Source organism: Mustela erminea, chromosome 3 (genome assembly GCF_009829155.1).
Source record: "Mustela erminea isolate mMusErm1 chromosome 3, mMusErm1.Pri, whole genome shotgun sequence".
In the NCBI taxonomy this organism is placed as follows: domain Eukaryota; kingdom Metazoa; phylum Chordata; class Mammalia; order Carnivora; family Mustelidae; genus Mustela; species Mustela erminea.
The window spans coordinates 150,631,069-150,762,052 of NC_045616.1; the positions used below are offsets into that span (position 1 = coordinate 150,631,069).

The 130,984-nt window shown below is 43.0% G+C and overlaps 1 protein-coding gene and 2 long non-coding RNA genes across 4 annotated transcripts; 1 reads left to right on the forward strand and 2 right to left on the reverse strand.

Moving 5' to 3' along the window:
• Positions 1 to 42,399: 42,399 nt before the first annotated feature.
• On the reverse strand, positions 42,400 to 97,227 carry BASP1 (brain abundant membrane attached signal protein 1). 2 transcript variants are annotated; one of them, XM_032337726.1, is made up of 2 exons: positions 97,134 to 97,227; positions 42,400 to 43,985 (listed from the first exon to the last, which is right to left on the reverse strand). In XM_032337726.1, the coding sequence occupies exon 2, from the start codon at positions 43,974 to 43,976 to the stop codon at positions 43,311 to 43,313; it is 666 nt and encodes a 221-aa protein (XP_032193617.1). In that variant the 5' UTR covers positions 43,977 to 43,985; positions 97,134 to 97,227; the 3' UTR covers positions 42,400 to 43,310. The 2 variants fall into 2 exon arrangements, with proteins under 2 accessions (XP_032193617.1, XP_032193615.1); XM_032337724.1 differs by lacking the exon at positions 97,134 to 97,227 and adding an exon at positions 96,346 to 96,571.
• A 7,321-nt stretch (positions 97,228 to 104,548) lies between these two features.
• LOC116587042 lies at positions 104,549 to 110,619 on the reverse strand. Its single transcript, XR_004284274.1, has 3 exons — positions 110,519 to 110,619; positions 104,767 to 104,892; positions 104,549 to 104,637 (listed from the first exon to the last, which is right to left on the reverse strand). It is a non-coding gene; the product is annotated as an uncharacterized LOC116587042 (long non-coding RNA).
• Positions 110,620 to 118,783: 8,164 nt separating this feature from the next.
• Positions 118,784 to 122,306, forward strand: LOC116587041. Its single transcript, XR_004284273.1, has 2 exons — positions 118,784 to 118,907; positions 122,089 to 122,306. It is a non-coding gene; the product is annotated as an uncharacterized LOC116587041 (long non-coding RNA).
• Positions 122,307 to 130,984: the final 8,678 nt, after the last annotated feature.

Genomic DNA, 130,984 nt, shown 5'->3' on the forward strand with positions numbered 1-130,984 from the left:
TGGGGCTCAGTCACTTTCATTTTGACCAGCTCTCTGTGTGACGCTGATGCTCACTGATATTGGGACACCAAGACCTGTTACCCCAACCTTCTGCACACAGAGATGCAATACCAGGTGGTAGATTACAAAGAAAGCAAGACTTAGTCCAATTTCTGACAGATGTAGCAATATTTACTAGCGAGCAGGTGCGCAATAGTCAGGAGACCTATTCTTATAGCTTAGGAAAGTCCCCAACCTGCTCTCGGGCCCTCTGACAGGCATCTTACATGAACGTTTCAGTCTCAGGCTGGTAAAACAGTATTGTGCAGACAGTCCCGTCCAGGTCCTGGTGAGACGTCTTCATCCTTCCTGAAGTAGGAAGGTACAGGACTAAGATGGCTCTAGACTTTGAGCTCTGCACTAACCATGGCAGCTCCCTTGGCTTGCTGGGTCCTATGCCTTCTCCCCCAAAGGCACTGAGACCCAGCCAAGGATTCACTTAACCTTGGAAACAACTCATGGCCCCAACGAAGAGTTACTTCCTGCCTCCTGTTTCTCAGAGATTTGAACTAGTAAGTAAAAAGGAAGAATTGGTTCCTTGTTATGATATTTCACAGGCTAAGGATTCACCCCAAAATGGGGATTCTGAGTAATGCATTTTAACTGCCTGTAGGATGTAGATTAAAGTTAATTTAACACAGTTTTGTCACATTTTTTTGTAGACTAGAAAGCAGAATTATAGCAGCAAGTTATAGACTCCATGAGAACTAGTGAAAGAAGAACCAATGAGACTGAGTTTGCCAGGGTATCAGAACTCAAGAACTATTTTTTTAAAAAAAATTCTAACAGCCAGTACTGCCTAGCTGGTAGAAGTATCACAGCATACAAAGACAATTTACCAAGCTTCTATAGTTTCTTGGCCATGACTGAGGTATATACACTCACCAAGCAAGTTCCCATTATTTGGTCTCCTCACTTGGCCAGTGCCCTGGCAGAAAGAGAGTGTCTGAAGTAATAGGTAATTCCAGTTATCCTACTAGATATATCAAAATTCCAAATTCTAAGTTGCCATTCTAGTTTTTAATGTGAGCCTAATGTAAGTTTAGTTAGTGTGGTCGACTCAATAATGTTCCCTTCTTCTCACCAAAAACACCCCTATCCATATCCCAGACCCTGTGAATCTGTCCCCTTACCTGGAAAAAGAGATTTTGTGGGTATGGTTAAGTTAAGGGCCTTGAAATGGGGACATTATCCTGGATTATCTGCTGGGGTTGGGGAAATCACGATGGTCTTACAAGAGGGAGCCCAGATGCCCCTACTCAGAGACTGAGATGGAATGATGGAAGCAGAGGTCACATGGTCAGAGAGGACTAAAGGTACTGCAAGGCTGGTCTTGGAGATGGAGGAAGGAGCCATGAGCCAAGGAATGTAGGCAGACTCTGGAAGCTGAAAAAGACAAGGGACAGATTCCGCGCCCCCCCCCCCTCCACCAAGAGGCTCTAGGAAGAGCTAGTCTTGCAGACACCTTGACTTTACCCCAGCGAGACTGATTTTGGACTTTTGGCTTCCCAACTGTAAATTAATAAAAAGTTATATATATATTTTAAGCCACTAAGTTTGTAGTGATTTGTTATAGCAACAGCAAGAAACTGATACTGTCAGTGTGATTTATTTTACAGTCTGATCACCTCTGGGTGAGGCAAAAAATTAGATTGCTAAAAGATGAAAACTGATTTGTGATAAACCTATGTGATGTTTATCTTCTCTCTCTCTGACTCTCCATCATCATCTTCACAGCTAGAAAACAACAGAATGTTAAATTCATTCTAGAATTTTATTCTTTACTTTGAACACTCAGATACAATGAAAGAACACATTATTTCCATGGAGAAACTGCCCATGAAAGAAAAAAGGCCTAGAATTTTAAAAACTAACCAACTCAGATATAACACGTTCCATTTAGTAGATTTCCTCTCTTTAACTCTTAGGAGAGTATCTTTGCGCCTAATCACTCTTATGTAAGATTAACCAGCTCAGTGGTCTACTTGTTCGGTCCATTGTAAGATTTGAAGGCACAGATTTGAAAGGGGTGTGGAGAGTGGATAGCCATAAGAGATCTAATATTAGAAGAAAGAAGTGAGAAACCACAACCTGACAACATGAATGAGACTTAAAAACTCTTAAAAAAAAAAAAGAGAGAGAGAGAGACCCCCCCCCCCCAGAATTTAGGAAGAATATAAAAGCCCAATTGCCTGGGGCTCTTTAGTGAAGGATGAACTACAACACAGAAGCCCTGGCCACAGAAATGCATTAAATCACGTGTAATATCTGGGTTTTTTTAATGCTTTGCCTAAGTAATCAGTATGGCATTCCACTGTGGTTTTTACAAAATGGTAAATAAGGTAGAGAAGTATGTTTTAATATGTATCAGGGTAAAATCCCTTAATAACCCATTTAATAGGAAGGCTCTCATTCCACAACTATGCCAAATAAATGAAGTGTTAAAATATTATTAATTAAGCCCATGCTAATTAGTAAGACTGAGGAATCAGAAGCCTTTTTACTCACACTGCCTTTTTTTTTTTTTTTTAAACTCTAGGGTTCAGAGATCGAGGAAATCGTAACACCAAAGGGAAGAACTTACTCCACTTACCGTGTCCTTCGTGGTATTGCCAATAGCCCCACAGGAGGCTATTTGAAAGAGCAACATCATAGGCAGAGTTTTACTTATCCTAGAATTTGGAGACTCTACCTGGCAAGCTCCACAAAAGAGGCCCGATCTCCCAAGAAAGAGGGAAGATGGGTGTAAGGAAAGACATTCTCTCCTCAGTTCCCATTTCCTGGGGCCCTCAAAGCTTGGAGCCTAAGGACAAGTTATCAAGATAGCATACCAATGTCAGGTATCACCGAAAGTCAAGTTTTAAAAAGTCACTTGAAAACTTTCAGCCTGAAGCATAACTTCCTTTTCCAAGTGAACGTTAAGCCAATTCATATGGCCCTACAAGTTTGCAGATGACCTCAGCCCTTCGAAATGAGATGAAGTCATATTTTTGGCACCTAGGGATCTCCAACAGCCCTGAGTTTCCTTGGGTGAGGACTAAGTCCATGAATTAGTAAGGTAACCATCACTTTGCATATCAGAGAAACTGGTATATTACATAAGTGACTTAGAATCCCTCCAGGATTCTTGGAAGAAGGTGCTCGGCAACTAAAGGGCAGAGGCATGAACCAGAGAGAACAAACCTGTCGGATCACAGGGGCTGGCTCCCCAGCTTGGAGCCTCACCATCCAATTTCTCATCCTCAGGCTCCAAATACTATCTCACTGAGCATACCCTGGAGCTAAGCAAAATTCTGCATGGACCCCAAGCTTCAAACTCAGAGAATTATGAGTGGAAATCGGATATCAACTTTGTGGGCAGGTGTATGGGGATTTTAGCACATCCTTGCTACTCAGGCTTACTGACTCTTCACCAAGATGTCCTTCCCCAAGGTGATGTTATAGATCCCCTTATACATCAACTCACTTGGCATGTTGTGTGAACTTTGGGGGTTCTTCTACGCAATCAAAGCTCTGATTACTGAGAATACACCAATAAATACGTTCCGCATAACCCATGTCCTTGAGGAATAGAGAAATTGAAAAGAAAAAAGGAAATTACAATAAAATATGCAATATGCTCTGACAAGAGTAAAATGGGGTCCTATGAAAGGTTTAAGAGGGGCTGCATTAAAGTGAGCTGAGGGATCAGTGGAAGTTAACCAGCTGAAGGGGGAAGTGGAGTCCAGGAGTTCCTACAGGACAATGAAAAGACAGGGCAAGGAGCTAGTGGTGAGAAAGGGAGCTGGGTGCTGGCACCAGTGAAAGAGGTTCCCATCTGCTCCCCTCTCGGGTGGCACTGCAGCATTCCAAGCTGACCTAAAGAGTAATGAGGGGTCTGGAGGGGGCTCTAAGTGTGCCAGCATCATCAGCATGGCCGCATGTGGGAAGATCCCTTTGGTTGTAGCAAAATGGATGTGGAAAGCTGGAGAAAAGAAGACAACGGAAGGTTGTGTAATCTCTCAGAGAAGACCCTCACAGCATCACAGAGGGAAACACACCTTGAGTAGCTTGATGACTTCTCCAGAATTAGGCTCAGTGGAGGAGGACATGGTGTGCATTTCCCAGCGGGGGGGCAGGGGGGAGCTCAAATCTAGTGATGAATGGACTTACTTTGCCTGCACAGTGATTATTTTATTGAACATAGATATATTCTTAAAGGACAGCTTGCTCTCTCCACTGCTCCTTATTTTCCTAAAGTCACCCCAGGTTACACATTTATGTTACCAGCATGGCAACTGTAGGCATTTGGATTTGTGAACCAATTAGATAAAATGCAAAGCTCCTTTTACATTTAATATATGAAATTGTCATCATTTGGGGCATTTGGGACACCAATATATGAATGACCCTATCATGTACCAGGCAAGTATTTGGGGCTCAAAGAAGTATAACGTATAATTCCTATCCTGATGAAGGATTCCTGTTTTGGAAAAGGTATAAAAAGATAATCAGCAAACAATTTGAATAAATATTTCACCAATGAAGGTATGCATGGAGAAAAGTCTTGCTATTAGTCATTAGGGAAAAGCAAATGAAAACCACAATGCAATACTAGCCACACCCACTGGAACAGCTATAATCGATAAGACAGTATCAGGTGTTAAAGAGGAGGATGTAGAAAAACTGGTAGGATGGGACATGGTACAGCCATCTTGGAAAACAGTTTGGAAGTTTCTTAAAAAGTTAAGCATGGAGTTACCATATGACCCAGCAACTCGCTCTTGGGAAATTTTCTTGTCAAGAGAAATAAAAACAAACACACCCACGTGAATGTCCATAGCAGCATTGTTCATCATAACCAAAATAGTGGAAACAATCCAAATGACCATTAACTGGTAGACAGATAAATGAAGTGTGGACTACCCAAATGGTGCACTACCGTTCTGCAGTGTGAAGTTTTAATACCTACTACAACATGGGTGAATCTCAGAAGCATATACTAAGTGAAAAAAGCCACATATTGGATAATTCCATTTATACACAAAGTCTAGAAAAGACAAATCTATAGAGAAAGAAAGCTCACTGGTTGCCTGGGGTTGGGGGTAGGAAGAGAGAGGGACTGTAAATAAGCACACGGGATCTTTTGGCATAATAAAAAGGTTTCACATTTGGATTGTGCTGATCGTCACACAACTCTGTGAATGTGCTAAAGGTCATTTGACTGTACACTCAGAATGAGTGAATTTTATGGAATATGAATTATACCTAATAAAGCTCTTTTTGAAAACATTATTATTGCATGTTACGAAACACAGTAAATGTCAAATCAATGGTTTAAAAAAGATGGTCTCCAAATTTTTAATATCATAATATCATGCACCCCTCTCATGAGAAAACTATGTGCTCATCCTCAATATACCGGCATGCGTTTCTTTACAAATCATAAAATGAACTAATGCAATAACGTATTATGCAGAGCATACAATACACCCCAAAAGTAAAACTGAAAGGAGACTAAAATACATAAATAGGTAACATTTTAATTCAAAAGTATTGATTTTATCACAAGGTTTTTGAGAGTAAAGGGATCTAGAGGTTAGAATTAGTGAACAAAATGAGTTCCAGAGCAACAAACATGTGAATGTAGAAATCTGCCAAAATCAACAAGGGATTTTGTTATGGACAAGACCACCCATGCATAATAAACCCTCAGAATATTTATCAATTGGAAAAGCACATCCAAAGTGATGCTGTGTTTGCACAGTGAATAACAGAATATCCATCAAAATAAACCCAGCTGTTCTGAGGATGGCAAATATTCAGGAACGTGGGTCTGCCGACAGTATTGATAATAAATGTCAAAGAGAAAAGTGCAAAAGAAGACGACAGAGAAAGAAACATTGAAGAAAGAATTTATCTGAAGAGGAAGCTTCCTATATTACATGAAGTTTTGCTTCCAGGTAAGATGGATTCATTCTTATCACTCTACGGCCACCAAAGAGTTAAAAAGAAAGATTGTGCCAGGTATATCCAGAGTTAAAACGTCTCTTAAATCTTTCAGTTTGCTACATCCATTGGTGTTTATCCTTAACATCGTTCTCTGTGGTTTCACATTACAAAAATAATGATTTCTGTTGAGCTAACAGTAAATGAATACAACCAAGAGAGAGGGTTCTAATTGGTTGTAAGAGACGGATAAAGTTGGACAGGGAATTTAGGGCCAGATCCTAAAGGACCTTAAAGCAAAATTTCAATGTCTGTACTTTTTCTACGGAGCCACCACGGAAGCTGTTAAACGTTTTTGAGCACAGGGACTCTAAACTGTATGGCTTTTGGAAGAATTAACAGACTGCCACACAGAGGGCAGACGGAGTGGGGAGAGGTGAGAGGCTGTATTCTAACTGGTTAAAATTCTAACAACGGAAAGCCCAGTGCAGGCTGGGGTGGAGGGTCCAGACCAAGATAATGGCAACAAAAAGAAAAGAGAGAAAATAGTAGAAAGTGAAGAATGTCTACATGGTTGACAGTGATATAGGAGTTTGTAAAACTTGGTGCCAAAAATGCTCCAACACCAGGCCGGAGGGCAAGTTCAACTAAAGTGCACAAAAATATTGTACAAGCTAATGCTCTGCTGGGCTTCTCTGGACTGTGTGTATGGCCTCAGATGCTGGAACAGGCCCAAGTCTAGGAGCTGCTCCATCATTTTTAATCCAAAAAGTAGGTGCCTCTCCTGTCCTGTTTCATTACTTAATAGAACTCTTAAAGAAGCAAAGTATTGAAGGACTTGTCATCAGGTCTTTTAAAATAGCAAATAAAATCATCTTACTTCAGAAAGGGGAACTTCCTTTCCATCCGTATTAGAGGAATTTTGTGAGGAGGACCCAAGTAAGAATTAAAAGACCCATAAAATCCTTATCCAATGATTTGAACTTGAGTGTGTTGTGGTTTAGATTGTTTTCAGCCATTCTGGGAGAAACAGGACAACGTTACTTTCTGGAGCTTGATATCTACATGCGCTTTACCTGTATGGAGGATATAGCCAACTGACAAAAAAAAAAAACACAATAACCCCTACATCTTCAAAATAAGAAAGCTAATTGCCCATGCATGTATCCTACTTTTCCCATGGAATTACTCTGGAGGATATGTAACAGGAAGTCTGCCCTAATATTCCATTTTCTTCCTTACATACATAGAAACTCAAAGGTTTGAATTTTATTCATGAATCAAACTGAAAAAAAAAAGATAATGTTTTCTACACTATCTGATAGGAAAATTCAAAATGTTAAGATAAAATTGTCTACCAGATCTATTCTTTTACTTTACAACATCTTTGTATTTTCAGATTGGTTAATGGTGATGGTCATTCAGTCAAATTGTAGTCTTTGGCTTCATTCATTTGGAGTCGTCATAGATGCCAGACATGTGGTTTCCTACAGAGCCCATCCTAAAGATTACAACCACAAAAGTCACCTTCATTTTTCATTTCCCTTATGGAATCAACTCTTTGTGGATCTAAAGAAACCTTTTATTGCTCTAAAGATCAAAAGCAGAAACTTCATCTTCTGGTTATTAATCAGGTCATTATGTAGTCTCCCTGGTTTGGAAAGCACAAAGTATCCCCTTTTAGACAATTTATAACCTCCACTGCTGCAAGAAAATTGAACATTTGCTTTAGAGTCAGATGAAGTCAATGTTTATGTCATGTTTTTGATTATAATAAAATAGAAAATCTTGGCATGCAAGTGTGTATATCACCATTTTTTCTAGACTATTTCAAGACAAGAAATTAAGCTTAAACCTTGAAACTGTCTTTCCCTACAGGAAAGTCAGCCATCTTCTTTCTTGAATATTCTCTCCTCTAATCTTAAGGAAGGATTTATGCAATAGCTCTTTCTGGCAATATGATAATCCAGGGAAACTCAGAAACTCTGAAAAGCAAGTCAATCCCAAAGCAGCTGCATTCTTAGAGTTTTGTGCTAAACTCTGAGGACACAGTAAAGTTTAAGATTGTTCAACCTGAAATCTAATAGGAGACTTTTTACCTAAAGCTATCACCCAAAGGGAACCAAGAAATACATCACACATGAAAGGAAACCAAAGCCAAAATGAAACAAAACAAAAACCATATGCTTATCCCAAAGTTCATGTCACATGAATGAAACAGAAATGTCCTTTAAGATTTTGTAATTACATATGGCCTTTACATGGGTTTTCAGGCCAAATTTACCCACTGCCCATGTGATCAGAAACATCTCAGCAGAGAACAGGAATGCCGCAGTCTCAGCTTTGTTGCAAGTAGAAGCAAAATACATACTTCCTGGAGGAACTCAAGTTCAAACCAAATCTCAGAGAATTTCCACTAATAAATTTCCAAGGAAAATGGGAAATTCTCATTCAAAATTTAGGAAACACAAAGGGAGCAGGCACCCTAAGAGAATCTGCAAAAATAACAAACAGTTGAAACAGACATACAAAATTTTACATACCGGAATTAGTAGATAAAATATAAATAATAACTGTACTAACAGTTTTTAGAGGACATTCTCTCTTTTTAAGATTTTATGTATTTATTTGAGAGGGAGAGTATGAGCAGGGAGAGAGGCAGATGGACAAGCAGACTCCCCACTGAGCAGGACCCCGAGACCATAACCCAAAGCCAAGGTCAGACATTTAATCCACTGAACCACCCAGGTGTCCCAAGGACATTTCTTAAAAAAAAAAAAACTTTAAAATGTGAGTGGGGAAGAGGCAAAATTTAAAAGGAAAGCAACTTCTCAAAGTGAAAAGTGTAATGATTTAAATAAAAACTCAATAAACATGAATATTAACAATATCAGGGAATTATCATTAATGATTTAAAGTATGATAAAGATATGCTGAGGAATATCCTTATATTGAAGAGATGCATGCTAATTTATGAATCAAGGCTCATGATATCTGTGACTTATTTTTTAAAGGTTTTAAAAAGGGGTGCCTGGGTGGCTCAATGGGTTAACTGTCTGCCTTTGGCTCAGGTCATGATCTTGGGGTCCTGGAATCAGGTCCCATGTGGGACTTCCTGCTCAGCAGCAAGTCTGCTTTTCCCTCGCCCTCTGCCCCTCCCCAGCTCATACACAGTCTCTCTAATAAATAAATAAAATCTTGAAAAATTTTTTTAAAAAATGAAATGAAAAAAATGAAAATTTTTTTTTTAAAAATGAAATGTTTTCAAAAGAGAGACAAATGGAAAAATAGATCAATGGATGAATGGATTGATGAAATGGGATAGATACAGACATGGAGAGAGGGACACAGGCACGGATGGTTGGACAGATGGATAAGCAGATGAGTGCACAAAGCAAAGATAAGGAGATGTTAACAGTTTCTTGAATCTCGTTGGCTGGGTAGACAGGTATTTGTCAAACTCTTCTTTCACCTCCTCTGTATCTTGAAATTTTTCATAGTAAAAGTTGTAAGGAAAAGTAATCTGTCTAAATAGAACAAAGACCTCCTCCTTGGAGGTCTTTCCAAAATTCCCCATGCTTTTTTCCCCTTCTTCTTTTTCCCTGATGCCGTCCTGTTCTCTTCCCAGACAGCAGTTTCCTACCTTCCCAGTGGGTGCTTATGAAAAGCTGCTCTTTGCGGGCAAACAGAACTAGGCTGTCTAAGATAAAACTGTGACTCATGTCAACCATGATCATCATCATGTAGCCCTCCTTCCGTCCTCGGAGCCATCTGAAACGTCCACGATGCTCCTCCTTCACGCTTTATCTCCGAGTCTAGAACTTAGCCAGTCTTCCCCTCCTCACCAGAAGGCACGTGTGCATACACACACCCTTCCCCTCACCAGCCTGAATCAAAGCCCAGCTGGCCCTATGAGAACCGAACAGTAAGGTGATCCTGCAGACCACATTTTTAAGTACGAGAAGAACAGAGCCCTGGGAGGAATTGAGCGCTCACTGCCATCTCCCCGGGGAGAGGTAAGGAAAGTGACGCTATCCTGCTCAGACGCTCCCATGATTAAATGAATGCAAAATTTAAGCCAAAGGAAATATTCCTCTTCATGCTACAAGTCGTTCACGTAAGTCGTCCGTCCAACCCCCCGCTTCGCCACCACATTAGTAAGGGCTTTGAAGATTAATTTTGGTTTCAGAGGTTATTACGCAAGCATTAAGCAAATTAGCTTGTCGCCTCAGAAAGAAGCCGCCGGGGGCCGGGCAGAGGGAAGGAAGAGAACCATCTCGTTCTGCACAGGCACCCACCACCCTGGCATTCATACTCCCTGTTTGCAGCTCGCACGTCTCTGCCACTCAAGAAATATTTCAGGAAGTGAAAGTCTCAACTTGGCAGACATAGAATCTCATCTAGAGTCACAACTGCCACGTTCCTAAACCACAAGTCTTCATTTCCACAATTTGCGATCATCTGCACCACATGCGTGCCAAGGCATTCTAGACAGAACTCGGGGTAGCAGGCTGTGCCCTGCCCCACGGCCTGCTCCGCTAAAACCAGATCCATGATCAAATGCTACCAAAATATGCACCCTCACCCTTGAACCCAAAACTGTGAATGCAAAGTATATGGAAGGAATGTTCTCCCAGAGCAGAGATGGGTAAATGTCGTTTGCATATGGAAAGCAAGGTTGCTTTGCTTCCCTGCACAGCAGTGTGCTGAAATGAAGAGTAGCATCCTCTTTGAGGCTGAGCTCCAGCCCAGGTAGGAGATGGTTAGTGACAGGGACAAATCTCTCCACCACCACACGGAGTCCTCAGAGGTGGGGAGGGAGAGGGCTGTACAGATGGAGGCAGGAGATAAAGGAACAAAGGATTTAGAGCAGGGGCTCATACACTCTTGCTTGGAGGGGCCACAGAGTAAGTCTACAGGCTCCCTGGAGCACAGGTCTGTGTCACAACTCCTTGTGGCATGAAAGCAGCCAGAGTCGATCTGTAAAGGAAGGGGCATGGCCATATTAGGACAAAACTGTATTTACAGACAGGCACTGCAACTTGACCTTGAGATCATTTTCCTATGTCCTAGAATTGTAATCCCATTTCTCAACCTTTTGAAAATATAAAACCCCCTCGGGGCGCCTGGGTGGCTCAGTGGGTTAAAACCTCTGCCTTCAGCTCAAGTCATGATCCCAGGGTCCTGGGATCGAGCCCCACATTGGGCTCTCTGCTCAGCAGGGAGCCTGCTTCCCCCCTCTCTCTCTGCCTGCCTCTCTGCCTACTTGTGATCTCTGTCTGTCAAATAAATAAATAAAATCTTTAAAAAAAAAAAAAAAAAAAAACCCTCGGGATGCCTGGGTGGCTCAGTTGGTTAAGCGGCTGCCTTCGGCTCAGGTCATGATCCCAGCATCCTGGGATCGAGTCCCGCATTGGGATCCTTGCTCAGCAGGGAGCCTGCTTCTCCCTCTGCCTCTGCCTACCTCTCTGTCTGCCTGTGCTCCCTCACTCTCTCTCCCTCTCTCTGACAAATAATAAATAAATAAATAAATAAATAAATAAAACCTCTTTGCTGACCGGCCATAAAATGCCAGGCAGCTGACCAGACTTGGGCCAGGGGCTGGAGTTCGCCATCTTCTGAGTCAGAGCACTGATTTTCAAACTTGGCCATTATCAAAATCCCCTGGAGGAGGAGTTCAAACACAGATCCTTGGGCCCCAGGCCAGAGTTCTGGTCGCAAAGGACTGGGATGAGCCTGACCACTTGCACTTCTCACAAGTCCCAGGTGATGCCAAAGCTGCCAAGACCCTCCACAGAGAACCACAGTTTAGAAACAAGGAGAACACGGAGAAGGGAAAAAGAAGTGCCCATGCTGGCCAGGATAAGCCAGCAATAGCCACTTTGACATCATGTTGGGAAAGCCTATATAAATCTTATATACAAATTCAGAGGCAGAAAATGAACATAATAATAACAAATATCATCCCTACCCGGCAAGCTCTACCTTCAGATAGCTAAAGGACTAACTCCTTCACTTCCTTTAAATCTTCTCTTACCCCAGTCAGCTATTAACATAGCACACTAACCCGGCTCACTCTGGCACATGTACCCCCAGACCTCCTCCCTTAATCCTCAGCACCACCACCTCTAACACACCTGCGTATTATTTATTATCTCTCCTCCCCTTACCCCCACCCACCATGCTCCTATATCCCTAGAATTTTTGCAAGAATCAATAAGATCAATAAACCATTGGCCAAACTAATCCAAAAGAAAAGAGAGAGGACCTAAATTAATAAAATAATGAGTGAAAAGGAAGAGATCACAACTAACATCAAGGAAATAGAAACAATCATCAGAAATTATTATAAACAGTTATATGTCAATAAGTTAAGCAACCTAGATGACATGGATGCATTCCTGGAAGCCTATAAACTTCCAAAACTGAATCAGGAAGAAACTGACAACCTGAATAGACCAATATGTAGTAACGAGATTGAAGCAGTGATCAAAAACCTCCCAAAAAACAAGAGCCCAGGACCTGATGGGTTCCCTGGAGAATTCTACCAAACTTTCAAAGAAGAAATAATACCTATTCTCCTGTTTCAAAAAATAGAAACAGAAGGAAAACTTCCAGACTCTTTTTATGAAGCCAGCATTACCCTGATCCCCAAACCAGGCAAAGACCCCAACAAAAAGGAGAATTTCAGACCAATATCCCTGATGAATATGGATGCCAAGATTCTCAACAAGATCCTAGCTAATAGGATCTAACAGCACATTAAAAAGATTATCCACCATGACCAGGTAGGATTTATCCATGGGATGCAAGGGTGGTTCAACATTTGCAAATCAATCAAACAAATCAATAAGAGAAGAGAGAAGAACCACATGGTCCTCTCAGTTGATGTAGAAAAAGCATTTGACAAGATACAACATCTGTTCCTGATTAAAATGCTTCAAAGTATAGGGATAGAGGGAACATTCCTCAACTTCACAAAATCTATCTATGAAAAGCCCCCAGCCAATATCATTCTCAATTGGAAAATCTGAAAGCCTTCCCTTTGAGATCAGGAACATGACAAGGATGTCCACTCTCACCACTCTTGTTCAACATAGTACTAGAAGTCCTAGCAACATCAATCAGACAACAAAAAGAAATAAAAGGTATTCAAATTGGCAAAGAAGAAGTCAGACTCTCTCTTTTCACAGATGACATGAAACTTTATATGGAAAACCCAAAAGACTCCACCCCTAAACTACTAGAACTCATACAGCGATTCAGGAATGCGGCAGGATACAAAATCAATGTACAGAAATCAGTTGCTTTCTTATACACTAACAATGAAAACACAGAAGGGGCAATTAGAGAACTGATTCCATTTACTATAGCACCAAGAACCATAAGATACCTGGGAATAAATCTAACCAAAGAGGTAAAGGATCTGTACTTGAAGAACTACAGAACACTCATGAAAAAACTGAAGAAGACACAAAAAGATGGAAGACCATTCCATGCTCATGGATTGGAAGAATAAACATTGTTAACATGTCTATACTGCCTGGAGCCATCTATACTTTCAATGCCATCCTGATCAAAATTCCACTGGCATTTTTCAAAGAGCTGGAACAAACAATCCTAAAATTTGTGTGGAACCAGAGAGACCCCGAATTGCTAAGGAAATGTTCAAAAAGAAAAACAAAACTGGGAGCATCACGTTACTTGATTTCAAGCTTTATTACAAAGTTGTGATCACCAAGACAGCATGGTACTGGCACAAAAACAGACACATAGACCAGTGGAACAGAGTAGAGAGCCCAGATATGGACCCGCAACTGTATGGTCAACTAATCTTCAACAAAGCAGGAAAAAATATCCACTGGAAAAAAGAGTCTCTTCTATAAATGGTGTTGGGAAAATTGGACAGCTATGTGTAGAAGAATGAAACTTGACCATTCTCTTACACCATACACAAAGATAAATTCAAAATGTATAAAAGACCTCAACGTGAGGCAGGAATCTTTCAAAATCCTAGAGGAGAGTATAGACAGTAACCTCTTTGACATCAGGCACAGCAACTTCTTCCAAGATATGTCTCCAAAGGCAAAGGAAACAAAAGCGAAAATGAACTTTTGGGACTTCATCAAGCTTCTTTAGGGCAAGGAAAACAGATGAATATGTGTTATAGGCTGAATGTTTGTCTCCCCAAAATTCATATGTTGAAACCTCATCCCCAGTGTGATGGTACAAGGAGGTAGGGCTGTCGGGAGGTGGTAAGGTCACAAGGTGGAGCCCTCACAAGGTGGGTATTAGTACCCTTATAAAAGGACCTCCAGAGGGCTCTCCATCCCCTGCCACCTATGTCCTCATAGGGAGAAGTCAGTACCCAGGTCTGTAAGCTGAAAGCAACCCGCAAGCCAGGAGAGGAACTGATCAGACCCCGACGGTGCCAGCACCATGGTCCCAGACTTCCAGCCTCCAGGACTATGAAAAGTAATTGTTATTTACAACCTACCCAGTCTAGGGCACTTCCTCATAGCGGTGCAAACAGACTAAGCTAGCATATCGGTATCCTACGTGTCAAGAACCGTGCCTGGCACTTTCATGAGCACTTAAATATTCTTGAATGAATTGACATAGAAGTGATAGCAACCTCTTTGGGTTTAAACTAAAAAGTACATGAAAATGGACAAGAACTTAGGCCCCACTTCTAACTTGCTTGTGGTGCATCACAGAGACCATAAAAAGAACTTGACTATGCATCACTCTGTAAACTTTGAGTTTAGTCTCGAGCATTACAAATTGGGATTAAAGAGAGCCTATGCTACCCTCTTGTCCAACCACTCCCTGGCCCGTAAGTCAAAGGATCTTGTCACTATTCTTAACTCCAATCCAACCAGAAAACCTAATTCCGAAGATCTCCCTCATGAGTACCACTGTCTTAGTTGGCTAAGGCTGCCATAACAAAACACCATAGACTGGGGGTTTAAACCATGTGGATTTATTTCTCACAGTTCTGGACACTGGAAGTCTAGGATCAGGCACCAGCATGGCAGGGTTCTGGGGACAGCTCTCTTCCTGGCTTGCAGACAGCTGCCTTCCAGCTATGTGTTTACACCATACACAAAGATAAATTTGCTATGTGAGTCTCTGTTTATAAAAGCACTAATCCCATCACGAGATCCCCACCTTTATAAACTCACTGAATCCTAATATCTCCTAAAAGCCCCATCTCCGAATACAGCTACATTGGGTTCAGGACGTGAACAGATGAATTTGGGGTGGGGGAGACACAAACCTGCAGTCCATAACAACCGTGTGTGTGTTTGTGTGTGTGTGTCCCTCCTTCTCCCTACAGTAGTAATTTAATTAACACTAGCAAGATTTACCATCCATGGATCGGACCATTTTTCAATGTCCTCCTTCTCCGTGTTGTCCTCATCCCCCTACGTCTAGTTGAAATTCTGTAGTCTTTCGCTTAAAGCACCCCCTTGAATAGATTCTCAACCAGTAAAAGTTCCCTCCACCATCCTGTGAGGTAAATATCATGATGCCCACTTTCTAGGTAAGAACATGGAGGCACAAGGATAAGGGTCCGACTGAGATCCCAGCCAAGCCATCAGAACCTCCTCTGCTGCTTGTCTTGTTAAGGTTGACTCGCCTGGTCTTATACTGCCGTTGGTTTTCTGGTGTTTTCAGTAGAGACGTGGTTTAAACAGGCTTCTTCTTCAAGTGTGGCCTGAAAATTGGTGTTCACAGTGATCTGTGTGTTACCAGTGCACAATGAACTTGGTTCAGAAAGGGAGAGTCAGCATTTGGGAATATCATTTGTTAGAGTAATTCAGTGTCTGTTGACAGTAGCAATAAAATCTGGTGCTTGCATTCTGTGCATCTTTTTCATCTCATTTTTCTAGTGGTTTATTGTAATTTTGTATTACAGAAGTAACAGTCCAGGATGCGTTTGGAAACAAAAAACAAGCAAACAAGCAAACAAAAAATATTCTTTTTTTCACGGATCATTTTGAAGCATTAGTTTAAAGAACCAGACGTGTAAGTTTATTTATTTCAGTAGGTTCTAGATTCCAATTTTATTAAAAGAGAAAATCTCTCCTATGCAATTATTGGTTATGTGCCAACTATTCAAATTAAATGGCCCAGATAACTTTAATTAACATAGAAACTCAATCCAAAGCCCTTTTCAAGGGAAAAAGTATCAAATGCCTTTCTGGAAGCTTTCCCCCCCGCAGCTCTTCACGTCCCCTTCATACCACCCGACTATGTAAATGATTATCATACGGCAATACTTTCAATTTCATGAAAAATAAAATTTTGACCTTTTTTGCCCATTTGCTGAATCCACCATACTTTGTTCTCATTATTAAAATTTCAAACTACTAATAGAACAAATCAGTAGTACATGGTCTCATAATTTCACTTAGATCAGGGCTCCTCAGAATTACCTGGAGGGCTCTCTCCACCCCCTCAAACACCCCACCCCCTGCCCCGGCCAGATTCTGATTCAACAGGTCTGGGATGGTTCCCCGGGTGGTGCTGAGGCTGAGGGTATGCTGACCATATTTGGGGGAAAGTACCAAAAACACTAGATCACTTTGTAACTTCAGCCAAAATATTAATTTATTCAATTATTTTTGCACAGCAAATATTTTCAAATCTAACAACTTGACAATGTTTTTAAACAGATTCAGACTAAAATCTAAGGTCTTTGAGGGGCACCGGGGTGGCTCCCATTATAAAGCGTCTGCCTTCGGCTCAGGTCATGTTCCTAGGGTCCTGGGATGGAGCCCCGCTTCAGGCTCCCTGCTCAGTGGGAAGCCTGCTTCTCCCGCTTCCGCTCCCCCTGCTTGTGTTCCCTCTCTCGATGTGTCTGTCTCTCTATCAAATAAATAAATAAAATCTTTAAAATAAACAAACAAATAAATAAAATCCAAGGTCTTTGAGAAATGTCAGCTCTTACAAATGACTTACACAAATGATAAACTTGATATACTTCCAAGTGTGTACCATTTTCCACATCATAGGTGTTTCATAAATGTTTGTGGGAAAAAAGGAGATGGGCAATGACGGGAAGTATGGGGCCTCACCTCGTCCAGCAAAACAATGGTGAGTGGAAGAACTGTAACTTGGGATCCTGCAAGCTGTAATCTCTTCTGGCGTAACCATGTAGATAAAACTAAACTGTGCTTGGCCAGATACTGACTCGCTTGACCCCTCCCTCAATTCAAAAATATTGCCAAGGACTCTCCTTGATTGTTTACAATAATCACAAAACTCTTGGGGAAATGTGATTGTGAGCATTCCCATTCTCCACCGTCAGCTCTTCCCACACGCCTCCCCTAGGAGCATACCTGCACACCTTCGGGTCCTCCCTCCGTCCAGCCCCACCTTCCTGGAACAGTGTTTGTAGACCCTACGGCTGCATTTAAAACACAACTACTAGTACCAGGGACATTAAGTGTCCCAAGAGTCACATTCCTTTATCTTTGACTTACAAATAGCTTACACAAACACATTTAATTCTACAAATGTTCCTGGTGACCATGAGATGATAAGTCCCCTGCAAGGAAGAATTGGCTAAAAAATGGAATAGCCAATTCTTTGGTCTTTCCATTCTTGGTTTCCTGTTCATTCTCATTGGTAGTGGATATGTTTTCTAAGCGATAAAAGGTTTCTTTCACTCAGCCTTTCATCTATCGGCGTCTATACCCATTAATGGAAACTTTTAAAAAGATCAAAACAGCTCAAAGTTCTATTGTATAATTAGACTTAAAATACCAACTTATTTTAAAGGGATTTTTGGCTTGTTGGTTGCCTTATGTATGGGGGTGACCCTGGATTGGAATGCCTGGGATACTGGGAAAAAGTAATTGCACTTCCAGTATCTCATATTGTTTGAGCCAGATAGATCTGTTTCCTTGGCCCAAGGAAAGACTTCCTTAAAAGCAGTTTGCACTGGGGCACCTGGGTGGCTCAGTCAGTTAAGCATCCAACTGTTGATTTCGGCTCAGGTCAAGGGTTGTGAGATGGAGTCGTCCACTGGACTCCACTCTGGGCATGGAGCCGGCTAAAGATTTTCTCTTTCCCCCACCACTCCCCCTCTCTTAAAAAAAAGGAAAAAAAAAAGAACAGCTTTTTTAAATGAATTTAAATGAATAGCACTTCCTTCCACACGCATTTGCATTAGCACAGAAGCCTTGGCAGGGTGCCTTTTGTACAGATGACACTCATGAGCTTTTAATCAAACACGCCACAGGACAAGGCACCGGTGAGTTCAAACACAGATCCTTGGGCCCTGCTCTGGAGTTTGTGATCCCAAAGGACTGGGGTGAGCCTGACTCTATGCATTTCTCACTTGGAGACCTTGAATTTTAGATAATTTCTACATGTCACAAAATAGTACGCACATTTTCTAACCATTTAAAAATTTAAAAAGACCATTCTTTGCTCACCAGCCATACAATATTTGGCAATACACCAAATTTGGCCCATGCGTGGACCATGGTTTGCAGACTTTCAACTTAGAATGCTGATTTCCAAACTTGAATGTCATCAAAATCACCTGGAGGGGTTGAAAATACCTCATCTAACATGAGTTGGCACAAATTCTATAGGTAAAAGCTACACAAGCAACCAAATCCCCCAGGTGAGCTGATTTTCAAGTTCTCCTGGGAACTGGTTTCCCTCAGAGGTAACCTGACGCCTTCCCTGAGGGACTCCCCCAGCCCGGTTTCACAGCAGTGCGTGCACTGCCTTCCAATGCCAACGCCAACTTCCAGGGTTGCTGGTCACCTTTTAGTGTCTGATCCTTCACGTCAGCTCAACAGCGACAGCTCTTTGCGGGCAATTCTCTCAACTTTCGACCTACAAGCTTCTCAAAGAACATGAGTAGAACAAACATGACTCGAAGAAGACGGTTATGTCCTGCTTCGGGGAGGATGGAGGGAATTGTCTAGCAATTTGCCATTTTCAAAACCATCCTGATTTCTGCGCAGTGTCACTTGGGTGACACTGTTTACCACTCTAGGATCCCTCAGTGAGGCTTCTGGCAGGTTCATTTCAGAAGTCACATAGATGACAAAACATTGAATATTAACCTCTCCTTACAGGTGCAATCCGGTTTCTAATTGAATTTCTAGTAGCAGGCATCATCTCTGTCAACGTCCCAATGGACGTGGTGGATTCTGCAGGATTAATCTGCCAGTTGCTTGTTGGGGATACATTCAACCCAGCAAGCTGGTATCTTTATCATCTTACTTGGTGAGATGCAAAATACTTCTTGGTTAAATATTTCATCTTAGGCCATCTCAGATCTTATCATTAATCTAAGACCTCTATCACAATCCTTCAGTGACATCCTGCAAGCTGTGCAACTAAATAAACATTTACTTTATGCTAATACAGGGTCAACTTAATAGGCGGCCACCTATCAGCCATCTGTGCCCTATCACCATCCTTCTTCCTGACATCTGTGAGCTCGGCTCCACCAAGGTTTCCAGCAATAAATCCAAGAGGTTATTTTTCCATATTTTATTGCCTATAAATTTCGTGAAAAGGAAAAGTGAGGCCTGGAGAATTTAACTAATTTGCACAGTGGAATAATCGCTGCAAGAATTATAACCCAGTTCTGCTTCTTGGATCAAAGTAAAGAACCAGATCAAACATTCAGGCAGAGGCCATGCAGGTGGGGGATGGGAGGGAGTAGGAAGAAATTCTTAGTCCTGGCAAGAGAGGGAAAAATTTATATACATATTTAAAGTTATATATATAATTATATATAATATATGGTACAATATACATATAATTATAAAAAGTATGAAACAAAATATAAGACAAAATTAAAGTATGGTGAAAAATAATCGTGCACATTTCAAGGAATACAGGGCAAGGAAAGGAAATTACATTCTATGTGACAATGCGGCAGAAATGTCCCCTAAAAGGACAAAGAATTAAGAGTAAGAAATTAGTCATTTATTGGTCACATTAATACAGCGACCTTTAGATTTTTAAAAATTCAACCCCATTTTTGTTTTCTCTGCAAGACAGTATGTGTCCCAGAGTATGTACTCGATAAATGTTTGTTGAATTGAATTTAAATTACTTTCATTTGGCAAGATTATTTCTTTTTCACAGTGCTCTGAAGGAAAAATCATTAAATGGATTTTTATCCTGCCTTTCATAGATGTCTCTATTGTGCTGCCCCTAGTTGAGGATTTGCCTCTGAAGGAGTGTTGGGTTTTGCTTCTTGTCTGTGGTAGCTCCCTTCTCTGCTCTTGTACTAAAAGCCCAACCCAGGTGCCAAGGAGCACCTGGGTTGCTCAGTCAGCTAAGTGTCCCACTCTTGGTTTCAACTCAGGTCAGGATCTCAGGGTTGTAAGATCCAGCCCTGTCTCAGGCTCTGCTCTCAGCAGGGAGCTGACTTGAGATTCCCTCTCTCCTTCTCCCTCTGCCCCTCCCCCCTCCCCTCCAAAGAGAGAGAGAGAGGGAGAGACCTGCCAGGTCCCTACTGTTGAATCTCAAAGAATTCAGCATGTTAAGTGCCTTGAAGCCAACTAGTTTCTTCAAGGAGTCAGCTGAACCCCGATTCCTGCTCGCTATTATTGTTCGACGTCAAATGCCCTAGGCAGAGAGAACAGAATTTTTGCTTGGGCTTCAGTTCTGGATTTGTATTTATCTAGAGCTTGCAAATACCTCTCATATTAATAAAGCAAGAGAAATTTGGGGGGAACTTTAGTATGCCAGTTGGAAATCATTGCAATCAGACCTTTCACTGCTTGGTAGGCTTAAAGATTCATTTAAGATCCTACCAAACTTGAGAATTTTTTTTTTAATGCAGTATTATATTCCTGAATTTACATTAGTAAGTCAAATTGCATAAACTCACCACTTTTCCAAGTAAAGGTTGTTGTCTCAAGGGTTTAGAATATATCGTAGAACTCATTCAAGCCCACATTTCACAAAATTATACTAAGCAACAAAATTTCACATTCAGAAGAGATTTTCTTCAGACTTCTTATTCTTTAGACCTGATCAGATTGTGGGGGAGAGAAGCTAACCAGATACCTTTTCCATTTAGGGATATTTTCCATTTAGTTAAATATATACCACACTTTTCCTTTGCTACACGTATGTGCATTATAATTAAAGCTTAGGATGGGTCAGAAAGTCCATCCGGTCCCACCTTCTAAATTTTGTAGTGAGAAACTTGAAACCTAGATAGATTGAAATCCTCTCTTGAGAGGAGGAAGAGCCAGAATCAGGAGCCAAATCTAATGACTCCCAGATGACTCTTTCCACCACTGTAAAATCATACGATTTTTCCGCATCGTCACTTAACTTCATGTTTACCTATGTCTCACCTTGCCAATTGGACTGTCTTTAGTTTAGTCCCAACACTATTCAGTGAGCATCATCTCAGCTTGAGGCATCGACCTAGATGTGGAAGTAAAAGATAAATGACACCCATCCTTCCCCCACGGATGTTACTCTCTTATGGTTCCCATGATGATTAATGGTGAAGAAAATCAGGACTTGATACTGTGTTTGTTCATTCACCAGATACATCTTGGACTCCTGCCCCTACCAGGCACTGTCTTGGGTACAACGGACTAAAAATAAAACGCTTGCTTTCAGAGAGATTATATTTAATTGGGAGGTGAAGCAGAAAAATTAACAAATAAATATGTCAGCTGGTGAAAAGTGCCATAAAAACAAAGGGTGAGTCGGGCATTGTTACCAGTGGGCTGGAAGGGACTTTCTAATAAAGGGTAACCTTTGAACCAAGACCTGAAGTAAGTGAGACCAACCCAACTGCTTGCTCCTTTCTACAGGGCCTTTCAGAAGTGCTTCAAGTTGGAAATGAAAAAGGGTGAATACAGGATCTAGAACATTAGATCCCTTTAGTTTGGTCCTAAATTAGTATTACTGAGATGAAATTCACATAACAAAGAATGAGCTGTTACAGAGGTACACCTGAGCGGTATTTAGTACCTCCTCAAAGTGGTGCCACCAACACCTCCATGGCTACCACAATCTCCCCAAATGGAACCCCCATATCTGGTAACAGTCATTCTCCATTTCCAGCTGTCCCTGGTAACCACCAATCCGCTGTTGGTTTCCACGAATGTTTCTATTCTGGGTATTTCATATAAATGGAATCATACTATATGTAAAACCTTTTATTTTGGGCTTCTTTCCCTCAGCATAATGTTTTCAACGTTTCCACATTGTAGCAGTATTTATCTTAACACTCTTTTCCTCTGAGGCCTGAAAAATGTCCCATTTTTGTATAAAACCACAGTTGATGGGTTCATTCATAGATCACCATTGGGCTGTTCCCACCTTTGACAATCATAACTGATGTGTCTATGAAAATTTGTGTACAAGTGTTTGAGGACCTGTTTGCAAATTTATTCTTTGTAATCCTCCTTCTTAATCTATGTCTAAATCTATTAAAAGGTCATATTCAAAACTTTGAAAAATGTTTAAAATGACTTCACAGAGATAAAAGACCAAATATAGGTGGCTAACCCCCTAAATGAGTGCTTGGCACATAAAAAGTCCTCAGTAAATAGCAGTTATTATCAATAATAATAATTTAAAAAGCACAGTGCTAAACGTCACAGAGCTGAATGCAGACTTCATAGAGAATTGTTTCAGTCTGTGCAGGGCTGAATAGGGAACCAAATCTGGGCAGGGATGAGTGGGGGGAGGAGACCCATGTGGAGAATCAAGATTTCAAGCCTGCCCCAACCAGTCTTCATTCACCTCAGACACTTCCCAGTGACTAGAGAAATTGGCTGGAATTCTTCTCAGCATTCATGTAGTTTATCAACCATCCTGTAAAATATTCACTAGTCTCCAGATTGGCCAGTGGACCTGTTCTGGGTTTTGCCCTGAAGTTACACACGAACTTCAGGATGGAAAGCAAATGGAAAGAGATGGTTGTGTTTCCGCTTGTGTGACTTGGCATTCACGAAATCTCTAATTTATTTATTCAACACGCAACTGCTGACATCATTGCCTGAAGCAATATCAAGCATGTCTGATCCTAGCTTGTTTGCCACCCAAAGTCAACACCATTTACATGAATTGTGACAATAAAAACTTCATTTTTATCTAGAGCCAAATATCTGCTCGAATAATCACTTCATGATCCTTTGAAGTGTTAGGATTTTGGATTTGTACTGAGCTAGAATTTAGGAGACCGGTGATAGATCTAGTTTTTCTGGGACTTGTTAGGTGACTTCAAAGAGTATTCAGTTTATTTTATCTGACCCTATGTACCTCACGAAAGGTTGCAAGACCTATCTTGTTTTTGTGCTTACTGAATCCAGTCAATTCAGTCAAAATGGTTGTGAGTTGTACAAGTCACTGCTTAGTTGAGACCACATTTTGATTTCTAACATCCATTATGCCTTCTTTTTTTAAAATTTCAACTAAGGACTCCTTCATCCATTACAACATTAATTACGTTGATGAAAGATCTTTAACAACTAGACTACGTGCCATTTGCTGTTCCTAGCCAAGGCTAATGTGATGTCCTCATGGAAGTGACAGTTTTAAGAAAGACGTGCCTTCTGTAAGCAAACAAAACAGTTCTCTTCACAAGAAACAAGATCCTGTTCCTATATTTGCACATCAGGCTCCTTCACTTACAGAATCAAATTCTGCTTTTAGCCACTGTGTAGTTGTCCATCCACCTTCTCATTGAATCAGATGATAGGCAGGAAGCTTTCCAAAAATTCTCCACCAATGTTGAAAAAGAAACACAAGAGGCCTTCACTCTTTAAGAGCCCAGTGACCCAACTGAGTTATCACCAGAGTGTAGGCCAAACTCCAAACAAAATAAATACCATTATAAGCAAAATTTTTCTACAAGAAAAGTATTTTCCAACCTTGAAAACTTGTTGCCATTGACTCAGTAAACTCTACAATGCAGACAAACACAAGATCTCTGATACACTAAGTCTGGGCTGCTGCAATCTCCACCTTCTAACCAGAAGGTCTTCAAGAGCAAGGATTTCTATCTCTGGTGCCTGGTATTTGGTGTTGTAATTCTGAATAAATACATAAATGAGTAGGGGCTCAATTCCTGCTGATTGCAGGAGCAGAGAGGTTCAATAAATTTCCCTTCATAGACCTTGAGAACTCAAGGAACAAGAAGTTAACAGTATTGCCAGAACTATAGGAAGTATTTTAGTCCCTTACTTGCAAGTATTGAAAAGGTTATTCAAGAGGGGAAAAAAAGACCAATAATGTTTTAAGAAAGAGTCATTTTCATTTACGCTGCTGCAGCAGTGTCATGACCAAAAAGTGTGGAACTTCATCAAGAGGAGAACAATTAAATTTTACCGGGTATTCGCTAAAAGCATGAGACAGTTCAACGTGACCTGATAAGGTCTGATTTCCAAGACCTACTGTGAAGTGTCAAGTCAGTGTGACGCATGTCAGTCTGCACAGTATTGACCCATGTCCCTAGGGGTAAGGACATTTCAACCAAGGGAGGAAAGTTTGTGCTATCTCAGATATCCCCAGGGGTGAGGACATCTCAACCAAGGGAGGAAAGTTTGTGCTGTCTCAGATGTCCCCAGGGGTGAGGACATCTCAACCAAGGGAGGAAAGTTTGTGCTGTCTCAGATGTCCCCAGGGGTGAGGACATCTCAACAAGGGAAGAAAGTTTGTGTTGTCTCAGATGTCCCTAGGAGTGAGGATATCTCAACCAAGGGAGGAAAGTGTGTGTTGTCTCAGCTACGCCTGGCTGGAATACACCATCACTCTTCAGCCCCACCCTCCAACCCAGCAAGGGACTAGGGCTCAGCAGTCCTCTGGGAGCAGCTGTCTGTAAGAGTCCGGGCTTTGTCTCCATGATGAGAAGCTTTCTATGTAGAACATCTACAGGGGAGGATCCCAAAAAGAGTGTGTTCTTCCAGGGAGCAGCTGACTCCAAGTAGATCCATAGAGTAATTACACAAAAAAAGAGGGCTTCTCAGCAAGAAGACGTAGCTGCATACAAACAGCTTTGGGTTTTAAAACTAAGCAGAGAAAAGTAAATGCACAACAGCTTTCAGCAGCAACCTGGGGGCTGCAGAAGTGGGGGCCACAGAAGTGGGAGTCTCAGAGCCTGGCTCTTGGTATATAAGTGCCAATGGGGACAACAAGGCAGTGGATCAAGCGACCAATGGGCTGCTCAGCTAAGATCTCAGCAAATTTGCCACAGAGCAATGATGGGTTCTTTGAAATACTCAGAGTTGCAAGGCTGGTGTAGATTTGAAGATTTGAGGCTGAGAGGGGTCCAAGGAGATGTCATGAAACTTTGTCTGCAGTGAGCAAGGGCTTCCCTGGGGATGACACTGGCTGGGTACCATGCAGTGGGACTCTCCAATGACCATGGTCATGGGAGTGATGAGAGTCTTCACATGGGGGTTGACGTATAAGGAGTGAGGTGTTTGGGTTTCCTCCTCTCCCCTCATTCTGTGTAATTGAACTAGATTTGGCAGGATGCTTATGCCACGATGGCAAATTAAAGCTGGCAAAAGATCCCAAAACAGTATCAGCCTGAGAATTGCATTATCCAAGGCTGAGTTTGGGGATTTTGAAGGATATATCAGAGGGGTTAAAGGACATTATTAGTAGCAAGGTGACTATGTGACTATTCCAGTGTTTATCAAAGGCAAGAACTTGGCAAGGAGGTTCATGTAAGAGACTGGTAGATTCATATTTACCAACAGAAACTATTGATAGCGGGGCACCTGGGTGGCTCAGCGGTTAAGCATCTGACTTCGGCTCAGGTCCTGATCTCAGGGTCCTGGGATCGAGCCTGGTGTCAGGATCTCCACTCAGTGGGGAGACCCCTTCTCCCTCTCCCTCCACTCCTTTCCTCCTCTTGGTCTCTCTCTCTCTCAAATAAATAACTAAAATCTTAAAAAAAAAAAAAAAAGCTATTGATAGAACAAAAAAAATATCAGTAAGTTCCTCATGACTGATACAATCCATTCTGACTTTCCTATTTCCATGATTTGATGAAAGTGTGTTTGTTGTACTATAGACATGATCATAATTATATTTTATTTAGTCTGAATTCTATTCCTACCATCCTAAATTTGCCCCAGGCCACATCATAATAGTTTAGAGAGGTTTATGACCACTGAAGAATATTAACTAGAGCTTTCTTTTGTTCTATTATGAATTCAGGATTTTAAGAATAAATTATATATGTTTCCTTTTCCCTAATATGCCATTTATAACAGAAGAGTATATATAACCCATTTAGGAAATATATTGCTGTCTAGGCTTATATTATTTTAATATACTATTATTATTACCTTATATTATATATTATTATGCAACATTACTATTGTACTCTAGCTTGAAGTGGTGTTTAAATATACATTTTTATCCTTAACACATATCTTATTAGATGCAGGTCAGGCATAGGGGAGACTCAGAGATGGAGTGAATTTCAAAAATGGATAAGGCTGGCATGACAGACTGCAATCTATGGATGAGATTTGCCCCACAAACTTAAAATTGCCCCACACATTTTTACATGTTACATTAACTCACATATAAAAATTCAGACATCTCCCATAAAAATCCAAAACAAGGGCTTCTTTTGAGAAAAATTCTAGAAACTCTAAGCCTGCATCTACTTACAGCAAACATCTGTGGGAGCTGAGGAGCCACCAGCCATAGAACAATTTGCCATAGTCCCCGCTCGACCCTACATGGCTCCATCGGCCCCGGAGTTTGCAACCTCCGGGTTCACCACTCCTGAGTCTGTAATCTCCAAGCTAGAGGACAAAGCAAGGAAAGGGGAAGGACAGAGCAGGAGCTATGATGGGAGACGAGTGAGGATGAGAGTCAACAGTTCTTTATACCGTACACATACACAGTATAAGCACATGAATTTACAATTAATATGACACCAGCCTGTTCTGCTTAATGTCAAAGACGGGTTGGAGCTTTGCCCTGACATCTGTAGACAGAAGAAGAAATGAAAGAGGAGAGGTAGGCACTTCTCATAACAGCGTAACCAAGGAGAACAAGTATCTGATACGTACCATGAAAAGAAACTGACCCATGAAAGGCATGGAGCATAATTTAAGCTTTTCTTTCTCCTTTGGTCATTTTCACGCACACTGGATATTTTATTGTGCACTGTAGTGTATGATGCTTTCAAGTGTTCTTGAGAAACATCGGCAAAGATTTCTTACATGCACTCTTAATTCTTCTGCCTTTATCACTTCACTATAATTCTTTTCATTGAGGGAATAATTGACATGCAACACTATATTAGTTCCAGGTGTACAACAGAATGATCCAGTATTTGTATACATTGTGAAATGATCGCCACTGTAAGTCTAGTTAATATCTGTCACCATGGTTGTGGGTTTTTTTTTTCTTGTGATGATAACTAAGCTTATATTTTATTTTATTTTTTTAAAAGATTTTATTTATTTATTTGACAGAGAGAGATCACAAGTAGGCAGAGAGGCAGGCAGAGAGAGAGGGAAGCAGGCTCCCCGCTGAGCAGAGAGCCCGATGCGGGACTCGATCCCAGGACCCTGAGATCACATGACCTGAGCCGAAGGCAGAGGCTTAACCCACTGAGCCACCCAGGCGCCCTAAGCTTATACTTTAAATGGGAAAAGAAAAGGAGTTCCCAACACCATGGCACCATCCGCCTCATCTTCAATGGACTCAGGCTGTGACACTTCCTGTCTACTTTTATGGATTCTCTGTCTCCTCTCTCTACACACAACCATTACTGCATAGTCTGTTCATCATCTTTCTCATTCACCCCCTTATGGACAGACAATTGTCTAAGCGAGGAACTGAGAACTTCTGGAGAGCAATACCTAGTGGGGTTCATAACAGGAATTCTCCTTGATCTCTGCTCCTGGTTTTCTTTGGCTTCTTTCTGGGTCCACATTTCATGAGTTTCCATAACCTGACCCCCTGCTCTGGAAGAGGGCTGTGATAGCACTAATGCATCCACAAATTGTACCATTTGGTTTGCACAAAAAACACGTACAATATTTTATTGGTTAAAAGGAAAGAAGGTATCTCTTTAAAACAAAAAGTGAATTTTTACTGCTGGAAATGTGCATAAGCATGGCCACCAAAGTGCTTCAGATTTTGACTGTGATTTTAATTCCAAATATCTGCTTATCAAGGATGTTTCTCCCAGTTTATGAATGATCCAAGACAAATATATTTTTATCAACATCTAGAAAATTTATCATAAAAACAACCTCAGAGGGTCCAGTCTTATTTCCATTCTTGGTTCTCCTCTGGTTTTATGGGAAAAAAAATGTAAACTGGTAGTTCCAGAAATTACCATTAATATAGCAATAATTCTTATACTTTATGGTCTCAGGAGAGCGGAAAGTGATGGTAGCAATGTCATTCTTCCTCTGATGCACTGATGTCAATCAACCCTTTCTCGTGATCGCTGATGTCTTAAAATTATTTCCCATTCCTTCAGCCTGTTCCTTTCCCACCAACTTAAAAGCATCTAAACACCTGCAGACATATGTATGGAGACCTGCCGCTCCCCATTGTCACCTGTTTGCCCACATATTAAGTTAATCTAAAGTTCAAGTCTGAATCTGCAATGTTTCCATCCAATTTTTCTTTTCTTTTTCTATCTCTAATAAATGTAACATATCAACCTCACCCATATCTGAACTCATTATCTATAAATAATGGCCCCTCCCAAACCACTGTTAGTGCCTCTCCAGGAATGTTGCCCTTTTAGAGGTCTGATTAACTAGACAAACAGGGCATGGAACTCCAGCCACATTTCCAACACGAAAAATAGCCTTTTGTTTTAAAATGTGATTGTTTCTAGTGAAAATTGAATATGACTTATGGTGACCACGGAACAATTCCTCAAGGCGATAATTAAGAACCATTTTTTCTTATTCTGGAAGTCAGACTTTTTGAGAAATCCAGCCATCTTGAGCACAGATATGAATGCAGAAATAAGTTCGTCATTACTGTGGAGAAGTCCAGATTACCAAGTCAGAATGTATTCCTGACTTTGTATTCATGGAGTCACCTGCTTGCCAAGAATGCACCAACCACGTTTATGCCCAGTGCTTGTGTCTTCGCCCTTGCAGTAATTCAGACAGGAGAAAACATTACTTTCAAATAAAATGACAATTCAATCAAGAACACGTGGGGCTTTGAGGCAGATTTAAATTAAGACACTAGCCATAAATCCACAGAAAGTCAGTAATATAAAAACATGTGGATGCTGTCAAACATCGATTTGAGATTGAGATTTCTATGTAGTAAAAAAAAAAAAAAAAAAAAAAAGGCACAAAAATGTAAGCAGTACTTACCAAGGACCTGGCACTGTTCACTCCATTCGTCCCCACAGGACCCTCCTAGGGTAGATGTTATTCTCATTCCCATTTTACAGATGAGGTCAAGGGTAAGTAACTCAGCCAGGATAATCAGCATTTAGAATCAGAACTCGTAAATCACCAAGTGAATCCCCTGAGCCTGTTATTTACCCCCATACCATCTACTTCAAGAGCAAGAGAAATCTTTTCTTTCCACCTGGCGATATGGCTTTTAGTAAGGACTTTGGAGTATTAAAATATGGTCTAGTGTTGTTGTTTTCTTAAAAACACTTCTGGTCTTATGTCCATGACTTTATATTTTACACTCAGGCAAGCTTCCCTCCTCTGCTATCTAACACATGAGCTGAGTATTTAGGACAGGTCTTACCATCAGGCAAAGATGACAGTCCTCCTTTCAGTGGATTTAAGGATGTCCACTTCCCAAAAATATCTCTCCCACCCACTGATTACACTGAGTAAAATTGCATCCCCAGAAAATGTGTGGAAATGGCCACATACTGACAGCTTAATGTAAATGTGTCTTCAGCTTGATTTCTTCCATCCCAATTATTCTGCACCCAAGGGCATGGTGGGGGATGACAGGTTGCTGTTGCAGCAGTGGCAGGTCATAGGTGATGTTTCAATCACCACCTCCTCACCCCCAGGTAAGGAAGGAATCCCCACCCAAGAGTCATGCAGGGGACCAAACACATGATGCTCAACACGGACCAGATGACAGCAACAGCGGTTTCTTATCGCACATATGCACAGCCTGGGAAAAGAGGACACCACCTGCAGGGTACGCAGGGGAGGCACTTGGGATCAGAGTGAACAGGCAGAGGTTGTGGGAGCCTGACTCTGTAGTAACAAGGGGGTGAGGTGGCTCTCCCCTCCCAAGAAGTTGTGATGAGCTTGTTTGAATAACTCCGGGGACTTGCGGGGAAAGGAGCCTGCCACTCAGGGTTAAGCAGGACCAGTGCACATCCCTATGATAAGGACTGGCTAGAGCACCCTGCCCAGGGGAGCAGAGAGCTGGGGGGAAACACACTGTTTGGCCCTTCAAGACACTCCCAGTTTCCCCTAGATGTGCAGGCAACACATAATACTGGTCCTTAATTTTAACCCTTACAGCACAGATGGACAAGTATAGAGGGAAATGGAAGAGAGATGAGGTCAAGTGAAGAAGTTATGGCCTTGAAACTGCAAAACTAGATGATTGGAAGAGTGGGCTGGAGGCGGCTCTTAGCAAACTCTAGAGAAGACCTCTCAAGGGCATCTCAAGGGCACAGTCTGTATGGAGACAAAGTGAGTGGTGTGTTTCTTCTTGATCACTATTTCTGGGTTGAGGAGCATTAAGTTAACGACAAAGCCAGTTAAAGGAGTTCTTTGATGTTATTTAAAAGAGGACGGTGTGTGATTGTATTCATCTTTCAGTTTTCAACTGATGGTATTGGCCGCTTCATGAACAGAAATGATGTTCAAGATAGCACAACCCTAGACGGCGTCCGTTGAGCACAGACACAGCTCGTTGTTGACAGTTGGGTCATTGTTTCTCAAGCAGTCTGATGTCTGCCCTGGAGACTGGCAAGATGGTGTTAGGTGCTCCTGGGACCCAACAGGAAATAAAAGGGGATTTCATAGTTGTTGCCTCCTCAGTGTTCTTCAATCCAGACTAAAGGCAGGTTAGAGTCTCAGCTTGGTTGCTAGGTCTTTGTCCCATTCTAACTAACACTTACGGATCTTTATTGAGCCAGTGTGCCTCTCATCCCAAGCCGGCAGCAGCCCACACCATCAGTCTAGAATTCAAGTGCCTACCATCTTCCAGTAGCTCCTATTTATGGCAAATTAGAATGGTTTTCTTAGGCAGAAAATTCTCCATCATAGTTGCTATGAGTTATCTTTAAATATACTTGTTAACTGGTAAAGGTAAATATGATAAGAAACTTCTTGTTTCTATCCTCCACCTCTACCATTTCAAAATGGTGAAAATTCCCTTATATTCAGCACACCTATTACCAGAAATACAAGTAGGATAAGGAATGGAGCACACAGCCAGAGTACACATGTTCCCACATGTTCAGGAAAAGTTCTGGAAGGCCTAGGGAAAAGATAAAAGCTTAAGCATTTATGGTATATGCATAGGTGGCTCGGTGTTTCACTACATAAATCACAAAGATCTTTGATTTTGTACTTTGTCTACTGACTGAATGGTCAGGTGGGTTATCAGTTCCTTTCTCATTAGTTCCCAGTTGGCATGCTCATTTCTGGGCCCTGTCCATTTTCAGGCAGGCATCTGTCCCATATACAACTCTGACCTGAGGACCTTGGGCTTCACGAGTCTTCAGAGATCACACAGCACTGTCTTCTAACTTTTCTGTAAACCCAACCAGTCTCAAGGAACAGTGCAGAGTCATAGTCTAAGAAATAAAAATGAAGCCAAAATTCAAGATACTTTTAGGCTCAACTCAACAGAACCATCTGGATCATCAGCCGTATTTTGGGCCTCTTATTGCTTTGGAAAGTTGTGGTGGCTTGTAGCTGGTATGAAATCTCTCATAACTATGAATTTGCTCTTGCTTCAGAGAATAGGGAAATAGAAAAAATTGGAAAAATTTGATTTGAGCATCAGGAGGTTCAGATTCATATGAGTGAATCTGAACTACGGAATATAGAGGGTTGGGCAGCCAACAAGATGGTGGCCTTCAAAAAAGGTAACTAAGATTTCATCAAAGTTATAGATCACTGACAGATCCAGTTGTTTGGTTGGAGACAGAGATTATAAGACAATATTGATCAAGCTAAGTAGCATGACTAGCCAGAATTTCTCCTTAAAACCAGAGGCCAGTTTACATGGAGAAATACCGTGAGTATTTTGTTAATTAGAATAATCCATGTACTTTACAATTTTATACATACTGTTTTCATTGTATCAAAAATTTGATCATTGAACAAGCTTTAATACACTAACAGTAGTTTTTTAAAGTGCAATATAGGTGAAACATCCTTTTGTATGACTTGTATAAATGAAGAATAGTGAGGACTTTTTTCTAATTACTGAAATATAATGAAGATATAGGCACATGTGTACGTTTAGCATGTTAGTGGATGCTATAATTGATGGAAATCATGAAGACATTTTTTCCCCATTAGGAAAAAAAATACCATGATTCAGAAAAGAAAATCTATAAGAGAATCATGTATATTTCCACTGGAAGTTGACCAAATCACTGTGCATAACATAGAGAGAGAGGATAACATTTATGTTACTTTACTATAGGGACTTTCCCAGAATAAACTTACTCTCTAGATATCTAAGAACTTTAAAGGATTGGTTCTAGACTTGGTATGAAAACCCCGACTTCCTTGTTTTAAAAAAGGTAAAGAAAATGAAAAGATAATTATTGAATAAATAACTACTAGTTGGTCATCTGAAAGACTTGGTGAGAACTAGGTAAGAAAATACCTGCTGTTCTAATCAGGTTAGAGCAGTCCATTGAACCTCCTGTGGGACCTTCAGAAAAAGACTGAAAATCAGACTCTGAAATAGTTGTCAAATTTCTAAGAACTCATGAAGAACCCAACAGTAAATGTTACTTTGTCCAAAGAATATTAAGCAAAATAAAGGCCTTGTTTATTGCTTTTGTTTTATCCAAATTTAAATTGAATAACAGTATTTTCAGCAAGATGGCTATAAGGACCTCTATTCAATGACTGCCCAACCCCATGTGAATACTGTTGGAGATCCACTGGAATCTATTCAGACATCTGAAGTTCACTGACGCCATTTCATTCAACATCTCCGTAAAATAATACCACTTGGCTTCAGCCGGGGAGTCACAGATGTTTTTCATTTATAATATTTGAATTAGGACAAGCACCCACATTCCTTCTTTTCCAAATACGATTTACATTTGAAATTCATTAATAAGATAATGGATGATGTTGCTACCGAATAAAGGATTGGTGCTCTTAATTGAGAGAGTCAAAAATGGCCAGGCATGACACAGTTCCAGTGGTTCTAGGATGATCTTCACTGATAATACTGCGCTGCCCACCCAATGTCACCCCATTCTTCCCCAAATAACTATTTCCCCTCTGCCTGACCATTTATCTGAAACTAAACAATTGGGAATCATTTTTACTTAAATTTTTTAAAATCTCATTTTAAAAGACAAATAAGTCCGGGAAAGAACGTAGAGGTCATAGTATATGAATCATTTACATCTCATCAAATATTTTTAAAATACTTACTAAGTGTGAGGCAACGTTCAAAGTACTAGAAATAAGGAAATGAGAAGGAATGCCCTCACCCTCAAGTCACTCAGCCTAGTGGGGGAAGAATCACATGCCCGTGAGTCAATCTCCTGGAATTTGATGTTGGCTGGTAGGGAGCTGTCTGCCAGCAACAAAGGGACCTCATGAGTTGTTATGTCCAGTCTTCTTGAGTCAGAATGAGGAGAAACCTACAGACACTCGGCGGAAGGGAGTGGTAAAGGCAAGAAACACACAGACATGGGGATTATGAAGGAAAAGAAATCTAGGCAGATTCAAGGACAGAGCAGTGCTAACAGGTGAACTGGAAGAAGTCCAGTAAGCCTGGAGTTCTGGGAACAGTTGAAGAAACAGGAAGAGACAACACAGTATATTTTCTCTGGTCCCTTACTAGCTTCCAGGTCCTGTGCTTTAGATCCATTATGTGATCTGAGCTTGGGTAAGTGATATTATTATTGCCATTTTACAGATAAGAAGGACGAAGCAGTAAGAGGTTAAGTAACTTGCCCAAGGTCCCTGAGCTCATGAAGTCTCAGAGATAGGCTTCAAACCAGGGGATCAGCCAGCATCTTCTAAATGCAGTTTGTGAGAGAGGGAGAGTGAAGAAGCATAAAGTCACCAGAAGTCTTCAGAGAGATTTCAGGTGATTAGAAGAGCGTGCTTGGCCCATGTGCAAAACAGGTTCACCCAGCTGGGCTTTATTTGAGTCCCAGACTACAAGGTCTCCTGAGGCAAAGTAGTGGACATCTTAAAGAAAATTAAGGGCTTCCTCCTTTCTATTCATTTGGGCAGCATCTGTTTCCAAGAAGTCACCACCCAGATCAGTTCAGGAGCAGTATTAATCACCTCCCTGCCCACTGCTTGGAAAGACCTCACACCAGGTCTTACTAAACAAAACCAATGGCCATTTGGGATGGAACTCACCGTCCTCAAAGGGAATGATAGAACCTAATCTCCATCTCTCATCTCCAGTCATCAGCCAACACCCAACTGTCCGCTATCATGGGCTCCCTCTTGCTGTGATTCCCTCATGCCCATAATGCCTTCTGCTTCCTTGCCCCAGCTTAGCTTGCTTTCTTCCCCACCTCCCAACCTCTGCCACTACAAGCCCTGAAACCACAGCATCATAGCCAGCGAACTCCTTTTTACCCTCAACGCTCTACTTGGAACACCCCCCTTCCACATCCCTGCCTTAATTGAAGCCACTGGGCACATGTCATGTGACATACACAGAATGAGTAAAGACCATGCCAGACTTAACCCATTAAATATTATATTGCTTTAAAAGAGAAATTGATCACAAAAATCATGGTGAGGGGAAGGATGAAATTGCCCCAATCTTCACTGTCACTCATTCAAGAAGGAAATGCACATCACGGTAGGACATCCATTTAATGAGCATTTATGTACCAGGCACTGTGCTAAATATGACCTTCATTTCTCACCACCAGCCCTGAGACAGGAATATTCTCTACTTCTCGGATGAGCACTGTGAGGCTCCAAAAAGTTAAATCTGTTTCCAGGTCACAGAGCCACCTGCAATATACAGTTGGGACTCCAGTGACTTCATCTGCCATACGCTGAGGCAATTTGTTCTCTCTCCTTGATTCACACCTTAGCTATCTTGGTGATGTAATTTGAATATTCTCAGGAAAACCATCTTGAATCCTGACGTCCCTCCCAAACGGTTTCCATACATCATATATGTGTTTTATCATTTTCCTACAAACAAGGTTGTCTTCTCTAGGATAACTTGGGTCTCGATTCCATGGGCATTGCCTTTGCATTTCTAAAGAAACATGAAGAAATGTCTTCCCATTACATTTTCCTGTATAATTTCAGTAGACAATCAGGCCAGAGCTTACGATCCTAGCCTTTCTAAGGAACTGAAACCTCTGCTGTGGTTCATGGAGTATATGTCGTGAGCAGGTCACTCCTAGGTCCCACTGAAAACTTTCACAGCAACTCTATTATTGTTGCTATTCCCTTTTTCTCTAAGGAGGTCAGTGAGCCTCAGGATGTTAAGGAATTTACTTAAGGTGAGAGTAAAAGCCACAAAACCCAGATTTTAACCTTGTGTCTTCGCAATCTTATGCAAGTGGATCTTATCAAAGTGGATCCCCAGGGTGCCTAGGTGGCTCAGTCAGTTGAGTGTCTGCATTGGGCTCTAGCTCTGATCCCAGGGTCCTAGGATGGAGCCTGCACTGGGCTCCCTGATCAATGGGAAGCCTGCTTCTTTCTCTCTCTCTGCCTGCTCTTCTTACTTGTGCTCTCTCTCCCTCTCTCCATCAAATAAATAGATTTTTTTTAAAAATCTTAAAAAAAAAAAAGTTAATCCCCAAAGAAGGGCTCCACAAAACTCCACCTTCCACAAGAACTCCTGAATCAAAGCTATGCCTAGGAGCCTGGAAAGTTGTTATTTCAATATGCAAGAAGACTTTATGTAACCAGTTTGTATGGCATCTAGAAACCTTCTAGAACAGAACTTCTTGTGGTGGAACATTCAAGATGTTCTTTTTTTTTTTTAAGATTTTATTTATTTGACAGACAGAGATCACAAGTAGGCAGAGAAGCAGGCAGAGAGAGAGGAGAAAGCAGGCTCCCTGCTGAGCAGAAAGCCCGATGCAGGACTCGATCTCAGGACCCTGGGAACATGACTTGAGCTGAAGGCAGAAGCTTTAACCCACTGAGCCACCCAGGTGCCCCTAAAGATGCTCTTTTAATAAGCATGCTACATCAAAAAGTATTTCAAATTACCTCGTATCCTGAATAGATCCTCCTAATCTCCCTGCTACAGACAAACTGGGGGGTGGGGGCAAGGGAAGAGAGATGAGTCAAGGACAGGTAAGTTCCTTCATTTCAAGGAAGAAGGGAGGTTGATAAAGGGGAGTAAGAGACACGGGCTTCCGGTCTGGGAATGAAAAAGTCACAAGAATAAAAGGTACAGCAAAGGGACTACCGTCAGTGTATTAGACTCTCCCTGTGCGGTGCACATGGCGGCTACACTCCCAAGGTGACTTCAATCACCTTGTGAAACACCTGAAACTAATGCAACAATGTGTGTCCACTACACTTCAACAATAACAACAACAGCTACTACACATTTAAGACGTATGTCATTTCTCGAGTTCTGGCCCAGTGCAAGCGTTTGTGTCAAGGGAAGGAAGGAAGGAGGGAAAGTAGGAGCGCAGGAGCGGGAGAGGGGAGCCACGCTGGCGGACATGACCACTTTGGAATTCAATTAGCTGACCGAAAAATAGGAGAAAACTTGACGGGGAAAGACAAAATGCAGAGGAAACAGAGTAAGGAGGAGAGGTAACAAAAGACAAAAAGTTATAATGAGGGGCTGACTAGCGCCAGAAATGTAAGCATCTCTTTTTGATGTATTCTCATTAGCTGGTCTCCAAATTGTGATATTTGGGGTGCGCGTGCGTGTGTGTGTGTGTGTGTGTGTGTTTTATTTTGAAAAAGTAGAATTTGCTCTGAATGTCAAGACAATTTCAGCTCCTGCCAGAGAAGGCAACTGAATAGGTAGCAAGCAAAATACAGTCTCCATTATATGCGCCTAAAAAAAAAGGAAAGAAAGAGAGAAAAAGAAGCCTCCAGGGAATTTGCATACTAGTCAGACTTCGGTACCCTGCAGTGGGTGGTTCCGGCGGAGAGGCTGCTCTATTCTTGGATGTCTGAGCTGAAGCAGAAGGGTGAAGGCTGGTCACCGCTGCTCTGGGGCTTCCGTCACTTCCCTTACCGGGGTAACGGGTCAGATCAAATGCCCCGACCCTGCGCAAAAGACCGTTGTCATCAGACACGTCGTCCCCTTTTTTTTTCCACGGGCGAATCTCAAAACAGGGCTGTTTCTGTCAGGAAAGTACTGAAATGTGGTCTTTCCCTGGCATGAATAATTGCAAGGAGCTAGAAGGTTTAGGAGCTAGAAGGTTTGTTTTGGGGGCTTTTTTGGTTTTGTTGTTGTTTTTTTAATTTTGTGTTTTTGTTTTTGTTTTTGTTTTTGTTTTTTTCTCCCCCATTCTTTTTGTGAACAAAATTTTATTACAAGGGAATGTATCTACCTCAAGGTAGAAAAAAAAAAAGTGTGCTTTTCCTTTAAGTAACCACACGATGGGCCTGGCTTTCTGGTTGTGTGCCCCTTAACTACAATCCAGGCGACATTAAGAATTAATTTATTCTATTATGAGGCAAGTCTTCGGTGCCTCTTCCAAGATATTTTCTACTTCAATACATTCATAGCTTAAAAAGCCAAAAGATAGTGAGGTTGCCAGTCATAAGACTTTCTTACTAGTACTGGAACTCAGTCTTCAACATACTTTTTTTAAAAATTTATCAGCATGTAGATTTTAAGAAATAGATTTCTTTTTTGAAGTTTTAGTTTCCGTTTCTCCACCCACGGCTTTAGGGAAGCCTATAGCCTGTCGGGCTTATACTCTGGTTTCTCTTCAGGTCGTATAAATCTTTCGCCCATCAGGCTTCAGAATCCGGAAATAGATGTAAAATCATATTTCAGATGAGAAGTCCCCAAAACAGCATTTTTCTTGAGGCCCCTTTTACTCCTACCCTCTTAAGCTCTGTCAGCAAGAACAGATGTGAGGAAAACAAATACGCACTCTCTATGATTCCAAATCGGCGCGCATGGCTTCGCCATTTTGTCATTTGACAATTTAACACAATGGCCTGAGGGAGCGAACACAAAAGAAATGGATACATTATATGAGGCCAATTAATTTATAAATGAGTGATATTAAACGTGAACCTTCTGGACTCAAGAGAGAAACTCAGGAGAAACATAAAACCACCCTCAAAGGAAAAAAATGAGGAACATATGTTATATTTGGACTTAAAAAATATGAAGGTCAAGTGTACACGAGAGAGAGATATATGATATTGTTATTTGATTTTTCATTTTGGTGTGTACAGTTACCCTAAGAGTATCTTTTTAAAGATCACGGTTCTTTTCCAAGAAGATACTCACTCTTTTTACTTAAGTCTGTATGTGGATAGAAGAATACAGTTTCATAAAGAAAATTGCTGTCAATAAAATGAAGACTGAGAAAGACTCAGAGAAATGTTCCAAAACAGTGGTTTCTGGGACTTCAAGATTTCATACATTAGTAAAATTTCTATCATTAAAAAGGCATTAAATGGGTGGGAGGGATGGCCCTGGGTGCCTCAGTCAGTTAAGCGTCTGCCTTTGGCTCAGGTCATGATCCTGGGGCCCTGGGATGGAGACCCACTTTGGGCTCCCTTCTTATTACAGAGCCTGCTTCTCCCTCTCCCTCTGCAGCTCCCCCTGCTTATGCTCTCTCGTGCACTCTCTCTCTTTCTGTGTCAAATAAATAAATAAAATCTTAAAAAAAAAAAAGAAAGAAAAAAGACATGAAATGTATAGGCTCAGGGTAAGGTATAGCTTTTATTTTTTTTAAACCGAAGATATGTTTCTTCATGAAAAACTCCCTGCATTGCCCTTTTCACTTTTCTAGTAGCAGAGAGAATTTAAAAAATAATAAGAATAAAATAAAATAGTAAAAATAAATTTAAAATTAAATTCAATTTAAAAAATTAAAAAACTGCAGTCTCTAAACTAAATGTTTAAAATATTAACTATTTGGCAGACCAAAAGCACTGTAAGCTAAAATGAGGCAAATGTTGCCTCCTTTATGAGGATGCATATAAAAACTTTATTGATTAACCTCACAACTATAGTGATAGTGTTATTTGGCCTGTTCTTAAATTACCTTCTGAGCATCCAACATTTAATATTGAGGAAATTAGTTAAAAATAATGATCAAAAGAATGAAGATTAATCTCATTGATTTTGGGACAAGTAGTTGATCACCAAAATAGTACATTTTATGAACAGTAGGTTTTGTCCCCAAAGATGAAACTTGACTGAGATTGGCTGTGTATCACAGCTTTCTATCGGTAAAGTAGCAACCTAAGATGTGTGTCCCAGCACCAACCCTTGACAGCAGACATTAAGTGGTATGCTGTATGTTTCAGTGAAGATAGCATGTTTCAATACACCATGATGTTTCATTGAAGAAAATTGTGGATTCAGGAGGCCTAATGAAAACGAACTTTGTATAGCTGCTGGCACTTACCAATTTACCCAACTTGGGGAGCTGAAGAATGTCTAGATCTTGTCAGCACCAGAACTGGCCATCAATTCCATCCTGTACGCTAGACCTTGGGTCTGGACCCCACTGGAAGATTCTCCAAGAATGGTGAATTTTGTTCTTGGATCATGGCCATGTGTGACCTCTGCCTCGATCAACAGGGCCAGGCTGAAGATGGTCTTGGTTGAGGCCAGGAAGGCCTACCCTGGAATGCCTGGCTCTCCCCAGCTCTTGGGATTTGGGTCCATTTCCATCAGGCAGAGGCTATGTCAGCCCCTAGACAGGATCTTCAAGATGGAGAGACAAAGCTGGTAACCTCGGACAAGTTCATTTCAATTCCTGTTTCCTCCTTACAGTATACACATTAGGTCCCCAACGAGTATTAGACCCTGGAACCCTCCATTCTTCATCGTGGTTGTACTCATGAGTTCATGGGCCAAACAGGTGGTGAGTTCCGAAGAGGGCTAACTTGCCTGTTAAGCACTGCCTGTGTGCCTCTTCAGCTTGGATTATTCATGAGGCGGGTATAATCTGGGTTAATCCAAAATTAATATGGATTGCCCAATTGTTCCCTTCCTGGCTGAGCCAATTACTCCCACACATACAATGTTTTCTGCTGAATATATGATTTCAGACATCTTAAGTTTGCCTAAGTATGGTAGAATTGAAACATGAACCACAGTTAGGTTCAAGTCTGACTTAATTTTGGTGACCACATTGATGACTTTAATTGTTTGAACATAATTCTTATAGTTAGGAGGGAAAAAAAGGCATACTTGGCTCAGGTTTTAATTCTCCCATATGCTACCTACCCAACACATCGAAGTGTATGTCAACAGAGGAAACATCTCTTTAGTTTCACTTACCCCTAAACAGTGATTTACAGTGATAACTCTTAACCCAGGAGGCTGATTTGATTTTAAGATTTTTAAGTAATCTCTACATCCAACATGGGACTCACAACCCTGAGATCAAGAGTCACATGCTCTTCCGACTGAGTCAGCCAGCCGTCCCTGATTTGACTGTTCTGATCACCAAAAAACCCAGTGAAATTTTTAACTCAAAGGAAGGGATGAAAACACAGTGAATGTGTAATGTTTCACTTCCACCAATCACATTTATCTGTAAGAAATGCACAGCATTTAATATTAGTAACCATATTAAATGTCCTCCAGGGTTCACTGAATCTGTTCTCTTCTTCCCACCACTAGCAACCTGCCCCCAGGCTATTTTATATCTGCCAGGACACACTGTGAACAACCTGGACATTCCTCTGCCATTTTCCTTACCTAAACAGGTGGTTGGTGGTTAAGGTGTTTACATATTTCTTGTATGCTGTGCTTTCAAGCATTAAGAATTCAAATTCATTTCACTATAGAAACAAGAACCAGAAGTGCCAAAGGCAGTAATAGACATGAATTGACCCCAACACTCATTGTATCTGCCCGGAATTCAATTTCACGATTTTTTGTTCCAGCATGACCCACTGCCAACATGTTAGGTGTGGTAATCACTACAGACCACTCTGGTTAACTGGAGCCAAGTTCTTGAATAACTGGAGCCAAGTTCTTGAACCCATAGGAACAGGACCAGGTTCATTTGCAGTCACTGTATCCCTCATGTCTCTTTGGGAATTAATTCCAGTGTATTGACCCTTCCCATGTTCTCCAGAAAATTTTCTATGTTAGAGTGTGGAACTGTATTTATTACAGATTACCACCCAATCCCACTCCCCAGCAAAATCTGTCATTTATCTGATTCAATCACGAAAAAACTTTTTATTGTTAGGGTTGAGTTCATTTTTAAGACCTTTACATCTGAGATGTAGTTTCTAGAATCCAACTAGAAAAGACCCAGTGACTACCAAGAGATCCAAGAGACCATTTCTCCTTTTATGTTCCAGATCGATGTGCACACTCAGTAAAAATTATCCAGGTTCTCCATGCTCTTCCCCAACTACAGAATACGGAATCCGAGCAAGCTCTGGGGGAGAAACCAAGGAATGGAGGTGACGTAACATCCATCCTATAAAATTGTCACCAGGTGTACACACAAACTACTAAATATTTCCAAAGTGAAAGGAGTCTTTCTTTAGCCATCATAAAGCCTTCGCCCTCTTGTAGTTAAAACAGGGAGGCTTGGAGGTTAGTGACTTAGAAGCCATATGTCATTAGTGACAAAACCAGGACAGGGCCACTATGAGGTCCAGTTTCATGCTTGTTCTCACAGTGCTCTTCTGCCTCCTCAGAGCCCTTGGGTCCCCTTTCCAGGCTTTGCAGGAATATGGTTAAGTAATGGGCTAAAATATCACCATCATCAGTGGTCTCACAATGCATGTACATAGGGTTATTTCTACAAGATCCTCTAATTCTCTTTCCAACCTTCAACTCCACTTATTGCCTCTTGTTTTATTCAAAATATCTGTTCTAAGTAAATTAATAACATCCATTTTTAGAGTGTGCCTATCCATAGCCATAGTCAGTTTTCAGTTTGGCCTCTCCAAGGTAGTGTACAGACGCGGATCCACCGGCTAATTGTTGAAACAGAGAATGTTCGAGAAAATAGGAGCGCACTGCTTTCTACCCAAGTACCACCAGGAACAGGTCCAACAAAGCATTCTGTTCTCTACTGAGGTAATTACAGAGGAAAGGATGGGTGGTGAAAGAAAACCATAGTCTTCGTTACTTTTTAATTGTTTGACTTTATTACTGTTGCACCATTTATACAATTACATATAATTTCAATGCATCCATTGTACATTTTTTTTGTTTTTTTTTTAATTTTTATTTTTTTTCCATTTTCCAATGAGTGGTGTGTTGGTGTCTGTGACACAGAATGGAAGAGAAACCGGAACTGCAATGAACGCAGACTTTTTTTTTTTTTTTTTTTTTTTTCATTTCCACTGACCAATAAACAGAACTACAGGTGCACCCAACCACGGACATGCATTAACTCGTCATGAGAAATCTAGGGAGGCTAAGTAGGATGAGAGAATGTTTGTTACTCCCAAAAATACCTGGGGAGGAAGAATGGAGTATTGGCATCAAGATACACACGTGGACAGGCTAAGTGGGCTGTCTGAAAGTTGGCATTCATCCACAACATTAAAAAAATATCAAAATAAGAAAAGCTGTAAATTAAAAAGAACACACAGAAAATACTGCTCTCATAAAGATCTGATTGCCTTGGCATAGGCCCCGCGGGCAGAATCAATCGCATCCCTCCCGACCCCCGCTTGCAGAAGACAAGAACGTTCGGATCTTGGCGGCGGAGGGCGTGTGGCAGCAGTCGGTGCGGAAGATGTGCACTTTCAGACATTGATCTTCAAAATCCAGGACTGACTGGGAACGAGGACTGAAGGTATATTAGATATTTCCCCACAAAAATACTATTTGGATTCTCCCCACCCCCTCCCTCCCTCGATGGGACAGCATCCTTTTTAGTTATTATTATTATTATTTTTTTATTTCCTTGGGCAATACATATCATGACTTCCAATTGAAACGAGTTAGTAGAGGAGAGAGAGAGACAGAGAGAGGACACAGAGAGAGAGACAGCGGTGGGAGCGGGACCGGGCTCAGAGGTGTCCGTGTTACTCTTTGACCGCTACGGTTTGCTCGGCGCTGGCCGCGGGCGCCTCGGCGGCGTCGTCTGCGGGGGCTGCGGGGGCCGGGGCCTTGGCCGTGGCCGTGGAACTGGGCGCTTCCGTGGCTGCCGGGCTCTCCTTGGACGACGGGGCAGCCTCGGTGCTGCTGGGTTTTGAGTCTGAAGCCGGGGCCCCGTCGCTTTTCGTCTCCTGCGCGGCAGGAGCTGCGGGAGCCTCAGTCTTTGTGGGTTCCCCGGCCTCCGGGCCCTTGTCATCCGCCTTGGCCTCCGCGGGCGCCTCGGGCTCCGCCGCCTGCGGGGCGTCGCCGGCCGCGGGCTCGGGCTCGGCCTTCGGGGGCTCGGCCTTGCCCTCGGCCGCCGCCTCCGTCTGCTCGGGCTCCGCCTTCGGGGCGTCTTCCTTGGCGGCCGCCGCCGTGTCTTTGTCGCCTTCCTTGTCTTCGGGCTTGCCGGCCGCCGCGTCCGGGCCGTCCTTGTCGGGCTTCTCCTCCTTGGCCTCCTTCACCTCCGCGGGCTCGGCGGCCGCCTGGGTCTCGTTCTCCTTCGGGGTTCCCTCCTCTTCGGTCCCGGCTCCCTCGGCCTTCTTGTCCTTGTCCTTGGCCTTCTCATCGTTCACGTTGTAGCCCTTCTTCTTCTTGCTGAGCTTGCCTCCCATCTTGCGGTTCTGCAACACAGCACAACAGGGCACAACACGGACACGGGTTACTGCCGGCTCGGGCGGGAGATCCGGGGGCCCCCAACCCCCCGCCCCCATTCCCGGGCCGAACTCCGACCCCCCACGGTGATGGCAAGGCGGGGGGGCGGGGCCTTCTCGCGGGGACCCGGCCCGGACGGCGGCGCGCGTCAGGGCTGGTAGCGCGGCGCGCCCTCGTCCCCGGGGGAGGCCCGGCGGGGAACCGCCCACCCGCGGCCCCACAGCCCGCATCGGCCTGCACCTGCACGTGGGGCCTCCCCGCCTGCGCGACCGGGAGAGAGAAACTTCCCCTCAGACGCCCTCAAGTCTACCCTAGTTTGTTTCAGGGGCCGGCATGGACCGCGACGCTGGCCTGCAGGAACACTGAAGGCGGCCACTGCTTCTTCCCAAGCCAAGAGCTCAGCGAGCTGCTGGAGGGGACGCTTCCAACATGGCGACCGGGCTCAAGCTGCTGTGGACGGTCTTTTGCCACAAAATTCTTAAAAAAGTGCATCATAAAAAGTAAAAGAGCTCGAGTACACCGTGTCTAGCCGCAGCAAGCAAAGACAGAATAAACGCAGAGCAACGAATCCGTGATTAGATACTAAACTTGTCCATGGTAAGGGCCAGCGGAGCAGTGTGTGCGTGTGAGGTGCCCTCTGACGGGCGGCTCGGAGAGAAGCCGGAGCACTTCTGTGCAAAATGGCAGAAGCAGCCATTTTAGATCCACGGCAGAGCTGGAAAAAGCCTTCACAATCTTAAAATACTTTCCCGAGAAATGGCACAGCTGTTGATGAAAGCACAATCCCAAATTTCTAGAAAATAGTCTCAAACTACAAGCTCCTCTGAAACTCCGTTATTCATATTCCTGCTCACAGAAGCGCACATCGCTTCAAAGACCAAAGGCAAGTAGTATTTGGCCTATCTCCTTAGTGCAGCAGGACCAGTTAAAAGAAAACTGTCGCCCCAAACACGAAAAGCCTAGACAGTGTCTCTAGCTACATTTAGTTGTTTAGTTGTGTCAGACTTGTATTCATTGCTTTTTTAGAGGTTTCTGGCTTTAAAGATACTCTATAGCAATATAAAAATGTCCCTCATGGTCAATTACCGGATTAGAATTCAAACTAATAAAATGGTCATTAATAGACTTTTTTACTCCAGGTGAACTCCCCAACTTCTTGAAGGCCTTTGATTCTGACATCAGAAACTACAGTTGTATTTGAATCCTTGATTTTTCTCCTCTGGTATGAAAATGAACCCAAATACATAATAAATCCTAAAGTTATAAATAATAAATTCATTCTAGAAACACTGACAGAACTACACAGTCACGGTATTTTTATTTTCAAGTGCATTTTGATACCATCATATATCAGTGGGAACTCCCGGGAACTATTGCTCTTCAGAGGAAAATCTGTTGCTTCTCCTTGATGAAGCATGGAAGAGATCCGATGCCAGTATTCTTTAGTCCCCACAATTAAGAAGAGACCAGGGGAGAGAGAGAGCCTTGCCCTGGGGCCCAGGGGAGTACAAGTGACAGCTGACCTGGTTCTGTCCTAGGTGAAGGATGACTCTGGGTTGAGTTATGAAGTTCTTATTGACCAGTAACCTTTTTTTTTTTTTTTAAGTCATCCATTTAGAACAGAAAATTTTATTCTTTACACTTCTTGGAAACATGCATGATTCATGAGAGTGAAATAATCTACATTTATCTTATTTAAAAGCTGGGTGTTAGGTAGGAGAGCGCTATTCTTCAGTCAAAATTTGTCTCTATCTGCTAATTTCTACCCTGTATGTGAATTTCCTGTCTGGAATGCCTTTAACATTGGAGGAAGAAAAAAAGCAGTAAGCAGAAAGATGACCAAAATAATGTTCCAAGTCTGAAGGAAGGCCTTTATTATGTTCTGAAAGAATTTCTCTTACATATCTCTTAAAAAAAAAAAAAAAAAAAAGGAATGGTTTTTGGTCATAACCCACTTCAGACACCCAATGGGTTCTATTTGACTTAATTTTGGGTTATTTTTCCCTCAGAAGTGGGGGCAAATACATATGGTAAAATACAATTAAATATACTTTAATCTTATAAGCAATCACAAAGCAAAAATGAAAATACAAAAAAAAAAAATTGGACCAGTGTTTTAAATAGTTTATAACTCAGTTAATTAGCCAGTGTGCAGGAATGTCAAAAGTAATTTCAGCTCTGACAACTTGAGGTCTATTCTGGTACATTAGGTTAGAGCTAAGAAACAAGAAAACCTGACAGCTCTGCTCTTTCTATATATTCTCCCATTCTACAGTAGAAAACCATACACCAACTTACAAATTACAGAATAGAAGACAAAGTGTAAATGTGGTGTGCATTCTGAACATAACAGGAGTGCCTCTTTCTGACACACACAGCAAGAAACTCTATACGGCCATCCCCAGAGGCTTAAAGAAATGTTGGTTTACAAACCTAAAATCTATGTTACTAAAATTGGTTTTTGGAAACACAGTGAGGGACACTTTCTATCCTTTAGGCCCAGCTGCGATTCATTTCTGGTTTGGAAATAAATACATATCATCAAGTTGTAAATAAGAAAGTCTCTATCCTTATCTGTTTTTCAAACACAAAGTTAATAAATACCCCTGCTTTTTGCTAATTTTCTTGTAGAAGTTGCAGTGGGGTATCAGAGGCAGGCTTATAGAATCCACGAGAACCCTGGAAAAGCAAGGTAGTCTGGTTTTTCCCAAGATAATATGGGTGAAAACCTTGCCTATATGCAATTTAACATCTATTAATGGTTTTCTGAGTGTCAAGCACAATCCTAATCCTAAACACATTACTAAATTATTTTATTTAATCTTCTCCACAGTACCATAAGGTAGTAAATTTACCATTAGCACGCTCATTTTACCCATATGGAAATTCTAACTAGCAGAGTTCATGGGGCAGTATCGTAAGGAAAAGGTCAAATCCAACAGAAATAAGGTGAGAAGGCATCATCCAGGAGGTCAAAGGGAACATCATGAACAAGCCGGTAACAGGACAGAGCTCATCTCAGGAGTTACCCACCCTGGGTCACAAGGTTGGTGCACACAGATGTGGGGTGACTCAGAACTCAAGACATCACCAAGTGAATGATGAACACAGAACTTCAGGTACTCTCTGCCCCTAACCTTGTCATCACCCCATTGTCAGTGGAGCTTTGTATCCGTAAGAAGTAAGGAGAGCAACGGGCACAGATTTTAACCATTTCTCTCGAATCTGTTATTTCTAATTTTGAAGGAAATTAGCTGGTATATAAAGTTTTAAGTTCAAACATCTAGGTTTAAAAAAAAAAAAAAGGCAGTCAAAAAACAAAAACCCAGCAACAAATAACCCACCTTGGAAGTCACTTAAACCTCAATCTGAGCTACAGTGAAGGCTGAGACTACCTTTTGCACTTCTCCACATCTGGGACACTCACTAGCCACTTAAGCACGACCCACACTGATGGACTGAACTAAGCTCCATGTGTTGATGATATAAGAACCCAACACTTACGTTGATCTTGTAGTTAAAACATGTCAAAAGAAAGCAAACTCCAGAGCTGTCCTTTAAAATTACAAGAGAATCTGATGCCACAAGGACCAAAACTACAGACTTAGTTATTTTCTATGCCAACACGAAGACCTAACAGTCAACAACAACAGAGAGAGAACTTCACTGTGTATAATCTAGAAAATTCTGGACAAGAATTATTTCATGGACTATTTGCATGTTGCCTCATGGTTGACTCCTATAACATGTTGCTATGAATCCCATCTCCACAGTGTACCTGCCCTGAATCTTTGGGCAAGTCTACTTAAACTCTGTCCTCTTATTTCCTGTACAGCACAAAATGTCAACCATGTAAGAATTTAACATGAGGCATCAGGACAATGTTTGACATTTCATGGGCCTGCAATAAATGTTAATTCCTTTCCCCAACATTTAATTTTGCAATTCTTGGGTAGTTCTACCCTCGTAAATCCCAAGAGAATGGCAGAACATGGGCTCGGAACACACAAGCTCTATGATCAGGTCTGAGAAGCGCTGTAATTAAAAGAATATTTTAAAATATTTAAGTGTCATCATGAACATTTTTTCTATGTGTATCCCAGGCTTGTGCCTGCTGACTTGAGTGTACGTAGAAAGGAAGCTGGTGCATTTATATGCCGTCACCATGCTGCCAACAGTAAATTAGTCTACTATAGACTAGCCAGCAAATCTCCATCCTCCAAATTTGAGCTGATACTAGAGCGACCACAGAAGAAGTATTTCATCTTCCCACGACCTCTTCATTTGTTCCAGAAAAACAAGGGAAAATCCATTTCAGTCATGAGGATGAAGATAGAACCCAAATTCTGCAGTTGAAACTCATTTACTGCCTATTAAATATGCACAAGGCAACAAGCCTGACCACATCTTAGCTAGTAAGCTAGACTTCAGTTCCTTAGGAGTGAGGTAACACCCTCAAATGCCTCCCCCTCCCCTTTTTTCCAACTTTCTGCAGAGGAGTTTTTTCTTGTATAAAGTACCAATACTTTAATATTTTGAAGGTCCTAACTTGGGTCCCACAGCTGGCCTGTACTTATTGCCCCACTCTTAGAAAACCAGACCTTTTTCTAGTTAATTAATTCTATTGGATATAAAAGAATATTCAGAAAAACTGAAGTCCTGCTTTTTGGTGAAGGGGGAGGAGAGAGAGGGTCACTCTGGCATTGTGCACTGATCAAAGAAACCTGGCGTAGGAAGTGGGAGTCCAGAAGGGAGGCCATGAAAGAGTAGAGCAGGGACCAATGGTGCTGATTCTCTAATGGTTCTCCTGGGTCAGGGAACTCAGAGTCCATATCCGTATCCACCACCTCCCTGTTGTTAGCTTACACTACACACTCATTTCTTTTCTTTTCTTTTTTTGGGCCGGGGGTGGGGGTGGGAAGGGTTTTACTTATTTATTTGACAGAGACACAGTGAGCGAGGGAACACAAGTAGTGGGAGCGGGAGAGGGAGAAGCAGACTTCACACTGAGCAGGGAGCCTCTGATGCTAGGCTTAATCCCAGCACCCTTGGGATCATGACCTGAGCGGAAGGCAGACCCTTAATGAATGAGCCACCCAGGCGCCCCTACATACTCATTTCTGACACAACTTGCCTCTGTTTATTGGCAGCTAATGACTTTTCCTAATAAAGGACAGTGTGTTCAGGAACTTTCATGAAAATTCCAAAGGTGTGTTTCTCTAACATCTTCAGGTGGAGAAAGACACACAAAAAAGCAACTCCCTAGCTAGGTAGACCAGGTAAGGTGATAGGTTTTGGCCTCAGAAATAAGTACATGAAGTTAAATAATAAATGGACTAAAAATCGGGTTTTAATTCTTTCTCAAAGCAAATATTCTGTTGAGCCTTAAAGCTGACAAGCATTTTTTTGGTTTAAGATATTATTTATCTGAGAGAGCAAGCAAGCGAGAGAGCAAGAGCATGAGCAGGGGGGAGGAGAAGCAAGAGAGAGGGGGCTCGATTCCAGGACCTTAGGATCATGACCTAAGGAGAAGGCAGACGCTTAACCAACTGAGCCACCCAGGAGCCCCAAGTATCCTTTTTCTTATAAAACAAAATCCTGTTTTCAAGCTAATGTGCAACTATTAAGTTGGGTACCATATTTTCTTTTCTCATTATATATATATATATATATATATATATATAGTGATCCTATATATCACCACTATAGAAAACCTAAAAAAAATGAATGACTCTTGAGCACTTAAATTTAACATGAAAAATTTCTTTGGGGGATTAATGGCAAGAAATCATCTGAAAGGTTACGTTGTAATCAACATACTCTAATAGATATGATTTCCCCTACAGAGTTCTTGAATTCTTTTTTACTTTTGCTCTAGGAAGCCTGCCAAGGAACATGGAAGATGTTCCTTAGCCACCGAAAATCATCTAAATCGTATTTATTTTGTAGACACAACCGCCAGGATACACGGAGCTCGGAATCACCTCTCTACAAGCTGAATTCAATCCAGAATTCATTCAACAACAATTCTTGCAGTGTGTGCTCTGATGTGATCAGCTCACCCAAAACTTTCCTGATACGCACTTACAATTTTCTTACCTTAAAACAAACCAATCTGAGGGCGCCTGGGTGGTTCAGTGGGTTAAAGCCTCTGCCTTCAGCTCAAGTCATGATCCCAGGGTTCTGGGATCAAGCCGCACATTGGGCTCTCAGCTCCATGGGGAGCCTGCTTCCTCCAATCTCTCTCTGTTTGCCTCTCTACCTACTTGTGATTATCTGTCAAATAAATAAATAAAATCTTTAAAAAAATATATTTTCAGCATAGCCTCTGAATTAAAATTTAGTCTGAGAAAATAAAGGCGGAAAGGCAAAGGACAAATGTCATTTAGAAAAAAATTAAATACATTATGAATCTTCTAAGACGTGTCAAAAACCAACCACCCAGCACTCAATATTAAGTTTGCTAAAAATGGCAAGTATGCTGAGTGCTGGTCCCAGCTGTAAGTAAATTTGTTTAAGACTGTGAGCAAATCACCTTCCCCTCTGGGTCTCGAATTTCCTACTCAGTAAAATGAAGATATTTAAAGTTCATTCTTGGGGGTGGGGGATGTTATGTGTGTGTGTGTGTATGTATTTTATGAATGCTTGTGACACTAACAAAATACTAATGTGTGTGAAAAATGTGTTATGCTCAATATTCTGAATGTTCGTATCCTCCCAAAATTTGTTAAGTTGAAAACTATTGCCCAAGGTGATGATACTAGGAGATGGGACCTTTGGGAGGTGCTCAAGTCCTGAGGGTGGAACCTTCATGAATGGGAGTGGTGCCCTTTTTTAGAAGAAACCCCACAGATCTCCCTAGCCCCTTCCATAAGGGTAAGGACACAGCAAGAAGTTGGCATTTTCCAACTCAGCGAAGGATCTTCGCCAGAACCTGACCATGCTACTTCCTTATCTTGGACTCCCCACTCCCAGAACTATGAGAAATAAATTTCTGTAGTTTAGAAGCCACCAGTCTATGGTACTCTCTTAGAGCAGCGGGAACATCCTAAGACAATCAAGTTCGAATGCCCGCGAATTATTTACCATAAAAAATTACACCATCTTGCACCCTGAAGATGAAATCGACAATCAGCTGGCTTTACTGATATAACTGGATTTCCTTATATATATCTATATGATAAATACACAGTAATTTCAACATATGTGAAGCCTGTTAAAAATTAGAAATAAAATTTTATTTTTATAAATCCAAATATTTATCAAAAAGTATTTTCTGGTATCTTCAATTCCATTATTTTAAAGATTAATTTCTTTTGGAAAGAGAGAGAACAGGGGGAGGGATAGTGAGAGAATCTCAGTGGACTCCCTGTTGGGCGAGGAGCCCATTTTCGGGGTCAACCCCACAATACTGAGGTCATGACCTGGGCCGAAATCAAGAGCTGGAGGCTTAACTGACTGAGCCACCCAGGCGCCCCTTCAATTACATTAGGAAATGTTTTCAGAATGTTTCATCTCTTAAGTATTGAGTGGGAATGGAACTTAACACTGAAAACATGTCAGATAAAGACATAACTGTCTGAAAAATCATGTTTCTTTGGCTTGGCTCATGCAGAACTATTTTGTAGTGTTTTATTTACAGAAAATACTCTGTTGTTCCCCTTGACCTACTTTTGATGGGTCATCTACCAACCACTGGTGGTCCTGCTTGGCAAGATTTGCCCTGTGTCACACTCTAAGAAGGAGCATTTTCTAAAAATGATCAAATGCTAGCCATCTTCCCTTTTATGCAATGCTAAAGATAACTGAAAACTATCTTTTCAACAGAATTTAAGTCAGTCTACAGAGGATCTATCACAAGTTCCTCAAGCTAACACGACATTCAGTTAAGTGTTGTGTAGAAATATTGAGAAAAACCATGTGGGAAGAGTTCTTGGGTCCAATTTGCTAGAACAGTACGTAACCCTCAAAAAAAAGGTCAGTGACTTAAATAGAAAGACACTGACATAAAACGATTACCAAGCCCGAGAGGCCAAATTAAACAGTTTCCTAATCCCATCCTGTGTCATGTGAAAACCATTCAAATATATAAATCCAGGGGCATGTGGCTGGCTACTCAGTCAGTAGAGCTTGTGCCTTTTGATCTGAGAGTCATGAGTTCAAGTCCCATAATGGGTACAGAGCTTACTTAAATATATATAAATTCAGTAGTTATCTAAGTCTAATTAAAGAACCTGTTTCCTGTATATAAAAAGCATTTATAGGGCTCCTGGGTGGCGCAGTCACACTCTTGGTTTCGGCTCAGGTCATGATCTCAAGATGATAAGATGGCGCCCCATGGTGATGGTGATAAGATGGCCCTCCATGCTCAGTGCAGAGTCTATTTAAGACTCTCTGACCTTTTCCCTGCTCTCTCTCTCATTTTGAAATAAATAAATCTTTTTAAAAAAGTGTTTGTAAAACATAAAATTATTTTCTTGCCATCATCCCCATGGCCTCATCCAGAATTAGCTGATACCAACAGCGTTTGCAAATGCTTCAGGAACACTGCTCAGTGTAAATGGAGGACTTGCCTTCCTTCTAAAGCAAGATTATACTGTTTCACAGGACACTAACACTAAGCGCTTAGTCATGTGTGGCCTCCTGACAAAATCTATTTTGTCTGCCAGAAACCAGTTTTCACCCACTTGCTACGGGTGAGAAAAATGATCTAAGCAGTGATTAGATTCACTTCTTCTTCAGTAAGTGCTAAAATTCTCAAGCTCCTAACCACGAACTCCCTCATATCCAAGAGCTGGCAAGAGGTATTTAAAATATACAGGGCAATTCTGCTTAAACCTAGGCTGATCTCATGGGGGCGGGGGGGAAGCTATCTTGAATTTTATGGAAAAACGTATGTTTAATTCTTGAGACAGAATAAATATTAAGATTGTCCAATACTTAAAAAAATGGTCTACATTTTGCGGGAGTTGAAGGTTTTCTCTGAAGACTCCTTCTCTTTTCCTTTCTTTGAGAATCGGAAGAGCTTAACACATAAGCACTACCGTCACCAATCAATTATACCACTTACTTTGGGTAGAACCATTTTTGTTTGTTTTATTTTTAATTGGGCACAGATATATGGAACATTTCTTCCAAGGGGAAAAAGAATTCAATTTGTTTGTAAAGGTCCAGATCTTTTCTAGATTCTCTTACATGCTCATAACTTCATTAAACAGTTTTATCTACGACATCTCTCATGAATAGCCCCCCCCCCAATTAGGGGATAATTCATTTCTACATTTATTGTCATGGAAAATTCACACAAGACAAAACCAGGACATACCACCACTTTTACAAAACTACCAGAAAGCAACATTTTAGAAGATTTTTTTTTTTTTGAGTCTGTAAGTCGGGAAAGAGTTCAGACCAGGTATAGATATTAAATGCCAACTCTGCTTTGGGAGTATCAGCATGAGGTCATGGTGATTTTAAACACAGTAAGGGCCAAGATTCATTACCTTCACATGAAAGAGAGAGCTAGAGCGACAGCGAATGAGACAGGCAAGACAGAACATTTTTCATTTTGAATAAAGTCTCTCTCCAGCTTCCATATAATGCTTTTTCTGAAAATCTACTCCTCCACCAGATCCAATATCTTTCTGCATTTTCAACTTACAGAAACTAAAGCCAAATGTTCTGTCCTGCAAACTTCCCTAGCAGGACACCTCCAGGGCACCTAAGAATGAGAACACCCAGCTGTACAGGATTTATACCTTGACTCCATTATGCACGGAAGCTAAAGCAAAGGCCTTCTAAATCAGGAAGCCCCTTAAAATAGCTCCTCTGTTCTCTGGTGCTCAGAAAGGAGCACAATCTGGCAGACACCAGTTGCTGTGGTGAGCGGAACCCCTGATGTGACTTAGTGTTCAACAGCCTCCACAGACAGAAGACAGCTCTCCCTCTTCCAGAATTGAGGTTCCCAAATCCTATATGGCTGCTACCAAGGAAAAACACATGGCTTCATCCCAACCATCTTCGATTTCAGTCAAGAAAAACTGCCAGTGTTTTAAAACAAAGGAAGGCACAGCTCTACCTGGAGAGCATCTATCACTATTTTAGCCACGATGGAGCTGTTCCTATGGCTTCCCAGTGAAATGTCGGGTTTCTGTCTTTAGTCCCTGAAATTAAACACTTCCCAAATAGTCTGGTTGGGTGCAGGTGAAAGAGAAAAAGAGAAATGTTAGATCAAAAGGAGTTCTAAGCAGAAGAAGAAGCAGGGCTGACTTCGACATTTTAGTCCTTTGAGGCCAGTCTAAGTAACATGCCCACCAGCCACCCCAGGAGAGTCCCTCCGGACACCTGATTCATCCTAATAGCTTGCTTGCTTTTTATTTTTTCCAGAACATTCTTCTCACCCTCACAGTCCCACTGCCATCAGAACAGAGTTCAAAGATAAGAAATGGACTGCGTGTTTTCGGGGTAGCTGTGTCACCCGATGAATTCCTCTCTCCCAAGCTTTGCTTTCTTCCTCTACATAGTGGGGGACACTTCATCTCTATTTTGCTGTATTTTTTTTTTAATTGAAAAACCTTTTTTTTTTAATGCCTCACAGTTCCCAGATGCTTTTTTTCATTGTAGTTGATAGCTGATATACAACGGTACATTAGTTTCTGGTGTACAACATAGTGATTCGACAAGCGTACACATTAGCTGTGCTCATCCCTTGTGTAGCTGCCGTCTGCCGCCACGCAACACGATTAACAATACCACTGACTATATTCCCAATGCTGTACTTTTCATCCCCAAGACTCACCCATCCAGTAACTGGAAGCCTGTATCCCCTGTGCCCCTTCACCCATTTTTGCTCATTTCCCACCATGTCCAAACAGCTTTCAAGAATCCGTCTGCACCTTGGTGGCAAACAAAATTATTGGTAGTTTAACTATTAATATTTATCTTTGCCCACTTACTGAATTTTAGATGTTCTGATATGCAGAGAGTCACCACTTGTGATCTTTGAATCTTTATTTCAGTAGCACAGTGTTGGTTATATCCATCAGTCTTTGGAACAAAAATGCACGCCCTGATTATAGCACTGTCCCTCTTCAGAAAATGCAACCTTGCATGATGACACAGTTTCCAGGCATTAACCACCTCAAAACCACGGGGGCCTACATGCACTGTATTCTTTCTACAATTACTACATACTCCATGGTATCACCCAATTCCATGTCTTATTAGCATTATTTTCACACTTTTGTTGCTGTGCCAATGAACACCACCACTGTAATTCTAGGACAATGAAAGTAACTGGTATACTTAACTGGTATAGAGAACCAAATAAAAAAAAAAAGGCTAATATATATAAATTTTCTCCCATATGACCCCAAAGTTACGGTATTTACAACTTCACACACTATTCTATTTATGTATTCCTTCTCTAATACCTAAGCATCTCCTCTGTAGGACAGTTTGAATCGCACAAAGGTCCCATCCACTGCCAAGTTTTGATTTTGAAAATGCAAGTGTGGATTAACTTACCATTTCACCTAGAACCAAGAGAAAAGGAATTTTAAGGATGACTGCAAACAGATTGCAATGCAGATGACGACTCTATCCATACAGCAAAACAACAATGCCACAGTAGGTCAGAAATGGGACTGGTATTCCTGCTTTGACTGCTGCTTCATGATGGGACCAGTACAAACCAGTCTCTTTTTTATTTTGTTTCCATTTTACAATCAGAAGAAAATACATCTGCTTCACAAGGATGCTGAGAAAGGATCAATGTTTCCTGACAAGGGTAAATGTATGGCCAGAGCGTACGAACATTGTATCCTTGAACAAGCAATTGTGAATTCAGGGCTGCAAAGCTTCAAGGCAATCCAGTACTGAGATATATATATATATATATATATATATATATTTTTAAGGAACCTATAAAAAGTCAGAGCTGACTTGTGAATTGCATTTGCAAATGAACTCTTCAGGAGACCAACTGGGTTTATAATGACTCCGGACACACAAGAAAATCCAAGTTATTGGCCAAATCCAGCGGAAGCAAATGCTAGGATTAGAGGAAGGCGGGGGTGAGAAATGGCCCTTTAAGAAAGAATTTACGAAGAAATACAAACTCAAAAGCTTTATTCAGTAAGGAGAGAGGAACGAGAGCATTTATTTGGTTATGTCCAACAATTTTGAGTATCAACAAATGACTGTTCATTTTCTTTTAAATAGTCACAACTTTTATTCCAGAAGAGAAAAACTGAAATAAAGACCCTGTAGCCTATGTGCGTCTTTGGTATTCCTACCAGAGTGCGCTTGGTCACAGCTGATTTGCTGTGAGGCTTTATCAATGCCTGGTGATAATATACACTGTTGAAATTACTGTTCTTGGTATCTGGTTCAGTCAAAGCCTCTATTCAGCAACTGTAACATCACCAGCATGGAGGTGATGGGAATGTCCTCTGGGGACAGGGAACTGTAACAAGAATTGTAAACTTATGTCCCAAGTTTCTACAACATTTAAGATGATTTATTCCCAACATAATAAAAAGCACCAAAAAGTGTTATTATAAAAATGTGCAGTGTTATTATAAAAATGTGCAAGAAATATTTGGAAAAAAGGACAGACACACTCATAGTTTTACAACCCAATTTTCCCACCAAAGAGTTGATTAAGAAGAGTTGGACCTACAAAACCAGAACAGTCTCAGCTACAAAAGAAAATGAACCACAAGTGACCTCTCCATTATCCTCCTTCATGAAGCACAGACTAGAACCATCTTCAAGTTATCTTTGGAGATCGCTCACCAAAAACTCAACAGATGGGGCACCTGGCTGGCTCAGTAGGTAGGTAGAGCGTGCAACTCTTGATTTCAGGTTTGTGAGTTCTAGCCCCACGTTGGGTGTGCAGAGATTGTTTAAAAATAAAATCTTTAAAAAAAAAAAAATCCAACATGCAGAGAGGCCTCTAAAACTTCAGATGTTCAGAAATTATTCTAGAAAAATGGACTTGACTTTAATGGGAAAAGTAAGCTTTTTGAAGTATAAACAAGTATAAGAAGCCATGCACAGGGACAAATCAACAAAATGCCTCCTCTAGCCTTGCAGGAGAGAGAAGACATACAGAGACAATTAAAATGAGAGGATGTGAAGTGTTTTAAGAGAGTGAAAAACAACAGTTTTCCCCCAAAAGATAGCCTTTCATCCCAGTCAGGGCTCAGGAACATTTTATAGAGAAAAAGGGGTCTGAGATGGTAGAAATACGGAAAGCACTTACACACACAGTACTTACTCTACCTAGAACTCTTACTATTTAATTTCTGTGTATATGAACTCATTATAGCTGCCTCATGAATCCTAGGAGGAAGGAATTACTACTACCTCCACTTTACCCTGAGGAAACGAAGGCAGGGTGCAGGTGAACAGCTCACCTGGGACAATTATGTAATTACCCACCTGGACATGGGTACTGAACCCAAGAAGGCTGCCTCACCTGAGGGGTCAGCCATGACAAACGGCCTTGAAAGATGGCTATGCTATCTGTAGATGGCTATGCTATCTGTGAAGATGGCATTGTAGAAAGTATGTATGTGAAAACCAGGAAGGTCCACTTGAGATTTTTAAGAAATCCCTCTGGAGATTTAGGAGATGGGGAGGATGTATCTACCGGGCCGGAGGGGAGGGGGGGAGGGTGGTGGTAGAATATAAAACTATAAGGGTCGTCTAACAGAATGTTGGTATTTAGGTGGCAGAAAGTAGAACATGAGCTCTTAAAAGTAGCTGGGAAAGAAGGAAAAGTCTACGGCTCAGAAAGCAAAGGTACAGAGGACCTTAAGAAGCAGCCTGGAGGTTTTCTGTGCAGCTGCAAAAAGGTTAACAGAGATAGGACAGAAATTGTGCAATTTGATCTGGTGATGACCTGTCAGCTGCTAATTCTGGAGTGACCCAGGTAGAGGGGTGAGGCAAAGGTCTCTTAGGAAGGGCTCAGACAGTGTAGGAGGAGCCACAGACCACCCACAATGGTCAACATCAAAGAGTGCTGCTCAAGGAAGGGAGAAGTCAAGACAAGAATTTGCAATTTTGTCAAGATGGAGTTTACAAGGACTGGGAAGACCTGCAAATACCTAAGGGGAGATGGGAGAAGAAAAAGAATAAAGAAAGAAGCTCAAGTAGCAACAAGGAGGAGAAATCACTAATACTTCAAGGTTCTGGAAGAGTCAGAAAGTTAGTCAAAAAATCCAAGTTTATTTACTAGACAGATGGGGAGGAAGAGAAAGAGGAGTGAGGGCAAATCCAAGTCCAACAGTGCGCCCAGACTCTGCATCCACATCACTTTCTTTCAAGTGAGTATGGTCAGTGTGATTTATTCCAGAAAAAAGATTCACTAAGATCTCAGTAAGATCTTTCCACCGTAAATGTTAAATCATGAGCATCTGAAATAGTTATCTTTCTAGCATTTCGGGTCTGTATTTGTCTAGTCGTTTATCTTATCACTTAGCTTCTTTCATTTAACAACATTTAGGATTTCTCAAGTGCAAGGAGGAAAAGGACAGACATTTCATCAACTAAAATGCTCAAGGACGAACACAGTGACCTCTGAATCTGGGGAGGTCTTACTGCGAAATGTTCTGATGGGCAAAAGTCAAGCAACAATGCTTGCTTGCTGCATTATAAAAGGGCCTGGGATAAGGGAAAGCACGGCTGGGTCTCTAGACACAGATTCTCCATGGAGATGTAAAAAGGACATCAATTCTTCAGAACCACCTCGCCACCCTTAGTTTTCCTGATCACGCAATCCGGTCTTGGGTCTTTAATGAGCCATCCGTCTGTGGTATTTACCAGAAACATCCCTCCTTACCTCATTGCTATTCTGTTGTATTGTGTAGGGAGTTTTACCAGTAGAACAGAACCAGCCTTACTTCAGCACTGACCTCAAAGGCTGTCTTTAAATTTATTCAACATAAATCTGAAAACCCCAGAACAAAGACTTTGGGTTAAGGTTAATTCACGACGGATGCTCGATAAGTATTGCCGACTTACTACACACCAAAGCATGCAATTTTCAAATTACAAACTTAAAAAAGGAAAGAACCACGAGTATAAATTCAGTTCTATAAACTCAGCTTTCACTTAACAACAGATATAAGTACGCTGAATTGTAACTGAAATGTCCATTCCATTAAATGAGTCACGGCCAAGTTCCAGAGATCCTCCATGATGGCCCATTCTATGGAGCTAGCTCTCATCTCGCCATCAAGGAGAATACACAAACCACTGCAGTAACACTGGCCAGATTATCTTTGAAGCTGCTGTATGCATACTGGAGAAACCATTTTTTTCAAAGTATACCTCCTATTGATTCTACAAAGCTTAACCATAAAACCGAACTGATGATGATGGCCCTATTAGTACAACAGATGACAGTTAAGCTTGTCTTTGAAAATAATGTTGACCAAATGCAGACCTTCGGCAGAGAGGGCTTTTTTCCTCCCGTTTAAAACATCCTGCCAGTTGCAGCAGACACTATCAGAAAACATGCATTACTCATTCTCGTCAATAGTTAAATACCTTCCTGCGTCTGCTGCGCATTTATATCATTATTTACGTGCACTTAACGAGCAGTCCTTTCAAAAGCCCTATTTCCAGCATGCTAACGTTGGACTTGATAGGAATCACCTGTTCTTTCGATCAATAAAGCTGGTAAGTGAACCCACAACCAACTCAGGAAATGCAAACTAAGATCACTCCTGAGCCACTCCTCCCATCCACAGACCCAGGAAACTAGTATGTCCTATCGCTGGGACTAATTTAAGACTCTCGAGAGAGAATTAAATAAAGCGCAGGGAAAAAACAAACAAACAAACAAAAGGCTTCCAGAAGTTGAGATATTTTTGCAGCCTACTGGTCAACTAGACAGACCATCCTGGGCTTGGAGCCATAAGAGACTCACTCAATGGAGTCCGCCGGACAAAGACTGACTGGTAGCCAAGGGAAGAAGGAGGTGCACCTCCTCAGGGAGTAACCGCAGTTCTATTTCCAGGATTTTCTATCTCCAGTCATAAAGGGCTGGTTCACACTTTTTATGGCCGCTTAAAATGGCCACATATTGACATTTTAATGTATCTTTTGGTTCTGGCACCAATAGTGAATGTAATATTTCCAATTCTGAGATGATTTCATATTTTAATCATTTTCAAGGAAAACCATTCTAAAATATTATATACACGTCCTTGATTTAACAAAGAATTTGCTTTTTTTCTTGATGTTAGGCTTTAGCACAAAACAAATCAGGGTTTAGTAAACCTTTGGGGAATTAAGAACGTATGTATTAATGCACAGATGAACGAGATTCTCTGGGTTTCAAGAGGCTACTCCAATGCTGAGTTAATTTATTTTTAAGATTTGATTTATTTATTTGTGAGCGAGAAAGAGAAAGCACGCACAAGCAGAGGGAGAAGCAGGCTCCCCTACTCAGGAGCCCAATGCAGGGCTGGATCCCAGAATCCTGGGATCATGAATTGAGGCAAAGGCTGATGCTTAACCGACTGAGCCACCCAGGCATCCCTGTAATGTTGAGTTTAAACAACATAGTGTGACATTTAATGTGCTTTGTAATGTAGCCCCCACAAATGGCAGTATATTCCCCCCCCCCCACACACACACCCCAAGCTGTGTCCCCTAGGTGTTTTATCTCCAGACCCTTATGGATCCCAAGCATCAACTTTTTTTCACAAGTTGACCTGGTAAACCTGAAGCCAGTGGCTCCAGGGCCACTCACTGAGCAACACAGACGACTGGGTCTGCACTGACAATGAGTCACTGAAGGCTTTGCATCATCTGCATAAACTGAAACACGAAAATCCCAAAGACCAGCATGATTAAGGACTCCTACCTAGCAGGGTCTAGCCTAGAGGTAAGGGTGTAGAAAACAGGGTGGGATCAGCCCGAAGGAAGTCTCCTGGACTCCTGAGCCATCTGAGTTTTCTGTGCTATCAGAATCATGACTATATCACAATAATCAGACTTAGCGTCCCACCCAGAAACTCCCGGCGGCCAACTGCTCCCTCTAACCCCCTCATCCATAACACTGTTCAGCCACAGAGGGGGCAGCCCGAAGAGAAGGGCAAGGCTTCTGCCCCAAGGGTGGGTTTTATCCATTGCAGAGAAGCCCCTAGGCCTCCACCACACCTCAGGGGGTCCTTTGTGGCTCCAGCAACTTCTGCCACAGGCTGGGGAAGAACACACTCCAGTAGCCAGAGGGCTCTGTCAACTCCCTTCTTAACACAACTCAGGCTTCAGTTGTGGTTCAAGTTTGCAGCCCTCCCTTGGAGAGGGTACTGTTTTCAGAAGCATCCATTTTCTGTCCTTAGAAAACAGGTTTTCTCTTTTACTTCAAATGGACTTTCATGGCTCACCCAGGAGTCCTGAGCCCCAATCTGATACCCTCTGTCAGAGAAACATGGGCAACGGGGTCAGCAGGCCAAGGCCGGCTCTGTGAACTTGGACAAGGAAGTTAGCCTCAGCAAACTCAACCTCCTCTTTGAAAGATTAAAAAAAGGGGGGGTGGGGGAGGTTGTTCATAGCATTGAACCAAACTGTACTCTGTCCTGAAATACGTTTGGTTCATGACACACAGTAGGTGTTCAGCAAATTTTCATTTACCTTCTTTTACCTTATTAAAAAGAAAACTACAGGGCCCAAAGGGCATCACTTATGCTAGGCCAAGTCCCCAAACCAGGCCTGAACACCTAGGCTAACTGCAGTTTCAACCACCCCTAGAAATGCGGGGTTACCCCATCAGCCAGGAATTTTCTGATCAGCACCAATGAGGTCATCTGTCACATGGGCTCTCTCCACGCTGGAAGGAAGATGAAGTAATCCACAGGACAGGAGCAGCTCCTCTCCCCCAAGCTAAGGGAAGGTGACCTTGCCTGAAACAAGCCTTTTCTTTTGCTAATAACGTCCTTGCCCACCCTCTTTCCTCTGAAAGCCTTCATTTTGCGCAATTCCTTGGAACTACCCCCCTACTTGCCAGATGGGAAACCGCCTGGTTCGTGAATCCCGGGAGGAACCCAATCAGATCTTTACATTTTCGTGCCTAAAACCATTTCTCAGTTCTGTGAATAGGTAACTTTGAATTTCAAGATGAAGTTAAACACAGGTGGATCAAAGTACTGCATTCGGAACAGGCAAACGCATGGAAATGGATTCAGTTCCGGTCCAAATAATCACTTTCCGTAACATTTAAATCCTAGGTGAAAGCCTGAAATACTCTTTACATAATCTGTAGATTTTAAGAGCAAGTAAATGTTACTAAAAGTGCAAAAACTTACAATGATAAGAACAGATGCCTCGTGTTGAGAAAAGATGAAGACCAACTAGGAACACCAAATGACTAAGTGAGCCCAGGATATACGGGAACACGTTCCAGAAGAAAAAAAAAGTCTCAAGAGGGGCTTTACAGCAACTTTGGGCAAGTGTTTTCCAAACTATGTGTATTTCCATCTTACTTGCTTTAGGTAGGTTGACAGGTTGTGGCAAAGGGCCACGCACAATACTCTGTTCTGCCCATTTCACCTGTCTGGAGTTCAGTCTTAGCTTTAAAATGGAAATATCAATAAACCTTTCTCCTAGAATATTTTATTTTCCATCACTGCTACAAAATAATTTATTCAAACACAAAGTAGAAGAATTACCAGATACCCTTCCCGAATCTTAGCATAAAATTCAGGCCAAGAAGTCAGCCATTTCTTGTCCCCACCCAACCCCCCCCCCCCACAGGCTTAGAAAAAAGCCAGTCAAGGAAACAAGACTGCCCAATTCGCGAGCGGTTTCCTTGGAATTCGGGGGCCACTAGGGAAGAAGGCACTGCATTCCAAGCCACGCCAAGAGCACGCAGGGACTCGTCTGCTGACCAAATGCTAAATACCAGCCCTACACGCTATCGTAAAACCAACACCTTATCAGTGCGCCTCAGGAGAGCCCCTCCCGGGGTGTCCAAGCCACAACACACTCACTCCAATCACTCCCCTCGGAAAAGGAAAGAACACCATTAACTGCATGATTTTGTGAACTTGAATCTTTAAACAACATGTGTTCAACTTGGGTTTGAATCTCATGATGGCTGATGTGAAGACAAGGTAAAATACAGAAAAAAATGAAACTTCCAAGTTACAGCCTTGCCGAGGCTTGGACAGGCGGAGTGTGACTGACCTTGCCCCGGCAACTCAATGGCCTCCATGTCAGCACTCTGCTAAAGGGCCCAATATCCAGGATCCTGTAAGTCTCCTTTAACATACAAAAATCCCTTTGAAAAATTCCTTTATCTCCTTCCCCACACGCACAAGATCCATGTTAGCAATCACCCTCCAAACACACAGCTCACATCTTCCATACATCTTAAAGGTCTCATGATTCGGGTTTTACTAGACGTAAGTACATGACCCCTCAAGGTCCTAGAAACCTTGCTTCCCAATTCCTTAGAGACCTATGCTATCCCTAACCCCCTCCCAACTGGCAAGCATATCATCAGTCCCTCCTTCCAATGCCAGTGCAACTTTTTATGCCCACAGGGCCTGTCTCTGTGCTTTAATTAAAATCACCTTTTATGCACCGAAGATGTCTCAAGAATTCTCTCTACGGTTCACTCCCAGACTCCAAAATCTCACATCAATGGCCACTACAAGCTGCTTATATTAAGCCATTTTTTTAATTCCCCAAGGCTTGGTTATTTCATTTTTGATATTAGTGACTATGATTATGACCCTTAGGTCTGTAACTTTAGACCTTTGTACAAATGTGCAATAATCAAGTGTGGACTGGATAAGACCGTATTGAGCACTCAAAACCACTTTCCCATTTGTTTCAGAACCACCACAAACACCCAGGCACAGTCCTAGGTTGACTCCAAGTTCCCAGAGGTCTCGCTAACCCACATTGCAGGAAAAAACGCCTCTTAAAAGTGGCCAAAGGTTAAATGCTAACCTGAGGGCTGGATTCTGACAGCATGGTTTTAAACGATTTTAGCAAGTACACTAAAATTAAAAGTCAATTATTTTGCAGAGTTAGAGTAGAAAATGCATAGGCAGTGGCCCACATATCTGCTAACAAGGCTTTCTGGGCTCTTTTAGGGATGCCTTTCAAATTTGTAATGCACTGAGATGTGAACAAGGTGGGCGCAGCTAACATGGGGTACTAAAGGCAAGGGCAGGAAGTCATGCTGATCCCGGAGACCTGAGGATTCACTCAAACAGGTACAAATTCCTTCTGATACAGACGAAGGATCCATCCTATGCACTCAAGCCTTGTCTCCTATGTGGGGTACCTCGAGTTCCCAGTCTATAAACCTACTCCGGTCTGGAGGACATTGCTAAATGGAATACACTGGTCACAGAGTGAGTGTTAAGTAATCCTGAAGTTTTGACAGATGTGTTTGAGGAGAGGTGTACTGTCTTAGTAAACAAGTCAAAGGCAAACATATAGTCCATTTAAAACAGAAGGCAGAAGCGACAGAGAAGACATTACGTAACGTGACAAAATCTATCTGATTGATCCAGAAAAGCCTGAGACTTCCACTACTCATTCCCGCCACCGACCGTGCGTCCCCACAACTTCCCACCCTGTAACACAATTCCGAGTAGTGGGTTACAAATTGCAACATTTCCTGATTGACACTAGGCATCAGTGTGGGGTAAGAGACTGGGGGAAGAGATTTCAAAACACGAGGCAGCCTTAGATATGCACAGTACCACAGGTTCCCTAGGACTCTTAGATGGGAGGAGAATATAGAAGAAAGGCTTGGGAAGCTTTCCTTGGAAGCGACTCATGAGTCGGTTTTAATGGAGAAAATTGTAGCCTACTTAACTGTAGTATTAAGTAGACAGATTATTTTACAATGTCATGAACATGAGACCTAAAATAGATTAAATTGAATCAAAGGGAAAGAAAATACTCATTAGGACAGCCCCTTCTAACCCCAGTGACTAGAGACACCTGCCTCACGCATCTCTGGACCTACGTTCTTCTGTAAAACAAAGGGACTGAGCTAAATCTTCTTTAAAATCTTGAGACATGTAAGACATCAATACAACAAATGCCAATAGAGAAAAAAATCTACAGGTCCGAAACTATTTACATGTTTGAACAATGGGTCCAAAATATTAAATATATAAATAAAAGGTGAGAATAAATTATCATGGAAAATAAAGGAAAATCAAAGCTATACCTTTAGTCAGCTGGAAGGCCAAAAAAGATGCAGAGTGTGAATTAACGTGACCTCAGACCGCCCATAAAAGAGGGAGCATCCAACATCAGTTCTCAGAACACTGTTACTTTTTTTTAGCATCAACTGAAACAAAATGGCCAAGCTGGCAAATTCGAAATACAGATATCCAGCAGAGTTGGTGCTTTAAGATTTATTCTCTCCACCTTTACACGGGACCTCTGATCTACTGTAAGCCTAAAATGTCTTAGGAATCAGTGCCATGCATGACGTCCAGTAAAAATTCATCATCCTAGATCACATGACTCATACTTTGTGACAACCCAAGTATGAGATTTGCAATTCTTCAACAAATTAAAAGAGAAATAAATGTAGGTCTTCAAAACTGTCACTGAGTTCTTGACTATCTTGACTGAGTACAGATTCACTACAAATGTAGCAGTTTTTATCGGAATGACTTCCTTCTACTTACTCACAGGTTTATTCCCCTCATAAAGTAACTCTGAAAGTAGACGATGCTAAAATCCCAACCATTCTCTAAGCCAGGCAAAATGGAGTCTTTTGACTTAGAATTAGCAAGACTTGACCATCATGCGTGATTATCAGAGACTCTTAGGATTCCCAAATCCAAGCTCCAGCTCCTGCAGTCACTCGAACTTCGAGACCTTTTTGCACAAGGAGAAAATATTTTATTTCCACTAAGTCAGGAGGAGAGCCAAAGGTCACACAGCTACTAGCACTCGAAGGCCACGAGAGGGTATGTGGGTTAAAGGTGCCATCCTGTTGTGGGCCACCTGGGTGGTTCAGTCGGGTAAGAGCCCAACTCTTGACTCTTGACTTCAGCTCAGGTGATGATCTCAGGGTCCTGGGATGGAGCCCCGTGTCAGGTTTCCAGCTCAGCAGGGAGTCTGCTTGAGATTCCCTCTCTCTGCTCTTCCCCCAGCTCACTCGAGTCCTCTCTTTCCAATACAAACAAATAAAATCTTAAAAAAAAGAAAAAAGATGCCATCCTGTATTACTGCAATGCATGCAGCTTGCCTGGGAGGGACAGGGCACTTTTAAAGGAACCCAAAAGGTGAACTAGAATTATTTTAACAAAAATCTGCTTTCTCTATTACAAACAAATGAGAACTAACAGCTGAAAAGAACAGAGAATCTGCTTATGATTCTTTACAAATTCATTATGCTCATTCTTCATAATCAGCACTAATCTGCATAAAAAATGCTAATGTCCTCCTCATTGTTCTTTTATGAAAAAAGGTATTTCCCCTAAAAATCTAGTCTAGTTCAATTACTAAAAACTCTCAACAACGGTACAAATCAAAGGGCTGCAACTGGAACACACTGTAATATGCGAATTCACTTTACAATGCTTTTCCAAGATAGGTGTGGACATCTGCATAACACAAACCAAAAAACACCAGATGAACTACTGTTGAAGAATTTTTCTGTTCTTTGAAGCCTCCTGAATGCACTAGTGGTCTTCTGATCGGTGGGGAATAAAAGGATGAAAATTTACCAATAGTGTGAGTATCCAAGCCTCCCCTTCTCCAGCCTTTAACACCACAGGTGTTGGGGTGCAGACTGATGGTGATCAGAGCAACTCAAGTCTCAGTTGGGTGATCAAGTGTCTACGTGATTTAGGGGTTGACTTGAAAGATGTAGATTACTTTGAGTGTTTCAGAAGGACCCTGGTAACTCAGAAATCTGTCCAGAGTACATAGGAGAAAATAAAACAGAGAATATGACGGGAACTCCAAATTCCTACTTTGCATCTGTTCTCCCAGAATTTCTGGCATTACACTTAACAAAAGATCACTACAGAGCTAAAGTCAACTTAAAAAACAAACCTAGCTAAGTATTTTTTGAGTTCTAGAAATAAGAAAAAGTAATTCACTATTTCCACAGTTTTGTCGAATGATTTTAGTTGCAGGATTAACAGCAGAAATTGTAGAAGTTAAGCATTCTTCTAGAGCAGGAGTCGGCAAACTAGGTCGCCTGCTTGTTGCTGAAAATAAGGTTTAATTAGAACACAGCCATGACCGTTCATTTACACACTGAGCTGTTTTCATCCTGCACAAACGGGCCTGAGTAGATCTGACAGAAATTGCATGGCTGGCAGAGCCTAAAACATTTGCTATCTGGTCCTTTGAGGAAAAGTTTGCAGGTCCCTGCTGAGCATGGAGCCAGATGCGGGGCTCGATCCCAGGACCCCGAGATCATGACCTGAGCCAAAGGCAGACACTTAATGGATTGAGCCACCCAGGCACCCCCTGTCTAGTCTAAGACAAACACAAGTGACCAGTGACTCAGTTCTACTATCAGATGAGGATGCGATTCAAGTCTGAAAGGTGCTGCAAAGATCAATCACGCTCCTTTTGGTTTGCAGTAACATTATCAGTGAAGAAGATGGTCACAGGGGAATGTTTTAAGACTGGGAAACAAGACCATCATGGTCATCAACATGGTCACCTTCTTTTTTGTTTTTCTTTTTTTTTTTTTTTAATTCTCATCACTTTGTGTATTCTGAACACTGAGAGCAAAGAAACTTAGTTTGTAGTTACCAACACAGCACTTTCCAGGTCAAAAACTGACAGGTCATCGAACCCCTCAGGAGGCACGCAAGGGACTGAAGCACAAAATCCTGACCAGAATCAAAGAACGTGCTTGGTTTCCAACCCCTCAGTACCATCCCTTTCTTGTGCACGGCAAAGAGACGGCTGCCTAACCTGTGTATGCCTGGTTTTCAGATGCATAAAATGGGGATAATAATACCTTCCTGCGAGGGAAGATTTATTGAGAGAAGATCTATTAATAATTAAATGAGACAACAAAGACTTCAGTGCTCTTCTTGAACAGACAGCATGGTCTTGTGGTGGAGCCCTTTAAATTAGATCATACCTAACCTTCTCTGAAGTTAATGCTTGTCTTTTGATGCTTCCATAGAATCCAACAATAGTCCAATGGTGAAAGTGAAGCTAAAAAAAAAAAAAAAAAAAAAAAAAAAAAAGACCCCACAGCCATTGGGACACCTGGGTGGCTCAGTTGGTTAAGCATTTGATTTCAGCACAGGATCGTGATCTCAGGGCAGTGAGAATGAGCCCCAAGTTGGGCTCCACGCTGGGTGTGGAGTCTGCTTAAGATTCTTTCTATCCCTCTCCCTCTGCTCCTCCCGCCCCTCTAAAAAATAGTAAAAAAGAAAAACACAGCTCCAGCTTCCCTCTGCAGACCGACCGGTCCTTCTCATCCTCAGGCCTCAACCACCTTCTCTTTTCTGTCCATGACTTCCTTCAAAGATTCATGGAGGCATCACCCTTGGTGCTCATCACTTCACCTCTCTTGCTTTTCCTTAGAGACTCACCCACTTGCACAGCCTCAAGAGCCTTCGGGGATGCTGGGGGTTCTTCTGTCTTGTGTCGATAGCTTACCCACTGCTCTTTCCTGAGTCACAAACTCAGCCATGCTGTGGTATACCAACGACCCAACATGGACATCCCTGGGTACCTCAAACTCAAGATTTCCCCCAAGTGAGCTTATCATCACCTTTCCCACATACCTGAACCTACTCCTTTTCCTGCGTTCCCTATCCAAGAGTAGAACCACTATCTGCCCCCGCTGTGCAGGCAGAAATATGGGGGTTTTGTGGACCAACCTGCCCCGCCAAGTTTTCCAACTGACTATGTCTTTCTTTTACTTAAATAGGTTCGTGACTCCACTACTAAGTGCTGAGAAACAAAAGACAATCTAAAGTGTTAATAGGTACTTCTGAGGAAAAGAGAGCTCAGCATTCCAGCAGTCATTTTGAACCATGAGGGCAGACGTCAACATGCAGAGTGAAAGCTGAGAGACAGGAGCCCGGTACCCAGTGAACTGCCACATCAACCCTGCTGCCCATCTGTGGAATTTTATGTAAAAGAGAATTAAACTTCTCTGTCATTTTAGCCATTATAACTTAAAAACTTCCGCTCTATGCAAAAAAAAAAAAAAAATCTAATTCTATCAGTGTTAAATTTCTCAAAACCACTCTTTAAGCACCAAAAATTAGGTTAAAATATCTCAACACATTTGGCAATAGAATTATTCATAGGATGGCTCCTTCCCCACCTGACCATCTTTCCAACACATGCACTTCTCAACAATTGGTGGTCAGAACATGGTGTCACCTGAAAATACCAAATGTGAATGAGTTCACCACAAAGAATATTACTCATCATGCAAAATAAATAGAAAAAAAATCAGGGTGATTTTTAATACTTACTGTAAGGGCAATGCAGCTAATGTCACAAAGTAGACACATTCATCGAAGAATACATGTTCTATAAAATGCAGTTGTTATGAAGAATAAAGTAACATTTTAGACAAGTGGAACAAACATCAAATTGACATGGGCCTATTTTTGTACGGATGGAGAAAAAGCACTAGCAAGAGTCTTAGCAGTAAATAAAAGCAAAATGGAACCTCAAAACACATTCAAATGAAAAGCCTTAGGGATGGGCCAAAAAGAGAGAGAGAGAGAGAGATGTGACTGTCAGTTTTAAGAAAATTAACGAAAGAGCAAGGTGCAAAGCAGGCAAAGATAGAGAAATGTTAGTACGTGAAAAAAAAGAGCCATTTACACAAAACATGAGAGAGTCGACACTGAAGGCTTAAAACTGTGTGTCACCAGTGATTTTAAGTAGGGCTTGAAAAAAAAGATGATGGAACTGCCTTTCCACTGACAGAAGAGACTGAAGAAGCCTCTGGTAACGAATCTGGCTTTGCAAATTCCATGTCAGTGAATCACATCTATCTAGACTTCTGCTCGCTGCATAGCTCAGGAGTGAACAGAAGACCCTGAACTTTGCAACGCAAGGAGATAAACTCTGGACCTGCAGTTACATGCAGGAAGAGCAGATGGCTGCTTACCTTCGAATTCTCTTCTGGCTGAAAAACAAGGCTTTGACATCTGACACCTTGGCTTGCAAGGTCAAACCCACCCCCCAAGAGGTGAGGCGGGTCCAGGCCAGCAATAGGTAAGTCTCCTGCATCATGGGGCCCCACGGGCATGGGGCAAGGGTGTCAGCTCTCAAGGGTCCTGTAAAATCTGAGTTTTGAGATCTCGAAGAAATAAAGCAAGGCGTCCAAAATAGAAAGAGAAGGACTCCACTCTTGAAGCGTGGCCACAGACTGAATGCTCCCCCACCAAGCTCTTATGTTGAAACCTAATCCCCAGTGTGATGGTATTTGGAGGGAGGCCTCTGGGAGGTGGGTGTTAGGTCATGGGGGCGGGGGGGGGGGGGGGGCCCTGATGGATGAGATCAGTGATCTTCTCAGACAGGCCCAAAGAGCATCTGCCCCCTCCACCCAGTGAGCTGAGGGCAAGAACAGAGTCCTCAATCAACCAGGGAGAGAGCTCCCACCAGACCCCGAATCTGTCGGTGCCTTGATCCTCGAAACCCCAGCCTCAAAGCTGAGTGAAATTAGCATTTACTGCTTAAGCCACTGACTCCAGAGCTGTCTGGAAGGGCTAAGACAAATGTTTACAGTAACAGTGATACCATCGAGCTTCTACATATCAACACATACAGATCTATCGTTATTGCAAAATAAATTTAATCTGAGATGTGAATTTTTTAAAGTTTAATATAATGTGGTAAAAGGCCTCCATAATTAAGAGATGTTCAGATTTGTGGAATGGTGATATGGGACTAGAAAAAAGGTAATCAAGGAACAACAGGAAAAAGCACTTTAAGAGCTTTAAGATACAGCTGTGATGTGGCACGTATTTTTATCCAGACGTTAGTCTTCCAGGGTCCTCTTGTCTAATGTGGGCAACCATACACATGCTTGCTTTAGGGCTCCGCGCTATCCTCTCGGCAGAAAGAAACTGACATGTACAGTGGAACTTGAGTTTGCAAGAACACCTCAGTGACTGAAATTGGTCAGAGTCTGAACCTGGTTTTACAAATCCTCAGGTGTACACAATGAGAAGGACACTGCGTTGTCCTTCTGGCAATGATTATGAACCACCACCATTGCCCAGAGTACTGTCCAACTAGAGCTGGAGGTACTTTTTGAGTGATTCTGGTGAAATGACCCCCACCCTGCCACCACTGAAATGTACACAGCGCAGTCAACCTAGTTAATTAACATCACACATGCACTGAAATTCAAAATTTTGTTGCCTTATCCATCACACAGAGCAAAAGCCCATGATAAAAAATAACTTTTTTTAAAAGATCTTATTTATTTGACAGACAGAGATCACAAGTAGGCAGAGAGAAAGGAGGAAGGAGGCTCCCCGTGGAGCAGAGAACCTGATGTGGGGCTTGATCCCAGGCCCCTAAAATCATGATCTGAACCGAAGACAGAGGCTTTAACCCACTAAGCCACCCAGGAGCCAAAAAATAACCTTAAAAAAAAAAAAAAAAAAAAAAAAAAGAAAGTATCGTATGATCGTTTTCACTTCCGGATCAGCAGATTAGTAAGGTCCCAACGGAGGCTGATCGGCACACCTGTTGGTCAATTTCTCCAGGTAACAAACATCAAACAGGAACTTATCTTTCCATCACAACAGTTTACAAACAGTGGCCAAATCGAAGTGTGTGCCAGAGAGACACTATTGCCATTTACAGTTGAAGAGAATTCCAACAAGATGACTACAGGTAACCATCTAAAATTTATTTACCAGACTATTTTTTATTTTTACACATATACCTGTTTATTTTAGTGAGCTCAACACCCAGTGCGGTGCTTGAACGCAAGACCCCAGGATCAAGATCACTTGCTCTACCAACTGAGCCAATCATGTGCTCCGTATTTACCAGAATGTTGACTAGCATGAAACCATCTGTTCACTATCCCAGGTCTGGGATATCTCAGACCTATTTGAACTGAAACAAAGTCCTAAGTAACTGAGGAACAAGACAAAGTAAGACTCATGACCCTGGGGTACTGCCCAGTCCATGGCCAAGAACGCCCCGTGGTGGCCCAGATGCAGAGATTCCTGATTTCTCTGATCACTAATGCCTTTTCCCCCAGGGAAACACTGGGCCACTGTTAAAGAGACCATAAAAATGCTAAATATTTTCCAAATCCTCTACCGTACACTTATCCCCTGATTCTCATAACACAAAGTCCACCAATTCTTTTAAGTTAAGTCTGGGACATATGACGGGCCGAGGACTGGGCGAGCCATTCTCACATACTTAATTCCAGCCACTGTCTTACACTGGAAGAGGTACAATTTCTTAAAATTAACTGAGGAGTTATCCCATCAAAGGCCAGCTTAAGTGCTGGGCGGGGAACTTTATAGGCCACATCAAAGTTGACTCCCAACCATGCCCACCTTTTGAAGGAGCACTCCCGATAAGGGTTACAACTTGGAGATCAGAGCACATGGAACATCCATCCAGTGGGCGGTCTGGTATTCAACTACTTCTTCCAGCTGAATGACGACAGAGTAACATTTATGTTTTTCAATCCCCTGCACCAACGAAAACATCACTAGAACTTATTTCTATGCAGGAAGTCAGAATCCACATCCTTTGGGGCACCTGTGGAACCCTTCTCAGTCTATGAGGCTGCAAATCAAAGGCCTCTCAGATCTGTATTTAGAACTTCAATCCAAGTAAGAATCCAACACTCAGAAACTAAAATGACTTTTATAAGGTGAGACAGGATGACTGATAGACACTTAGTCCTTCTCTGCTAATTGTTGCTGCCAGAGTTCAGATCCCCAGAGACTCAGGGCTGGGGAGCAAAACGCAATTTGGGTAAAAGTCTTGTATGGAAGAGTTTGTAAAGTAAACTGTGGAAAAAGGCAATTAGGGAATGAAACCCCTCTTTCACATTCCTGTTAAGTTACAAACAGCCTCACACACCCATGTCTAGTTACAGAAATGTGAGTTGACCCAAAGCATCGTACCGTTTCTTTAAGAGTAAGCTGTGCTTAAAGGAATTCAAATTAAATTAAATAGCAATAGTTGAAATAACCACCAGAATCCCATTCTGAATCTAAAAATCCGCCTCACGCTCACCAGCCTGCATGCAGTTTAGTCCTGGCTCGGGGGTTTTTCTCCCCCAGCCGAGTCACCACACTGCGCTGGGGGTTGGGGGGTCCCCGTGCTGCTCTGTTAGTATGCACACGTCAATGAAATACGGGTGCACTGGCTCCCCATTGCCCTCACGGGGTTCAGTTTTCAACCTCGTTTCCAGGGTTGTCATGGCCACTGTGATCTAGAATTTCTACCTTTCCCAAAGGTCTTTTATGGGAAGGGTTCTGTTCTCGTTGATTGAGCTCAGACCGTCCTCTGAAGAGGCTAAGCCCATCCTCAAAGCGGGGACAAGTTGGGGCAATGTTATCTGGCTGCAAGACCTCTTCCAAATACTTCCCCCGCCCCCAAGACGTATTTTATTTAGTTGAGAAAGACAGACAGCACAAGCAGGCAGAGGGGCAGGAGGAGAGGGGGAGAGAGAGAATGTCGAGCAGACTCCCCACTGAGTGTGGGACCCAATATATGTGGGTGGATCCCAGGACCCTGAGATCACGACCTGAGCCGAAACCAAGAGTCAGAGCCTTAACCCAGTGAGCCACCCAGAGGTCCCATCCTTCAAACGCTTCTGAGTATGATGAAGCTCTACTATGAAGCTATCTCCAAAAATTCTAGAAAGATTCTAGAAAACATCTAATCCCTTTCTAGACTCTTCTTGACTTTTTTTTTTCCTCTATCCACACGTTTCATCCATACTATTCAACTTACCAGTAATTCACATTTCCCAGTTTTATGTACCGACTCTAAAAAAGCAAACACAGGCTGAAGTGTCTCACGTACATCGTTCTAATCCGGATGCTTCCAAACGATCCATCCTGATACCAGCTGAGTTGTCCCACACGATGAATTTATTCCTTCTTCCCTCCCTTACCCCTTTATTTTTTGTCTTTTCTCACCTCAGCCAAGTGTTCTCTGTATTTTCCTAATTTAAGGAGACAGTCTGCCTAGAAGGGGGAAAAGAATTATGTAACTTTCTATGCAGAGCCTAGTAATTTCTAAAAGTCTATAAAATTATACAATTTATTTCTCATTCATCTCAGAATTTAGATTTGTACAGATTTATATATAAAATACGTATTCAGTATTTACACTTATCACTTATACAATGTGTATTAACAGTTTGAATATAATAGTGAAACCAAACAGTGTTAATGGAATAGCTCCACGGAACAATGATAAAATACACTCCCCACCGTCAAAATGAGAGCGCAAAAAAATAGTTTTCTTTTTAAATTCCATTTTAATTTTAAAATAATTTTAATACTATCAATGTTAAATAAGGAAACAATTTAATGTAATTTATTTGATAGCCACTACAGGGGGAAATGTCTTACTTCAACAATGACATTTAACTACCTTTTAAAAAAACTGTCATTATAGTATCTTCAATGCACATCAATGCAAATACATGTTCAATAATATGTCTCTATCAAGTCCTACTTTGGTTACAACATCACTTTAGTATCTGACAGAACATGCAACAGCAGTGCATGCGCGGTTAACTCGGAGTCCTCTATCACGAGTTCCCTCTTCCCTAAAATGTGGGTTGAGGGGACACCCCCTAGAATTCAATGTTGGACCCCAGCTTGGCAGGAGTTACTAACTACAACACAGGTCCCCAGATGGTCACAGATGACAAATTACTAAGCCAGACTGTATCTTCCCGACACTGGAGAACACTCTTAAATTCTATTCATGTTTAAGGGTCAGTACAATTTTTACCTGTACACACAGAGCAAAGCAAACAATAGTGACGGGAATATAAAATTCAGTGGAAGTTAAAGCAGCTCACTCCCAAGCATAAATCCAATTACACTAGCATGTGTTAAATGTTAAACACAAACACACCCCCACACACAGTGCTGGACTAACCTTTCCTCTTACCATTCTGTCCTCCAGACCCTGGGAATATGTAATGTACAGATTTCTTATCAGGGGAGTATATACTGGAAATATTTAATATGCAGATTCCCATAACATGGAAACTTATCTTCTACTATTTGAGAACCTAAAATATCAATTAGAAATCTTGAACCCTGTTCACGGTGTACAGTGTAAGCATCTCTCTGCTAAGAATGCAAACCCAATTAGACCTCTTTCACGTCAGATTAGACACAGAAGTAACCCAAGGTAAGATGGTTGGAGGCAATGGCCTGAGCCAACGACGATCACACAAATAAGGTGTGACCTGAGGATTTAAGTCCAGGTGAATGGACCACGACACACCCCTTCATCACCCAGGTGGAGGGACCAGGGGAGGAGCTGTCCGGGACACCAGAGGCTCTCAGGGAATCCCATGCAGAAGGCAGGCCACGGGCACTGGCTCTGCTCCAGCTGCCGGGCAGATCTATGCGAGCTTAGGAATCTAGTTCATTTTCAACAACCGCACATCATGGACAGCACTTAAAGAATAAAAGTTACCCAAATTAGAAGCAACAAAGTCAGTCTTCCTGTTGAATGGGAGTGCTCCCGCCAATTACTAGCATGGAGAGTGGGCCACGAAGGGCAAAGTCACACTGGCTGCATATACTCTTACTTACTTCTCTGTGTCAAAATTTCATCATCTGCGCAAATGGTAACAGCACCTACTTCATCAGGTGACTTTTCCTTAGCATGTCAGTCTTTGTAAAGCTTGGAACACTGCCTGGATGGCACATGGCAAGCCTGTGTTCAGTTGACCAAAAGGTTTTATTCTGTTATATTGCAATTAAAAGAGATCATAAAATGCTGTAAAATACCATTAAAAAACAAAATCAATCTCCGCAGTTTTTGTCTTCCCTGTGATGAAGGTTTTACGCTGTCAGCTTAGAGTCGAAATCACAATAATCCAGGCTTTTTATTTAGTAGTCTGTGAAATTACATCTCTATTAACAGTTCCAACTACAGAGTACAGACTGAAAGAAGAAAGGTAACCACCAGCCCACCGCGGGGGTGACATTTCCGAAGACTCCGCCACCACCACGGTAGTCAGCGGTAAAAGGGACTTCGAATAAGTACAAATTCACAGACTGGGGCGGCGGGTGGGGGGCAGACTAGAAGAGCTTTGCCTCACTAACTGAAGCTTGGATTTTCAAGCGTGAGAGGACATTATGAGATGCACATATGCCGCACGTATCTGAAATCCTAGATGGGCCCTAATGAGAAACGGCCTTGTTTTGCCAGTCCTTGGAAGAGAGACAGAGGAAGCTGTAATTTGGATCGACAGCCCGGGCTATCTAAACACATCCTCGGGACACTGAGGCCTCACCCCAGGATGAGTGTGAGGTCAACCATCACCACCAAACATATGGTCTTCTGTCACATGTACCAACACTGACCCCTGTATTCAGACTCTGAATTTGGTGGCTTCACAAATCGTTTATCAAGGGGAAAAAACAAAAAACAAAAAAAACACTGGGGCGCCTGGGTGGCTCAGTGGGTTAAAGCCTCTGCGTTCGGCTCACGTCATGATCCTGGGATCCTGGGATCGAGCCCCGCATCGGGCTCTCTGCTCAGCGGGGAGCCTGCTTCCTTTCCTCTCTCCCTTCACCTCTCTCTGCCTGCCTCTCTGCCTAATTGTGATCTCTGTCTGTCAAATAAATAAATGAAACATCTTTTTAAAAAATTATTTTTAAAAAAGGGAATGAGAGGCCTTTTCATACATGCTGTATTTCTTTCTAGGAGGAGCTAAAGGCCATGTGCAGTATTGTCACGTGTTGACGGATTATCCAGGTAAGAAGGTGATGGATAGTTCTGTCTGTCAACTCGTTTACATACTCTGTTGGATCAAGCCAACTCCACTGGCTTCGAATATGGGTAAAATGAGCAAGCACTAAAGCAATCTTCCTTCCCTAGGCATTTATCAGACCTGGACACTCCTCACTAGGGTGGAAAGAGACTTAAAAGACACCAAAGATTACCAAACTTGAACAGAAAGTAGGTGATGAACAGTTTACACTCAAACAGAAATTTCCACGTATTCTTTGAAAAGTCACTGTCACAACAGTATTTAAATGCAATTCATACTGAGTCATGTTTCAACAGCAATACCGCTTATGTCACACTTCAGTATTTACCAGAAATTACGAACAGTTCCTGGTGCTAGAAAACACGGTGACAAACCAGAGGTGGCGTGAGGCAGTCAGAGACACGGCAGGGGATGAAAAGGAAAAGGTGTGCCAAGGTCCAATGACAAAGGCCTGTGGCCGCCCTCCAGCACGTCCAGTGGAGCCCACGTCGGGGGCAGGCAACCCTTTTTCCTTCTCGCTTTCATGGGATCCGCAGAAACCCCTGACCACAGAGCATCAAATGCTCAACACAGAATATTAAAGGTTTCGGCACACCGTTCTGAAGCTTGACATTCATCTCCATTAACACTTAACTACACGTTTCAGCAAATAAACATCAAATTATTCCCAAGATAAACACTGGTAGGTGTTAGTTGAAAGGGAGAGACGGGAGGCTCAAGCTTCTGCAGTTTCTTTGAAGTTTTATTTTGGTTTCAATAAAAACTCGGAAAGCCAGCTAAGTAAACTGGGTTGGCTGGAAACAGCGACCACTCTTCCCGTGTAAGCAAGCTGAAATGGCGAGAACCAAATGAATCTGCTACGATTTTAAGGAGAAGGAAAAGTCCCGAGCTGCTCTTTTTAATTTAAAAAAAAAAAAAAAAAAAAAAGGCAACTTCAATAAATAGAAAACAGAAGGGCTCCTGGACAACAGAGTAAGTAAATTCACACAAAATATTTCAAGTCAAAACCAAATAAAGTGGCAATCGAAGTGCCAAGCTGAAAAGACAGTAATTCCCCCCTAATAAGCCTTTACGGAACTACATAGCCTTCTCTCTCTCTCTCTCTCTCTCTCTCTCTCTCTCTCACACACACACACACACACACACACAGAGTGCTACGCTCTGGTTTGGGGACTCGAGTACCCCGACTTGAGAAAGCAGCATCAGGGAACCCCCAGCAAGAGTCAGGTGACAGAATCCTCATTACCATGGGTCCACACCTGTAATGCCTGCAAGTTGAACCACAGACTTCCCAAGTCACTAAGATTAAGGACTATGTAGTCTGTCTTTTACTTCAGAAAAGCATTCCAGATGAGCTCAAATGAAGGTTCTTCGTGTCCCTAATCAGATAAACTCATCAGTCCTTCAGTCTTTGTTTCAACACTTTCATGAAGAATCCTTGGGTGTTTCTGGAGTATGGCTGGGAGATTCCATGAACAAGCTTTCAAGTTCTACAGAAAAATCCCAGCCTTTGAAAATTTCAGGGGAATTACACAATAAGACACCAGCTTTTTGGATAACCAGAATTGTGATGTATTTGTATCAAGACTGCCTGTTAGCAATTTTTTCTTAAAATATCGACCTAATGGGAGGTGTGCATTAATCGTATTTAACTACTCAGCCTCTAGATACCAGAATCTATGACTTCATATAAGTCTTCAATTCCTATTACTAAAATATTTGTTTTTTCTTAAACAGGTTTTTAAACTGAACCCGTAAGACCCACTTTCAGAATATATTAAGCAGCCACTTAACGATTTAGGACAGAACGTTAACACAAAGGAACAACTGATTTCCTATTTACCAGCCGGGAAATTAGCTCTCAGAATAATGTACCCAAGATCACCACCAATGTATACACTGGTTTAATACCTGTAATAAGAAGTCACTTTTGCTTTTCTCTCTGGAAGGTGGAATAACCTCAAGGATTAATACGCTGATTCACACTGAGGAATTACTCTGGGCCACCTACTGCCCGAAGTTCTAGAAAGACTGCACTGAAGCAGACAGGGTTCCCGTGACAAGTCATCACTGGTCAAAGAGCCATTACAGATGGCAGGTGTACAAATGAGATGGGAAGCTTAAGGCCAGAGGCATGGTAAGAGACTGGCTACCAACCCTGCCCTAACTTTGTTGAGATTAAAAAGAAAAAAAAAAATCACGTTCGAGAGTCTCAGCTACTTCTGTAAACTCTTTGCAATTTAGGAGTCCATAAAAACCAGCACTTTTGGGCGAAAGGGACTATACATGGAGGGAAATAGAATTCCTGTAACAAAATATTAAGGGAAAAATAATCTGTTGCCCTCCCTAGCACTACACACTTACCCAATTCACGAAGAAGCTCTACATGTTTTCTCTGTACAGAGATACCCCTTTGTATCATAGGTGATGTGTAATTACAGAGATGTTTCCATGCACCCCCAATTTGTGTTCCTAGGGGTTACATCGCTCTCCAGAATAAAGGACAAACACCACTTACACCTTAGATTCAAGAAGTCAGCTTCCCTGGAGTAACAATTTGAAGGATCCTGCACACTGCCATGAGCTTTCCCTAGAATCTTCTGGAGAGAACAACAGTAATTCTTCCCTCAGTGTCTCCAGCTGAGTACCCAGCCCGCCAGTGCGGTTACACAGACAGGTCAGAGTGCCCTGGGGACATTGCCCCAAGAGGTCCTTCAGGCACTGCGGGGTAAGGACACAAAGTATATTCTTACTGTGTTTTAATTACTAACTTTTTGGAAGGCTCTTCCTTCCATTTCTAATCCTTTGAGTGCTTTATTTTGGATGGAAATGTAGGATACATAAATGTCTTTTCTATCTTTAGAAAATTAAGACCTTTAAATGAAACAAAATCAATCCTGAATTCCACACGCTCACAAGTGATATTCACAGAAAACTCAGCAGTTGCCAACTGAACTTGGGAGTATCTCACATGGCTTAGTCGAGTGAAAGAGGCGGGTCCAGGGACACACAGGTAGAAAAGAGAAAAGGTAGAATCAACGGCTGTCTCACGCATCTAGAGACCAACACTTGTCTCACTGTGATTACTGGTGTGCTTGTTTGCCTTCCCCAGCTCTAAGCTCCTTCAAGGAAGGACGCAGGTCTTTGCATCTCCCAGCTCATTCAATAAACAAACAGTAATTCTGCAACAGTTGAATGTGGTTTGCATTTTCCCATGTTGCCTTTAACAGCAGATGAATCCCACATTGGTTGCTCATTTGAAGGGCTTTTAAGGAGCTTGGTCTCCACACTGATCTTTAAATAAAGGATACATTCATCACAAAAACAGTATTTGTATGTTTTAACTATATATATATGTGTGTGTGTGTATATATACATTATATATAGTTTTTTTACTTATGGCTGCAAATGTGTCAGCGTACATCACGTGCCATCGACCCTCAAAAACATGTTTACAAAGCAGAAGAAGAGGGAGGGGAAGTATGTGCTCACGACAGCCAAAGACCGAGGCCCACATGAATTCCCTGAAGTTTGAAGACGACCAAATCTGAACATCCACAGCAATACTGCTTGGGCTTCCCTAAGGCAAGTCACATCATCGGGATCAAGGAAAAATAAAGGATGGAAATACCATCTAGGAAACTGTTCGGAAATACACATCAGCCAGTTTGTGTCAGAACTCCTGCTCAACCACTGACACCACGTCCTGCCAGCTAATGCCACCTTCTGAGCACCTAACCTACAATGGGGCCAAGGGTTCCAAACAGAACGTGAAGTCAGGGGGCCTCAATAGTGCCTAAGATAAAAAATTAACTGCGAAGAGTGACTACTGCCCTTCCTATTCCACTACCCAATTGAAATCTAACGGGCTTGACCTTAAGGATGAGACCACCTCCAGCTGTGCTCTCCCTTTTCCTGATGGCTAGCTCCTCTTGATGGATGCAGAAGTGCCCTTCTGGATGCCGAGCTGAGGGGCATTAGGGGAAGGAGGTTACAGGTGCAGAGAATGCCACTGGCTAATCCATAAACTGAATTCATTCAAAATGAGACCACTTAAAGATGAAGTATTGATTTAATAGTATTAGTAGCAAGTGTGTAGGGTATAAATCACACAGAGGGTCTCGCAGCCCATCCTCAGCTCACAAATGTAGGCAACGAAGACTGTGATCATCTCAACTACAGCCTTTAATACGTAAAAAGAAACCTGTTACAGGAAGAATTTTGCAAATGAAAGATCAATATCCAGAAACATTTTAGGATGAGTAAATTATTTCTGTCAGATACAAGTTTACCGAAACCCTGCATTATTATTTCTTATTAAAGATTGATTTGAAAATTCATTTTACATCGATGTAAAAAACTACCAACATTTTTTTTATTTAATAATCCCATCAGTACAAGACTCAGCTTTAGGAAACTAGGCACAGATCTGTGAGAGATCTCAAGAGTTGACGGTATTTATTGCTCGAATCATCTTAGTTTCAACTAAAGCACAGCGCTCCAGGAGGCGGCAATGACAGTTGAATGTTGACCATCAAGCAGAGTATGAAAATGAGGAGGGGAAGGGGGAATTACAAGTGCTTTCTTAACTGTGTACGCCCCACCCCCTAAAGGAAACACTATGATGTTTGCTAAAGGTTCATTACCGGCTGGTTCCTGGACTTGAAGGCAAAACAAATAATATGAAATATGCCTTACTTGTTTGTATAGAATGACTGATGCCAAGTGGCCAAAGGAAACGTGCCTTTCTATGCATTCAGCCCTTCCTGCAACCACAGGTTCTGAGCCAGAAACTTGACATCCAACGAGGAACGAAGCAAGCGGCAAGCTTCAAGCTTGGAGGATGTGCAAGTTAGAGTAAGTGGTTACAGCACAGAATCCGGGCTGAACTCACTTTCACTTATTATGATCAACTAAGGCGTGAAGATTTAAAACCACACACCATCTGGGGGGCCTAACACGCCCAACTTCACAGGGGCTGTTAGGTAATGCATTAGTTAAGTTGTTCAGTCCTGACTGATCCAGTGTGAACCAGGATTCCATCCAGGTACTTGGAGGAAAGGAAGAAGAATGTACCTGTAATCAGCCCCAGCTTTTGTCCGCTGTGCTGTATTTCCAAAAAGATTCCACAGTGTAACGGTGCTTTTTTTCTCACCAATAATACAGTTTCATTCTTCCTCGGAGACCCTACCTAGGGAGGAGGCTTACATGGCATAAGCCATTAGTACCAATTATTCGTAATGTCTCAGGGCTTTAGAACAATTACTACTAAGCTTACTGCCTGGAAACAGGATAATTACACTAATTGGAGTTCATCAGATATTCATCTTCCTAGTAAGCACAACAGATGAGGTGAAATTTAGTGTCCATAAATGAAGCCCTTTCTGCTGCCAAAGGTGATTTTCAGAAGAAAGATAATGTGCGGTAGGCAACCTCGTACACTGCACAAACATGGAGTGCCTGCCATCAGAACTGTCCTAGAACATGGTTATGGGTCAACAAAACCAATATATTCCTGCCTTCTGGTCTCTTCATCCGAAAGGAGTGGAGATATTCAATAATCACATCCGTTTCCATCAATGCAAAAACAAAAACACCAAGTGCTCCAAGAGATGTGGGGACAGGCAGGGGAGGCATCTCTGAAAAAGCCGCATTTCACTGAAGAATACTTGGACAGCGGAAAAAGAATATTCCAGGCAGAAGAGAGTAGGCAAGAGGCAGCATGCAGCACAGGGGGAACCACGTGGGGGGCCATATGGCCGAGAACAGAGGGCGGATGAGAGAGAAGCAGGAGGGAGTCTGAAGAGGAAACTAGAAGATAAATGTGCGGGGACTTGCAGATCAGCAAGGATTTTTATAGTTTATTTTAAGTGGACCAGAAAGTCATGATATCAAGTCTTTGGCAGAGGGATGCCATGTTCAGATATAGACGAGTTATCAGGGCGGTCCATCAAGGAGAGCAAGAGAAGCTTCTGCGAGGTTTACGGCTTAGAGTAGAGGCTACTGAACAGATGGAGAGACAGTGACACGGCGCACTTCAGAGCTTTGTTACCAGAAGAGCCCAGTGTTCAGCAATGAGAGCAGAAGGGACCGGCCAAGAATGAGCGCTCAACTGCGGACCACGGACATCTGCTTGGAAAGAGACGTTGCATAAATTAAAGAGTTAAAATTAAAAATTCTACTACTTATGGCACATTCTATGCAGAAAGTAATCTAAGCTTTTAAAAAGAAACTAAAGAGCACCAACTTTCAATTATTTTAGGGCCCATGGTTTATCCAGTCTGATAAAACGGAATTATTATATTCAATTTCGTGGTGGATTAATGAGGTAATATTTTTATTGCTGTAGTTAACACAACATGACGTGACCTGAAATTTGAAACAGCCAAGGCAATGGCTGAATCATTCCAGAGGGCACCTCAAACACGGCACATTGCTTTTGTAGAAAGAGTCTCTCCGGAGTGTGACATTCAGCGGAGACAAAACCCCACCCCACACCCACATTTGTTGAGAATGTCCCTCAAAAAAATCCCCTCAGTATCACTACTTGTTTTACTGCTTGGAAAGACCCAAAATTTATTAGCCTTGATGTCAGCAGTCATCAAGACTTTGTAGGATTCCTGACACTTCTTAACTTTCCACCTGCTAGAGTCCCACTGTATGGTAAATCTTTCATTAGATCTCTACCCACTCCTCCCACACCTGCCTTTCTTAAAACCCCCGTCTCCCATCACCTCCATCTATTAAAACCTGCTCCATGGTAAGATTGTGTGTGGTGAATTCCTACCAATAAGCCTTGATGCTAGAAGAGGATTTCAAATTGGCCAATGCATCTGTTCAACTCTTCTGTCTACAGTAAGGTCTCTCTGCCACGGTCACTCTTGGTAGGAGCTTTCTAAAGAGAGCCTTCCCCAAATAACTCCATCTTCATTTACTCAAGACTAGCTAGTTCTTTACACTGTTCTAAGGAAATCTTTTTCTCACTCTCTTTGTTCACTCTCTTGTCACATTTGGGTATGTGGACATCCAAATGGGAAAGCCTTCAGGCAGAGGCAAAGAATCATGATACAAGGCTGTCTGGCCACGCGCGAATGGTGACCAGTTGGTGGCAACAGCTTAGGGCACTGTGTTGAGGATTCATTCCAAGGCCCCTGGCATGGACCCATGCACGCACACAACAGAGGAGACAGGATCTGCCTACACCCTTTGCTGCCCCCAGGACAATGATGCCACAGAAACAGGACTTTCAAATCTTATACCAGGTTTGCCATTCTCTGGTGATGTGACTCTTGGGGAAGATTAACTTCTCTTCATCTCATGTCAAGTGGAGGCTCTTATGTTTGCCCCCCATGGGTTGGTGAAGACCAAGCCAAGGGCTCAAGCACTGTTGATTCTCTCCACTCTCCTCCTTGAGGGTAGCAACCAGTGAAGCAGCTTTCTGCATAGGACTTTCAAACGTTCCTCACTGTTTCTTAATACCAAGCACGAGTTGTTACAGGTTGAGCTGTGTTTCCACACAATCCATCCACTGAAGCTGTAACCTCCAGGACCTCAAGATGTGAATGTATTTGGCGCCAGGGTCTCTCAACAGGTGATGAAGCTAAAATGAGGCCATTGGGGTGGGTCTTCACCCAGTGGGACTGCTGTGCTTGGCAGAGACACAGGGACAGGTGTGTGCCCTCGAATGCAGGAGGACCCAGCAAGAGGGCAGCTCTGCAAGCCAAGGAGAGAGACTCTGGAAGAAACGAAATACACCGACACCTTGATCATGAACCCCCAGTGTCCATAAACTGTGAGAAGAGCAATTTCTGTTGTTTAAGCCATGCAGCATGTGGTATTGCGTAATGGCAGCCAGAGGAGACCAAGGCAGGAACACAGCACTGGTGTCTCCTACAGTCCCCGGTACCCCTTCCTCTGTCACATGAACCTCAGACGGAGGGAGCAGTGGGGATCCACTGACAAGGCGTCACTGACCCTTGACCCGCCACAATGTAGTTTTGCTTACTTTTTGTACTTACCAGAAATCCTGCCCACACACAGGGAATCCAGACACTTCTAGAAGCAGAAAAGGATTGGGTGTTTCCCCTCTCTCCAGCCAGACACATGGCTGCAAAATGACCAAACAAAAAACTTCCAAGTACAGCCCCTTCCTCCTTTTCAGAACCATCTTATGCACCATCAGTATTTAACAAGGAATGCCACTGCACAAGTGCCCCCCCGTGCTCCCCCCAAGACCGGACTGCTTCCTTGGGTCTGGAGATCCTTCAGCATGTTCTCAGAATCAGATTTAACTGGAACAATGAAACCTAGCACTCACCACAGTGCATTGCAACATTCTAACACCTTCCTGTAAGCAGTTAGATGATTTCTCTACCAGGTACACTATGCAAACAAGTGCTTCCGTGCCAGGGTCTGCCAAGTTAGCCTTGCCACGTGCAAGACTACCAACTGTCTACATGCCCTAAGGGGTTGGGTTGGGTTTGGTGGGGTTTTCCACCTCTATCTCCCCCAGGCTACATCCTCTTCCAACACTAATCATGCCCAACTCAAAACTGCCTTCCAGTTTTGGGGTTGTTTTTTTTTTTTTCCACTCCCCTTAGCGACCAGAGTCACATTTTTTGCAGTATTACATCATTCTGGACTTCTCTACCCTTTATCTGAGATTCCTGGCTACCTCACTATAGAAAGGAGCGACAAAAGATTCTCCTTTGGTAGAACGCCTAGCCTATGGCAATCAATACAGGAAGGAGGAACCGAAAATAGGAGGCATTGGCTTAGAGAAGGCAAGTTAAAAGGGAACATGAGTTCATCTGTCCTAATTTGCCAACTGCTCCCTCTAACCACTACCTGCTCTCCTGAGCGTCCTAGGATTTGTTGCCAGAAGCAAGGATACAGTCAGAGACTGTGCTAGTATGGACAGCACTCAAGTTCAATGTCTAACAAAGTGGTATTTTATAAAGCAGAAGGGCTAACGGACAGGGTTGTTTGGATGTGGGGGAGCGAAGTGAAGCCTATAAACACTCATATTCACTTTTCCAAAAATTCACTTTTTGTAACATTCCCTGCACTCAGAGTTGGTAGAAAGTTAAACATGAGGTCTTAGAGATACTAGGAGAACTTCTTTCCCACCGTGTTTGTTCCACTGAAAACGACCGCTCTTACCTTACTGAAATCATGTGTTTTAATTCCCTTGGGGCCAGCAGGGTTCTCCCAGGATGACCTCCACCCTAAGAGACTGTAGTACAGGTGAAATAAAGCTAAACTCTCTGGATGGCGGAAACAAAGCCAGTTAGAACACAAAAGGCGGAGGGGAATGGAGTGAGCTATTAATGTTCTTGTCTCTTGCGCCAAAGAAACCTTCGGGGTGGCTTTTCGATCATGAGCCCACCCCTGCATTGGAGAGGGAGAAGAGTGACATTCAGATGGCAGTCACGTGAAGAAACACTTAACCTGAGAAAACATTATTAATCTTGTATTAACCACCTTGTGAAGAACAGTGTTACAAACACCTGTTACTATTTGTCTGAAAGCCAAGCACTGGAAATTCTAGAACGGCGTGGGTTTCCAAAGTCCAGTTGGGTGAGCCCTGGGAATTCAAGGCTTAAGGTCTGGACAAAGGATTACCAGGGCTACCAAAGAAATCTGAGCACAGTCTAACCAACTTCCCTGTCAACAGGGCGTTACTGGTTACTCATTCCTCGCTGAGGTTGGGTGACCAGGAGAAGCCTCGGGAGCTATTGTCACCACCAACTGTTGAGATTCTTTTTTCCTTAAGAAAATGAAGCATCCAGAGAAGATTCCAGACCACCTTATTTAATCATCTGAATGTCTTTAGTAAACGCCCACGTCTCCTTACCCTACCTCCTTGATCAAATGCAGGATAACGGAAGGCGGGAAGGTATCTCTCATCTTCCCGCCTACAGATCACTGATTTCTCTAGATCTGCCTTTTCCACAACCATCTCAAATATGCCCAAGGCAAATACAGATGCTGCTATTCTGTACTCAACAGCTGAGAACATCTGTAAAGGTCAAAGACAGCAAACATTCCTCCAGCCCCTACAGATTTCTACAAGCCCAGAGAAGCTGAGACAATACTCCAGGAAGACCCAAGACCTTCCTTCTACGTATCCTGAAGTAAGGCGGGATGTTCTTACAGTTACTAGATGGCTGCTGTTGTTTTCTCTTTTGATACAGTGTTTCCCCAATTAATTGGTGTTACTATTTAACTTGGCTATTCCATTAGTCTGTGTGGTAATGGTGTTTTGAACAGAGGTCAACAGGTAAGTGAAGTGGGTCTGTTCAAAATCGATTTGCCAAGCAATCCAGGAAACTTGTAATTCAGAAGCTCAACCAGCAAAGGCTGGTCTCTAAGGTCTGTTTCTTCGAGAACTTGAAAAAGAGGTTTTCACTTGGATTTATTCTGGGACTGTATTTCTGACCTACGAAACTGTAGTAATTAAAAGCATTACTAAAACTGTGAAGTCACTTCCATATTGCGGGTTTCCCTGGGAAGAACAGAAATTCACCAAAGCTTATTCTCCACTTATTGAAACGTCTAAACAGATCACTTAAAATAGGAGACGAAAACTGCCTCTCATCAGAGGTAAACTCACCACGGTTTCTCCGAGTGCGAATCCACGTAATTTACAAGGCTGACAGAAGTTTCAAAAGCCTGATTATTAAGCCTTACAAAATGTTTGCAACAACTTAAGTACCGTATTAAGTGCCATATTTTCATGGCTACTTCAGAACCTTGCGGCACTTTCAAATCCTCTAGTCGGTCCCAATACTATAAATGGTAATTCTAAAGAAAAACAATTAAACCTCATGTTTTATGTACCTCTCAAACTAGGAGGCCAGACAACACTAGTAATAAAAGCTGGTGCCCATCCTTTCTCCACAACATTGTACACTGGATCTGCCAAGACACTCTCAGCATCCCCAGCGTCCAATTCTGGATTGTTCCACTCATTTTACAGCCCCCCCCACCACCAACCATGAGTCTAAAGCCAACTGGCTTTCTTTCCAACTGTGTACCCTCCCTCTGCAGCCCCCCAAGCTAGCACCCGGTTCATTTAAGGAGGGAAACAAAGATATTGACACCAAAATTTAGTTTTATTAACCAAGTTATTTTAATGCATGCCATAAATGCTTTGGCCTATGAAGGAAGTCACGTGCCTATGATGCAAGAAGAAAAAAGAGATAAGCTGAAGAGGAAAGAGGGCATGCAGCTAGCAGAACAGCAGGGACTCTCCGCAGACAAGTCCCATCAGTGGGTCCATCAAAGGCAGAAGAGATGGTTTCTGCAGAGGCAGGGAGAAGAGGACGGGCAGGAACAGACACCCAGGATCAGGACTGGATTTTCAAAAAATGGTACCAGGGTACAAGCATGGCAGGAATTTAAGTTGCAGAAATTGAGTAAGAGTTTGACTCAATTCCACAGAAGGGAGGGGCAGCTGGAGGAAGGCTTTCTTGGGAAATAACCTGGTTTTCCACCGGCCACTAACCAGCTCAAGACTTTTGAGTAAGCCACCGACTTTTCTAAGATCCTTTTGAGCTCTAAAGTAAGTGTCGGTCATGAGCTTTCAAACATTCTGTTAGGATGACACAAGGTATTTACAAAAGGCTGAGGCTAGGGTAGCCAGGGTACTAGTATTTAAAAGCAGCCACCAAATTCCCCTAAATGAATCCTGCAGAGGCAGAATGAAATGGGTTCACAACGTTGGGATTCAGTCTGTTTCTCGCATCAGGCAACGCTAGGTACTGAGCAGGAAGGGGGTCAAGTAGTATCTTGATTAGTATCTCAAGGGCAGAATTATAAGGAAGGCATTCGAGCACTTATTTCCACCAGTGAAGGGTAATAAGGAAAGCGAAGGGGCCAACCAAAGTCACATCCATCTAAGAGTCCTTATTAGGGGCAGCCGCCACCACCATCGTCCTCACCAACACCACCACCACCATAACCATCGTCATCATCATCATCGCCATCCAAGAAAAGGAGGGCTTAAGGATATTAGCTCCTGTTCACTCTAACAAGAAGCATTTCTAATCTACAGGTCACTTCATGTATTCAGTGACTAAATATTTATTCTGCATCGTATCTCTCCTAGATAAGTAATTTTTCACTGAAGAACTTAGGACAACTCTCTCTAAATCCAAACTGAAAATGCTGATATGTTAGGAGGTCACCCCTTTATCCCACGTCCATCGGACGTAAGATAAAACGTCCAAGGCTTATGGAAAGTACAGTGTAGCACTGGGGAGGAGAGGGCCATCAGACATGGATTTGAATTCTAGCACTTTCTATTCGCTTTACAGTCTTACCTACATTATGGAGCCCTCCATTTTTTATTTACTTCTGGGTAAAATTCATTTTATGGTTTGTTTCAGGGGATGAAATTCAATTAGAGAATATGATATACAGGAAATACCAACAAATGTCCTCCCCCATCCTTCAACTTCTCCAGATTAACAGCAAAAAAAAAAAAAGCTTTCACTGAGGAAAACTTTAAAAGATATAACATCCATATCTAAAACCTTTCCTACAGTGAACACCTGACAGAGGAGAAAATATAATTTCCCTCCTAAATCCCTAAGATTCAAAAAACTGTTTTTAAAAAAACTAGAAAACGATTTAACTAGGACACCTGGGTGGCTCAGTAGGTTCAAGTTCCTGCCTTGGGCTCAGGTCATGATCCCAGGCTCCTGGGACTGAGCCCCACATTGGAGTGTCTGCTCGGAAGGGAGCCTGCTTCTCCCTCTCCCTCTGCCCCCCCAACTACTCATTCTCTCCCTCACAGATATAATCTTTAAAAAAAAAAAAAAAAAAAAAAGGAAATAAAAAAAAAAAAAAGTAAAGAAAAAAAAAAAAAAGAAAGAAAATGATTTAACCAAAATGAAAATGACTTTACCTTCACCTAACAGCAAAACTCAGTGTCCAGGAGGGAAAACACAAACCACTTGGGCAGAGAGCCCTGAATTAAAGGCCTGAAAGGGTCAGTGATTCCAGGATCCACCAAACCCAACTTCCTTTTTGCTTTTTTTAAGAAGCCAGGATGACAGGTCTCCATGATGGTAATTTCAAAAATTTTGTGACCAGGTAGGTGACAATAATAATACTTCCTGAGTAATACACATTTTACTCTTGGCATGGGGTGGTAGGGATATGGCCAAGTGTAAACCACGTGTCTTCCCAATTTTAAATATCAAGACTGGTTTATGTCGATCTTTGTACCAATGACTAAAACCCTCCTTTCAAATGCAGACAAGTACATCTTGTTCAGGACCCAACAAACTTCCTACTTCAAGTAATCTGAATGCATTGTATCTGAATGCACTGAATCCAGTGTTGCCCAGATCTCAACCTTATCAAAACAGTAAACCTTTCTCTGATGCTTTCACTTTTTTTGGCCCCATTTTAAAAGCAGTTCAATATGGAGGCTGGGGTTGTCTTCATCGACTCAGTCTGAACTTCCGAAACTAGGCAACATATTCGAGGTATCATGGCTACACCGGGCGGGTTTTCCTAGACCACATATTTCTACGTTCTACCAACTTCTGTCCAAGGCACCACCACAGACCTGTTTTTCGATGACCTCTTGGACAAGTATGTGAATAGCTAGAGACATAGAGGGAAAGCTGGTTTGCTCACCACTTTATGGTGACTGGGCCTTACAAAGTCATGCGGAATACGTGAGACAGTATCCTAGGTGTTTGATGATTTCACTTGATCCCTACAACAACCCAATAGAGTAACCCCCATTTTACAGATTTTTGAGGGTTGAGGCACAGATAAGTTAAGCAATTTACCCAAGGCCTCACAGCTAGTAAACAACCCAGTGAAGTCCAACTCTACCACACCCAACCCTCCAAATCAGGCTTTTCTAAATAGCATACCCTTCACACCCTGTACAAGCAATGGCCGAAATATATTTCAAAGAGAAGTTTAAGCAACAAACCAGTGAAATCCAGTCCCTTCGAAAATATGAAGAAAAATAATTCAAAAAAAGTTCATAAAATGTCTAAGTGATGAGGAAATACTGTGCAAATGCTTTGCCTTCCCCACTAAATGCTGTTTTTCTATATTATCTTGAAATGTTTTCTTATGCCCTGGGCCCCTGGTGTGCATGCAGATGGTTTCTATTTCTAAATCTCCAAAGCTTTCAGGAATTTATTCCCAGACTCTGAAACCTGCTCAGTTGCAACCTCCCCTCACCAACAGCCTTAGCTAGTCAAAAAACTCTCTGCTTTCCTGTTTTTGTTCAAAAAAATCTGCCGCCTTTAGAAAGCCTGATTTTTTAGGTTATTTAAATCCTCAGGTTGCGGAAGAAGGAAAATCCACCACAGGACTCTCTCTGCATCCGTGTCAGCCGATTTCTGACTTCCAGGGGGGGACAAGAGAAAGCTGTTTAATCAGTGTTGCTAAGGCTTGTGCCTTTAAAACTGCAATTTAACTATATCCTGGTAAGAACTGGATTCCATATGGTCATCTACTTTCCATGTGGTTCACTGGACACTTACCTAGATGTCTGTCTTAATAGTGATGGAGGGAACAGCATTCAACAGAAATCTTCCTTTGGCAGGCTGGGAGCATCTGTGGCTCTAGCACTACCCCCGTATTTTCCCGTAAGAATGTAAATGCCATCTCTCAAGTTACGTAAGCAGCCATGGGAAATTCAATGAGGGTGGCTACCCTGGTTTCATTCAATCCACTTTTGGGCAAATTCCCATACAGTGTCTCATTAGATTTCAAATATGTACATGTATGAGAACAGTAGCTAGTAATTATGGTATTTGAGCATCTTTGAAACTGAAATATCTGATTTCCAACTGAATACACTGAAACCCACAGGTCCTGACTGATCAGCATGGGACAAAAATACAGCTCAACATACAGAAAAGAGTTAGTGATGACAATCACACAACCGTTGAAAATGAAGAGTAAGAAGTCAAGTAAGAAGTCAAGAAGCCTCCGAGAGCTAGCCATTGTGCTTAGGCACATTTTAGCTCTGTGTGTGGTCCTTATTACGTGAGAAAATAAGAATTATTACCCCAACGGTACAACCAAAGTTAAGTTAAATTCAGAGAGGCTTGAAGTCATTTGCCCACAGTGGTTTAGTCACTGTCTTTAAGAGCTTTCAAACCAGCTCCTTTCCACTGTGCCTTAGGGAACCAATCCCAGATGTACCTTCTCAAAACACACTGAGTACTTTATCTTTGGGGGGAAAAAAAAAATTCTGGGATCATCACAACTCAAAGCTGTTTCCTGATTATTTATCTACCATAATTAAGCCAAAGAATGAAGTTCACGTTGCATTGGGTTATCTGAAGTCTTAAGACACTAGAATAAATGGAAAGGATTGGGTGGGCTGAGAAAACTTGATGGAAGCCTAGATGCTGTGGCACCCACTTCCCAGAGAACAGCTTGTCTACGTCCTCCAATTTCCCTCAGCCCTCAGCCGCAACTTGGCTTCCAGTTCACCAGCTAACATGGTCATTGAGATGTCAACCTTTGATAAAGAAGATGTAAAATGAGTAGGTATAATTCCATGTAAACTACAGGCCAACGCACATCAGAGTATTTCTTTCAATAGAACCAGACACCAAAAGCAATGGCTTCTGACACGGTAGTTGGCAAAGGCCTTTTCCGGATTTTTTTTTTTTAAAACAAAATTTTAAAAGAGGTCAGAAAAATAAGACAGAACAATTTCATAAGTCCTTTATTTTGTAACCATTGTTTATTACAGCTTTTCAAGTTCAGTGGCGTTTCACCTGAGTTTTTAAGCCTGTAAATGAACATCTTAATTTAAGATGTTCGAGGCAACCCGTATGTTTTACACTGCTAGAAACTGGAAATGAGCTTCTTAGGACACTTGCTACCTAGGCTCCCGCATTCACATACGTGTTTAGAAAGACCAAAAATTGATTATTTTCCAAAGACCAGTATGAAGCACTATAAAGTACCCAAAACCATATAAAATTCTACACCAACTAGTTTAGTTTATCATTAATAAGATTTTATTTTACCATATATGTGTGTATATATAAGGTGTATATATGAGCATGTATATAATGCATACACCCATGTGCACTTATGTGGCACCTTAAAAAATGTTTGGATTTTGTAAGTTTTTACAAAACTACTGTGTATAACACGCAGACATCCATTTTTACAGCATTTCACAGTGACCAAATCTCCTTCAAACCGAAGCTTTCCACACTTTGCTTATCTGACCACGGAATAAAAATGGTTTTTAAATTGTTCTTAATGTGAATTTGTTTAAAAAAAAAAAAAAACAACCACACACAAAACTAAAGAGGCAGAAGACATCACATCTTAGACTATAGTATTATGTGTTCTGGTAAATCCAGTGAAATTGTAAAGATGCCTCCAATGACAGAGAGCCACAGCCCTTGGCCACAGCCCTTCCATCGGACATTCAAATTAGGGTGGTCCAGCAGGAGAGAAGATTCTCTTCCGTTCGCCATAATGAAAGCATGAGCACCAGTTAAAGACAAAAATGCCACTGCCCATATGCTTCTTGTTGGAACATTTTGTCAAAAGGCCCATTAGCTCCCTTGCTCCACCTGCTAAGGACGGCCAAAAAACTAACGAGATAAAAGAATAAGGTAACTGATGTTTTTTCCAAATTCAGTTTAAAAATCAACTTGCTTAAAAACCTACGACTCTCTGAATTTGGAACATATTAGCATATATTTGCTATCCAAATCCATCTATATTCCAACTCACTTCTCCCTCAAAAACATAATCTAAAGGGGAAAGAAAAAGAAAAAAAACTGCAGATACCCCCCTAAACTGTAATAAGCCACCCAATACGAAGGAACAGAGCGGGTACCAGCCAGCTATCCTACCAAATATAGGTTCTGATATATTAAATGTGATCAATATCAATATCCCCTTATTAAAAGGAACAAAAGAGATGACTTCCATTTGCCTGCTCGATGTCGTCCCACCAGGATGTACAGAGAATACTTAAACATAAAATTCTTAACGGGCCATTGCAAAAATACCGTATTTAGCTATTTTATATCCGTAAGTCACCTTCTGGATAGTAGACTAAAGTAGCCCCCAAAACCCAAAAGAAATCTAAATGCCCATAATCTGGATAATACACCATTTTTTTTTTTAAAGAAAATTGACCATCAAAGGTATATATATCATGGCTTCTTTTAGAAAGAAAAGAAAAAAAAAAGGAAATAAAGAAAAAAAGAAAGAGAAGCATTATGAATTCCATCAACCATCTTCACCCCATCAGCCCTAGTTGCCTTCTTCCTCCTTTCTCCCCTACCAATGATTTTCACCTCCATGGGGCTGGCCTTTTGGGATCCCTAGTGAAACAATGAGGCAGGAATCAAGAAGAAAAAACAGGGTTAGGATTCTGACAAGGTAACCATTTTCTCTGTTCTGGGTTTTGTAGGCCATCTTGTTCCTATAAACGCCAAAATGTCTTAATTTCTCCCAAGCAGTGACACTAGGGGCAGAGAGCCACTGTCAGTTTTGAATCCAATGTCCCTTAATCAAAGGACCAGCAGCAAAAAAAAAAATCTGTCAAATGGTTAATTGATGCAAATCGCGGGCCACCATCACTGCAGTGCAATAAGCTACAGAAAAAAAAAAAAAAAGGACAATGAAGAGTACTAGGAAGGAAAGTTAACAGGGTTCGGTCACAAAAATATTTAAGCCACAGTGTGCTCTCATCACGAAGGACCATCTTATTTTTCGTCAACTGAAATCACTAAGAAAGCAAAAGACGCAAGGTGACCTGGAAAAGAAGACACACACAGAGGGGGGAAAAACTGTCATTTGTGTCCAAGGATTTCACGCAACATTTAGGGCAACCGCCTTTGTTCCTCGGCTTCAGAAGGGAGTGGGTGGGTGGGTGATGGAGAGATCAGACGCGGCTGCCGGGGCCCTCCACACCCTGCTCTCCGGCGCATGCGCGAGGCCAAGACAAAGGAATAGGTAATTACAGTCCCGATTCATTCATTTTGCCCGCAGTACTGAGATCGGTTATCCCTGGCTGTAATCCCGGGGAGGGGAATCCACACCCCTAGTGCCCAACGACCCCCTCGACGCTAACCTGTTCGGTTTTAACCCCCCGTACATGTGCTCGCGGCCTCGCGGGAGACCGAGGTGTGTCAACCCCGCTCAAGGTCCTAAAAAAATGCACCCGCGAGCGCGGGGCTGACTCCGGCCGGGTGAACACTACACCGGCCAAGGCTGTCCGCGGAGCTCGTTTCGCGGCGGAAATGTCTCTGGGGACGCCGATAAGGAGCCCGGCCGAGAGTTCGATGAATATTCATGAAAAGAATGCGGTTAGTAGCCGCGCGTGGCGTGTGCGAACGGATCCAGGGATTCGCCGCTTTTCTTTTGGGGGGGCGGGAGGCCGGAGGGAGGGCGTGGGGCGGGAGGCAGGCACCGGGCGTCGGGTTTCAGCGTTAGCGCTTTCGGCAAAACCTGCTAAACCCCAAACCTTCGCTCGCAGCGGGGCTGCGCCGTGGGGGCCGGCGCGCTGTCAGGTTCAAGCTCACACCCTCCCCGCCGGGGCCGCGAGGGGGGAGACGCCCAGCGCATCTCGGAACCCAAACCTCCGTAAAAATGAAGTGCTCAGACACAGCCCACAGGTTAGCGGGAAAGCAGGGCGGCCACGTCCGAGGCTGCGGCTCGGCTCCGCTCCGATGTGCTCCGGGAGGCACGTCGTCGTGGGAACCTCGCGCTCCGTGGCCACCGCAGGCCGAGAGACAGGAGTCCCCCGGGTCTAGGAACCCCATTTGTGACACCAAAGAGGCACCTCCCTCCTCCGGATCACACCAGATCCCCGTATTCTCTCTCCCCCTTACTCCCGCCCCACCCCACCCCCACCCTCCATCTCCGGCAGCTGCGCCCCGCGCACCGAAGCGCTTTCTTCCGGGCTGTGAATGGTTCCGATGACAGATACGCTCCCTTCGGCCGCACAAAACCGTCTCTTCGGGACTCAGTGCGTTTAAAGGGCTTCGCATTCGCCAATTTCCTCCTTAACGAGCAGCTTCCCTCCCGCTACCCACCCCCCAACTCCGTTCAGCAGACTCGCCACCCCCACACCCTTCCCACCCTGCAAGAGGCTGAAGCCACCCACCTCGGGGGTCCCCATCCCCCCGAATCCCCGAAGTGCGGCAGGAGCCTCGCGGAGGGTCCCCACGATGGGCGCCGTCTAATCCGGCCCGCAGCGCCCTACGCCCCCGGCCGCGGCGCGGAGAGAACAAAGGGCCTCGAGGTGGGGCGGCGGCGCACGGAGCCCCCGGGCTGACGGCACCCCGGGTCCGCGGGGGCGGCGGGGCCGCTGGGGCGCGCCTCCTTACCGGCTCTGGGTGCCTGTGCCGCCCCTGAGTGAGCGCGGTGCCGCCGAGGGGCCCGGGTCGCAGGCGTCGTCCGGCCGGTGCCTGGCCGCAGGCGGAGGCTCTCTCCCCGGCTCGACGGCGGAGCCCGGAGCGAGGAGCGAGTTGGAGCGCTGCCGCCGCCGCCGTCGCCGCTGCCGCTACTGCCGCCGCCGCCGCCGCTGCAGCCTCTGCATTTCTCGCGCTCGCGCTCCCCCTCCCCTTCCTGCCCAGCGCCCTCCCCCGGCGCGTCCGCCCGCCCAGCCTCCCTCCTCCCGCGTACCCCGCCCGCCTCCCTCCCCTCCCCTCCCCTTCCCTCCTCTCCCCCCCATCCCGGGCCCCGCCCGCCTCCCTTCAACTGCCCTCCATCCCGCTCCCCTCCTTACGTCCCGGTGGTCCCCCTTTCCCCTTCCCCTCCCCTCCGTCCCCCGTCCCTCCTGCCGGTTCATCTGCCCTCCAGGAGGGCTTCCCACTCCCTCCCCACCTCCCTCTCCTCCCTCTCATCCTGTCCTGTCCTTTCCCGCGCCCCCCCACCCACCCACCCAGCCCTGCGCCGCCTCCCCTCCCCCGCCGCGCCAGGGCTGTCTGTGGGCACTTGTCTCTTCTCTTTCTCTCCCTCTCAACCCCCTTTGGAATGGTTTGATAGGAAGTGCTCCGTCTCGCTCAGTTTTAAGGGGCTGCCTCGAGGTGATGAATGACGCCCCCTGCCACCTGCTACCCTTCGCAGCACCCCAATGCCGCTCGCGCGCGACGTCCGCCTGAGATTGCGATACCTGGACGGGCGGTGAGGGTGAGGGTGACCTGGTGGCTCCCCTCAGCCCATCAAGGCAGACGTCCTCGGGGTTGAGGGTGGCGGCTAACGGCAGGCAAGTCCGGGCGGCGCCCCCGCGGACCAGACGAGCTGGGCAGGCGGCGCCTTCGCACGCTGGGCTGAGCCTGGAGGTCTGCGGCTGGGGACTAGCGCGACCGCCGAGGTCCACCCTAGTGGGGCGGGCGGCGTGCCCCTGCAAGAATGCTCTCGGGACTTGGCGAGGAAGGAGAAAGGACAAGAGCCCGAGGAAAGGAACCGTCGGTGTTCTATGTCTGTGCTTTAAAAGGGGCAACCAATTCCCGGGAAGACTGGGATAGTGGAGACAACCCTTCCCGGGCCGCCTAGAAGCGCACAGGTCAAAGCCGTGGCCAACCACCTACGACGTGCCAGTGGCTTCAGGCACTGCCACTTTAACACCGGGACATAAAATAACCGTCAGGGTGGCGTTGCATGCCCACCTTGCTTATCTGTTGGCAAGAAGCAAATGCGAAAAATAACACGACAACGCTTACAACCGCAGCTGTTTCATTAGACAAAAGCCAATTTTACCTTCCCTCAACCATCTGAACCTTTGGAACTTTTATTTGCGGCATTTTGGCGCCCTCTGGCTGTGCTTGGATTGCTTTCCTGTTTGCCAGCACCCCAGCAAAGAAAGCGGTGGAGTTGCAAGTCCTCCTTCAAGGTGGATCGCGCCCCTGACCTGTGCGTGGATTTGGGGGTCAGGTTCTCCTCCAGAATCAAGAAGACAAAATGCCACCATATTTAAAAGGCAAATTTGGCACTTGCCAAAGGCAAGTGCGTCCGCATTCCACTGAGGAAAGGTAAGTTCGTTTTTAATTAATGGGAAAAAACTTAACAGAACTTAACTAAGTTTTAAATTTAGTGTCAACCCAATACTTCAACTTTGCTAGAAATTATGCAGGGGAAACACTAGACTACGGCACTGAATGGATATTTACAGTTCATATATGACCACAGCAAATTAAACACGTGCAAGCTGGAAATGTTCACTTCTTAACCAAAAGTGGATTTTTAAAAATGGTGATTTTGTTTCTATGTAGGTTTTTTCCCCCAATTTTTTCCTTTCCTTTTTTTTTTTTTTTTTTTTTGCCACTTAAATGAAATAGCAAAGAAGTAAATATGGTACAAGAGCAGGGAAGAAAATTTCAACTAGGGTCGCCTCCAAAGCATTTTATATATTTGAACATTTACGCTCAATAATTTCATATGTTCGATATATGTCCCTCATTCTAGAACAGCATTTGTGAGGCTATATATTGGTTTTCTCAACCTCCTATTTGGGGCCAGTAATTTTTTATTTTGGAGGGGGTGGGGGGTGGGGGGGGTACTGTCCTGGCTCTGTTGGATGCTTGCCTCACTGCTGGCCTCTAACCACTAGTTACCAGTAGTGAGTATACCTGCGTGCGACACATACCATCACCACCACCACTAGCGTGACACGAGCTGGGACAGCCAAAAATGTCTCCAGATATTGCCACATGTCCCCTGGGAGGCAAAAATCACTGCAGTTTGAAAACTGCTGGGCTGTAAAATTTTAGGTCATCCCAAGCAGGCCTCTAAGTTCTTACTTTACCAAATCAAATGAGCAGTAGCGATTTTATTAAAGCTCAAGACATTTACTGAATGTATTTGTTAGGATATCTGAATGGTCATTTCATTAATATTCAGTTTTAAACTCTGTGATCTTTCAGATAATGTCAGTCATCCACAAACTAATAATAAGTTCCTGTTGTGTTTGTGTGAGTGGCCTCTGAATGTTATCTTCTATTTTTCCTTAGTCCAATTTTTCAAAAAAAAAAAAAAAACAATACAGAAAGAAATGTTTGTTACCTTCAGTGCTTCTGGTCAAATGTTCCTGATGGAGAAAACAAGCCTTTCAAAGGAGTGATTGGAAAACAGATCACAGGTTACTATAGAAATGGAAGGCAGAAGCTTACTCCAGTGAGACTGTGTCTTGTCAATTTTATCTCCCATCAGATCTAGTTGTCCTTTTAAAGGATTTTTTTAAGGAATTCTTCTTTAATGAAACAATGATGTAATTGGTTGATAGGGCTATTTATTAATCCCAGAATTTGTACTCATGTATCACATGATGACCGAAATGTTTCATCTCAATCCATTACTACATAAAATCCAATATGGTGATGTTTTTAATCTGATTTTTAGTCATTTTTCTAACGTCTTACATTATTAAGGTGCATGCTCTTGAAAAATTTTATAAACACACACTTAGGGAATTCATGAATAAGCATTTGAAGCTCTGGAGTTTAAAAGAAGTTGTTAACAGGGCGCCTGGGTGGCTCAGTGGGTTAAGCCGCTGCCTTCGGCTCAGGTCATGATCCCAGGGTCCTGGGATCGAGCCCCGCATCGGGCTCTCTGCTCAGCAGGGAGCCTGCTTCCCTCTCTCTCTCTCTCTGCCTGCCTCTCTGCCTACTTGTGATCTCTCTCTGTCAAATAAATAAATAAAATCTTTAAAAAAAAAAAAAAAAAAGAAGTTGTTAACATTAACCATTGTGGACATCACTAGCTGCTTAGATCCTAAACTAACGACTGGGATGGATACGTTCAAGGTGCAATTTATGACAAATTTAATTACCTGTTTGACATGAGACTCATGAAAATAAAAACTGCTTTACTCTCCCAATGGAATGGATATATTTTTAATAAACAAACCTGTACTTTCTGGGTTGTAAAATGAATTCTATTGTCATTTTCAATTGCCTGAATGATTTGCTTCGGTGAAAGATAAGGTGCATTATGAAACTACTCATCCGAAAGAGGAGGTATCCAGTGACTACTGATTTTTCCTGAAAGATTTGCCTAAGAATTGCTTGCAATATAATGGATACATTGTCACCTAAATTACTAGTCAGTTTCCAAGAATTTTAGCGTGTCTTCAGCTTTCCAAATTGCTATCCAGTGTGCAAGAGAGTAGGAAGTAGACCTCATCTCCCCTCCAGACCTCGCCCGCCGCTCCTGGACCTCTCACATCAGCCACCCAGGCCTGGCATCTTCCTCACTTCCCCTTCCCTTTCTCCTAAATAGTAAAAAGAATTAAGACCCCAAATAAAAGAGATGAACCAACATGAGTGAAACAAAAGCATGGTGACATGCAATCATTTGTGTTACCCCAGCTGTATTTGCTTGATGTCTTTCTGGCTAGCTCCTGCTCAAGGCCACTGTGGTCACCCAAGCCCTCTGAGACCCCCACAGAGGATTTGATCAGTTCAGCTCTGTGCCTAAGGACTGGGTGGATAAGGGAATCTCTGTAAATGCTCAAAGACCTGACCTTCAAACTGCAAGCTTTATAAAGGCCAGACAGCCAAAGTGACATACAAAATTGTACAGCTTTGGTTCCCCCTGAAATATATTTATGATTTTTAATCAAAGGAAAATATTGGAATCTGTAAATGCATTTCATCTTTCTCTCGTCCTACCCTCCAACCCTCCCATGATCACAACCTCACCATTCACATACCCAAGTGAAAGGCCTTCCTTTGTGTCCATCAGTGGTTCTCCAGCAGATGCCCTTTTGCTCCCCAGAGCACAGCTGGCAATATCTAGAGGCATTTGGGAGAAGAAGGTGCAAGGGGGTTAAGTGCTCCTGGCATCTAATGGGTAAAAATCAGCATTGCTGCTAAGCATCCTACGGTACCCCCAGAACAGCCCCAGAACCCGCAATTACCCAGTCTAAAATGCCCATAATGACAAGGTTGGAAAACCCTGGTTAAAAAGAGCATGAAGTTGGAAAAGACTTGATTTGTTTTAAGAGCACATTCCGCACGGGGGCCCGCCCCTTGCTGTGGGTCAGGGTGTCTAGCCGGCAGTGGGGTGTAGACGAACGCGGTGCAGAGATTTTCCTCTTAGCAGGGGCCCACCATGCACCCTGAGCCCTTCCCTGATGACCTTCCTTGACTGGAACACAAATCAGAGCAGTCGCTTCGAGAGCAGTGCTGAAAATTAACCTCGGGGATTTTGAATTCCAGTCTCTGTCCCTACACGCTGAGGAACTGGAAGAACACGACTTCACCTGGCTTCCCACTTTCAGCCTCCCCTTCCAGTCCTGTAAAACGTTAGCTCGGAAACCCGAGCAAGCATGTATTTACTACAAAGCATCAGACTCGAACTGGAAGGAGCAAGCTGGCTTTGGCCCTCTGTCAAAAGGCAGATTTAAAAAAAAAAAAAAAAAAAAATCTAAAAAACAAAAACAAAACCTCATACTCCACCTAAATTGTTCCCATTCCAACTCCCTTCTCCCTTTTGAACACTGTGATTTCTGCCCCCCTCCCCCACTGCCATCCCATGGGCCCCCAGATACTTTTCTATTCACCTGCATTTTCTATTCAGGAAATACATCGAATCAATGATAAAGGGTGTTTGCTTGACTCACATACAAGGGCTTTTTCTAGACGGTGCCCACCTGTTTCTACAGACATAGGGCAGGGTATGAAAGCAGAGGGGCCTCAGTCTTAGGAAAACAGTCCTGTTTTCCTAATTCTTTGGCTGCCCTTCCCCCATAATCGCCTGTTAAAACCTTCAAAGAACAAGTTAGTTTTAAATAGCGTAAAGAATGTTGTAGAACAATTATTCACATGGCTCTACTTTTGAATAAGTGAGACGGAAGAGATTCTAGTATTAAATAGCATGAGCCTGAGGTCTAGCCCATTCCTTGTTACTACCTGCCTCTACTCTCAGATCAGCTCCTACTGGCAATTAAAATAGTTTTACTTCAACTCAGATGCAAGGAACGGTGCCGAAAATAAATTGCTAAGTGCAAAAGCAAGTTGCCAAACAGAATGCAGAGGATGCATATTTTTGGTTATAAATTAATTAAAAGATCCTGCCTTGCCTTCTTCTCCAAGTGCAAATATTGTCCAAATTCCAATATATTTAGCCAACTCTGCTTTTTGGATAGACTCCCTAAAATCCTCAGATAGATGCCATGACCGCCTTGTGTCTGGAGCACAGCAATCTCCGACCCAGATAAGGTCATCTCAATGTCAGAATGATTTCTGAGCTAGGGTACTTGACACAAAGCATCATGGTCCCTGTCTTAAAGCATCAGTGTTACCAAAGGACTTGGAACAAAAAAGAAAAACAGTTTCATTATAATTAAAATATTCATTTGATCAAAATCAAGCACAAAGAAAGATGTCAAAAACTTCTTCTCAAGTACTAAAGCAAGTTGCTGAACAGTACAGGAGGTATTGTGCCATTGCACTGTTACTGAATACGTGGGAAAATTCTGTGGGATCTTCGCCCCAACAGTTACCAGCATCCCCCACTGAGAGCTGGTGTCATTTCAGAAGTGGGTGGAGGGTTGCTCAGCTTTCTAACATGTTACACACTTGTGTGTTAAACGAGTACTTTTGCAGTGACCACTTATTATTGTGGACTCAGAGTATATAATTTGGTGTGTTGCTCGGGAGACCTGTGCTGCGCCAAGAAACCAGCACTCGGGGATTGCCTTCTCAGCAGCATTCCTGCTGTGTTTTTTTTTTTTAACACCATACTTCTCCTCCTTGTATCTTTCTGCTTCCTCACCTTTAAATGAGTGCTTTGATTTCGATGAAGAATGTGGCCTGACTCTCCCCCCTTTCGGCTGGGAGACCAGGTCTCTAGGAAACCCCGCCCCAGTCTACCCCGCTTCCAAAAAGCACCCCTCCCCAGCTTTTGAGGTGATTGCAGGGACAAGATGTTAGCCTAGCGTTAGCCCTTACTATATATGAACTTACTTGTTTTGTCGATGGTCCCATAATCACACCCGACACTCTGTTTTCTCTACGTCTGTGTATCTGAGTGATCTTCTATTACGTAAATAGCCTTGCTGCTGGTTCGAAATCACTTAAGCCTCGTATCTTCTACGAAGGCCAGTTACCCTCCTTTTTGTTTCTTACTCCTGACAGTGCTGCTGGGACAACTCTAAACACACAGTTCTCATCTTTTGAAATATTTTCTCGGTTTTAAGTTTCTAGAAATGGAACCCATACATCATACTATGCTGATTTTTATGGTTCTGTCCTCCAGGAAAATTAAACAAACATCATGGCACCCAGAAGAAACAAAGGGAATTCATTTCTCCAGAGATCCAACCCCAATACAGTTTACAACTTTTCACAGGTGCAAGATATTTTTAAGTTGCCTGTATTTAATTAGGGACAGGATGAGACTTTTTTTTTAATGTTGATTCACTGTATGGGTTTCATCTGATGTAACAGTCTGTCTCCTATGAAAGGGTTATTTTCGGTTCTGTTGATAAAAGTCCTCTAGTCATCCCTTTGATGACTTTTCAGTGGGAAGATTGACTTTATTCTTACAGACCAGTTCTTTTTGACCTCTGTTGAACTTGGCTGAAACAGGTATAGGAGACGCGGCAGACCAGCTTGATCTTTAGGTATGAATGGTTCTAAGACCTAACTGCCTCTGCTTTCTGGCTTTATGAGTTTGAGCTCAGATCTTCATCTTTTTTAGTCTCAGTCTTTTCATCTGGAAAACGGACATATTTCCAACTTCACTGGGTTAGCCTGAGGATTATACAAGAAAATTTATTTAAATCCCGCAGCCACTTCATGAAACACACCCAGAAAAATGTGTCCTAAAGAAGCTGATGTTACAAGACCACCAACAGAGTCATTAAGGAAGGAGTAAACTAAGGCGTCAGTTAGGGAGAGCGGGAGAGCACGGGTGTCTGTAGGGGAAGCCCGTAGCACATGGTGTCCCTCTATGTTTGCACAAGAAATTTAGCTCTAAGCTTCCTGGCAGCCAAGAAAAGGAAGTCAAAATAGTATGGACTACTAACTGTCATCTAAAAAGGAAATGTTTGCAATGTATGGAGAGGGACAAATCTTCCAAGCAATCGGCTTTCAGAGGAACATATCGATGTAGTCCTTTATGTAAAGGAGAGTGAATTACTTAAAGGACAATTTTTCAATAATGATTTTTCACAGGAGACAGAAATTTTCTCACAAGGCCATCTAGGACATCAAACTCCACAAGCCATCATATCACAATTCTGAAAATGAAAATTCTGGATTTTATCATACATCTTTTAATTCTGAGTTCTGGGGGTGCCTGAGTGGCTCAGTCCGTTAAGTGTCTGACTCTTGATTTCAGCTCAGGCCATGGTCTTGGGGTGGGGTCGAGCCCCTGGTTAGACTCTGCCCTGGGTGTGGAGTCGCTTGAGGCTCTTTACCTCTGCCTGTCTCCCCCACAAATACGTGCGTGCATAATTCTGGAAATATAATTTTAAAAAAGTAATTCTGGAAATATAATAATTATATAGTATTTTTAAATCAATTTATTTATTTTTTAGGAGGAGAGAGAGACCATGGGGGGGGGGTGGGGACAGACGGAGAGGGAGGTGGGGACAGGGAGAGGGAGACACAGAATCCTAATCAGATTCCTTACTGCACCTGGAGCGCAATATTGGGCTCAGTCCCAAGACCCTGAAATCAAACCCAAGCCGAAAAATCAGACGCTTAACTGAGCTAACCAGGCACCCCTGAACCACACCCACCCCTCTCCCAGACTCTGCAGCAGCCTCTCCCTTTGAGTCTCAAGCAAAGGTTTCCAACGTGGGGAGCCCAGGGGTCCTAGGGGACTTGGAGATGGCCATGAAGGAGTTCTTCGTCCCTCTCTTTAGTTTCTTCTACGTTTTGGTGTGAACTTGAAGCGAATGCTGCAGCGCCAAATGGACTTCTCTAGGGTTATAGCGACAGAAGAGTGAGACGAAATACTTGTATTCTAAGGTTTCACCTTCCTTTTTTCAGCATCTGTATTTTGGCCCAGCCAAGGGCTCTTCCATTTCTGCCCGCAGGGGCGCTATGGGAGCCTGGCAGTCGGCCACCCACCAGCCCCTCCTTACACCTCCCGTCCCCCACCCCCTCCCCCACTCCCTCCATCTTTTGGGCAGCTACTTAAAATCTGCTCCAGGCCTGCGAATTGCCAGCTGGAAGCTGCAGAGGCCAGAAGCACTGGGACGGAAGGGGCCACGGGGAAGAGTTTTGAGAGCGGGGTTTCCGCATCGGCCAGCTGGATGGACGCTCCGCTTCCTTAAGTGGCTCCAGGGAAACCCCAGGAGGAGATCTGGGAAGGAAGGTGGTAAGCTTGATGTCCCTGCCCAGGGGGTGAGGCAGGCTCAGATCCCCGGGGAGGGCAGAGAAGCAGAGAACACAACCGTTCTCCAAGGGCTGAGAAAAATAGGATTGACCTAAGCACATGGAACTACTGCTATACGATCTTTAAAATATGACTGCTTGCATAGATCTCTATTTTATGCCATATTTCTTCAAGCTGTTATTAACTGATCATGTCAAAAGTACAGATACTTTTTTAAGAGGAATTAAAAACCAAGTTTAAACACAGAGTCCTTGCCCTCGGAAATATACAGTATAATGGAGAAGCTTACAGTCTAGGGCAGGAGTTTATAAACTTCTTCCCAAAAAGGCCAAGCAGTGACTATTTTGGGTTTTGCAAGCCATGAGATTTCTGTTGCCACTGCTGAACCCTGCCACGTTGGCGGGAAAGCAGCCATAGACAATCTGAAAACAAATGGACATGGCTGTGTTCCAGTAAAGCTTTATTTATAAAACCTGTGGCAGGTCAGTTTTGACACAGCGGCTACAATTTGCCCACCCCTGCAAAATTCACCCCTAGAGGGGCGCCTGGGTGGCTCAGTGGTTTAAGCCTCTGCCTTCGGCTCAGGTCATGATCTCAGGGTCCTGGGATCGAGCCCCACATCGGGCTCTCTGCTCGGCGGGGAGCCTGCTTCCCCCTCTCTCTCTCTGCCTGCCTCTCTGCCTACTTGTGATCTCTCTCTGTCTATCAAATAAATAAATAAAAATCTTTAAATAAAAAAATAAAAAAAAAATTCACCCCTAGACTGTAATAAAGTAAATTTAAAGTTTCCTTTCACAAATTTAGATTTTTCATATGCCTTCTTTCATTTTTTTTAATTTTATTTAATTAATTTCATTTAATTTTAATTTTTAAATTTTATTTATTTGCCTTAAAATATTATTCTGGAGCAACAAATAAATGCAAGCAAAAAAAGGAGCTCTGCAATTTTTTTAACATGCTACATGCAGAACGTCATATGAATGGTCTATATTCTCAAGTCATTTTCTTTTCACTATGATAAACTCTACATTCTTCAAAGTCTCTAAATCCATTCAGATGTTTTTTCATGGACCCAGAACATTTATGACTGACACATAAGGTGATGAAGATTTGCATTCAATCCTGATTTCCTTTAAAAGGGGCTTACACTCACTTCTGAGGCTTATTGTATTTTAATCTCATTAACTTCACATTTACTGTCCCAGTAATTGAAATATAGCTTGACATATTTGCCAGTCTAGTCTGGAATTACCCCTTTGTGGAGAAGCAAAATGAGGGAAAAGAAAGCAAATGAAGTCAGTCATCCAGAAGAGAAGGAAAGATAACACATTCAAATGGAAATAAAATATTAAGCATAATTAACATCACTTAGTGCAGGACATTTTTCGGAAAGTGATGTTTTTAAATATTATACAATAAAAAAACTTTTCCTTCATGATACGGGAGAGCAGATGAACTCCAGTTAAATAAAATAGATGCAAATCCATGTCCATTTATCTTAGATTTACTCTAGAGATTGAAGTTTGTAATTCTGAGTCTGAGCTTAATTCTTACTCTGTAATTAAATGCTGAGAACTGCTCAAAGGTTTTAGTCTAGCTGAAATCTAAAATGCAGCAATGTGCTGAGATTGTCTTTGTTTTTAATTTATTTTTATTTTTTATTATTAAAGGACGAGAGGGAGAGGGAGGGGCAGAGGGAGAGAGAGAATCTCAAGCAGGCTCCACGCCCAGCGCAGAGCCCCATGCAGGGCTGGATCCCACGACCCCATGAACTGAGCCTAAATCAAGAGTTGGATGCTCGACTAACCGAGCCATCCAGGGGCCCCCAAGATTCTGTCTTTTCAAATCACTGCTCACATTTAGAACTGGAAGGAGCCAAGTTGTCCAAGAACGTACAGCCAATGTCACTTCCCACAACAGTGTGGACTTCACTAATAAATCACCATTGACTCTTGACGGAATTTGTCTCATGGCCAAAACATTATTTAGAGTATTATACTCACATACCACTACCAATTAGATCTCACCCCAAGGCAGCCATATAACTGTCACTTCCAAGAGAGTGCAGTCCTCCTTTTACAAACTGGGGAGCTGTAAGATTAAAAACCTTCCCGTGTGCCAAGCAGGACCCTCTTCAACGTAATGGTCTTTCGGCTTCTGTTTTACAAAATCCCGATTGCCCCTAGACTAGGGCAGGGTGGGAGCTGCCATTATTACTATATGAGTTCACAGGCAAATTAAACATATTGATCAACCACCTACTAAACAAACAATTCCTGAGTGCTGAGAATTCAGCAATAAGCAAGGCACACAAACCTCCTGTGGGCACGAGAGATAAAAACAAAACTTTTGAGATGCTTTGTTGTGATGGGAAGCAGAGAAACATAGCTTTAGCCAGAGACGATTTGGGATTAAGGAAAGACTTTTTTAACTGGAAGCCACTGAGCATGTGTACATATTGGAGGACATAGCAAGGGGGGAAGCAGCCTTTGCGAATGTTGGAGAAAGAGGGGTTTATAATAGACGCAAAGTCCCTGAGTCCTTGAGAAGGCAAGAGGTGTTTGGACCCAGAGAATAGAAGAGGGACAAGTTGGCCTTTATAGCAGCAAGGACGTGTCACACTCAGATAACATATAAGGAAGATGAGCGAACATCAAGGGAAGATGAGCACCTATGTAAGTAGGATATTACGTCTGCAAGTTACAAAGGTTGACCACATTTCCAAATTCTAACTTATATACCCAAGTTTTTGTGCTGTAACACACAAGCTCCAGGAGGGTGGGGATTCTTGTCCACTTCATCTGCTGTTGCAAGCGCAGTACCCAGAGCAGTGTTTGGTTCTCATTCCGGGCTCAAAAAGTACTTACTGAGGGAAATGTACAGCCAAGCACTCATTTTGCCAAGTATGATTTTCCAAGTCACCACAAGGTGGCAGGCTCGTTAAAGAATACACAGTGTCGCCCACTTGGCAAATTGTTAGCGCATGATAAAGGCTAAAACCAGAGAACGGGTGACTTTTTTTTTAAGATTTTATTTATTTATTTATAGAGAGAAAGCACAAGCCGAAGGAGCAGCAGAGGGAGAGGCAGAAGCAGAACCCAACACTCCTACACACACACACAAAAGCCAGGAGCCTGACATGGTGCTGGATCTTGGGACCCTGGCATCCTGACCCAAGCTGAAGGCAGACACTTGACCAACTGAGCCACCAGGTGCCCCGACAACTTCGTGTTCTTAAGACAGTCTTGGACAGTTGCCGGTTAACTGTGACATAGATCCGGCTTTGCTGTTCCCATTGACTCAACTCAGATCAAGCATCACAAATTCCACCCCATCAGATGATTCACAACGATACTTCTGTGATTGGCCCCTTTAATTAAAAAAAAGGGGGGGGTAAACTGTAAATCCTTCATGGGAAGTTTTGGAAGCCAGTTTTCTCAACAGAACCTTCAACGGTCCAACATTTGGATGTGGAGACACCCAAAGTAGAGGGCAGTGCAGGAGATTAGTTGAACATTTCTATGTAGATGAACACACTCCCAGATTTCCTCTCAGTCTTTCAGTAGAGACAACTGCCTCCATGCTCCCCAGTCCCCACACCCTTGGCTGGAAATGTGCCCTAAAGAAATGATCTCAAGCAGTGCCAATCTAGTTATTACTGATAAGTACATAATGTGAGGCACAGACCTTAAAATAAGGGAATTCACTGAAAGCCAGTTTAATGATGTAGTTTACTCAGCCCACTTCCAAGAACCTGATGCCAGAAGGCCACAGCCAGGAAAATCCTGCCCCCAAACAAGAGATCAGAAGCCTCTCTAGGGAGCTGGGTCTCTAATGAAAAGTGTGCTCCCTAGCCCAAATTTTAGTTTGGCACCTGTTTTGAAGTCCACTTTTTACAGGTCTATCCATACACACACAATTTACAAATCACTTTCAAGTATCTTGGTTTTAATTATAAAAGGACAACCAAGAATCATCAGGTATTTAAGAAAACTTGCAACATGATTTGGAGACTGAGAGGGAGGACTCCAGAGGATGTAGCAGTAAAGCAGGAATGGATGTATATGTGCTGTGTGTACCCTCAGAGCTCTCAGGGAAGACAATTTAGTTATAAAATAAAAACAAGAAGATAGGGCACCTGGGTGGATCAGTGGGTTAAGCCTCTGCCTTTGGCTCAGGTCATGATCTCAGAGTCCTGGGATTGAGCCCCACATCAGGCTCCCTGCTAAGCAGGGAGCCTGATAATCCCCTCTCCCTCTGCCTGCCTCTCTGCCTACTTGTGATATCTCTCTCTCTCTCTCTTTCTCTGTGTGTGTGTGTGTCAAATAAAATCTTAAAAAAAAAAAAAAAGGAACAGGAAGATAGATATGCAACAAACATCAGAAAGCAAGAGAGACTTCTTGGGAATTAAATATAACCAAGGTATAATTTCAACAGAAGTTTAGACTATAATATGGAATAGATCCTAGAAAGTAAAGCAAAAATATCAAGAAATAGAAAATAGGAAAGGAAAGGAAAGAGAGAGTTTCAAAACAAGAGGTCTAATTTTTCTGAAATTTCAGAAAGGAATAAATTATCAATGACATTATAGAACATTTTCCCCAGCACTGAGAATCACAAGTCTCCAAATTAAAAAGGCACACTGTATGCCTAGCACAGTAAATGAAAAGATCACAACAAACAAACACATCATCTCAAAATACCAGAACCCCCGAGATAAAGAGAAGATGCCAGAACCTTCCAGAGAGGAACCCAACAAATGGAATCAGGAATCAGAATGAAAATACTAGAAGTAAGAAAATAAAACTTTCACATTTTTAAACGAAAATTATTCTCAATCCATGATTTTATACCCAGCCAATCTACCCACCCAAAAATAAGAGTACAACAGATATTTTCAGACTTTTAAAGACCGTATCAGAATGAAGGTTAAAACTAAGGAAGAGTGGGACATAGAATCCAAAAAGAAGGATGTCCAGCATAGGACAGGGTCAAAGTGAAGTCACAGGGTAACAACGGTGCTATGAATTCAGACATCAGCTGACCCAGGCCAGATTAGAGCAGATTAGAGCAGATGAACAAAATCTGTGAGGGGAAGGTCTTCCAGCAAAATTGGGAAGATAATACTGAAAGACACTTGCTATTTGTTTGAGAACACTTAGAAATAAAACAAATACAGTTTCAGGGACAACTGGCTGAGTGTCTGACCTTGGTTTTGGCTTGGGTCGTGATCTTGGAGTCCTGGGATCAATCTGTCAATATCTGGCTCCAAGCTGAGTGCAGTCTTCTTGAGATTCTCTCTCCCTCCTGTTCATGATCTCTCTCTGTCTCTCTCTCTCTCTCAAATGGATGAATAAATCTCTTTAAAAAACAAATATAATTTCAGAGACAATAGAGCAAATGAGAAAATGTGGTAACTTTAGAAAAAACAAGTTTGTAAAAAGAAATGAACTCATCTACTCTGGTTGAGTCGATGGTAAACCATATTTATATGGCCATAATAATGTAAATGCTAACTAATAATTAAGCAACAAATTGTGACATGTTAGGAAAATACAAGGATGAAAAGGGGAGGGAAAGACAGGAGAAGGCTATTAGAACACCCTATCATATCCCAGAACAGAAATTCGCTAGGTAATGTCTAAAAGTGGCAATGCAAGAAGTAGAGAATGAGCAGTAAAACGTGGAGAAAATTACCAGGGGAAGCAGCTAAGAATTGAAAAGGAATGTTTATAAAGATGGCAAAAGAAAGATGGGAAGGAGTGAGCAAAAGAATTATATTTTTCATAACAATCTTGTTTATACCAATAATGTTTTAAATTTTGTACCTATTTTACTTTTTTTAATTAAAAAAAAAAGAATGATACAACACAGATTCATCATCAAGGAATTACCAGTGCAGTTGGGGAGATAGACACAAGCATGTAAAACTAAAATAATAATAAAAGCCTCAATAACAGTTGAAGTCAATAATAGAAAATACCTCAGCAAGGCAATTTGTCTAATTGCCAAAAGACTATTTCCAGAGTCAGAGACAGGAGTGCTCACTAAGCCTTGATATCATCAGGCAAGACTTTCTGGAGAGGGGAGGTCTGTCCTATGGTTTCTTGGAAAAGTAGAATTCTCTACTTGAACTTGAGGAGGGCAGTCCCAGGACTCATAAGAGGTAAAAACTAAGCATTCTGGAAGGGGATATTGAACAATCTGTTTAGACTGAGGCCTAATGGCATACATTCAGGTTAGGTCCGAGAGAAGCCGCCCAACCACTAGACCAGGAAAGGCATGGAGACCAGGCTCTGGAGGTCGAGGAAGCCTGGCTATGAGGAAGCCTGGCTAAATTATTTTGACTTTATCTGTAGTGAATAGTCCCCCAAGAGACACATGTCCACCCTGAAGGAGCACAAATTGGGCGGCAACAAGAATACATCAGTTCTTCTCTTTTGTCAGTATTAAATATGGAAATTGGCACTGATTTAAAAAAAATATTTAGAGTGAGAGCACGTTGACACACACATATACAAGCAGGGCTGGGGAGGAGCAGAGCAGAGGGAGAGAATGAGAGAGAATTTTAAGGAGACTCCATGGGGCTTGACCTCATGACCCTGAGATCATGACCTGAGCCGAAATTCAGAGTTGGATGCTTAACGGATTGAGCCACCCAGGAGCCCAGCAGTGAGGCTGTCACTCAGCCTGTCTGTCCGATAGCCAATGAGCGTGTCAGTTTATCCCAAAGTGATGTGGGGGGGGGGCTCCTCCCACTTCTCCGCTGCTCATTTATTGTCACGTTCTGCTGCACAGAGGCTCGGGCTTTGCCTCGGTTAATTAACCCTCTGAAAAATGACAAGTGGCTTTAAAAGCTTCCTGGAATGAAACGGTGTGTTGAACACGGTACTGATAACACAAGGACACACGAGTAGCAGACAAGGACAGCAGATGCACCTGTTCTTGAGCAGAGGTAATCAAATCTTCTAGGACAATAGGCTGGATAGGAAGTTTTAAATGACCAGGAAGAAGTATTGTTTGGAGGGTTTGTACTCACTGTTATTAAAGAGGAACCTTGGCCTAAATGTAAAACATGCCTTTCGGTGGCATTTAATGGCAGGATTCAGCATCAGCGGGTGGCTCAGTGGGTTCAGCGACCGGCTCTTGGTTCAGCTCAGGTCGTGAACTCATGGGTCCTGGGATAGAGCCCCACATCAGGCTCCATGCTTAGCGGGGTGTCTGCATGAAGATTCTCACCCTGTACCCCTCCCTGCATTCACACATGCACTCTCCCTCTCTAAATAAATTAATAAATAAATGAAATTTAAAAATTTTCTATTTCAGCTTAAACTCATCTTTAAAAAAAAAAAAAAAACCCACATTTATTTATTTATTTATTTGAGAGAGAGCCGGGGAGGGACGGGGGAGCGGGTGAAAGAATATCCAGTAGACTCGTGGATCCTGCCCTGGGACTCGATCTCACGACCGAGAGACCATGACCAGAGCTGAAATCAAGAGTCAGGCACTTCACCGACTGAGCCACCCAGGCGCCCCTAAGCTCATCTTTTAAAATTCTCTATGGTTGTGTATGTTATCACATGCATGTGATTAGCATAATAGAAATGGCATATTATTTATAGGCACGTTAATATTTTTCCCCACTGATTGTGTGCAGTTTCAGAAGTGCTCTGAGCCCACCGCTGTTTCAGGACGGGACGCTGTGCCCAAAATTCTGCTGGAAGGAAAAGAGTCATACGGGAACGGGTTCCATGAATGCTTACAACAGCACAGGCATAAAGCAGTAGGGAGCTAACTGAGATGAATCTCCTAGCCCTGGAACCGAAATGATGGAATAAACTTGAGAGATACGACAAAAGATCAAGAAAAGAGACAGAGGCTGGTTCCATACGGAGGTATTTGTCATTACACTGCCTGCTAAACATGGCCGTCAGCGGCACATGACACGGTATTTAATGCTAGCTGCAGGAATATATTGTCCCTTGTTCCGTCCTACATGAGTAAATATAATTCTGCTCAAAACCCTATTTCGGGGTCACATGAAGTTATTATGTCCCTACGAGCACTTTCTTAATGCTCTTTCCCCAAGGGAATGACTTAAGGTTATTAATAACTTAACCTCCGTACTTGGCCCCTCCCTATTTTTAAGGTGCTTTCACACTTATTAGATGTTTAAAGCACAAACACATGAACCATAACTAAGACTTGCAAGGTCCTGAAAATGCTCCTGGTGTTGTTCTAAGAACTTTACATATTTTACCTCACTTCATGCTCATCAGAAATTGGTGCAACTTCTTAGACCCATTTTACGGATGAGGAGATTGAGGCCCAGAGAAGATACATAACTTGTCCGCAGTTAGTTGCTAAAGCTGGATTCCAACCCTGGGAACCTAGCTCCAAACCACACACTAATGGCTACCAGAGTATAGTGTGATTACTGTAAAACACCTTCTCATGAGTCCTATTTTCTTTCGAGATGTCAAACCATTCCATTCTGTAAGTTTTCCAAGCCTTTTTGCTCCAAAACGTGTGAATTAGAAATAAACTCTTTTATTTGCTGTTGACTAGCAGAGAAATAGAAGCTTCCAATGCTAGACACAGCCCATAAACTGACAATAAAATGCAATGAGTAGAATACCCAGCATGACTGGGATCTGTGACCTGAGAGCGGGGAGTAAGACACTGACAGTTGGGAAATTACACATTAAATATGGGAATAATGGCTGCCGAGCACCAAATGGGAAATGGGTCAAGCAAATTCTTAGAATACTGGTGGCTCCCTTAACAGATGACCACGAATCTGGTGGCTTAAAACAACAAATATTTCTTCTTTCTCGGTTCTGGAGGTCAGAGGTTCAAAAACCAAGGCATCAGTATGGCTGCATTCCCCAGAAACTCCAGGCAAGGATTCATTCCTTGCCTCTTCCAGTTTCTGGTAGCTGTCCCCTTTTCTGCCATCTCTCCTGTGTGTCTTTTAGAAGGACCCTGTCACTGAATGTAGAACTCACTGGACTAATTCAAGATGAGTTCCCCATCTCAAAATCCTTCACTTAATCAGTATCTACAACATCCTTTTTCCCAAAGAAGGGAACATTCAGATGTCCCAGGGACTGGGGTGTGCTCATATCTTTTAGGGGGCCATCATGCAGCTCACTATAGAGACGCCATAAAAAACAACAAATTAAGGGAAATGGTTGAAATATAGAAGTCATTCAAAGGTTAGGAAGACAAAACAAGACAAACTGAAAGATACACAGCAAACAAAAAGATGAGGACTGTGTGGTGTCTGTGTTCTCAAGATGCACAAAGTAGGGGTTCCCTGGGTGGCTCAGTCAGTTAAGTGTCTGCCTTTGGCTCAGGTCATGGTCTCAGGGTCCTGGGATCCAACCCTGAGTTGGGCTCCCTGCTCAGTGGGGAGTCTGCTTCTCCCTCTCCCTCTGCCCCTCTCCCCGCATTTGTGCAGGAATGCACTCTCTCTCTCGCTCAAATAAATAGAAAAAAATATTTTTAAAAATGCACAAAGTAGGAGAATGCATAAATTGTGTACATGTTCACTGTCCATTGGGCGTTAGGATTTAGTAACCCATTTGGAATAACACATATGAAAAAGGAACTAAACTGGAAAAAAAAACCCAAAACAATTAAAAATTTGTAAAATAAGGCCTTTAAAGAAGGAATAAAAAGTTTGAACATGGACAAGACAAAGCCTGAAAGATAAAATAACAGCTCCCGGCCCAGCAGAAGGAAGGAAGGTTCTCAAGAGAGATTTCTGATGTTGGCTTTTCTTCAGCTCGCAAGGCTTCTAGCAGCATAAGGGTAAATCTCAGGGGGCTGGGGAAGTCTCGGGTGTGAGACGATGTGTCCGGAGACCCCGGTCCACCCACCGTTTGAGGGGTGCGTCTATGTCCGAGGCTACGGTGTTGGGCTGTGTGAAGCAGACGAGGTAGCATCAGCCTCTCCAAAGACAACTGGAGTGAATCTCTACATGTCCTTTGTCCCTCTCCGGTGACTTTGTAATATGGGCACAATCAGCTGTATGATTTTAGGCCTATTCTGGCTCTAAATTGCTGACCATAAGGGTCTGCGAATTTCCTCTCTGACAGTGAGCATTCCTGAGCGCTAGAAGGCGATGGCCGGGGCCGTTAGGGAATCCCTCCTCTGAGGGCCTGACCCTGAGCACATTCCCGTCGGTCTGTGGTGGCTCACGCACTGGTTCTGCACGGAACTGAGAGGATTAACCAGGCCGTGTGGTTAGGCCCTGTGGTCCCCCAGACCCTCTGAGATCTGACAAGCTCACATGCCCTCCACGACAAGCTGAGGCCAGCAGGCAACAAGGAACCCTAGAGCGCAGGCTTTCCCTCAGAGTTAGTCTCTCCTTACACCACAATGGGCCTGAGTCCTCATTCCCGAGGAGTAACAGTGGAGGTGCAAATACGCCAGGAGATCAGCTTTCAGGGACAAAGTACTCACACTGCCCCCGAATGCGAGTCCACATGCAACTGCCAGGTTAGGAAAACCTTTTCCCTGTTACAGTAAAAGGAAAGAAAGGGAAGGAACTGTGGTGCGTGTGTGTGCACGCGTGTGTGCCCGTGTGTGTGCACGCGTGTGTGCCTGTGTGTGTGCGCGCGTTCTCATATACATACATACACACGTATATAAAACACATAGTTCCTGAGAAGGCATGTTCTTCTAAAATTGTCTTGTCTTTTGTATTGAATTTTTTTTCTTTTATAAACTGATGAAAATAGTTGTTCAATTTTTAATGACTGTATTTTTGATGCCGTTACCCAGAAATTTCTTTTGCAATGAGCCATCTTTTCTTAATCCTCCATTAAAAATTTTCTCCACATTGTGGCTTGTTTGTAAGATCTAAAAATCTGGGAATCTCAGCAATATCTTTACACTTCCTTCAGAGAAGCCTTGAGAACTCTCCAGATCTGTGTCTCCTGCATGAAGGTCCTTACTGGCATCTCCTAACTTGGCCACCCTGCGGGCTCCTGGAAGCTACAGGGCAAGGACGTGAGGCCAGGCCTTCGTCTCTACCCTGGTTGTGGACCAGAGTGAGAAAGAACACCTGGGCCGCATTGTGGTGTAAGAAGAGACTAACTCTGAGGGGAAGCCTGCCCTCTAGGGTTCTAGAACTTGTTCCCGGCTGGCCTGAGCTGAATACCGGGGGATAATTTTTTATTATCTTTATGCAAAACGGTAAGAAGGTGGCCTTTGTCTGGGGACCTGCTGTTTCCTCCCCCAACCACTTGTCCCAGAAATTAAATGTCCGACTTGCACTGAGGCAATCCATATGCCTATCCTGCATTAAAAAATTTTTAGCCACGATCATCTGTTTTAAAGCATCACAATAGTTGTAGGTTCAGCATTTTCGTTTTCAGGATACATGTATACTATGTTACCAGCCACCCTCAGGGTGATTTCCTTCTGTGCCGTTTTATTAACCTCTCTGTCCTCGACACGCCTCCTTCCTGAGACGAGAAAGAGGGCATGCGCAGATCATTTCATGTGAGCAATCAGAAGATTATATCTATACACAATTTGGTCATGTAGCGCAGTAATCTTTAGTTGGGGAAAAAAAAAAAAAAAACCCAAAATCAAAATATGGGTCCACTTTAAAAAACGAGTTCCTTAAAATACGTCCTTAGAACCTTGTACAGCATAGAAGGGCCCACTAGGGGGCACTGCGGTCAAAGCGCAGGAAGGAACGCGCCCTCACCCCCCCCCACCCCCGCCCTTGGGTAAACTCCTGTGCTTTCATTAATACTGTCCAGAGTGAACTGTTCTCACAACACGAGAGGCCACGCTGGTCACGCTAGTGCTGAGGGAAGAAAATAAATCATTTTCTGGCAGCAGAAGTGAAAAGTAGCTGACTCTGGGCATCCAGAATCGGCCCCATACTGAGGTCCGCAGACACGTGTTCAGGAAGCCTGAACCCGCCTGAGGTTGTGAACCTGGAGGGTCGGGGCGGAGGGGACAGGCGGGCCTTGCCGACGTCCCGCTGAGCTTGCTCCGCCCTCTAAAAGGTCCTCAGCCCCCCTCCCTGCTCTCCCCCGACCGGCCCCTGCTGGTCGCCCTAGCTAGGCAAGAACATTTCGGTGGCCCAGGGGGCTCTAAAGTAAGATTACAGAGGACGGGGCATCGTGCCGCAATCTGAAGTCACCAGCGGACTCCAGCTGCGCATGTCAGGATCTCCAGAGAAAGGGGGTCCCCCTGCCACAGACGGTCAAGAGGAGGTGTCCTTGGCACGTTGGGCAAAAGGAACAAGAAGGCCACTGCAAGAGGCCGGCGGTGCACGTTCTGATCATTCTTTCCAAAAACTTTTGAATTTTTCATTAAACTTCATTATTTATTTATTTATTTATTTATTTATTTATTTTTAAAGATTGATCGACTTGTTGATTGATTTGACAGACAGAGATCACAAGTAGGCAGAGAGGCAGGCAGAGAGAAAGAGGAGGAAGCAGGCTCCCTGCCGAGCAGAGAGCCCGATGCGGGACTCGATCCCAGGACCCCGGGATCATGACCTGAGCCGAAGACAGAGGCTTTAACCCACTGAGCCATTCAGGCGCCCCGTAAGTCCATTTTTTAAAAAGCATTTGATGTGTTAAACTGAACATTCATTTCTCGGACTAAGAGTTGAAGGGCCAGGGTGGGCGGGGAGGCACGAGGCAGGGCCCAGGAGTGAAGACTCCGCAGAGGCACCGTAAAGGCCCTTACCTCACGTTTCCGACCCCAAGACCGGTCCCTGAGCTCCCTGCCTGCCCTCCGAGGCCACCGGCGAGAGGCCTTCCCCACACATAGGAGTTGCCAGTGCCCAGGTCACCAGGGGAAAATAAAGATTTTTTTTTTTAAACTTGGTCAGTGTTGCACATTGAACTGTGTTTCCCCCAAACTATGTGGAAGCCAGAAGCCGGCACACGTGAATGTGCCTGTATTTGAGGGTCTTTACAGAGGTAATCAAGTGAAAATGAGTTTATTAGGGCGGGCCCCAATCCAGTAGGACTGTGTCCTTTAAGAAGAGGGGGTATTGGGGCACCTGGGTGGCTCAGTGGGTTAAAGCCTCTGCCTTCAGCTCAGGTCATGATCCCAGGGTCCTGGGATCGAGCCCCACATCAGACTCTCTGCTCAGCAGGGAGCCTGCTTCCTCCTCTCTCTCTGCCTGCCTCTCTGCCCACTTGTGATCTCTGCCTGTCAAGTAAATAAATAAAATCTTTTAAAAAAATAAAGAAAGAAAGAAAGAAGAGGGGGTATCAACCCCCAGATGCACAGAGAGAAGTCCTCTGTGACAGAGGCCTTGACTGGGGTGACACGTCTGAAGCCCAAGGAACCCCAGGATTTTCATCGGTCGCCAGTGGAGAAAAGGATGGATCAGATCCTTCCACGAGCCTTGTTCAGATATGTGATCCTGACCTCAGATTTCCAGCATCCAGAACTGTGAGAAAATACATTTCTGTTGTTTGAAGCTGCCTGGTCCATGGAGCTCTGTTACCACATCCCCAGGAAATGATGTCGTTATTTATGACCAAACTCGGAAACCGTAGACAGAATTCTGAGAGTGACAATGAAGAGATACTTAAGTAAGCATAAGGTTGTAAAGAATTACTGCTTTTCTCTCTTTCTCTCCCTTCTTTCCTGTCTGTCCGACTCCAATGTTTCGGTTTTTAAAATATAAGACATTATTTTTATTGATCTTTAAATGCACAACTCTTAGTGATTTCTGGGGATGTGTCCATATTTTTTTTCCTCGTATATTTTGTATGGCTCCTCAAATAGCTAAAAACTTCATGGTCCAGGTGGCATTTTTAAAGCATTTTGCTCCCTCAAGTTACTCCAAGTATTTGATGTAAATGTTCCCTATTTTTCATAATATTCTGAAGGGAAAGAATGATAATGAACAGTTATGTTAAAAGTTAGGAAATACAGAACCAGGTTAATCATCTTGTTCTACATCACACAGCCATTCTGTGATTAACAGGGTTTGGGAGATAAAACTCCCGGTTCCTTGATTAGCCTCCTTTAAAGATCACACAATTTTATTTTATTTTTCATTATTCACCTATAAGAGAAGAGTGAAAAATCCTTCAAAATTGCGGTCGTTCAAGAGTTGCCTTTTGGAGACCTTTTCTATATTTTGGATAGAAACGTCCCTGAGAACTCATAAAACCTCAAACCAAATGATACATGTACATTGTCATGGTCTAATTTCCCCGTATCCACAAGAATTTCTTTCCCTTCCTCGGCATTCCACTCTGAGAACGAGGAAAGAGGCTCTCCACCTCTCAGAATGATGGAAAAAATCAGGCCCAAGCCAAGCTAAGCCTCCCTATGCTCCCTGGCTCCACACTTTTCTAGAACAGGGAGGTCCTGAGCTTGCGGACTGTGGGGCCAAGCTCATTCCGAATGCTTTAGCGAGCCCCGGGTCTGATTCCCTCCATCATTGCCCTTCATCACTGGCCTCCAAAGAGGAGCGCCATCTTCAAAGTCTGGTCCGGCCAGGAGAAAATTCCTTATCTTTACTGCACCGCAGCCCGGTTCAAACAGACTGGAATTTCCTAAAGTACCCAAGAAAATTCAAGGGAAATCAAAGAAAATCATGGAACCACTGTACATAGCTGAGTTTGCCCCAAGGCTCAGACGACTTTCCCATTGCTCACTGGAACTCAAATACTCGAGTCAGATGATGAAGACCACTTCTTGGCCTTCTGGTGTCTCAGCTTCTGAGGAATTCTGTACAAAGTGCCATTTCACTTCCCTGCCAAGCCAATGTCCTAAACACCTCACCCTTGAGATCAAAGCTATGACTGGCCTGAAGCCCAATCTCTGGGTTAAAGGTACATGATGAGATTCTTCACGCATTGTCTGGCCTGTGGTCCACAGTAGGCAGTGGTTTACCTCATAATGATCATAGTGCAAAACTGTGAAAATATAACCACAGAATAAATGTGACCTTCATACAAGATGAATGACATACACATCACAGCCCTTGTAGTTTGCAGTGAAAAATAAGGCTCCTGGTCAAGGCTGAGGGGCTCCAGCTGGTGATCCAGAAAGAAAGACAAAGAGCACTGGGAGAGCGTGTAGAGCAGAAAGTTGTCACAGATAGTGGGGCAGGCATGCAGGGGACGTGCCTGTCGCAGGTTAAAGCAGTCAGGGGTCTCTGGTGAGGAACAGGTTGTATAGTCCCGAAGAACAGAGAAGTTTCCTCAGATGATGGTGGGATTCGGGAACAAAACCAAGCAGGCCAGTTCCAATTATTGCTAACAATGTTTGAGTTATGCCAGAAACGTGTCCATCACCTTCTATGGGTCTCACGTCCTTCTGCGCAATGCTATTGGAAATCCTTCACCTGCAGCATGCAGAAGAGCTAACGACCCTCGAAACTGTCAATATCCTGTCCAAAGTCACACAAACCAGTGAGTGCAGAGCCAAAATTAGAATGGAAGTCATTGGTGTTGTAGGCTGGGTCTTGACACTATATAGTCACACACACACACACACACTCATTCACACGTGTACACTCACATCTTAATTGAACTGGAGAGGTGGGAGGCAGCCGTCACCAGGAGATCACACGGGAGACAGCAAGGTGGGAAGGGAGAGGAATCACAAAAAGTCAAGGACCCAACAGAGGGGGAATATTGTCCAAAAAGAAGAGCGAGGGACCCCAGGTGACCATGGAGTGTCGGCGTAATGCTGACCCCCCAACCCAGCTGATGGCACGTGGAGAAGTGGAAAACCAGAATCATCTGGAGAAAGCTGTGTTTCAGTTAGGGTTCGCATCCTTTGAAGACTCTTGAGGGCACAGAAGGGATTATCCCGCGTGGAACAAGGACCCCACACAGCCCAGTGCAAAGCGTTGTTGGCATGAGAACGGGAGACGAGTCAGGAATCCCAGGAAAAGCCCCCCAAAACAGAATGGTGCCGGAGTATAAGAGAGATAACAGATCACCCGAGGGGCCAGAACTTGGGTGATCCCTGGAGGCGACAGAGTGACGGGGCAGAACGACTCACCGGCTTCCGGGACCCACATGGGTCGGGTCCGTTTCTGTCCTCGGAGCTGCGGGGCACTGGAGCGCTCGGCCTGCGGTCAGCGGGTCGACAGCCCGGCGGGAAGAGGCAACCGTCGGGGCCCCAGAGACCGCGGAGGAGGAAGGAGGTCTGCTTCACCCCGCCGACGGCTGGGCGCTCCCAGTGCCCGCAGCAGAAGCATTAGCAGCTCTAGGAGGCTTACCCTAGCGTGCCGGGAGGGAAGGTGAATTAATCTGCCAGCTATACATTCCTTTTTCCCACCGGAAAATCCGAAACAGAGAACAGTCGGGTCTGTACCTTCTGCTCGTCTGGAAGGGGGTGGGACAGGGACACAAAAGAACAAGGCTTGCAGTAATTATTATAATTAAGAACCTAAAATTGAAGCACTGTGTCCTGGCCCCCAGGTGAAGTCAAAACTATGCAGCAGCCTCGTGACCGATCGCAGAATGCCTGGGTACAGGCTCTTTTTCGAATCTTCTGGTCATAATTCTAGTCGAAAACCATCTCAACCAGCCACCCACCAATGTTATAGGCTTTCTCAACCAACTGGTGCTCCAGCCGGCTCTGAGCCCTGCCAGGCCAGACCATGCTGAAACTGTTTTTGAGTGTGTTCTGAAAGTTCCAGGAAAAAAAAAAAAAAATAAAAAAATTTAAAAAAAAAAAAAAAAAAAAAACAAATTTAAAAAAACCAACTATTTAGATAACGAGTTTGAGCTAAATGTTTTTCTTCCTCTTTGTAGCTCTCCTGGATGACTCTTTCAAGCTGAGAACAGCCCAGCACTACAGCCATGATCATTGTTCAGCCGCTGTTTCCTCTTCCTTTTCTCTTTTTTTATTAAGGAAAGTGTCAAACATGCAGAACAGCAGGGTGGGAAGAACAGTGAAGCCCATGTACCCATCACTCAGCTTCAGCAAATAGTGGCTTGTTTCAGCCACTCTATTCAGTAGACACTTTCCAAAAAGTAAAAAAAAAAAAAAAAAAAAAGAAAGAAAGAAAGAAAAAAATGCATTGGATGTGACGCAAAATTTGGAGCCTGTCCCCTATTTCCTCCATCTTCCCTCTTACACTGGAATCCAAATTGAAATGGTTCTCAGCACAAATTACATACAATCTGTTGTTGCAAACTCTCCCCAGATTCTGAATTTCAAGTACATTTCAGGGATATTATTCAGTTATAGGAATTAGGAGCCTCCTTAAAAAGAAATCTATCTCCTTTTCACTTATTCTTTTGAATGTGACTCTGAAACAAAACTGACCATTTATGCCAAGCTCACAATTTACTTGTTGGGGATTTAACCACACAGAGAAAATTCCAGTAAGAAGCTTAAGAAATTTCCCAGGGAAAGCAATGGTGTCGTGGGGGTGGGGGACAGGGAGCGGGAGTGGTACAAATAGCCAGTCATGCAAGTTCAGTTTGAGGCTGCTGAAACAGATTCTGGGAGATCATTTTAGTGTGAGTCAGTGGAGACTATTCTAGAGGGAGTCAGAACTGTCCACTCCTCTTGAGTAAGGAAGAGACATGAGCCTTTCTGTTAAAAGTGTCTCAGAACTAGTGATTTCCTTCAGTATTAGCAACCACACCACCGCTTGCCAAGCTCTTCTGCTTTCTGTTAGCAGGTGAAAGGGAAAGGAAAATTATGAGCAGTGGGTACCAAATCTAGCTCAAGATCTAACCATGTTATTTATCACCAGAGTCATTTGAAACCTTCCATTGTGGGATTTGATGAACTCAAATGACTGCCTTAAAAAACAGACAATCTCTATGTGACAGCAAACAATGCGTCTGGCAGAAAATACATCAGTGGGGCAGAAATCTTGGCCAGAGGCATCTCCACGTCCAAAGGAACTACTCCCAGAAATAAAATGCTTAAGGCAGAGATATGTGTCCACAGTGAATGCTGTCTCACAGAGGAGAACGGATCCATTACGCACACAACATACGCTATAGAAACCAGGAGACCCATTCTCTTGAGGCTTAAATGCCCTGGTGAACCTTGGTTAGCAATCAAACATTCTGGAATGGAAGAGTTTTCTCAAGGACCCCAGGGGTGGCCTCCATCCACCTTGAACAAATTTTCCCAGTCTTGACCTTTGCAAAAAGACAAGGGAAAAGCATACCCTCCAGACACTTAGTGGCCTGAGTTCTGTCTATATTCCCTCCAGGATGGGCAAGTAAGTTAAATTTCAGGATGCCATTTACTTCAGTTCTGACATGGGGGAGGAAGTGGGTCAGATGGCTTGGGAAGGTCTGAAGGCAGCTCTTCAGTGACTCATGAACAATAGGGCCTATGAGCACACAGTAGGGCCCAGCTTCCGCCGGAGTGGATTTGAACCTGATCTCCTTCCAAGCTAGGGGACCACTGGAATGTCTCTTGATTTCTTCGGTAACCTCGAGATAGGAATGCCTACGTCCCAGGTTCTGGTGAGGGCTGTCCTCTTTAAACATATATCAGGCTCCTGACTTGTGGAATGATATGTAATGCTAGTACCCTCCTTCTAAAATGCTGTGATTTCAAACATCAAGAAATCCAGGAACTTTGCCTCTCTGGACCACAGCTGGACAATTTTGTCCAAAAGATTTCTCACCCTAACTTATTATCCAGTGGAGCATTAGAAGTATACAAATCTGGGTCAGTATTGCAGGGAAATACTCAAGAGATAGACCTACAACACAGTTCACGTCTTATGTGAGATATTTTCCATATTTTTTTGCTTATTTCTTCCAAGTCACTTAGACATAAAAGAAACAGTATAGGTTAAATCAAGCTGGGAAAGTGAAGTTTTTAAAAAGTTTATATTGCTAATTAAATTAAGGTTTCCAGCAGATCAAGGACAAATGACTGAATTCAACAAAATATTTCCTTTGATCTCAAGATTTTTTACTTCAAAGCCTAACCAGCAGGCTCATACAGGCAACGGCCCCTCCTGTCTCTGCAATGAGGGGCTCTTGGTCAAAGGACTTTCGAGGGTCGGCTTCAGAGCAATGTGAACGCTGCAGTGGGTGGCCCAGCTCAGTCCAGACCCAGCATGCGGCGTCAAGACAATAGATGTGAGTCAGAAGATGTGGGTTTGAGGCTTGACTCTGCTGCTCACTCACATCCGATGAGAAGACCTCATTCTTCGTGCTCCCACCTGTGAAATGGGGCAATAATACCTAACATGTTAACTCACAAGTTTGATATAAAAGAATGTTAGGTCTTTGGATTCACCAAATCCTAAAGTAAGATGAAGACATAAAACCCCAGGGGGCCCTACAGAGGAGGTTTCCTTTCTCTCTCCCGGGAAAGCTTTTCCACCATGGGATCTCTAGTGCACCAAGCAGTACTCCATAATTCTTTGCTGGATGAGTGAAGGGCTAGATGAAGATTGCGATGGGGAGGAAGCCCAGGGACTCTTGGTCCCTTAGACTTGTTCTCACCTTCTCCTGGGTCACTCCATTCGTTCTGCCCCAGCAGCCCCGGCTCTACTTAATTCTAGGTGTAGTAAAAAAAGGAAATAGCTGGGTTGGGGAGGGAGGGGTGCCGTGGAGGAGGTGTGGGAGAGAGCAAGGGCCACCTAGCAGCAAGGAAGGAAGGACAGCTATGGGGACAGAAAGGGGTTCCCCCAAAACACCTGTGGATGGGAGCCTCCTCTGTCCCCAAATCAGTGTATTGCGTGCTGACAGGGACAAGAGATTTTCAGCATTATTCTCTTAAAGCTGTGTTTACTTCTGGTTGTGTAGATTAAATATTCATGCATTTTCAAGTTTTCGTCAGCCTGGAAAGACAAACACCTACTTATTGGTGATACAACTTCACGTCTGCCTGAATTCCTTAGTCACAAAAGTGGGTTTGCAAGACGGGAACCCAGACGTTGACTCCATGATGAGAGCATAATGAATAATAGGAGGTGAAACTTGAAGCGTGTGCCCTGTAGCCCTTTACAGATGGTTTCCAGGTCGACCTATTCCTTGGAGCTTCTTATTTCCAAAATACCTTGGGACAAACTTTATTGACCAGAATCAGAGAAAAGAAGCAGAAGCTGAAAGGCTGAGCTTGGCTGGCAGCTCTGGGCTGGCGTGTGCATGGAGAGCCCCCTGGGGTGTCCCTCTAGGTATTTCAACATAGGCGCCCCTAAGCCTTAGATGGTGCTGATTTCCTAATCCACGTCCGCTGTGACTCAGCCCTCAGTAGGGGAGTGACTCAGTGGGCTAGCACCGCCCTGTACTCTGGGTGGAGACCCACTCGAAGATAGGCCAGCATTTAGGATATACGAGACTGTAAGTCACAGGATACCCAACCTCAAGTGGCTTTAAGTCTAAGGCTGTGTATTCGTCTTACCGGAGCCATGCAGCGTGTCCGCAACGCTCTTGATTCTAGTAAGGCACTGTGGGGAGGTGATGAGGGACACAGCTCTCCCTTTAGTCTCCCTGGGTTCAAATCCCAGCTTGGGTGCTTCTTGGTGGTGGGATTTCCAGCAAGTTACTCCACTTCTCCCAGCCTCAGCTCCTGCCTTTGTAAAATCGGAGAAAACGATAACACCTCCCTTCCAAGTTTGTGGTTAGTGTTGTTCATTAGTATATATAAACTGCTTAGCCCGTGCCTGGCTTACAATAAGCACTATATACATGTTAGTTCTAATCAATCATCTTTCTTCCTTAATAGCATCCTCTCCTTTGTCAAAAGAGGTTTCCAAAGGCACCAAGGTGTCCACTGCCCAGGACAACATGGGGACAGCAAGAAAGTGTGGGAGGAGGACAGGGCAGGGCATGAAAGGGAAGCGAGCTTCCTAGTACCTCTCTCTCTTTAGTGGGAAGAAAAGTCTTTCCAGCACACCTTCATCCCTTTACACTCTAACCGATAGGTCAGGACTGCGCCACATGGTGGGTGTGGCAATGCCTTAGCAAAGAGGACTGGATTAGCATGGGTTAGACCCTTTGTGCTTAACATGGTAGCCACCAGCCTCATGAAGCAATCTAGAGGTAAGTCAAAATGGATCAAAATTAGAAATCCATTTGTTCAGCCACACAAGCCCCATTTCAAGTGCTCAGTAGCCACACAAAGCTGGTGGTCTCCATAATGAGTATGGACAGTTTCCATCCCCACAGAAAGTTCTGTTGGACAGTGCCAGAATCAGAGTTCGTGCATGAAGAGCCATCTTTCCCTGCACAAAATCGGGGCTGTGTTCACAAGGAGAAAGTGGAGGTGGCTGTTGGGTTGGTAATCAACAAGGAAGGAGGAATGGGAGAGAACGCCAGCACAGACCCTCGCGAGATCAGAGCAGTGGAGGTGAGCATGGTGGCTGGGAGAGAGACTCAATGAGGGTAAGGACGCCTCATTAGACCTCAAGTTTACCCAGCTAGCCTCTTCGCTCCCGACCATCTCTCACACACAGGAGACCAGCCATTGGATGGTGGTGGATATCAGAATTACCAGGAAGGATCTGTTAGACCTCTCATCCTAGTAGTTTCAGTTGCTGAAAGACAAAAATGAACTTCCAGACTGCATACACTCTGGATCCCAAGCTAGCACTATGGCAAGGCTCTGCAAATCGCCGTGCCCACGTTGGCTATTTTTGATTGTCATGCAAAATGGGGTAACACCATCTTCCACTTCATATAATCACCATGAGACACAACACATAATATGACAAAGTCCTCAGGAAAATCCTACCAATCTACCTACCAGAGGATCATCACTGGCTTACCCTGGAGACGTGGGGAGTGGTAAAAGTCCTCTAAATGTTGAAGAAGGAGTCAGTGGACTGCAGCAGGAATGCAGCCAAAGTAATAACAAGAACTAACGTGTAGTTAAGTTTAACTAGTGCCAGGCATCTGCCTTAGGTCGGGAAGTAGCAGAAGGAGATTCGTGCCCAGATATCCTACTAGCAGAGCCCAGGAACTCTGCCCTGCTTCCTCTCCAGAACTCTGGATGACTAAGCTCTTTGGGGACCAGTCAGAGCAATGGTTCTCAGATTCCAGCATGCATCAAAATCATCTGGAAAGCGTGTTAAAACACAGATCTCCAAGCCAGCAATGTGCTGGAGCAAGTTCCTCCCATAGGCTCAGAGGAACACATCGTGTGTATCTCCTCCCAAGTGCGTGTTCAATAACGTCACATTGGTAGCTTGAAATCAGTCATAGTGGGAGAATTTAAACCACAAGAATCGGCAAACTCTGGGGCATTTTTTTTCCTGCCCAAGAGGCAGATAGCACTGTTACCAGCACACCATTGTCTAGTCTCCATTCCCAGAGTCTCTGATTCAGTAAATCTTAAATGGGGCCTGAGAATTTATGTTTCAAACAGATTTCCAGGTGATGCTGATTCTGTTGGTCCAGGGACAGCACTTAGAGAACAGCTTAGGAAAACATTTCAGAGGGCCCTGAAACGGAGAGCATATTGGTATCCTAAGTCATCATTTGCAAGAAGAACACTGATGATCTCTTCAAGGAATGGTGGCTGTAGATGATCCTACATCAAATCAATACTCATAAGAGCTAATGTTTACACAGTGGACTGTCCTTGCCGTCCCATGCCTTAACGAGCTCAATCCTCCTAACAACGTTAGACATATGTTCTAAACTAATAATATAGCTGAAGCCAAAGCACAGAGCAGTCAAATGACTTGCGGAAGGTTGTACAAGGAGTAGATGGAGTTGATGAGATGGGAACTTGGGCAGTCTGGCTCCAGAGACCTTGAGTTTAACTGCTATGCCACAAGTCACAGCTGAGAACTGACTGTAGTTTAGCCAAATATAAATCTACTAAGAGTTACCTCAAAAAAAAAAAAAAAAAAAAAAGAACGAAAGAAAAGAAAAGAACAAGAAGAAAGAAAGAAAGAAAGTAAAACAACTTCAAGGAATATACACACAAAAGGGAATTTGGATTTGTTTTTCCCAACTAGACTTTCCTGACTTAAAAGAAAATGGACAAAGAGGTTTACATTTTTCTCACTCCTCCAGGATCATGGGCAGAGCCTACCGCCAGGTAATGAGAAAGTCATTCTCCTCGGTCGGGGGTCGGAAAGCTTTTGCAAAGAACAAGATAGTGAATACTGTAGGCTTGGCAGGTCATACCGTCTCTTGTGAAGCTATTGTACTCCACTATTATAGTTTGAAAGCATCCATAGACACTATGTAAGAGTGTGTGGCTATGTCCCAGTGAAACTTTGCTTATAAAACCAGGCATGGGGCCCTACTCAGTTACAGGCTATAATTTGATGACCTGTTCTAAATTCATTCCTAAATAACCAGTAGGAACTATAGCTTCATTAAATTTAGGCAGAATGTTACCCCCCAAAAAACCACAAGCAAACAAACAAAAAAACCACCAGTGTAACTGAATAATAATTGTTAGATACCATTGGAAATCTCCTCAGAAGATGATTCATTTCTCTGCTTCTGGTTTGGTTACAGAAGCTCTTCCTTGGTTTTAGATTATGGTAGGAGGCTCAGCTGGCTGGAAAATCACATGACTAAGATAAAGGTCCACAGATCCAAAGCTTAGCTTAGCTGTACTCCTGTTGGTCAAGAGGGAAATGAGACAAATAGAGGGAAATGACCTAATGTGGCCACTTCATATACATTATGAGAGGCTTAGAATCAATTTAGAGTGTAGCTTCTAAGTCAGCAGTATCATCTTTCTTCTGAAAAGAGAGAATAGAATGCTTATTCCATTTTATCTATGACACTGATACCCAAGAATGGGATGATGGTCTCTAAAGGATTTGAAAATAAGATGTCCTACATCCATCTTCTCCTTAACTTTGAGATTGACACCATCTTGGTAAATGCTTCTAGAACTCTTCTTCTAGGCTCTAACCTGTTTTTGACTCCAGGCTCTCATCGCTTCTGATAGTTTTCATAACGCACACCCTTGATCCTTCTGCACTCATGGACGAGAAACTCTCTGGACTACCATTGCATACTGATGTAAAGTCAAACACCTTGGCCTCACATTCAGGACCTGGTATGACCTAGGCCATTGTTTTCTTTCCCAGTTTATCTTAAAGGCACCCAGTTTCTAGTCCCACATAATCACCTCGTGAAGAAGGAATCTCCAAGGTCTTAGACAAGCGTTTCAACCAAAACAGCATGGAGGTGTGCAGGCTGACAGCCCAGCTGAAGTTCCAGGCAATAGTCAAGCTCAACCGCCAGGCATGTGTGTGAAGATACCTTCAGATGACCCCAGGCCCCAAGCTGCAAGATACCCCATCTGAGGCCCCAGACATCGTGGATCAGAGACAAGTCATCCCTCCTTTACCCTGACTGAATTCCTGGCCAAAAGAATCCAGAATCCAATAGAATGGTCTTTTGACATTTTTTTTCAAAGTTCATCTGGAGTACTTTTTAAAAAATGCCATAACTTAGGTCCTGTCCTCAAGACACCCTGATTTATTTAGTCTGGAGTAGCTCTGGTAGGAATTTCCCCCCCACTTTTTGTCATAAAATTTTTAAATATCAAGAAGAGTTGAATCAATAATAAATGGAAATCTTTGGATTCACTACAACTGTGAGTATTTTGCAATATGATAGAAAGATAGAGTGAGTTGAACTATGGGAAAATAATTTGCACACATGACATTTGACCTCTATGTGTTTAAGCATGGAATTATCCAGAACACGGAAACACAATGCCATCCTCATGCCTAATAAAACAATTTCCCTAATATCTAGTCCATATTTAAATATCCACAATGGTCTAAAAAATCTCCTTTTGGGGCTCTTTTTTGAAAATAAGAATCCAATCACATTCCATACATTACATGAGAACAACAGTTATTCTCTTTATTGTTCTCTCTTTTAGTTATTTATTTTCTAAGTCACTCTGACTTTTTAAAGCAATCGGGCCAGTGGTCTTGTGGAAGGGTCTACCATGTATACTGGTCTGATCATCTCTTCATGGTGTCATTTCACTTAATACCCAGCAGATCCTGGACTAGAATGCAACTCTGTAGAAATTAGATTCAGATCAAGCACTTGGGGCAAATGTAATTCCTAAGAGATGTACACTTTACATGATGCCAGGTGCCTTAGAATGTCAGCTTGTCATAGTCTTAGTGATGCTGAGTTTGATGCTTTGATTAAGGGGATGAGCATCTTACCCCTCCGATAAGACAATTTTGTTTTTCAATTTGCAACTGGCAAGGAATATGTGAGGTGATATTCTGGCCCATAACTGTCCTGTTCTCCCCCCAAAATTTCATCTAGTAGTTTCAGTATACACTGATGCTGGAAACACTGGCCTAGGAGAACTATTTAGTTGGGAGTTTCAAAATGGTATTTTTTTTTTCAATTTTGTATTAAGACACAATTCACATACAATAAAAATTCATCTTTCTATCTGTATAGTTTTGCGATTCTTTTTTTTAAAGATTTTTATTTATTTATTTATTTGTCAGAGAGAGAGAGAGCATGCCAAGCAGGGGGAGAAGCAGGCTCCCCACCCAGCAAGGAAGCCTGATGTGGAACACGATCTCAGGGCCCTGGGATCATGACCCGAGCCAAAGGCAGTCACTTAACTAGCTGAGTCAGCCAGGCATTCCCAAGTTTTGCAATTCTTGACAAATGTATGTATATACTAATCTACAACGATCACAACCATTAAGATAGAGTCTAGTACCCCTGCCCCCCACTCCTCAAATTCCCCCACATCAAG

Bases quoted from the DNA above. Each gene is read 5' to 3' on its own strand.
- BASP1 (XM_032337726.1), bottom strand. From the start codon at position 43,976: ATGGGAGGCAAGCTCAGCAAGAAGAAGAAGGGCTACAACGTGAACGAT.